This window comes from Pristiophorus japonicus, chromosome 13 (assembly GCF_044704955.1).
Source record: "Pristiophorus japonicus isolate sPriJap1 chromosome 13, sPriJap1.hap1, whole genome shotgun sequence".
Classification (NCBI taxonomy): domain Eukaryota; kingdom Metazoa; phylum Chordata; class Chondrichthyes; family Pristiophoridae; genus Pristiophorus; species Pristiophorus japonicus.
Window position 1 is genome coordinate 7016382 of NC_091989.1, and position 132741 is coordinate 7149122.

At 45.8% G+C, this 132741-nt stretch overlaps 3 protein-coding genes across 5 annotated transcripts in view; 1 reads left to right on the forward strand and 2 right to left on the reverse strand.

Annotated features, from left to right (window-relative positions):
• camk1da (calcium/calmodulin-dependent protein kinase 1Da) overlaps positions 1-14395 on the reverse strand; it is a 602900-nt gene extending 588505 nt beyond the window's left edge. Inside the window, exon 1 of the mRNA XM_070896562.1 lies at positions 14310-14395. Coding sequence (XP_070752663.1) covers positions 14310-14395 — 86 coding nt within the window. The remainder of the gene's footprint in view (positions 1-14309) is intronic.
• Positions 14396-50120: 35725 nt separating this feature from the next.
• cdc123 (cell division cycle 123 homolog (S. cerevisiae)) lies at positions 50121-102447 on the reverse strand. Its single transcript, XM_070897101.1, has 13 exons — positions 102339-102447; positions 86271-86342; positions 84590-84650; positions 84440-84472; positions 83434-83529; positions 76977-77083; positions 74671-74719; positions 70030-70105; positions 69812-69934; positions 62652-62680; positions 56911-57027; positions 53203-53340; positions 50121-50483 (listed from the first exon to the last, which is right to left on the reverse strand). The coding sequence occupies exons 1-13, from the start codon at positions 102410-102412 to the stop codon at positions 50442-50444; spliced, it is 1017 nt and encodes a 338-aa protein (XP_070753202.1). The 5' UTR covers positions 102413-102447; the 3' UTR covers positions 50121-50441.
• Positions 102448-102490: 43 nt separating this feature from the next.
• On the forward strand, positions 102491-121521 carry nudt5 (nudix (nucleoside diphosphate linked moiety X)-type motif 5). Of its 3 annotated transcripts, XM_070897104.1 has the most exons (10): positions 102491-102701; positions 105138-105352; positions 107084-107151; positions 109464-109516; positions 110536-110643; positions 113178-113273; positions 115181-115282; positions 116196-116204; positions 116501-116554; positions 121163-121521. In XM_070897104.1, exons 2-10 carry the CDS (start codon positions 105308-105310, stop codon positions 121270-121272), a joined length of 645 nt encoding a protein of 214 aa, XP_070753205.1. In that variant the 5' UTR covers positions 102491-102701; positions 105138-105307; the 3' UTR covers positions 121273-121521. The 3 variants fall into 3 exon arrangements, with proteins under 3 accessions (XP_070753205.1, XP_070753203.1, XP_070753204.1); XM_070897102.1 differs by lacking the exon at positions 121163-121521 and adding an exon at positions 103220-103253 and having other exon boundaries at positions 116196-116538; XM_070897103.1 differs by lacking the exon at positions 121163-121521 and having other exon boundaries at positions 102491-102697; positions 116196-116538.
• The last annotated feature ends 11220 nt before the right edge of the window (positions 121522-132741 follow it).

The following is a 132741-nucleotide window of genomic DNA, read 5'->3' on the forward strand; positions in this document are numbered from 1 at the left end:
GATTTTTACTCATAGCTTTGAACACTGGACTCGTAGCTTCAAAAACTGGTTTACCCTTCAGTCGGCATGCCTTCGCAAGATGCCCAGCCTTTCTGCAGAAGAAACAATCTGCCTTCACGTATGGACAACTTTGAGCAATGTGTTGTCCCAGGCACCTATAGCACGACTTCGATGCTCTGTTAGAATTTGCAGTTTCTGAGACTTTCGGCCCTGGCCGTCTTTTACTTTGAACCTGCAGGTGATTTACCTCGGTTGACTGACGACCGTAATTATTATTTAATTCTTAGGAATATTGTTCGGCCATGCCCATCGACCTCGCTGTCTGACAAGCAATCTCAAAAGTTAAGTCACCTGTCATTAATAACTTCCTTCTGATCACACATCATTTTTCACCCCACAAACGAAACGATCCTGTAATGCTCGGTTTAAAAAGTTTCCAAAATTACAGTGCATCGATAGCTTTTTTAATGCTATGATGTAATCAGCGATACTTTCATCCGCCTTTTGATTCCAAATCCTGAAACGATAGCTTTCAGCAATTTCTAACGGTTTGGGATTATAGTGCTGCTCTAGCTTCGTTAAAATCTCTTTAAGCGTTGTGTCTTTTGGCTTGTCAGGCACAAGCAGATTTACAAGGGTTTTGTATAATGCCGGACCTGCCTCTGATAAGATCGCTTTCTTACGTTCCAACACAGCCGGTTCTGGACTGCATTGTCTGGAACTTCGATTATGTTATTTGCAGTGAAATACATTTCTAGCCAATCCACATTCGCTTTAAAACATTCCCGGTCGTGTCTATATTCCCCCAAATATCTGATTACACCTGCCATTTTTAATCTCGAGCTGTTCACACCGTGTGCTGTCTTTTACCTCGGATTTTGTAGCTTTTTTTTTCAAAGACAGAAACTTCCAAAGTCTTCGGTTGGCTGGCTGAATCCTTCACCAACAAAATTTAAGCTTTAAACATCCGAAAAATCTCATCCTCGATCACCAAATGTGATATCTTCAGAAAGCACTGCACACACAGCTTCCTAACATGCAGGCTGCTCTCTCGGAACTCTCCGGAAAGCTGCCCGTTCTGTTTAATGATTAACTATGCAGCTGCAGTACACAATACGTCCACATCCACAGTGTGGAGCTACAAGCATTACAAGCTTACAGACATTACAGGACCTAATATTCCAGATCCCGAACTACATCCTGAAGGGCGGAAGATGCCCCATGCGTGGATTTTTTTAACGTGGGGTGACCGTTGCACACCAGCCACCACACGGGCTTGACAGAGCCAGGTCTTGGTCCAGTGACGACTGAAGACGACTGGAGACCTGCTCTGCTGCACAGACCTAGTGCGCACACATATCGCAGTGTGGGCTGGCCTGTGCTGCCCCTGGGCCTCTGGCCCCGAACTCATGCCTCTCCTGGGCCCCGATCACACCCCTCCACAGTCTCTCGCTTTAGTAACACCTTTATGTTTCTCTATTCTTCTGGCAAACAAAAACAAGAATGGATATCTTACATGCTGTTGCAGTGTGTTCATTTATCACTAGCCGTTTTCTGTTGTACATATTCTCTCTGATATCAATGTTCTTACCAGCATTCTATCATGATCCATGTAAACAACAGTGTAAAGCATGTGCTATTTACAGACATTGATCATGTCAAGGGACGTAACACCCAGTAGCAACTAAAGCCAACAGTTGGGCACTATATAGTAAAGGTAGAAAGTGTAACAGCACAGCCAGGCAATCACCAGGATAGGGAGATTTCTCAGACCGCAGTATGGAAATAGCTGAGTCACTCTCAACGCACTCAACAGCTTGTGTGTGTGTTGAGATTTCAGAAATCCAGATGGATCTAAGGTAGTCAAGATCAAACATGCCTTTATTAGCCGAGGCATAGAATACAAGAGCAGGGAGATTATGCTTGAACTGTATAAAACACTAGTTAAGTCACAGCTAGAGTACTGCGTGCAGTTATGGTCACCACATTACAGGAAAGATGTGTACGCACTAGAGAGGGTGCAAAGGAGATTTACGAGGATGCTGCCGGGAGTGGAGAATTTTAGCTATGAGGAAGGATTGGATAGGCTGGGGTTGTTTTATTTGGGACAGAGGAGACTGGGGGAGTCCTTACACAGGTGTATAAAATTATGAGGGGCCTGAATAGAGTGGATAGGAAGGACCTATTTCCCTTAGCAGAGTGGTCAACAACCAGGGGGCATAGATTTAAAGTATTTGGTGGAAGGTCTAGAGGGGATTTGAGGGGAAATTTTTTCACTGAGAGGGTGGTGGGGGTCTGGAACTCACGGCCTGAAAGGGTGGTAGAGGCAGAAACCCTCACCACATTTAAGAAGTACTTGGATGTGCACCTGAAGTGCCGTAACTCTGTCCCAGAAAGCTGTGGAGGCTGGGTCATTGAATATATTTAAGACGGACATAGACATATTTTTGAGCGATAAGGGAGTGAAGGGTTATGGGAAGTGGGCAGGGAAGTGCAGCTGAGTCCATCATCAGATCAGCCATGATCTTATTGAATGGTGGAGCAGGCTCGAGGGGCCAAATGGCCTACTCCTGCTCCTATTTCTTATGTTCTTATTAAACTGCAGGGCTACGGACCTCGAGCTGGAAAGTTGGATTAGGCTGGATAGCCAGTTGTTGGCCAGCACGGACATGATGGACAGAAATGGCCTCCTTCCGTGCTGTAAATTTCTATGATTCTATGAGCAGAATCATTTTACTACAGCAAGTTTAATGGGCCCAAATTTGGCCCACCCATTTTTTCATGTGAAATGCGTCGAATTCCTAGGCTCAAAACGGCGACAAAAAGATGTCCCCGGATTCTGGCCGCTCTGTCGACTCTCCCGGGGCTTGGCGCGGCATGGTGATTCCATTGGGGGGGGCGGAGCTAGGGTCCTGCGCGTGAAAGAGTGCCGGCAGCTGTCCGCATGCGCATTAGAGCGTTCGCGCATGCGCAGTAGCTCCTCCCATGATGACAATGATGCGTGCTGCAGCCTGGGACTCGATGCGTCCTGCCCCTATCCCGGGCCGAGTGGCCTCTCGCACCAGCCGCCCAGCCTCCTGTCCGTTGATTCCTGCAGCCTGTGTGTTGTGTGAGTCCAGCCTAGCCTGCATGTGTGTGTGTGTGTTCTGCAAGCGTGTGGCCAGTCCCCTGTGCTCTCCCGCCCGGTCGTCCCGCCCGTACCTATCCCCGGCCTAGTGGCCTCTGACATCGGCCGGCCTGCTGGCTTCCTGGGCCAAGTTAGGAAGGTAGGACTTAAGTTTTATTTTTGATTTATTATTGATGGTTTTTATGCTTCTTGAATGTTGTTTAGTGCTTTGCAAGGTCCTCTCCGCTTCCCTTCCCCCCTGCCCCCCCCATCTCTGGCTACCTGCGCTGATTTCTTAACTCTCCGCAAGGGTTTTCTGTGCGGCCACAAGTGGCCACATACGTTGGCCTGTTAGTTTGGAGCAACTAGTAACTGTCCAAAGAGGCTTAAATGGCCAAAACGGGCCTAGGTGGCTGGCAACTAAACTAAACTAAAAAAATCCTAACTAACTCACTTACACTGGCGCAAATTGAATGTGCAAAATGGGGATTTTTAAGATACTCCAGAAAAATCAAGTTGCTCCCAAAAAAACAGAGCAACTCCTGGGCAATTTTGGGCCCGTTATGTGTAGAAGAGAGTTAAGCTTTCGACTATGTTCTGTGGGAACCCCATACCGTTCTGGCCCGGGTTCGCTGAGTCTGCCAAAGAAGCAACTGGGTCAAAAAGCACTTCTGGATCAATAAGGCCACCGTAGCACACAAGAAGCAAAGCTGCTACTCTCGACAGAACTTTCTTCTGCAATCTCACCTCATCTCACCTGGGAGTCCCTGGCCAAAGACTGCCCTAAGTGGTGGAAGTGCATCCGGGAGGGCGCTGAGCACCTCGAGTCTCATCACCGAGAGCATGCAGAAACCAAGCGTAGGCAGCGGAAGGAGCGTGCGGCAAACCTGTCCCACCCACCCCTTACCCTCAACTATCTGTCCCACCTGTGACAGGGACTGTGGCTCTCGTATTGGACTGTTCAGCCACCTAAGGACTCATTTTAAGAGTGGAAGCAAGTTTTCCTCGATTCCGAGGTACTGCCTATGATGATGATGATAGAAATTCAAATGCAAATCCAATCAATTTCTGAACCAAGTTACTGGAGCATACATTAAGCAATGGTCCATCTCTGGCTTCTCTTGGTTGAATGCCCTTATCATAGAATCATAGAAATTTACTGCACAGAAGGAGTCCATTCAATCCATCGTGTCCGTGCCGGCCGACAAAGAGCTACCCAGCCTAATCCCACTTTCCAGCTCTTGGTCTGTAGCCCTGTAGGTTACGGCACTTCAAGTGCACATCCAAGTACTTTTTAAATGCGATGAGGGTTTCTGCCTCTCCCACCCTTTCAGGCAGTGAGTTCCAGACCCCCACCACCCTCTGGGTGAAGAAAGTTCTCCTCAACTCCCCTCTAAACCTTCTACCAATTACTTTAAATCTATGCCCACTGGTTATTGACCTCTCTGCTGAGGGAAACAGGTCATTCCTATCCAATCTCTCCAGGCTCCTCATAATTTTATACACCTCAATTAAATCTCCCCTCAGCCTCCTCTGTGCTAAAGAAAGCAAACCCAGCCTATCCAATCTTTCCTCATAGCTCAAATTCTCCAGCTGTGGCAACTTCCTCGTAAATCTCCTCTGTACTCTCTCTAGAACAATCACATATTTCCTGTAATGTGGTGACCAGTACTGCACGCAGTACTCCACCTGTGGCCTAACTAGTGTTTTATACAGTTCTAGCATAACCTCCCTGCTCTTGTTATAAACATAACCTGCGACCTCTACCACTTTGAAGGACAAGGGCAGCAGGCGCATGGGAACACCACCACCTCCACGTTCCCCTCCAAGTCACACACCATCCTGACTTGGAAATATATCGGCCGTTCCTTCATCGTCGCTGGGTCAAAGTCCTGGAACTCCCTCCCTAATAGCTCTGTGGGAGCACTTTCACCACATGGACTGCAGTGGTTCAAGAAGGCGGCTCACCACCACCTTCTCAAGGGGCAATTCGGGATGCCCACATCCCATAAACGAATATTTTTTTAAAACAGATGAGTTTACATAAGAACATAAGAAATAGGAGCAGGAGTAGACTATATGGCCCCTCAAGTCTGCTCCGCCATTTAATAAGATCATGCCTGCTCTGATCATGGACTCAGCTCCACTTCCCCGCTCGCTCCCCATAACCCCTTATTCCCTTATCGTTTAAGAAACTGTGTATTTCCGTCTTAAATTTATCCAATGTCCCAGCTTCCACAGCTCTCTGAGGCAGTGACTTCCACAGATTAACAACCCTCTGAGAGAAGAAATTTCTCCTCATCTCAGTTTTAAATTTGCGGCCCCTTATTCTAAGATCATGTCCTCTATTTCTAGTCTCCCCCATCAGTGGAAATATCCTCTCTGCATCCACCTTGTCAAGCCCCCTCATAATCTTATATGTTTCGATAAGATCACCTCTCATTCTTCTGAATTCCAATGAGTAGAGGCCCAACCTACTCAACCTTTCTTCATAAATCAACCCCCTCATCCCCAGAATCAACCGAGTGAACCTTCTCTGAACTGCCTCCAAAGCAAGTATATCCTTTCGTAAATATGGAAACCAAAACTGCACGCAGTATTCCAGGTGTGGCCTCACCAATATCTTATATAGGTGTAGTAAGACTTCCCTGCTTTTATACTCCATCCGCTTTGCAATAAAGGCCAAGATACCATTGGCCTTCCTGATCACTTGCTGTTTCTGCACACTAACCTTTTGTGTTTCATGCACAAGTACCCCCAGGTCCCACTGTACTGCGGCACTTTGCAATCTTTCTCCATTTAAATAATAACTTGCTCTTTGATTTTTTTTTCTACCAAAGTGCATGACCTCACACTTTCCAACATTATACTCCATTTTGAGATGAGAAGGCAGAAGACACAGTTCCTGTCATTACCAAATCAACTTCCTAATTGCAAAACAATTATAAAACATAACTCGAGAAATAAAATTACATGACAATATTAAATGATTAACAAGGAAGATCGGTCGTGAAGATTTCTTCCTCTGCTAATTTAACATAAACTAGTTAATGCCTCAGTTTAAATTACAGGGAAAGAAATTACAAGAGCATTAGTGTTCATGTGCTAAAAGACAAGAGATCTTAAGGATCTCCCAAAGCGCTTTCCAGCTCAAACATTATTGTGGAGTCACTGCTGTTTTGTCGGCAAACGTGGCAGCCAATTTGCACACAACAAGATCCAACAAGCAAGGTAAACAACTGAGTCATCGGTTTTCTGATGGTCTTGGTTGAGGGGTAAATGTTGGCCAGAATACTGGGAGATCTAAACTTTGCTCATCTTCATAACAGTACTGTGTGATCTTGTACATCCACCTGAACAACAAGAACAACTTATATTTATATAGCGCCTTTAACATAGTGAAACATCCCAAGGTGCTTCACAGGAGTATTGTAAAACAAAATTTGACACCAAGCCGCATCAGGAGATATTTGGGCCGATGAGAGGTATGTTTTAAGGAACGTCATAAAGGAGGAGAGAGAGGCGGAGAGGTTTAGGGAGGGAGTTCCAGAGCTTGGGGCCCAGGCAACAGAAGGCACGGCCACCAATGGTGGAGCGATTATAATCAGGGATGTTCAAGAGGGCAGAATTAGAGGAGAGCAGATATCTCGGGGGGGTTGTGGGGCTGGAGGAGATTACAGAGATAGGGAGGGGCGAGGGCCATGGAGGGAGTTGAAAACAAGGATGAGAATTTTAAAACCCGAGCAGGGCGACTTGGCCTCAGTTGACATCTCATCAAAATGCTGGCACTTGGAACAATGCAGTACTCCTCTGTCAAGGCACTGAAGTGTCAGCCGAGATTATGTGCTCAGATCCTGAAGTGCTGCTTGAACCCGCTACCTTTTGACTCTCAGGCGAGAGCGTTACCAATGGGCTCACGTCAACTTTCAAAAGACTAAGCCAGCTTGTTAAAATGTGCGATGAAATATGGTTAAAGCCTGTAATGAAATGATCATGTCTTTGTCTCGCGTCACAACACTTTCGAGGAGCATGTTCTGAATGAACGACAATCCCCTGTTATTTCTTAGTATATTTTGTCGGGTCAACTACTGACAGCAGTTTAATTAACAAATCCTGCCCCCCCACTTGAAAACGGCAGAGATTTGTGACCCGGGATTGCAAAACAGAAAACAAACTGTGGCCTTTGGGGGCAGTAACCAGAACATTAAATTGTAGCCTCTGACTCGTCTGTAACAAGCTTAATGAACAACTCGATTTTCTGCATGGTTCTTGTTTCATCTCCCCTGTACTGCGTGGAAATTGGGATATATATGTAGGAGGTGGATAGAATGCTTTGCTTTGGTGTACTGTCTGTATGCCAGGTGCAGCGTGTGATTAAATGCTGTTTTGTCGTGCCTTGCCCAGGCTGACTCGGCACAGGCAGTCTAGCTGCAGTCCGCCAACTTAGTGAGGGGCGAGGTCGCTGGGCGACACAACAGTGAAATTATTCATTCAAATTCTTCGGTTTATGTTTTAATTTGTCTCATCATCATCATCATAGGCAGTCCCTCGGAGTCCTAGGTGGCTGAACAGTCCAATACGAGACCCACAGTCCCTGTCATAGGTGGGACAGACAGTGGTTGAGGGAAGGGGAGGGTGGGACTGGTTTGCCGCACGCTCCTTCCGCTGCCTGCGCTTGGTTTCTGCACGCTCTCGGCGACGAGACTCGAGGTGCTCAGCGCCCTCCCAGATGCACTTCCTCCACTTAGGGTGGTCTTTGGCCCAGGGACTCCCAGGTGTCGGTGGGGATGTTGCACTTTATCAAGGAGGCTTTGAGGGTGTCCCTTGTAACGTTTCCTCTGCCCACCTTTGGCTCGTTTGCCGTGAAGGAGTTCCGAGTAGAACGCTTGCTTTGGGAGTCTCGTGTCTGACACACGGACAATGTGGCCTGCCCAGCGGAGCTGATCAAGTGTGGACAGTGCTTCAATGCTGGGGATATTGGCCTGGTTGAGGACGCTAATGTTGGTGCGTCTGTCCTCCCAGGGGATTTGTAGGATCTTGTGGAGACATCGTTGGTGGTATTTCTCCAGCGACTTGATTTGTCTAGTGAGCTTGCTGTTACTATTTCATTATCTAACTGGCTCCACTCCACAGGAAAGATGTGATTGCATGACAGAGGGTGCAGAGGAGATTTACGAGGGTGTTGCCTGAACTGGAGAATTTTAACAATGAGGCACAGACACTTAACGATAGCAGGACAATTCAATAAGGTAGTTAAAAATGCATACAGAATGCTTTCCTTTATTAACCGAGACATAGAATACAAGAGCAGGGAGGTTATGCTAGAACTGTATAAAACACTAGTTAGGTCACAGCTGGAGTACTGCGTGCAGTTCTGGTCACCACATTACAGGAAAGATGTGATTGCACTGGAGAGGATACAGAGGAGATTTACGAGGATGTTGCCAGGACTGGAGAATTTTAGCTATGAGGAAAGATTGGATAGACTGGGGTTGTTTTATTTGGAACAGAAGAGGTTGAAGGGAGATGTTACTGAGGTGTATAAAATTATGAGGGGCCTGGATTGAATGGATGGGAAGAACCTATTTCCCTTAGCAGAGGGGTCAATAACCAGGGGGCATAGATTTAAAGTAATTGGTAGGAGGTTTAGAGGTGAGTTGAGGGGAAGTTCTTTTCATCCAGAGGGTGGTGGGGGTCTGGAACTCACTGCCTGAAAGAGTGGTAGAGGCAGAAACCCTCACCACATTTAAGAAGTACTCGGGTGAGCACCTGAAGTGCCGTAACCTACAGGGCTACGGACCAAGAGCTGGAAAGTGGGATTAGGCTGGGTAGCTCTTTGTCGGCCGGCGCGGACACGATGGGCCGAATGGCTTCCTTCCGTGCTGTAAATTTCTCTGATTCTATAAACCGTTGGTGGGGAAAAAGCTGAACCTGTGCACTTATTTCCTCTCCTTAGTTTCGGGCTATTCCCGCTTGGCGATCTGTTGTTCCGCACAGCGGTGTTGCAGCTCGCTTTCCACTCTGATTCCAGTGTATCCACTGATCGATCGAGGCATAATGGAGCCTCAAGTCCCTCCTCCTCCCCCCTCCTTCTCCTCTTCTCAAGCGCTTCCCACTCCAGGGCTTCCAGCATCGCAGTAACGGTCTGTTTGTAGTCGTTCATACAGAATCGAGCAGCTAGTCTCTGGACAGCCTGCAGCTTCTCGGTGTCTCCAGTGTGGTACGGGTCCCATGCAGTGGCAGCATACTCCATAACTGATTTCTGGAGAAGCGCTCATGTCTGAAGACTTTCCAAAGATAACTTTTAAGTAAAAATCCTATTTCCAGCCACAATGCTTTCACATATTCTACATTCTAACTACGGTAAACAAATTGCAGCAACTAACATATCAATTAACACAAAAATGCAATTTGTATTTTCTTGATTACAGTTCCCTGAATTTATTCTTTTTTTAAAGAATCAATCTGAATGTCTTTCATGGACATGAATGCTTTTCAAAACAGTGAATAACTAATACGACTCTTTAGTGTGGAATTCATTCTTGCAAACAACTGTATTGTTTGTTCCAGCAACTATACATTCAGTATCTCTTCCATCCCCCACCCCTCTTATTTTTGTTTTTGACCCTGAAATGAGCTTCCGATCATATATCCGCAGCATAACTAACACCACCTATTTCCACCTCCGTAACATCGCCCGTCTCCGCCCCTGCCTCAATTCATCCGCTGCAGAAACCCTCATCCATGCCTTTGTTACCTCTGGACTTGACTATTCCAACGCACTCCTGGCTGGCCTCCCACATTCTACCCTACGTAAACTAGAGGTGATCCAAAACCCCGTGTCCTAACTCGCAACAAGTTCCGCTCCCCATCACTCCTGTGCTCGCTGACCTAAACTGGCTTTCAAAATTCTCATCCTTATTTTCAAATCCCTCCATGGCCTCATCCCTCCCTATCTCTGTAATCTCCTCCAACCCCACAATTCCCCGAGATATCTGCGCTCCTCTAATTCTGCCCTACTGAGCATCTCTCATTATAATCGCTCCACCATCGGTGGCCGTGCCTTCTGTTGCCTGGGCCCCAAGCTCTGGAACTCCCTCCCTAAACCTCTCCGCCTCTCTATCCTCCTTCAAGGTGCTCCTTAAAACATAACTCTTTGACCAAGCTTTTGGTCACCTGCCCTGATGATTTCTACTTATGCGGCTCGGTGTCAAATTTTTATCGTACAATACACCTTGGGACGTTTCACTATGTTAAAGGTGCTATATAAATACAAGTTGTTGTTGTTTAACTCCAACTGGAGGGTATCCCCCAGGGAGGCAGGAAGGAGGGTGGGGGTTTGGGGGAATCAGTCTATGGCCCGGATTCTGCGGTGGGCAATAGCAGCGAACTGCCAGTGTATCATGTTGTTGCTTCTCTGAAACTGACCGCAACTTCAGGATTTGGTGCATGCGTATCCTAACGCGGAAATCCTGAAGTTGCGGTCAATCATTCACTGCTCTCACATCAGCTGTGCTGTGAAGCCCCACACACTCCCTCCCACCAGCCGGCAATCAGTGAACTGAGTGGAACTTACATAAACTTGGGCCTTTCCGTGCTAATATCGCTGTTAAATACCCCATTAAATGTTAAGCCTTGTTGGATTAGGTGTAACTGGGGTTTTAAAAGTGAATTGACTGTTAAACAAATGTCATGGCCCTGAAAAACAAATTTTTATATCTGTGGAATGTCACATTTCTCCTTTATGATAAAAATTACAATTTTTTAAAAATTTAAAGCTTGTTCATGATATTTCAACTTTGACCTTAGACCCATGTCAACGTCCCAATCTTTATTTAGCTCCTCTGCAACATTTTTTTTTTTTTAAAGTGCGGCTAATCGGTGCTTTTCATTTCCTGGTTTGCTGTCTGTGAGAATTCTGCAATGCGATTGGCTGCTTAGACAGCTCGATGATGTCGCTGCAGCTCTTTGCTGAGAAGCTCCATTACACAGCGCCGCAATGAACTGCACGTCGAGAATGGCAAACCACGGAGACCGCGAGGTCTCTCGGGGCAACTTCCTTTGGGGCGAGGGCGCGACACCTTCGTCGATGACCACAAATAACGGGCCAGGGTTTCTGCAGGTAACCGCCAGCCAGTGCCTCCCTCTGGAAAATGCATATGTGAGAATTTTGGGGGAGGAGAGGATGAGCTTTGGCCCGCGTTGTATCTGGAAGAGAGCACTGACACCCTCTACCCACCTCAGAAGTGAAGAATGGTGATTTGGACAAAGGGCCAGAAGGCAGGAGCCAGTGTCCTGGGAACTGTACCCAGCACGTAGCACTTCTTGATTTGCTAACTTGCAATCAGATTCACAAAAAGGGAGAACAACAACAACTTATCTTTACCTAGCGCCTGTAACATAGTGAAACGTCCCAAGGTGCTTCACAGGAGACAAAAAATGTGACACCGAGCTGCATAAGGAATAATTAGCGCAGGTGACCAAAAGCTTGGTCAAAAAGGTAGGTTTTAAGGAGCGTCTTGAAGGAGGAAAGAGAGGTAGAGAGGTAGAGAGGCGGAGAGGTTTAGTGAGGGAGTTCCAGAGCTTGGGGCCCGGGCAACTGAAGGCACGGCCACCGATGGTGGAGTGATTATAATCAGGGATGCTCAAGAGGGCAGAATTAGAGGAGCGCAGACATCTCGGGGGGGTTGTGGGGCTGGAGGTGATTACAGAGATAGGGAGGGGCGAGGCCCATGGAAGGATTTGAAAACACGAATGAGAATTTTAAAACGTGATGCCCAGGAGGACAGAATTAGAGAAGCGTAGATGTTCAAAGTAAACTAGTCACAACCAACGTTGCCCTGAGCTGCATGGCCACTGCATGGAGGTCCCACACAGGCTGATTACTGGCTTCTGAACGGGAGATTGTGTGCATATGTGAAGCTTTAAATGGTTTGCACAGCCCCTAAAACGGTAGCGCAGCCATAAAATGTAGGGGGAACAAGAGCAGTAAACGGTAATACGAAAAAACTCCCACACCACAATTCACGGAACTCAAACAGTGCCGATTAACCCATTTGAGTACTGAATGTCTTTTGGAACCTACACATTTGTTAAATGCTTTTCAAAGAAAATTGAAAGAAAAAGAAAAGAAAAAAAAGGAGCGATTAAATTAACTTTATGTAAATTTAATCTCCAGAGACATTCCACTGAGCAATCAGTCTAAACTATTGTCCCAATTAACAAATCAGACTGTTTGTATTGAGTCATTCTAAAAACATTATGGGTTTTGACAGGAGTTGTTCAAGGATGAAGCTGTATGCTAATGAGGGACATGTTGGCCTTTTTAAAAACAAAATAAGGTTTGATAAAATAAAAAAGCAGTGAAAAACGTGAAATTCTCATAAATTATAGCTTACAAAATGCAGGGAAGTCTGTCTTATATCCTCACTTTCCAGGGATTCCCTCAGGAGGAGGGTAGTCCACACCTTGCTCAGATGTGTTTTTTAATCCATCTCAAGGAATGATTGTGCCTCAGTGGGCAGCACTCTCGTCTCTGAGTCAGAATGTTGTGGGTTCAAGTCCCACTCCGGAGGCTTGAGCACAAAAAAAATCTAGGCTGACACTCCCAGTGCAGTGCTGAGGGAGCGTCGCACTGTTGGAGGTGCCGTCTTTCAGATGAGACGTTAAACCGAGGCCCCGTCTGCTCTCTCGGGTGGATGTAAAAGATCCCATGGCACTATTTCAAAGAAGAGCAGGGGAGTTATCCCCGGTGTCCTGGGGCCAATATTTATCTCTCAATCAACATAACAAAAAAATAGATTATCTGGTCATTATCACATTGCTGTTTGTGGGAGCTTGCTGTGCACAAATTGGCTGCTGCGTTTCCTACATTACAACAGTGACTACACTCCCAAAAAAAAGTACTTCATTGGCTGTAAAGCGCTTTGAGTCATCCGGTGGACGTGAAAGGCGCTATATAAATCCAAGTCTTTCTTTCTTCAGATTATGGCCCCGACCACGGTTATCAAAGCCCTCGCCTAAAGGCACCCATATCCCCTTCCTGTTGTAGAAGGGCTCTGGGTAGTTAAGAGCTACAAGTAGCAAGTCTCCAGTATATAAATGCATCACCTTCCAGAATACAAATTGACATGGGGCAGGGTTTAAGACCAGGTGACATGGGGCAGGGTTTAAGCCACTGGATATGAAGCTGCACAGTCTCACTTGACTGTTCAAGGTAAAAAGAAACTGGACCCCTCTGAATTCGAGTTTCTCCACAGAGTCTATTTTCTGAAGCTTATTTCAGTTTCAGAATGTCACTTCTTGCAATGCCGCCCAGTGCAACTTTGGAACTGAAGGAATTGTTGCAAGCCAGTTAAGCTGCTTAAGTCCTCAATCTCCAGTATATAAATGCATTACCCTTCAGCATACAAATTGGGCAAGTCATTCAATAAGGCAGCCAACTTGTGGGGGCAGGTAAAACGCAGACAACTCAGTACAGCAGATATTAATCACTGCCCTGTGTTTGTTGAGTGTAGACACTGTGGCATAACCTGAAGATTGCTACACCTCTTATTTGCTGCAGCCAACAGTTAGATACAGTATTCCATCTCCCTGTGCACATGACATGCTTGCTGGTCGCCAAACAGCATTGTGTTTTATTTTCACGAGGCTACAAAATGACAACAATGGGGGAGACGACTGAAACAACCCGCAGGACCAATATTAAGCAACATCCTGCTGCTGACAACCGCATCACCATGAAACACTCTTGCAGGTTCAACAGCGAGCTTATCGCAACAACAAAAAACCTCTACAATTACATCTACAATTCTATCCAAGTTGGCAATAAACGTCCCAGTGCATCAGCTAGCTCCAGGGTGCAAACCCTTATTTTCCTCGAGCAATCCTAAAGGTCATTGGGAAATCGCAAGTCACCATAAAGAAAAATGGAGAGCCAAACTTTATATATATATAATCTAAAAATCACAATTTCTGACACACATTTCTTGAAGGAGCAATAAGTGACATTAGTGGCCGCTGCATGTTTTATGTAGAGTGACAATTTGGGCATTAAACACATTTTCACCTCGCTACATACAAGAACAGGACACATTTAAACAAAATGTCCCGAATATATAATGCAGAGTTTGAGCTGATATAAAGACGCCGGGTGCAGCCGCTGGGTGAATGAATGCAGCTTATCCCATTCTACGGTACTCACGTCCCCAGGATTTCCTTGAATTCGAAAACCTTCTTAATATCGTCTGCTTGCTTTTTCCAAGACATCTCCTCGTTCTCTCGCGCCATTGCAGTGGCCCCACACACAAAATCAAAAAAAATATACAATAATAAATATAAACAAGGGTTCCAATCAGATGTGGGATTTTTGCTCGTCACCTTCTCGCTTTTTTTGCAAGCTGACACTTCCTGGTTTTCTTCAGCTGTCACTGTTGTTATTTATTCTGCCTCTCTCGCCAGTCGCCGCCTCTCTCTGTGTTCAGTGCAAAAAGCGAGGGTGCTTTTATTCTCCAGGCGTCTGTCTGTTCACAGAGCTGCAGAGCAGAGGGCAAGCCACAACAAAGGCATACAAGGAGAGGGTAGTAACAGTGTGTCTGCATTCACTGGACCGCAAGGATCAGCCCGCCCCAGAATTGCTTCTGTGTGTCTGTGTGTGAGAATCTGCCAGCAACAGTGTAGCCCAAACACTGCGACACCAGCGGCAGAGCAAGACTGCAGCCAGCCCCCGGAGCAGAGCTGGAGCGCTGGGGAGGGACTGGCTGGGCTGGGGGCTGGGGCTGGCTGGCCGCGGGTGGATGGGGGAAGCTCAAATCTCCGCTCTGACCACACAAGACTAACTGACGCTAATTCGCATTGCGCCAAACCCGAGTGGAGGACTCGCCAAGGCAAAAAAAAAAATACCCTTACTGGCTGATTAGGCTGGGGAAGTAGTCCAGTGCTGAAATAGACCACACCTTGAATATTGTGTGCAGTTTTGGTCTCCTAATCTGAGGAAGGATGTGCTTGCTATTGAGGGAGTGCAGCGGAGAATTGTGAACCTGTGGAATTCTCTGCCACAGAAAGTTGTTGAGGCCAGTTCGTTAGATATATTCAAAAGGGAGTTAGATGTGGCCCTTATAGCTAAAGGGATCAGAGAGTATGGAGAGAAAGCAGGAATGGGGTACTGAAATTGCATCCTCAACCATGATCAAATTAAATGGTGGTGCAGGCTCGAAGGGCCGAATGGCCTACTCCTACACCTATTTTCTATGTTTTCTATGTTTCTATATTCCCTCCCTCTCACCCGCTCTGGTGTCCTCGGGCCAATATCTATCCCTCAATCGCCTGCTCATTATCACATTGCTATTTTGTGGGAGCTTGCTGTGCGCAAATTGGCTGCCGCGTTTCCCACATTACAACAGTCACTGCACTCCAAAAAAAAAGTACTTCATTGGCTGTAAAGCACTTCTGAATGTCCGGTGGTCATGGCGCTATAGATTACTTGCTTTGGGCCCATCTTCCCCCCCACCAAAACTACAATAATAGGTGTCCGTTCTATTTCCCGCACCTCTGCTCTCACCCCCTCCCCTCCCCTCTCAACGTTCCGCAGGGACCGCTCCCTCCGTGACACCCTGGTCTATTCCACCGTCGCCCCCAGCACCCCCTCCCTCCCCTTTCAACGTTCCGCAGGGACCGCTCCCTCCGTGACACCCTGGTCTATTCCACCGTCGCCCCCAGCACCCCCTCCCTCCCCTTTCAACGTTCCGCAGGGACCGCTCCCTCCGTGACATCCTGGTCCATTCCGCAGTCGCCCCCAGCACCCCCTCCCCTTCCCACGGTACCTTCCCGTGCAAGTGCAGGAGATGCAACACCTGCCCTTTTACCCCCTCCCTTCCCACTGTCCAGGGCCCCAAACACTCCTTCCAGGTGAAACAGCAATTTACTTATACTTCTTTCAATGTAGTATACTGTATTCGCTGTTCACGATGTGGTCTCCTCTACACTGGGGAGACATTGCGTAGATTGGGTGACCGGTTTGCGGAACACCTCCGTTCAGTCCGTAAGGGTGACCCCGAGCTTCTGGTCGCCTGTCACTTTAATTCCCCGCTCCACTCCCACTCTGACCTCTCCGTCCTCGGCCTCCTGCACTGTTCCAACGAAGCTCAACGCAAGCTCGAGGAACAGCACCTCATCTTTCGTTTAGGCACTTTACAGCCTTCTGGACTCAACATTGAGTTCAACAATTTCAGAGCGTAACCGCTACCAATCTTTGTCTCCCTCCACCCCCCCTCCCGAGCCTGTTATTTATTTTTCTCCTTGTCTCTAATGGTCATAATCCCACAATTCACACCCTATCTTGACTAATGTTTTTCTAGTTCCTGGCATTACCATTTCAATTCGGCTCATCATCCCTTTTTTCTCTAATCTCTCCTGTCTTCCGCCCTATCACAGACCTTCCCTTTTGTTCTTTCCTCCCCTCCCCCTTTCAGTGCTTGTTAAGAGTCTGTTCTTTCCGAACACCAATGCGTATAAGGTGGCCAAGGTTAGTGGGAAACTAGAAGTTTGGGAAAATTTTAAACGACAGCAAAGAATGACTAAGAAAGCAATAAAGAAAGGAAAGATAGATTACGAAAGTAAACTTGCGCAAAACATAAAAACAGATAGTAAAAGCTTTTATCGATATATAAAACGGAAGAGAGTGACTAAAATAAATGTTGGTCCCTTAGAAGATGAGAAGGGGGATTTAATAATGGGAAATGTGGAAATGGCTGAGACCTTAAACAATTATTTTGCTTTGATCTTCACAGTGGAAGACACAAAAACCATGCCAAAAATTGAGGGGTGATCTTATAGAAACATTTAAAATAATGAAAGGGATAGACAAGATAGAGGCAGAGAGGTTGTTTCCACTGGTCGGGTGACTAGAACTAGGGGGCACAGCCTCAAAATACGGGGGAGCCAATTTAAAACCGAGTTGAGAAGGAGTTTCTTCTCCCAGAGGGTTGTGAACCTGTGGAATTCTCTGCCCAAGGAAGCAGTTGAGGCTAGCTCATTGAATGTATTCAAGTCACAGATAAATAGATTTTTAACCAATAAGGGAATTAAGGGTTACGGGGAGCGGGCGGGTAAGTGGAGCTGAGTCCACGGCCAGATCAGCCATGATCCTTTTGAATGGCGGAGCAGGCTCGAGGGGTTAGATGGCCTACTCCTGCTCCTAATTCTTATGTTCTTATGTTCTTATGAACACTCTCTAGTTCTGACGAAGGGTCACCGACCTGAAACGTTTCTCCACAGATGCTGCCTAACCCACTGAGATTTCCAGCATTTTCTGTTTTTATTCATGATTCCAGTATCCGCAGTATTTTGCTTTTGTATAATAATCATCATCATCATAGGCAGGCCCTCGAACCGAGGATGACTTGTTTCCACGTCAAAAAGTTTACAGGTATGAAGGACCTAATATTCCAGATCCTGAACTACATCCTGAAGGGTGGAAGATGCCTGTGCGTAGATTTTTGTAACGTGGGGTGACCGTTGCTCACCAGCCACCACACGGGCTTGACAGAGCGAGGTCTTGGTCCAGTGGCAAGGGTTAACCAGGACAACTGGAGACCAGCTCTGCTGCACGGGCCCAGTGCGCACACATATCGCAGTGTGGGCTGGGCCCGTGCTGCCCCTGGGCCCTCACCTCTTCTGGGCCCCAAACTCACACCTCTCCTGGGCCCCGATCACCGGCCTGCGAGCACCATCGGAGCAGGCCGGGGAGCGGAAGGAGCAGCTCGGCGGCCCACCACTCCAGGGAGCAGTGCGTGCTGGCGCAGGAGAGCAACGGCCATGAGAAGGGACGTTATCAAGGTCCAGGTCGGTGATTGGAGCGTGGGCAGGTACAGTAGGAGTGTCAAGGTCGGGGCGAAGGAGCGGCGAGAGATTGTACAATAATAGGGTGTCTGTATATGCACAGTTACCTATCTCATGGCCAGGTTCTGACTTTCTATTTGTTTTTAAACAGTACTTTTCACAAAAAAACTCAAAACTCTTATTCAAGTTCAAGGTTGTATTTTTGTTCAGTTGCCGAGGTCAGTAAGAGTCAGTAGTTTTATCTCTACCTATTCACCTCCCCCATTTCTGCCCTTTTGTAATCAGTGTTGTTTTCCCCCTAGCCCTTACTGGGTTCCATAGTTCGAATGAGCTGGCCTTCATGAAACCACACAACAGACGGAAAAACCATACGTTAATTGTCGCCACAGTAAGTAAGATTTGAGTGCCCATGCTTATTTTCACTAGAGAGAAAGAAACTGCAGAAAGACCTGATAGAGGTCTAGAACTTAAGGTCACAGTCTTATGATAAGGGGTCGGCCATTTAGGATTACATAGGATTGCACACAGGATATACGGCACAGAAACAGGCCATTCGGCCCAACCAGTCCATGCCGGCGTTTTATGCTCCACTCAAGCCTCCACCCGTCTTTCCTCATCTGACTCTATCAGCCTAACCCTCTATTCCCTTCTCCCTCATATACTTGTCTAACCTCCCCTTAAATGCATCGATACTATTCACCTCAACCACTCCCTGTGGCAGTGAGTTCCACATTCTCATCGCTCTCTGGGTGAAGAAGTTTTTTCTGAATTTCCTATTGGATTTCTTGGTGACTATCTTGTATTGATGGCCTCTAGTTATAGAAACATAGAAACATAGAAAATAGGTGCAGGAGTAGGCCATTCGGCCCTTCGAGCCTGCACCGCCATTCAATGAGTTCATGGCTGAACATGCAACTTCAGTACCCCATTCCTGCTTTCTCGCCATACCCCTTGATCCCCCTAGTAGTAAGGACTACATCTAACTCCTTCTTGAATATATTTAGGGAATTGGCCTCAACAACTTTCTGTGGCAGAGAATTCCACAGGCTCTCTGGGTGAAGAAGTTCCTTCTCATCTCGGTCCTAAATGGCTTACCCCTTATCCTTGCTCTTCCCCACAAGTGGAAACACTTTCTCTGTATCCATTCTATCAAAACCGTTCATAATTTCAAAGACCTCTATTAGGTCACCCCTTAGCCTTTTTTCAAGAGAAAAGAGACCCAGCCTGTTCATCCTATTCATACCCTCGCATTTTTGGTATCATCCTTGTAAATCTTCTCTGACCCCCTTTTTATAATATGGCGACCAGAACTATACGCAGTGCTCCAAGTGTGGTCTAACCAAGGTTCGATACAGGTTTAGCATAACTTCCCTACTTTTCCAATTCTATACCTCTAGAAATAAACCCTAGTGCTTGGTTTGCTTTTTTATGACATTATCACAACTGAGACGAGAACAAATTTCTTCACTCAAAGGGTTTTGAATCTTTGGAATTCTGCACCACAGAGGGCTGTGAATGCTCAGTTGTTGAGTATAACATTGTGGACCGCCCCGACCTGTGAGAGACCACCATCGCAGGTCGGGGTTATAAATAGAGCTGGAGCGCCGGGTCCTGGAACATCGTGGGCGAAGGTGCAGCGAATGAGGGTACGGGGCCCAGAAGAGCCGAGGGCCCAGGGGCAGCACGGGCCCAGCCCACACTGCGATATGTGTGTGCACTGGGCCCGTGCAGCAGAGCAGGTCTCTAGTCGTCCTGATTAACCCTTGCCACTGGACCAAGACCTCGCTCTGTCAAGCCCGTGTGGTGGCTGGTGTGCAACGGTCACCACACGTTAAAAAAATCCACCCACAGGCATCTTCCACCCCCTCAACTGGAGTTCAGGACTGGAACATCAGGTCCTTCATTGAATCATCTGTGAACTCTCGTGGAAGCAAGTCATTCTCATTCGAGCGACCAACTATATGATGAAATTGAATATATTCAAGGCTGATATCGATTGATTTTTGAATACTAAGGGAAGCAGAGATTGGGTGGGAAATTGGAGTTGAGGTCGAAGATCAGCCATGATCTTATTGAATAAGAACATAAGAAATAGGAGCAGGAATCGGCCATATGGCCCCTCGAGCCTGCTCCGCCATTCAATAAGATCATGGCTGATCTGATCTTGGCCTCAAATCCACTTTCCTGCCTGTTCCCTATAACCCTTAACCCGCCTCCATATAGTTCAACAATCTATTTCAGCCTTGAATATAGTCAATGACCCAGCCTCCACAACTCTCTGGGGCAGAGAATTTCAAAGATTCACCACCCTCTGAAAAGAAATTCCTCCTCATCTCCATCTTAAATGGGCGACCCCTTATTCTGAAACTGTGCCCTAGTTCTAGATTCCCCCACGAGGGGAAACATCCTCTCAGCATCCTGTCATGGCTCCTCATAGACATATGTTTCAATAAGATCACCTCTCATTCTTCTAAACTCCAATGAGCATAGGCCCAACCTGCTCAACATTTTCTCATAAGGCAACCCCTTCTTCCCAGGAATCGACCCAGTGAATGGCGGAGCAGGCTCGAGGGGCCAAATGGCCTACTCCTGCTCTTTGTTCTAATGTCTTTAAAAATTAAATGCATAATATTGAAGTGAGCAAGCAGATTTAGCTTGGACAATGATAGAAGATACAAGTCTAACATTCGCGTGTCTCAAACATGATTTATTTTTAAAAATTTCCATAGACTTCCAGAACAGGTTGTGACTTTGGCCGGAATTTTCCTTACTTTGTTGGGTCCAGTGTCCATGGGGGGGGGGGGGGTCATGACCCCATTGCTGGCTGCATCCCGCTTTGGAAAATGAGCCAGTGGAAAATGTATTTCCCTCACCATCCAAGGCAGCAGGAATTTCTGAATTAACATTTACCAGTGGCTTTTCAAGTCGAGCAGAAAGAATCTCCAGCAGTCTGTTAGCTGAGGTAACCAGCAGCGTTTTAGTTTGGTTTCTTTTCCGTGCTGTCAATTGATCAGCTGGAGCAATGGCCACGGAACTCCCACCTCAGGTTGTCAGACGTGGTTCCCGAGCTGAGTGGATCCCGTGGCCATGCAGGGAAATTTAAAACGTAGGTAAAGAAAGACTCAATGTCAACTGCCTGATAATGATCTGAACTGGGTCGCCCACTGCCGCTGGTCGGGTCAGCTCCGCGATGACGGACTCACCTGGGGGAAAGACATGTGGGAGCGGGATGCCAGCGGGTTCCTGACCCTCTGTCAAAAATAACAACCTCCCCACCCATCCCGCCACCAATCGCGCCCACTACCGCCCCGGAAAATTCAGCTGAATAAGTCTATTGACAACAACACAACAACTTGTATTTATATAGCCCCTGTAATGCCTAGAGAAACTTCCCAAGGTGCTTCACAGGAGTATTATGAGATTAAAAAATTGCGACACTGAGCCACATAAGGAGAAATTAGGGCAGGTGACCAAAAGCTCAGTCAAAGAGGTAGGTTTTAAGGAGCGTCTTAAAGAAGGAAAGAGAGGTAGAGAGGCGGAGAGGTTTAGGCAGGGAGTTCCACAGCTTAGGGCCCAGGCAACAGAAGGCACGGCCACCAATGGTTGAGCGATTATAATCAGGGATGCTCAAGAGGGCAGAATTAGAGGAACGCAGACATCTCAGGGGGGTTGTGGGACTGGAGGGGATTACAGAGATAGGGAGTGGCGAGGATCATGGAGGGATTGGGAAACAAGGATGAGAAGTTTGAAATCGAGGCGTTGCTTAACCGGGAGCCAATGTCGGTCAGTGAGCACAGGGGGTGATGGGTGAGCGGGACTTGGTGCGAGTTAGGACACGGATAGCCGAGTTTATATAGGGTAGAATGTGGGAGGCCAGTCAGGATTGTGTTGGAATAGTCAAGTCTAGAGGTAACAAAGGCATGGATTACACCTTTAAGTAGAGAAATGAATAGCACTGCTTAATTTTCTTTGTAGAAAGGAAAACAGAGATCAACTGTTATTTATGGGCTCTGAACAGAGCAGGTTTGATGAGAAAATGGCCCTTCCCGACCGCAGATCTCACACTGGCGAAGGGCCGGTTTATCTCAGATGGCAGGAAGTATTTCTTTACAAAGATTGTTCTAAGAAATAACAAATTGGTCTCCTGGGAAAACAGGAGAGTGGGAATTCTGGAAACACAAGATCAAATTGGGGAAAAGTCCTTCAGCTGAAGCGATCGCAGTAAGCAGAAAAGATTTATAAGAACATAAGAAATAGGAGCAGAATTAGGCCATACAGCCCCTCGAGCCTGCTCCACCATTCAATAAGATCATGGCTGATCCGATCATGGACTCAGGTCCACTTCCCTGCCCGCTCCCCATAACCCCTTATATTCCAGGGATGAGGGACTTCAGTTACGTGGTTAGACTGGAGAAGCTGGGGTTGTTCTCCTTAGAGCAGAGAAGGTTGAGAAGAGATTTGATCGAGGTGTTCAAAATCATGAGGGATCTCAACAAGGTAGATAGAGAGAAACTGTTCCCATTGGTGGAAGGGCTGAGAAACAGAGAACACAGTTTTAAGGTGATTGGCAGAAGAACCAAAGGCGACACAAGGAAAAACATTTTTACGCGAGTGGTTAGGATCTGGAATGCGCTGCCTAAGAGGGTGGTGGAGGCCGATTCAAGTTTATCTTTCATAGAAACATAGAAAATAGGTGCAGGAGCAGGCCATTCGGCCCTTCGAGCCTGCACCACCATTCAATATGATCATGGCTGATCATGCAACTTCAGTACCCCATTCCTGCTTTCTTTCCATACCCCTTGATCCCTTTAGCCATAAGGGCCACATTTAACTCCCTTTTGAATATATCTAACGAACTGGCCTCAACAACTTTCTGTGGTAGAGAATTCCACAGGTTCACCACTCTCTGGGTGAAGAAGTTTCTCCTCATCTTGGTCCTAAATGGCTTACCCCTTATCCTTAGACTGTGACCCCTGGTTCTGGACTTCCCCAACATCAGGAACATTCTTCCTGCATCTAACCTATTCCATCCCATCAGAATTTTATATGTTTCTATGAGATCCCCTCTCATTCTTCTAAATTCCAGTGAATATAAGCCCAGTCGATCCAGTCTTTCTTCATATGTCAGTCCTGCCATCCCGGGAATCAGTCTGGTGAACCTTCGTTGCACTCCCTCAATAGCAAGAATGTCTTTCCTCAGATTAGGAGACCAAAACTGCACAAATATTCAAGGTGTGGCCTCACCAAGGCCCTATACAACTGCAGTGACCTCCCTGCTCCTATACTCAAATCCCCTAGCTATGAAGGCCAACATGCCATTTGCCTTCTTTACCGCATGCTGTACATCTATGCCAACTTTCAATCACTGATGTTATATGACACCCAGTTCTCATTGCGCCTCCCCTTTTACTAATCTGTCACCATTCAGATAATATTCTGCCTTCCTGATTTTGCCACCAAGGTGGATAACCTCACATTTATCTACATTATACTGCATCTGCCATGCATTTGCCCACTCACCTAACCTGTCCAAGTCACCCTGCAGCCTCTTAGCATCCTCCTCACAGCTCACACTGCCACCCAGCTTAGTGTCATCTGCAAACTTGGAGATATTACATACATTTCAAAAGGGAGTTGGATAAGTATCTGAAGGAAGAAAAGTTGCAGGGCTACGGGGAAAGGGCGGGGGAGTGGGACTGGCTGAGAGTCGGCACGGGCTCGACGGGCCGAATGGCCTCCTTCTGTGCTGTAACCATTCTATGATTTTATGATACGAACATTGAGGCCAATTCTGGTGTATAGTTTGCAGTCTTTGTTGTGACACTGCTCAAGGTGGCCCCCTGAGAAAATGGCTGCACCTCTCCATATGGTTCTTGATCTTAGCTGGGCCGTCACAAGGGAGAGCACAAGTGAAAGGTCAGGTGGTTTCTGAAGGCCAGTAATATTAAGCCCCCGACCTGCGAGCAGCATCGGAGCAGGCCGGGGAGCGGATGGAGCAGTGTGGAGGTGTACCACTCCAGGGAGCAGCAGGTGCTGGAGCAGGAGAGCAACGGCAGCGAAGAGTGACATCACCAAGGTCCAGGTCGGTGATTGGAGCGCGGGCAGATACAGCAGGAGCGGCGAGGTTGGGGCGAAGGAGCGGCGAGTGATTGTAGAGGGACGTGATCGGGGCCCAGGAGAGGCGAGGGCCCAGGGGCAGCACGGGCCCAGCCCACACTGCGATATGTGTGTGCACTAGGTCCGTGCAGCAGAGCTGATCTCTAGTTGTCTTGGTTAATCCTTGCCACTGGACCAAGACCTCGCTCTGTCAAGCCCGTGTGGTGGCTGGTGTGCAACAGCCACCACACGTTAAAAAACATCCACCCACAGGCATCTTCCACCCTTCAACATGTAGTTCGGGATCCGGAATATTAGGTCCATCATTGAAACACCTGTGAACTCATCTCTTTTTGGCGTGGAAGCAAGTCATCCTCGATACGAGGGACTGCCTATGATGATGATGAATATTAAGGCAAGTTCTCTTGTAGTACACCTCCTAGTGGTTGAGGAGCAAGTTTCTGCCTGGCCTCTGTTACAGAAGAAATGGTTTGTACAGGAAACCTCAAAAATAAATGCTATAGTTTGCTCACATTAAATCAAATCATATTTTGTAAGGACAGGTCCTTTAAATCATGCAACATTCATTTTGTTGCTTGCTTTCTAATGGTGCGAAACAACAAAGAGCTATTTGTCTGCACTACTAATTTGCTGCTTTTACAGAAAAATGGACAGAGTCGTGAAATACTCATCCCCGGAACTGTAGGTGATACGACCTCCTGTCTGCCCCGGGTCACAACACATTGAGTAAGCACGAGACTTGGTGGTGGAGTATACGGAACAGACTTTATTGATACACAGTAAAGGTGAACAGCAACAACAATAACCTGTATTTATATAGCGCCTTTAACATAGTGAAACGTCCCTAGGCGCATCACAGGAGTATTATGAGATTTAAAAAATTTGACACCAAGGAGAAATTAGCGCAGGTGACCGAAAGCTTGGTCAAAGAGGTAGGTTTTAAGGAGCGCCTTGAAGGAGGAAAGAGAGTTAGAGAGTCGGAGAGGTTTAGGCAGGGAGTTCCAGAGCTTGGCAACAGAAGGCACGGCCACCGATGGTTGAGCGATTATAATCAGGGATGTTCAGGAGGGCAGAAGGATGATCAGTATTTAACTGCAGACAGAGTGGATATTGGGTTTCTGTATCTCTCGAACACACTCTGACAAACTGTTGAAAACCTTCTCCTTTATGCACCACATTTTGACAGCAACAATGTCAAAATGATGTACCTGTTTCCCAAATCCTCTGAAAACAGACTCTCTGTGTAAACCGTTTGCAATTGTTTACCTCACAACCACTTCCCTGAAAGCAGACTTCCTGATGTAACATTTGCTAGCCTCTTTGACCAATTGTTATCTGTCTCTAATGGATACCCACTCCCCATGTTTATTACCCTAAAACTAAACATTAACCATTCATGGGTGATCATCACTAACACTTATTCCCTTACTCGAGCATTTTACATTTCAGAAAACACGCAATGCTTTCTCTTCACATACTGCAATGTCATCCTGCTTTTATCTCGGAAAGTCTGACAATGCTTTCTTTTTACAACACTTCCAGGAAAATCTGTCCCAATAATTCTCCGTGACCCCTACCTCAAAAGTACTGGTGCTCCTCTAAAATTCCCACTCCTGCCATCCTTACGGTCTCTGCAGGAGATGGCCAATTATTGCAAAATTATGGGCGGTTTAGTGCAATGGAACCATGAACAGCGAGAGGGTGCTGTACATTTACTGTTCTTCAATAATAGATCAATTTCTCTTCATTACTGACTGCCCGCTTACCTGTATAGCTGCACACGCCAATGCAACCCCAGCTGTTTCAGAAGCGCAAAATATGAACAACATCTTGTAAGCCTTATTTTAAAAAGATTCACGCATCCGACCCCCTGTTTTGGGTTTGTAGCTGAAAGCAGGATATTTATTTCAGGTGTATGTGAGAGAACAGAAATACCGAATCTGACAATTGTAGGTAATGCCCCTCCTCATCACCCCTCCAAACATGAAAGGTTACAGTCTGTTCAGAAGAAATGTTAAAAACAGTGATATTTACAGGATGCAGTCGCACAGTGGTTATGTTACCGGACTGGTAATCCACATGCTAGGACTAATAATCCAGAGACATGAGTTCAAATCTCACCATGGCAGCTGGGGAATTTAAATTCAATTAAATAAATCTGGAATGAAATGCTAGTATCAGTAATGGTGAGCATGTAACTCCCGGATTGTCTTAAACACCCTCCTGACTCACTAATGTCCTTTAGGGAAGGAAATCTGCCGCCCTTACCCGGTCTGGCCTATATGTGACTCCAGACCCACAGCAATGTGGTTGACTCTTAACTGCCCTCTGAAGTGGCGGCTCACCACCACCTTCTCAAGGGGCAATTAGGGATGGCCAATAAATGCCCATATCCCACGAACGTATAACAAAAAATTCTATTCAGCCCAATTAAAATATTGCTGATTCATGCTGAATCTGATTTTGCCACTAACTGCTCCGCATTTGAAAGATTTCCTCAGTTCCATCTTACTTGTTTTGTATAGAATCACAGAATAGTACAGCACAGAAAGAGGTCATTCAGCCCATCGAGTCTGCGCTGGTTCTTTCAAAGAGTAATCCAGTCAGTCCCAGCGACCCCCCCTGACCCGCTCTTTCCCCATATCCCGGCAATTTTTTCTTCATCAAGTATTTATGCAACTACCTTTTGAAAGCTACTGTTGAATCTGTATCCACTGCCCTATCAGGCAGCACGTTCGAAAATCCTCACCACTCGTAGAACCCAAACTATCAATAATACACATTTGGAGCCTGATCTAGTTTAAAACTAAGCTCATTTTTATCACTGCAATACAGGTTTTTTATGATTAGAAATATAGAATACATAATTTTTATGTGTTGATAACCTTGATGTCCGTTTTGACAAAATATATAAAAGGTATGTGAGATAATCTCTGAAATAATTAAAAGCTGCCTCTTTTGAAAAATCCTTCTTTATTTATCTTTTAAACCAATATGCGTGCATACGCAGTTAGTGTTATATCATTGTGATGTTTTAATGCTTTTTGCCTCTGTCCTGTTGAAACGGCCCCAAGTGGCTCTGGGTAAATAAGCATTTGCTTTAAAGTGGTTTTAAAATGAAAGTAAAAGTCACAGTTAGCAAAATGTTGATTCAGAGATGGCGTTGGAGTGTTCGAGAAAATTGCTACTCACCACAGAGCTAATCAGTGGCAAATATTTCAGCACTCGAGTCAGAAAATGCGGTTAGCTCACTGGGTCAACAACGGCTGTGGGTGTGGAGAGACAGAGTGTTCACATTAAACTGAGAGATTTACAGAAGAGGATGACAGGGATCATAAGAACATAAGAAATAGGAGCAGGAACAGGCCATTCGGCCCCTCAAGCCTGCTCCACCATTTAATGAGATCATGGCTGATCTTCTACCTCAACTTGTCCACATCATTCACATTTCCCTTAATATCCAAAAATCTATCGATCTGTGTCTTGAATATATTCAACGACTGAGCCTCCACAGCTCTCTGGGGCAGAGAATTCCAAAGATTCACCACCCTCTGAGTGAAGAAGTTTCTCCTCATCTCAGTCCTAAATGGCTGACCCCTTATCCTGAGACTGTGACCCCTGGTTCTAGACTCCTCAGCCCGGGGGGAAACATCCTCCCTGCATTTACCCTGTCAAGCCCCAAGATCGTCACAATGTAGTTAATAGAGAATATTGTGATAATGGTAGCTCTTTAAGCAAAGAAAATATATAAAAGCCCAGAGGTGCTGCAGTCATTAGCTGAGAGTCACTTGAGAGCAAATACGTTATCTGAAATATGTCATCAACCAACAATAGTATATTTAGATTTCCAAGTTCGGTGTGTAATGATTTATCACTTTCACCAGAAAGTTCTTTAGTAATTTGATTATTTTTCTTGTAGAATGTCAAAATTGGCTTGAAAACCATCTTATCGTGGGCTTTAACAGTTTCACTCAATATACTATTCAACTTGTCTCACAAGTAAAATAATTTAAAAATGCATAAATGGCAAATTTCCTCTTTTCCAAAAATAAAGATCAAATTTCCCTTAAATTGGAGGCAGTATCAAACCCAAATCATGGCACAGGATGATCTTAAATCTGGTACAGAAAGCTTCCATGCAATCTAAACCCCCTAACAGAAGTAAACCGGCCAAAAATGATGGATCTCGAACAAGGTGATGCTTTTCAACTTCCATATCTGCTTAATTGTCAATTACTTGTATAAATGACAAATATTCTGTTCACCCAGCTATGAAAAAGAAAGACTTGCATTTATATAGCGCCTTTCACGACCACCGGACATCTCAAAGTGCTTTACAGCCAATGAAGTACTTTTTGGAGTGTAATCACTGTTATAATGTGGGAAACGCAGCAGCCAATTTGCGCACAGCAAGCTCCCACAAACAGCAATGTGATAATGACCAGATAATCTGTTTTAGTGATGTTGATTGAGGGATAAATATTGGCCCCAGGACACCGGGGATAACTCCCCTGCTCTTCTTTGAAATAGTACCATGGGATCTTTTACATCCACCCGAGAGAGCAGACGGGGCCTCGGTTTAACATCTCATTCAAAAGACGGTATCTCTGATGGTGCAGTGCTCTTTCAGCGAGCAAAGGCTGAATATAGAAAGTTCAGAGGGGAAGTGAAATGAAAATTAGAGGGGCAAAGAGAGAGTATGAGAATAGATTGGCAGCTAACATAAAAGGGCATTCAAAAGTCTTCTACGGGCATATAAATAGTAAATATGTAGTAAGAGGAGGGTGGGGCCGATTAGGGACCAAAATGGAGAGCTATGCATGGAGGCAGAGGGTATGGCTGAGGTACTAAACGAGTACTTTGCATCTGTCTTCACCAAGGAAGAGGATGCTGCCAAAGTCATAATGGAAGAGGAGATAGTGAGATACTGGAATGGATCAAAATTGATAAAGAAGAGGTACTAGAGAGGCTGGCTACACTAAAAGTAGATAAGTCCCCAGGACCAGATAGGATGCATCATAGGATGCTGAGGGAAGTTAAGGCAGAAATTGCGGAGGTACTGGCCATGATCTTCCAATCTTCCATAGATACGGGGGGTGGTGACAAGGGACTGGAGAATTGCAAATGTCACACCCGTGTCCAAAAAGGGTGTAAGGATAAACCCAGCAACTACAGACCAATCAATTTAACCTCGGCAATGGGGAATCTTTTAGAAATGATAATCAGGGACAAAATTTACAATCACTTGGACAAGTGTGGATTAATTAAGCAAAGCCAGCACAGATTTGTTAAAGGCAAATCGCGTTTAACGGACTTGGTGGAGTTTTTTGATGAGGTAACAGAGAGGGTTGATGAGGGCAATGCGGTTGATGTAGTATACATGGATTTCCAAAAGGCATTTGATAAAGTGCCACATAATAGACTTGACAGCAAAGTTGAAGCCCATGGAATAACAGGGACAGTGACAGCATGGATACAAAATTGGCTAAGTGACAGGAAACAGAGAGTGGTGGTAAACGGTTGTTTTTTGGACTGGAGGGACATACAGTGGTGTTCCTTGGAGGTCTGTTCTAGGATCACTGATTTTCTTGATACATATTAATGACTTGGAGTTGGGGGTACAGGGCACAATTTCAAATTTTGCAGATGACACAAAACTTGGAAGTATAGTGAACAGTGAGGAGGAGAGCGATAGACGTCAAGAGGACATAGACAGGCTGGTGGAATGGGCGGATACGTGGCCGATGAAATTTAACGCAGAAAAGTGCAATTTGATACATTTTGGCAGGAAGAACGAGGAGAGGAATGTCCCGAGGCAGGAGAGCTAGGCAATCGTTTGGAGATCGGGGTTTAAAAAAAAATCAGGCGAATTTCCTCTCCGAACAACGAGGGTGATCAAAGAGAGTGCCAGGAGACCATAAGGCACGTCACCCAACACCCCACCTACCTTTTATATCAGCCACGACCAGGAACCTGCCCAGCTCCCTTTTGAAAGCTTACAGCAAACCCACACTCTCCGCACAACCTGGCAACGTGCTGCAAATGTCACTGACCCTCTGCGCAAGGAAAACCTCCGGACATCTAACCCAGGGTGCGGCAGCGCAGCGGTCATGTCACTGGACTGGTAATCCCGAGGCCTGAACTAATGATAGGAATAGCCCTACTCGCCACCTTATGATGGAGGGAAAGTCACTGATGAAGAAGCGGAATGAATCAGCCGAGCACATTTCTCGGCGGAAACACTGAAGTGATTGGTTTCTGAATTGGCTAGAATAGACCGGCGAATTATACTTAAAGGGTTGACGGCGGAACAGGCAATGGCAAAAATTTAAAGATCACATGGATGAACTTCAACAATTGTACATCCCTGTCTGGAGTAAAAATAAAAAGGGGAAGGTGGCTCAACCGTGGCTAACAAGGGAAATTAAGGATAGTGTTAAATCCAAGGAAGAGACATATAAATCGGCCAGAAAAAGGAGCAAATATTAGGACTCGGAGAAATTTAGAATTCAGCAGAGGAGGACAAAGGGTTTAATTAGGAGGGGGAAAATAGAGTATGAGAGGAAGCTTGCTGGGAACATAAAAACTGACTGCAAAAGCTTCTATAGATATGTGAAGAGAAAAAGATTAGTGAAGACAAACGTAGGTCCCTTGCAGTCAGAATTAGGTGAATTTATAATGGGGAACAAAGAAATGGCAGACCAATTGAACAAATACTTCGATTCTGTCTTCACAAAGGAAGACACAAATAACCTTCCGGAAATACTAGGGGACAGAGGGTCTAGGGAGAAGGGGGAACTGAAGGAAATCCTTATTAGACGCGAAATTGTGTGGGGAAATTGATGGGATTGAAGGCCGATAAATCCCTGGGGCCTGATAGTCTGCATCCCAGAGTACTTAAGGAAGTGGCCCTAGAAATAGTGATTGCATTGGTGATCATTTTCCAACAGTCTATCGACTCTGGATCAGTTCCTATGGACTGGAGGGTAGCTAATGTAACACCACTTTTTAAGAAAGGAGGGAGAGAGAAAATGGGGAATTATAGACCGGTTAGCCTGACATCAGTAGTGGGGAAAATGTTGGAATCAATTATTAAAGATGAAATAACAGCGCATTTGGAAAGCACTGACAGGATCGGTCCAAGTCAGCATGGATTTATGAAAGGGAAATCATGCTTGATAAATCTTCTAGAATTTTTTGAGAATATAACTAGTAGAGGGGACAAGGGAGAACCAGTGGATGTGGTGTATTTGGACTTTCAAAAGGCTTTTGACAAGGTCCCACACAAGGGATTGGTGTGAAAAATTAAAGCACATGGTATTGGGGGTAATGTATTGACGTGGATAGAGAACTGGCAGACAGGAAGCAGAGAGTCGGGATAAACGGGTCCTTTTCAGAATGGCAGGCAGTGACTAGTGGGATGCCGCAGGGCTCAGTGCTGGGACCCCAGCTCTTTACAATATACATTAATGATTTAGATGAAGGAATTGAGTGTAATATCTCCAAGTTTGCAGATGACACTAAGCTGGGTGGCGATGTGAGCTGCGAGGAGGATGCTAAGAGGCTGCAGGGTGACTTGGACATGTTAGGGGAGTGGGCAAATGCATGGCAGATGCAGTATAATGTGGATAAATGTGAGGTTATCCACTTTGGTGGCAAAAGCACGAAGGCAGAATATTATCTGAATGGCGACAGATTAGGAAAAGAGGAGGTGCAATGAGACCTGGGTGTCATGGTACATCAGTCGTTGAAAGTTGGCATGCAGGTACAGCAGGCGGTGAAGAAAGCAAATGGCATGTTGGCCTTCATCGCTAGGAGATTTGAGTATAGGAGCAGGGAGGTCTTACTGCAATTGTACAGGGCCTTGGTGAGGCCTCACCTGGAATATTGTGTTCAGTTTTGGTCTCCTAATCTGAGGAAGGACGTTCTTGCTATTGAGGGAGTGCAGCGAAGGTTCACCAGACTGATTCCCGGGATGGCAGGACTGACATATGAGGAGAGATTGGATCAACTGGGCCTTTATTCACTGGAGTTTAGAAGAATGAGAGGGGATCTCATAGAAACATATAAAATACTGACGGGACAGGACAGGTTAGATGCAGGAAGAATGTTCCTGATGTTGGGGAAGTCCAGAACCAGGGGACACAGTCTAAGGATAAGGGGTAAGCCATTTAGGACCGAGATGAGGAGAAACTTCTTTACTCAAAGAGTTGTTAACCTGTGGAATTCTCTACCGCAGAGAATTGTTGATGCCAGTTCGTTGGATATAATCAAGAGGAAGTTAGATATGGCCTGTATGGCTAAAGGGATCAAGGGGTATGGAGAGAAAGCAGGAAAGGGGTACTAAGGTGATGATCAGCCATGATCTTATTGAATGGTGGTGCAGGCTCGAAGGGCCGAATGGCCTACTCCTGCACCTATTTTCTAAGTTTCTATGTTTCTATGAACCATCATAACCAGGTGATTGCCAAAAATAACAAAGGCGAAGTGGTTGGGATCTGAAATGCACGGCCTGAAAGGGTGGTGGAGGCAGACTCCATTTTATCTTTCAAAAGGGAGTTGGATAAGTATCCGAAGGAAAAAAAATTGCAGGGCTACGGGGAAAGGGCGGGGGAGTGGGACTAGCTGAGAGTTGGCACGGGCTCAACGGGCCGAATGGCCTCCTTCCGTGCTGTAACCGTTCTATGATTCTATGATCCGGAGACATGGGTTCAAATCCCACCACAACAGCTGGAGAATTTACAATTCAATTAATTAAATAAATCTGGAATGAAAAAGATAGTCTTAGTAATGGTAATTCATGAAACCACCAGATTGTCTTAAAAAAAACATCTAGCTGACTAATGTCCTTTAGGGAAGGAAATCTGCCGCCCTTACCCGGTCTGGGCCTATATGTGACTCCAGACCCACAGCAATGTGGTTGACTCTTAACTGCCCTCTGAAATGGCCCAGCGAGACACTCAGTTGTCAAGAATACGGTTCACCACCACCTTCTATATAGGATAATTAGGGATGGGCAATAAATGCCTGCCTACAGCGACGCCCACATCCCGTGAATGAATTTGAAAAAACCCAGTTCTTTGCTTATGTAACTGATATGTATGTCCCCTGGATTTTCTTTAAACTCAAATTCAAACAGTCATTCCGCACGGATAGTCTACTCCCTTCGTTACTTGAACTACCTCAACCAAATTGCCCCCCGAAGTCCAGACTTTGTTTGTGAAAAGACCCAACTCTCTAACCCTTCGAAATACAATGTTAGCATGTTGAAAGCATCTGAGGAAGAAATTTGAAAATTAGATTTTAAAAATGTGAGAATTTCTTCAAAACATAACTCGTGAAGACAGTCATTTTGGGCTCGAGATTATCCGGAGAATACTTCATGTGTTCAAATGCAATCATTTCACTGTCGTAACGATGCATGGGAGAAAGGGATGGAATTCGGTTATCATGGAGGCCGCATGGAGTGAACAGATCATCTTAGTGAAGACCGTTAAATTTTTATTTCACATTTGTTAAATGTCTTAATTTGTGAGCATTGAACAATAAGAGTATTACGTAAAAGCAAAATACTGCAGATGCTGGAAATCTGAAATATAGAACAGAAAATGGTGGAACTACTCAGCGGGTCAGGCAGCATCTGTGGAGAGAGAAACAGAGTTAACGTTTCAGGTCAATGTCCTTTCGCCAGAACTGGAAAAAATTGTTAAGAATGTTATGCAGGCCAAGAGGGAAGGCCATTGTTCTGGAGCCAGAAACCCAACAATGGGGAGCAAGGTTCTGTCAAAGATAAGAACATAAGAAATAGGAGCATGAGTAGGCTATACGGCCCTCGACCCTGCTCCGCCATTTAATAAGAGCATGGCTGATCCAATCCATGGACTCAGGTCCACTTCCCCGCCCACTCCCCATAACCCCTTATTCCCTTATCGGTTAAGAAACTGTCTATCTCTGTCTTAAATTTATTCAATGTCCCAGCTTCCACAGCTCCCTGAGGCAGTGAATTCCACAGATTTACAACCCTCTGAGAGAAGAAATTTCTCCTCATCTCAGTTTTAAATGGGCGGCCCCTTATTCTAAGATCATGCCCCCTAGTTCTAGTCTCTCCTAACAATGGAAACATCCTCTCTGCATCCACCTTGTCAAGCCCCCTCATAATCTTATGCATTTCGATAAGATCACCTTTCATTCTTCTGAATTCCAATGAGTAGAGGCCCAACCTACTCAACCATTCCTCATAAGTCAAACACCCTCATCTCCAGAATCAACCTAGTGAACCTTCTCTGAACTGAAGATAGCCCAGTCCAAATTATACTGTGAGAATATCTCAAGTGCTCACTAAATTTCTGATTAGTAATCAGGTTATCGCTGAACCAGGAGAAATTCTTCTAGATCTGGCACAATTCCTTGACCAGTGCCCCAGATACCCAGTCAAACAACATCCTCACCCCTCACCTCTATTATAAAAGGTGAAAAGAAATAGCTTCCATTCAAAGAGAATCTGCAGATGCTCTGGGGAGGGAAATATCTCATGCTACCTACACACCAATGTCTTGGAAACTGTCTTGTCCTCACCTCAGCAAACGAACAAAACCTGTCAGAAATAATAGAAAAGCAAATTATAATTTAAATGGAGAAAAATTGCCAAGTGCTGCAGTACAGAGGGACCTGGGGGTCCTTGTGCATGAAACACAAAAAGTTAGTATGCAGGTACAGCAAGTGATCAGGAAGGCAAATGGAATATTGACCTTTATTGCAAGGGGGATGGAGTATAAAAGCAGAGAAGTCCTGCTACAACTGTACAGGATATTGGTGAGGCCACACCTAGAGTACTGCATACAGTTTTGATCTCCTTATTTAAAGCATTGGAGGCAGTTCATAGGGGAGACTAGAACTAGAGGACACAGTCTCAGAATAAGGGGCCGCCCATTTAAAACTGAGATGAGGAGAAATTTCTTCTCTCTGAGGGTTGTAAATCTGTGGAATTCTCTGCCCCAGAGAGCTGTGGAGGCTGGATCATTGAATATATTTAAGGCGGAGATAGACAGATTTTTGAGCGATAAGGGAGTCGAGGGTTATGGGGAGCGGGCAGGGAAGTGGAGCGGAGTCCATGATCAGATCAGCCATGATCTTATTGAATGGTGGAGCAGGCTCGAGGGGCCAAATGGCTGACTCCTGCTCCTATTTCTTATGTTCTTGTGAATGGCTAAAAGCCCACTCCAGCCATGCACAAAATGGCAAAACTGCCATACGGATATCAATATCGACTGCACAATATATATAACACAATGCCATGCGATGAGACACTAACTGTATATTGGCAAAGAGAAAAAAAGTCAAAAATATTATTTGCTGTCAGTATACAACATGCACTGCATCAACAAAACCGGTTATAATGTTATTTTCCCCACCTCGTTCAAGTCCCAAGCCAATAATGTAGAAATGCTGATGGCACTTACATGCGAGTGATGCACCTTACTCCACAGCCCACATCCTAGAAATGTTCAAAACATGACATGTATTTCAATTTCCAAGACATGATGCTAATTGGTCACTCAAACCGCTGGCAGGCTGATCCCTACGGCATTCGGTATCAATCCAAACATCCAGCAGCACTATGAATCACCCAATAATTCCCCACTATAATCTCTCCAAGCCTCTCGTTGCAGCAGCTGTGGCTCAGTGGGCAGCACACTCTTGCCTCTGAGTCTGAAGGTTGTGGGTTCAAGTCACACTCCAGGGACTTGGCCACAAAAATCTAGGCTGACTCTCCAGTGCAGTGCTGAGGGAGTGCTGCGCTATCAGAAGTGCCGTCTTTCAGACGAGACATTAAACCGAGGCCCCGCCTGCTCTCTCAGGTAGACCTAAAAGATCCTATTTCAAAGCAAAGCAGGGGAGGTGCCCTGGGGCCAATATTTATCCCTCCACCAACATCACTAAAACAGATGATCTGGTCATCATCACATTGCTGTCTGTGGGAGCTTGCTGTGCGCAAATTGAGCTGCCGTGTTGCCTACATTTCCTACACAACAGTGACTACACTCCAAAAGTACTTCATTGGCTGTAAAGCGCTTTGAGACCTCTGGTGGTTGTGAAAGGCGCTATAGAAATGCAAGTCTTTCTTTTAAGCCCTCCTATGCTTCCCCTGTCAATTTTGATTGACATCTATCCTTACTTCAGTGGCTGCGGTAAAATCACACATTCTAATTTACAAAGCAAATCTAAAAGTTTGAATACAATACTGGATGCTGTATAGTTGAACTCCGGGGATGGACTGAGTGACAATAGTTGGCTTGCTTCATTTCAGTACCCTGGACAGTGACATTGCAGTGAGGAAAAGCACTTTCTCTTTCAGCTTTCAGATTCTTTCAATTTTTCTTCGAAATCATTTTAATCTTTGAAACCAATATATGCAGAAAGTAAAAATTAAATTGAGGGAGCCAAAACTTATAAGGGGCCACTTATCCTACAAGTAGAATTGGAAAGTGCCAGTCCCTGAAATGCCAGGTTTACGTCTAGGCCTGCAAGTGAAAGGAATAAAACAACAACAACTTGTATTTATATAGCGTCATTAACGTAGTGAAATGTCCCAAGGCGCTTCACAGCCGTATTGTAAGAAAACAAAATTGATGCCGAGCTGTATAAGGAGAAATTGCGGCAGATGACCAAAAGCTTGGTCAGAGAGGTAGGTTTTAAGGAGCGTCTTAAACTAGGAAAGAGAGTTAGAGAGGTTTAGGGAGGGAGTTCCAGAGCTTGGGGCCCAGGCAACAGAAGGCACGGCCACCGATGGTTGAACGTTTATAATCAGAGTTGTTCAGGAGGGCAGAATTAGAGGAGTGCAGACATCTCGGGGGATTGTGGGGTTGGAGGTGATTACAGAGATAGGGAGGGGCGAGGGCTATGGAGGGATTTGAAAATAAGGATGAGAATTTTGAAATCGAGGCATTGCTTAACCAGGAGCCAATATAGGTCAGCGAGCACAAGGGTGATGGGTGAGCAAGTTAGAACACGGGCTGCCGAGTTTTGGATCACCTCAAGTTTACGTAGGGTAGAATGTGGGAGGCCAGCCAGGAGTGCGTTGGAATAGTCAAGTCTAGAGGTAACAAAGGCATGGATGAGGGCTTCAGCAGCGGATGAGCTGAGACAGGGGCGCAGACGGGCGATGTTACGGAGGTGGAAATAGGCGGTCTTAGTTATGGTGCGGATATATGGTTGGAAGCTCATTTCAGGGTCAAATATGACAACTAGGTTGTGAACAGTCTGGTTCAGCCTCAGACCGATGTTAGGGAGAGGGATGGAGTCAGTGGCTAGGGAACGGAATTTGTGGCGGGGACTGAAAACAATGGCTTCGGTCTTCCCAATATTTCATTGGGAAACACTTAAAACAAGACCCAGAACTATGCAATTCTAAACAGGAACAAGTTTTTAATTTCTGTCTCCATTTAGAAATTATACCAGAAATAAATCAACAATCTTTCAATTCTGTAAAAAGGGGTGAGTATAGTGGTTATGTTACTGGACCAGTAATCCCAAGGCCTGGACTAATGATCCAGAGACACGAGTTCAAATCCCACCATGGCAGCTGGGAATTTAAATTCAATTAAATTAAATAAATCTGGAATTAAAAAGCTAGTCTCAGCAATGGTGAGCATGAAAACTACCATAAGAACATAAGAATTAGGAACAAGAGTAGGCCATCTAGCCCCTCGAGCCTGCTCCGCTATTCAACAAGATCATGGCTGATCTGGCCGTGGACTCAGTTCCACTTACCCGCCCGCTCCCCGTAACCCTTAATTCCCCTCTTGGTTAAAAATCTATCTATCTGTGATTTGAATACATTCAATGAGCTAGCCTCAACTGCTTCCTTGGGCTGAGAATTCCACGGATTCACAACCCTCTGGGGTTGTCGTAAATATCCATCTGGTTCATTCATGTCCCTTTAGGGGAGGAAATCTGCCGTCCTTACCCGGTCTGGCCGATATGTGACTCCAGACCCCACACCATCATCATAGGCAGTCCCTCGAAATCTAAAAGTGAGTTCTCAGGTGGCTGAACAGTCCAATATGGGAATTACAGTCTCTGTCACAGGTGGGACAGACAGTGGTTGAGGGAAAGGGTGGGTGGGGAGTCTGGTTTGCCGCACGCTCCTTCCGCTGCCTGCGCTTGGTTTCTGCATGCTCTCGGCGACGAGACTCGAGATGCTCAGCGCCCTCCCGGATGCTCTTCCTCCACTTAGGGCGATCTTTGGCCAGGGACTCCCAGGTGTCAGTGGGGATGTTGCACTTTTTCAAGGAGGCTTTGAGGGTGTCCTTGTAATGTTTCCTCTGCCCATCTTTGGCTCGTTTGCCGCGTAGAAGTTCCGAGTAGAGCGCTTGCTTTGGGAGTCTTGCGTCAGGCATGTGGACAATGTGGCCTGCCCAACGGAGCTGGTCGAGTGTGGTCAGTGCTTCGAAGCTGGGGATGTTGGTGCGTCTATCCTCCCAGGGGATTTGCAGGATCTTGCGGAGGCATCGTTGGTGGTATTTCTCCAGCGATTTGAGGTGTCTACTGTACATGGTCCACGTCTCTGAGCCATACAGGAGGCGGGTATCACTACAGCCCTGTAGACCATAAGCTTGGTGCCAGATTTGAGGTCCTGGTCTTCCAACACTCTCTTCCTCAGGCGACCGATGGCTGCGCTGGCGCACTGGAGGCGATGGATCTCGTCGTGGTTGACTCTCAACTTCCCTCTGAAATGTTGTAACAACACTCAGCTGTAATAAACCGCTACGACAAACAACACTGCAGCGATTCAAGGCGACGGCAATTAGGGATGGGCAATAAATGCCGGCCTTGCCAGCGATGCCCACATCCCAGGAACGAACTAATAAAAAAAAAATGTTTGGCTACTAGCACAAATTTAATAATTTTGTTCAACTCATTGATAAAAGTCATTCAGGTGAAGATTTGCCTTGGGTAGGGCATGTGACTCGGTGCAAGTAATTACAGCAGACTCTACATTTACTGCGTGATTAAATTGTTAGAGTGTTGTAATTTTGCTCAAAACCTCGGAGAAAGGGAAAATGACAGTTTTGGGGTATATGGCATGACAACTAACTTGCCCTAAATTGGGGTCACACACCCACTGCCCCTTCCCCCCATAAAGTAGCTTCAGCATTCATTAGTTTGCGTGTTGAAAATATTTTTTTTTAAAACAGAAACAAGCCAAAGGGTTATAATAAAGATAGACTTGCATTAATACAGCATCATTCATGACCGCAGGATGTCCCAAAGCGCTTTACAGCCAATGAAGTACTTTTGGAGTGTAGTCACTGTTGTAATGTGGGAAATGCGGCAGCCAATTTGCGCACAGCAAGCTCCCACAGACAGCAATGTGATAATGACCAGATAATCTGTTTTAGTGATGTTGATTGAGGGATAAATATTGGTCCCAGGACACCAGGGATAACTCCCCTGCTCTTCTTCAAAATAGCACCATGGGATCTTTTACATCCACCTGAGAGAGCAGACAGGGCCTCAGTTTAATGTCTCATCTGAAAGACGGCACCTCCGACAGTGCAGCACTCCCTCAGCACTGCACTGGGAATGTCAGCCTAGATTTTTGTGCTCAAGTCCCTGGAGTGGGACTTGAACCCACAACCTTCTGACTCGGAGGCGAGAGAGAGTGCTGCCCACTGAGCCACAGATAACACATATACTACAATTAAAACCAGTATACTCAGGAATAGTGAAATCAGTTGTTAGAGTTTGAGTTTTCCCACAACACTGTTTTTTGTATTCACAGTGTAAAGGCTTCAATAAGCAGCCCAAGTCTTGTTCGATCGAACCAACTGAGCCACGGCTGACTCTGAACTAGAAGACGTACTAAACACCTGTACATGTTTCTAATTAAGTATTTTCATAAAGCGTCGATTCCTTCATTTTCAACTCTCTCGCCGCCTACATTGATTTGACTTTCTCCAGCCGTGTTCAGACCCTTCGTTGACAGGACAGTGGGTAAAGTGTTTGTGCACTATCGCTCTGCAAACAGCCGCTCGTAGGTGCAGATGAGTGGCTCTGGAGTTGCTTTCAGATGGGTCCTTTCTTCTCTTGCCCTTACAGTTTAAAAAAAAATTAATTCCTGGGATGTGGGCATCGTTGGCATTTATTGCCCATCCATAATTGCCCCTTGAGAAGGTGGTGGTGAGCTGCCACCTGAATACAACAGAGTGTCTCGCTGGGCCATTTCAGAGGGCAGTTAAGAGTCAACCACATTGCTGTGGGTCTGGAGTCACATATAGGCCCAGACCGGGTAAGGGCGGCAGATTTCCTTCCCGAAAGGCCATCAGTGAACCAGATTTTTTATTACAACCTATGGTCACCATTACTGATACTCGCTTTTTATTGCAGATTTATTTAATTAACATTTAAATTCCCCTGCTGCCGTGGTGGGATTTGAACTCATGTCTCCGGACCCGTGGTGCAGGCCTCGGGATTACTTGTCCAGTAACAAAGGGACTGTTCATGTCCACAGATCCCTGAAGGTAGCAGGCCAGGTGGATAAGGTGGTTAAGAAGGCACACGGAATACTTTCCTTTATTAGCCGAGGCACAGAATACAAGAGGAGGGGGATTATGCTTGAACTGTATAAAACACTGGTTAGGCCACAGCTTGAGGACTGCGTGCAGTTCTGGTCACTACATTACAGAAAAGATGTGATTGCACTCGAGAGGGTGCAGAAGAGATTTATGAGGATGTTGCCAGGACTGGAGAATTTTAGCTTTGAGGACAGATTGGATAGGCTGGGGTTGTTTTCTTTGATACAGAGGTGGCTGAGGGAAGACCTGACTGAGGTGTATAAAATTATGAGGGGGCCTGGATAGAGTGGATAGGAAGGACCTATTTCCCTTAGCAGAGGGGTCAATAACCAGGGGGTTTAGATTTAAAGTAATTGGTAGGAGGTTTAGAGAGAATTTGAGGGGAATTTTTCAACCCGGGGGGGTCTGGAACTCACTGCCTGAAAGGGTGGTAGAGGCAGAAACCCTCACCACATTTAAAAAGTGCTTGGATGTGCACCTGAAGTGCCGTAACCTACAGGGCTACGGACCGAGAGCGGGAAAGTGGGATTAAGCTGGGTAGCTCTTGGTCGGCCGCCACGGACACGATGGGCCGAATGGCCTCCTTCCGTGCTGTAAATGTCTCTGATACTATGATACCGTACCCCTAAAGTTTGTGAGCCATCCGAGATCGGGGATCTTCAGTAAAGAAACAGGGGCTAGTGGAAGCAGGCCCGAGTATGCGTTGGTGCAGCAACATGCTGCCTGAACAACTATTAGCCGGAACTTCGGGTTTGCTCATCACACGTTTTTACATTTCCCTGCCATTTCATCGCTGCAAATAAAATAGCAAAACAAACAATCGAATCAGCGCACTGCTTGTAAAGGCCTCTCGGTAAATATATAGCTTTTTGAATATACACTGCAATGTATAACTTTTATAATCAGTCCTGTTTAGATGATGACATTATGAGCGAGAGCTTCAACTTAGATTAATATCTGCATATTGCTATTTGAATTACACTACACTATTTTAAAAAGTTGTAAACATATGGTACACTTTTCTGTCACAGTTTTCTCCACAAGAAATGTCAATAGTTAACATTTGCATTTTATATTTTCTTATCTATTTGGAGAAAGAAAATAAAACGCTGCTTGTTATCCATCATCCTACATCGCTTGTCGCACATAGGAATGTACAGAGGGCTATAAGGTGAACAGACAGAAGTTATACTGAAGCCTGAGCTCCCCCAAGTGGATGAAACTGGTGTTACATTTTGCATGTGCACATACCAAGCATTCAGTGAAATACAGAGCCGAAAATTGCGGCCTCTCAGGGCGTATACACATGCGCCAACAACCAGCTTTTCTGATCTGTCAAATTGCACGGATCCCCGGGGAGAAGGGCCTTTACACGGCAGAGATTTGCGCGATTTGCCCAACTCCTGTCCAGCGAATGTCCTTCAAACTCTTACGCCTGGTAAAAGCAAGCATATTGTCTACTTTTACCAGCGTATGAGTTTTAAAACGTAGAAAAATTTAATTTAAGCACACATTTTTACAATAAAAACCCTGTGGTCCAACGGCCACCATATGTTAAAAAAAAAAATCCGCGCATGGCATCTTCCACCCTTCGGGATGTAGTTCGGGACCGGGAATATTAGGTCCTTCATTGAAACACCTGTGAACTCATCCCTTTTTGGCGTGGAAGCAAGTCATCCTCGATATGAGGGACCGCCTAAGAAAAACCCTGTCCATTAAGGTAAGTTTATTTTTAACCCAATTGAAACACGTTAAAAAAAAATTCTAAAACATTCAATTATATTGAATTTCAATTAATTTTAAATATGTGAGGTGTTTTTTTAAATTATTGTGTTGTGTTTCTTGTTTTAGGGGCTTATGCTCCTTGACAGTAATGGGAGCTCGTATAAACAAAGCTCCCATTAGTATCAATAAGAACACTCGCTTGTCCATCGGTGGTCCAGGCCCACGTGATCCCAGGATACGAATACATACCTGGAGGACATGTTCCCGTACGCTGCACAGCTAATGGAGGCTTCCGACTGGAATCTTACATTCCTCCGGGACCACCAGGCATTTTCATGATTTTTTTCGGGTCGGAGGCCTTCGTCCGAAGGAAGCCTTCCGACCGCAATTTTCCAGAACTATTTTGGGGGGATTTAAATGGTAGCTCAAGTTTAAATTTCCTGTTTTTATATAACTGATAGGGTAAAGAGAGAGGGTCGGTAGAGACTATTTCTGCTGGTTGGGGAGTCTAGGACTAGGGGGCATAGCCTATAAATTGGAGCCAGGCCTTTCAGGAGTGGTTAGGAAGCACTTCTATACACACACACACACACACACACACACACACACACAGAGTGGTAGACGTTTGGAACTATCTTCCGCAAACAGGAATTGTTGCTAGATCAGTGGTTTATTTTCAATCGGAGATTGACAGATGTCTGTTAACCAAATGCTTAAGGGATATGGAGTTTGGTCGCAGGTCAGCCATGATCTCATTGAATGGTGGAACAGGCTCGAGGGGCTGAATGGCGTCCTCCTGTTCCTAAACAATGCAGAATGTGTAAAGTAAAGCCATCATTGCTTCAAGAATTTCCCAATACAGTAAAACCAGATATTAGCTAGACAACTTGTACAAATTCCACTTATAGATCTGGTTTGCACTCTTCAGGATCAATTTACTTCGGATATACGGCATAGAACTGTACAGGCCATTTGGCCCAACCAGTCCATGCCGGTGTTTACGCTCCACTCCAGCCTCCTCCCGTCTTTTCTCATCTAACTCTATCAGCATAACCCTCTATTCCCTTCTCCCCCATATGCTTGTCTCGCCTCCCCTTAAATGTATCGATACTATTTGCCTCAACCCCTCCCTGTGGCAGTGAGTTCCACATTCTCACCACTCTCTGGGTAAAGAAGTTTTTTCTGAATTCCCCATTGGATTTCTTGGTGACTATCTTATATTGATGGCCTCTAGTTATGCTCTTCCGCACAAGTGGAATTTAGCACAAAATAGCTACAAACAACTATATTTTCATGAAAACATCTTTAGCAATATTAAATTATGCAAATAACTAGTGACGTCTCAGTGATTTGACTTTCAGCAGCAGTCGTAGCTAGTCCATATTCCAAGTTACAGATCACAGGAGTTTCAATACCTTAATCACCAGAGGGGACAGCAACGATGCGAGCATTTGATGTCAATCCTTTAATGGGCATGAAGGCACTGCGGGTTCCAAACCTACATTCACAGCAATCTGTCTGGATGCAGCATACATGATGAGGGGAAGCACTTTGAAGAAGTGGATTATGAAGATTGTTACTTGCCGGTTTCTAGTTTTGGAGTCAAGCCCAGAGAAAAATGAGGAAATCTCTTCAAGGACAAACAAGCCTTGCTCTTTCTCGCGTCATTGGCTCAATGAGGAAATTTGTTTAACTCTGTTGGGAGGCAGATCTGCTTTTCAAGAGCTCAGTACCCTGAAAGTAATAGTTGGATCTTAGAATCATAGAACGGTTACAGCACAGTACAGCCATTGGGCCCATCGAGCCCGTGCCGGCTCTCTGCAAGAGCACTTCAGCCAGTCCCACACCCCCGCCCTTTCCCCGTAGCCCTGCAATATTTTTTCCTCCAGGTACTTATCCAACTCCCTTTTGAAAGCCGTGATTGAGTCTGCCTCCACCACCCTCTCAGGCAGCGCATTCCAGATCCTAACCACTCGCTGCGTGAAAACATTATTCCTCATGTCGCCTTTGGTGCTTCTGCCAATCGCCTTAAATCTGTGTCCTCTGGTTCTCGACCCTTCCACCAATGGGAACAGTTTCTCTCCATCTACTCTGTCCAGACCCCTCATGATTTTGAACACTTCTAACAAATCACCTCTCAACTTTCTCTGCTCTAAGGAGAACAAGCCCAGCTCAGGAAAACGACCCATGACCTCTACCACCTCATCATCACAGGCAGTCCCTCGAAGTCGAGGATGACTTGCTTTCACTCTATAAGTGAGTTCTCAGGTGACTTAGGAGTCCAATACGGGAATTACAGTCTCTGTCACAGGTGAGACAGACAGTGGTTGAAGGAAAGGGTGGGTGGGGAGTCTGGTTTGCTGCACACTCCTTCCGCTGCCTGCTCTTGGTTTTAGCTTGTGCTCGGCGATGGGACTCGAGGTGCTCAGCGCCCTCCCGGATGCTCTTCCTCTACTTTGGGCGGTTGTGGGCCAGGGATTCCCAGGTGTCGGTGGGGATGTTGCACTTTGTCAAGGAGGCTTTGAGGGTGTCCTTGAAGTGTTTCCACTGCCCACCTCGAGCTCGCTTGCCGTGTTGAAGCTCCATGTAGAGCGCTTGCTTTGGGGAGTTTCGTGTGTGGCATGCGGACAATGTGGCCCGCCCAACGGAGCCGATCGAGTGTGGTCAATGCTTCGATGCTGGGGATGTTGGCCTGATCGAAAACTGACAATGGTGCGTCTGACCTGTCAATGGATTTGCAGGATCTTGCGGAGGCAGCACTGGTGGTACTTCTCCAGCGCTTTGATATGCCTCCTGTCTGTGCAGCATGGAGGCCCCAACCTGCGTGAGAACACCAGCGGCAGGTCGGGGCCATAAAAGGAGCGGTGAGCAGCGGCCTGGAAAAAAACTACTCCAGGGAGCAGCGCGAGCTGCGACGGCAGTGAAGAGTGACATCATTAAGGTCCAGGTCGGTGATTGGAGCGTGGGTAGATACAGCAGGAGCGGCGAGATCAGGGCGAAGGAGCGGTGAGAGACTGTGGAGGGACGTGATCGGGGCCCAGGGGCGGCACGGGCCCAGCCCACACTGTGCGATGTGTGCGCACACTAGGTCCGTGCAGCAGAGCAGGTCTCTAGCCGTCTTGGTTAACCCTTGCCACTGGACCAAGACCTAGCTCTGTCGAGCCCGTGTGGTGGCTGGTGTGCAACGGCCACCACACGTTAAAAAAATCCACGCACAGGCATCTTCCACCCGTCAACATGTAGTTCGGGATCTGGAATATTAGGTCCTTCATTGAAATACGTGAATTTATCCTTTTTTGGCATGGAAGCAAGTCATCCTCGTTTCGAGGGACTGCCTATGATGATGATGTATATTGTCCCCGTCTCTGAGCCATATAGGAGGGTGGGTATCACTACTGCCCTGTAGACCACGAGCTTGGTGCCGGGTTTGAGATCCTTGCCTCCAAACAAACACTCGCTTCCTCAGGCGACCAAAGGCTGCACTGGCGCACTGAAGGCAGTGTTGGGTCAGCCAGGGGGGATCTAATTGAATGGCGGAATAGGCTGAATGGACTACTCCTGTTCCTCTGTAACAGCCGGCTGGCTTTTCTTTTCCTAGCTCAGAGGCACTGAGAGCAATTATAGCAGCTCTGTCACTGCCTCGGGTAACCCATCTGGGAACACGGATCAAAACGTGGACCTTCAGGTTTCCCTGGCTGAGGTACCTTTACCCACTCATCCATCAGGTGAGCTAACCATGTGTCACTATTGTCACAACATTGCACAATGAATAGCTTCAAAGCAATCTGGAGTGTTGCACGGGGGATTTGTAAGCTGAGGTTTTCAAGGTATTATATTATTTCATATTTTCTAAATGGTGAGAAGCTACGAATTGTGGATTAGAAAGAAAGGACTTAGATTTATATAGCGTCTTTCACGACCATCGGACGTCGCAAAGCGCTTTGCAGCCAATGAAGTACTTTTGAACTGCAGTCACTGTTGTAATGTGGGAAACGCGGCAGGCAACTTGCGCACAGTAAGCTCCCACTTGTGTCTTAGTCTATAAAACATATATCGGACGCAAAGATGAACCGGTGGATAATTTCAAGTAGATAGGAAAAATAACACACTCAAAGACCTGCATGATGCAATTTAATCGTGGTCGTCAAACGTTTCATATGGAGCTTGTACATTTAAAACTGGGAGAATTTCAGACCATTAGTGGAAAAGTTAACAACCCTTAGGTTATAGATCGCTTGCGTCTGCTGTGGTTCAGTGGGTAGCACACACGCTTCTGAGCTAGAAGGTTGTGAGTTCAGGTCTCACTCCAGGGACTAGAGCACAAAATTTAAAAAATATCTAGGCTGACACTCCAGTGCGGGCTCCTTCAGCATTGCACTGGAGTGTCAGCCTACATTTTTTTTTGTGCTCAAGCTCCTGGAGTGGGACCTGTGGGAGGTGCCGTCTTTCGGATGAGACGTTAAACCGAGGCCCCGTCTGCTCTCTCAGGTGGATGTAAAAGATCCCACGGCACTATTTCAAAGAAGAGCAAAGGAGTTATCCCCGGTGTCCTGGGGCCAATATTTATCCCCCAATCAACACTAAAACAGATTATCTGGTCATCATCACATTGCTGTGTGTGGGAGCTTGCTGTGTGCAAATTGGCTGCCGCGTTTGCTACATTATAACAGTGACTACACTCCAAAATTACTTCACTGGCTGTAAAGCGCTTTGTGACATTCGGTGGCCGTGAAAGATGCTATAGAAATCCCAAGTCTTTCTATCGAGAAATATAATTTGACAGCTATAGAATAATGAGAGATTTAAAATTAAAATATTTGTTTGCCAACCCTACAATGAATACATGTAAAATTCAGAAATGGTCGAAGGGGATAAGAAAGCATAGGATAAGAAAAACATTTAGCCAATCGAAGCCTATTCCTTGCACACATGACGTGACCCACCTTGCCTACCCAGTCTCCTGCCTGAAATGTCCTCATAAATATTCTGAGCCCGAAAGGTATTCTAGCAAAACTGCTGAACACTCAACCATCCCACCTTCACCACTGAATCCAGACTCACTCCGGTCCACACAACAAACTGATTTTCCCTTTCCTTACACCCGGCTTCTGCGCTTGCTTCGGAACCACAAGTGGGAGAGAGGCTCCACGGTCCACACTGGATTACCTTTAAATCGCATATTCTTTATCTGTTGCACCTATGCACAAAAGACAAGCTATGCTGAGGATATCGAGAGTGGAGAACAAATGATGGGCCCGGATTTTGCGGAGGGTCAGCATTCGCCGTCATTACCCCTCTGAAACTCTGACGTCAGGATTTAGCGCATGCACGGCTAAAGGCGGTTCGTCATCGCTCTGCCACAAGTTGCGCTGAGAACCAGCCCCCATAGCCAGCAATTCGTGGAACTGACGAAAACTTGGGCTTATCCGCGCTGGTAAACAACCCATTAAATGTTAAGCCTTGTTGGAATAGATGTAACCGGGGTTTTAACATGGTAGACCGCTGAACAACCATTCTGGCCCTGAAAAACTAATTTTATTTTTGTGGAGTGTTACATTTATCCATTATGAAAACAAACATTTAAAATTTTTTTTTTTTTTTTTAAAGTTTGTTCATGGTATTTCAATTTCTACTTTAACTCCATATGTATGCCCTAATCCTTATTTCACTTTTTTTTTTTAAAAAGTGCAGATAATCAGTACTTTTTACTTCCTGGTTTGCTGTCTGAGAATTCTTCAACATGTGATTGGCTGCTTAGACAGCTTGATGACGTCACTTGATTGCTGCTGTTCGCTGGAGTTTCCCGATTGACAATGCTACAAATCAATTGCACATCGAGGAAGCTGATGTTCTCACCCCAGAGATCGCGAGATCTTTGTGAGCAGCTTTATTCAAGGTCAGCCGTGAGCGGCGTCCCTTCGCTACTGGCCGCAAATTACGGGCTGATGAATCAAAAGTGAAACTGATTATAGACGGCCACATGATGCTGAAAATAGCTGGGTCTTTTTTGGTCCAGATATTGTCTATGATTATCCTAATAATGAAACATTGGGTGGTCACTTTGGTAGAGTTGAGCAATTCCAAAATGGAAATGCTGGAGTCAGGCGATTGGGGATTGCAATTAATGTACAAAATGCTTTGAAACCATACAAGAGGAATACTGATGGCGTATCGTTGCATCACATCTACAATTTCAGTTTCTAATATAGACATCAAGTAAATGGGCACGACTACTGCCAACAACCCAGAAGTAGTTGCTCATGCGCAGTTCCAGTGGTTTTTGTTGTTTGTTGTTGCCGGATTTCCCAAAATGAGGAATAACGAAGCAGATTTAGAGAATTCTGATAGAACCGCTAATTTTAATTAAAACCCCAACGGTGAGTTAATTTTTTTTAAGTTGTTGTTTGTCTTGAGAGACAGCAGTTCTTAAACTGGAAACATCACCAGTAACATTAACCCAACCTCGTAACATTAACGAAACTTTATCAGTGATGTGATCCTCTGTCTGTTGTAGTGAAGGTTATTTTTAATGTTTGGGACCAGACAGGGGCATAATGCTTCTGACCAGCTTCCGGTTCATTGGCAGGAGTCACTCCGTTAAATTCCTCACCTGCCAATATTGATCTTTGCTAAAAAAATAAACTTACGAACAAATCATGCACGGATTCCAGCGTTTTGAATATCTTGCTCTTTTTACCTGGAATATAGTTATTCTGAAGGGAAAATTCTATTATTAGAGTATTTCTTGGTAACTAACCTATTTTTGACAGTCTCAACTCCACATTTCCACCTAAGTGTATAAGTGTCATTATTTTTCCACAATATAAATGTCACTTGCAGCCACAAAGAAGACAGACTTCTTTTAAAGATTCAGTCTTGCAATTCCCACATTTAAAGGTTGTAATAGTTGCACTTATATAGTCTTTCATGCAAAATATGTCAAAACATGTTATACAGTAAATCACATTTTGAAGTGCGGCAAACATTGTTATGCAAGCAAAGGAAAGGTAAACCTATTTCCACCTCTAACATCGCCCGTCTCTGCCCGTCTCAGCTCATCAGCTGCTGAAACCCTCATCCATGCCTTTGTTACCTCAAGACTTAACTATTTCATTGCACTCCTGGCCAGCCTCCCACATTCTACCCTCTGTAACCTTGAGGTTATCCAAAACTGTGTTTTAACTCGCACCAAGTCCCGCTCACCCATCACCCCCTGTGCTCGCTGACCTACATTGGCTCCTGGTTAAGCAACACCTCGATTTCAAAATTCTCATCCTTGTTTTCAAATCCCTCCATGGCCTCACCCCTCCCCATCTCTGTAATCTCCTCCAGCCCCACAATCGCCTGGGACTTCTGTGCTCCTCTAATTCTGGCCTATTGAGCATCTCTGAATATAATCACTCCACTATTGGCAACCGTGCCTTCAGCTGCCTGGGCCCCAAGCTCTGGAACTCCCTGCCTAAACCTCTCCACCTCTCTTTCCTCCTTTAAGTCGCTCTTTAAAACCTACCTCTTTGACCGAGCCCCAATTTCTCCTTATATGGCTCGTTGTCAAATTTTGTTTTATAGCACTCCTGCGAAGCGCTTTGGGACGTTTTAGTATGTTCGAGTCACTATATAAATACAAGTTGTTGTTGTAGGAGCAGAGTCCAAATGGAAAATATAGGTCTGCTGCAAGCCAGACCTTTTATCTCGTGTACTTAGCAAATGTCAAGCACATACATTTATTACAACAAAATAAGTTACAGCTGAATTCATTTCAAGTTATAAAAATTTAATTTTACAGAAATGTATCACTCTCATACATACATGGGCTTGTTTCAATAACACATGGTTATCTTTTTTAGAACTATTAGATATTTTGTCCAATTTACTTCGTAATCTTTACAATAATGTTACACCTGCCTCTTTTGCTAGATAAAACTAGGCAACTTTTTCAAATTTACTCGGTCAATATATAGCGTTGCAATGGTGAGTGTCAAGTGACACCACATGGACTTCACATCAAAGTCAATTCAACGGGTCCTTCATTTGCCTTACATTTATCCCAGGATGTCGGTCGGTAAACAGGACAGCTGCTATCCCTCGTCATCTGAGCTTTCTGGTGCTTGACTTCTCGTCTTAGGAGAGGGGAAAAAATATTCGTAACGATAAACAAGTATTAAAAGAAAGGACTGATTTTTCTTTATACAATTTGTATTTTCCTTCTCCCCCATCCCCCTCCTTTTTGGCCTTGCCACAATATTCAACTCTGAGCGGCGAGAGAGGAACTTGCTCCTAAATTCTCTGCTAATGCCCTTGTTGAGCAAGTGCCTGGGAGGCTGATGCACAAGGCCTAGGGGGACTGGTCTGTTTTTCTCCTGCTTTCCCCCCCGGCTGGCTGGAGGTGTTTAGCCTCTGCTCCCCCAGTCCCTATAGACTAAAAACGCAGTGTGGGGACTATAGGCAATAGGATCCATCACGGCTTGACAACTGCAGGATATAAAAGATTCACAATCAGCCAATTAGTGTTGATGGAATTGTAGGATTTGCTGCACGATCAATATACGACGATCAAACGCAGTGACTCGAAAAAATGCGGCAGTTTTTTTTCTGCGTCTGAAAGCAAAGACTATATAATCTGCTACAGGGAACCATAACAGATCTGGCCCATGATAGGAAGGACCTATTTCCCCTAGCAGAGGGGTTAATAACCAGGGAGCATCGATTTAAAGTAGTTGGTGGAAGGATTAGAGGGGAGATGAGGAAAAATGTTTTCACCCAGAGGGTGGTGGGGGTCTGGAACTCGCTGCCTGAAAGGGTGGTAGAGGCAGAAACCCTCGTCGCATTTAAAAAGTACTTGGATATGCGCTTGTAGTGCTGTAACCTACAGGGCTACAGATCTAGCGCTGGAAAGTGGGACGAGGCTGGGTAGCTCTTGGTCGGCCGGCACGGACACGATGGGCCGAATGGCCTCCTTCTGTGTCATAATCTTTCTATGATTCTATGATGGCAGCCACAGTCCAGGATTCTCGGGTAAGATGTGATATTGATATGAGAAACTATAGGAGATAGTCCCCAGCGCCCCTCCCATTTCCCCACTTGTGCTTCCCCTCCTTGTGACCTGATTGGAAACAAAACACAAACTGGAGCTATGCCACTCCCCTCCCCAAGTTAAATAGCTAATCTTGCCTTGCTTGTAGCCATTCATTTTTTGGATGATCTAAATTCCAAGCTGGGTCTCAGCTACTCAACAGAACACTTTCCCTTTTGTCAATAGAACTGCTTTTAATGAGTGGTTCATTCCGGTATCTGTCCTCAATCACAAAATGTGTGAAAGAAAATTGTAAAGTACGATTTAAAATTTTCCATTTACTAGAAATTTACAGGTGTTCAACATTTCACATAATCATCATATAAATCTGTAGGCCGGCGCACTGAAGTACCCCAATTTGGACACAATAAATTGTTTATAAATAAATTATAGTGATATTTCTGAACAGAAAAAAATAGATAAAGCAGCTTGTGACTGTGTATCTTAAACCTTGCTCTTCCAAACATGCACCACACAAATGAGTGCATTTTCTATTCTGTTTTTACTCTAAACTTCCCACCGACTAGTGCCAGACATTAAGATCAAACCTACTTGCAAGATTCTGAGGGGGCTTGACAGGGTAGATGCAGGGAGGATGTTTCCCCCGGGCTGGGGAGTCTAGAACCAGGGGTCACAGTCTCAGGATAAGGGGTCGGCCATTTAGGACTGAGATGAGGAGGAATTTCTTCACTCAGAGGGTGGTGAATCTTTGGAATTCTCTGCCCCAGAGGGCTGTGGAGGCTCAGTCGTTGAGTATATTCAAAGCTGAGATCAATAGATTTTTGGACTCAAGGGGAATCAAGGGATATGGAGATCGGGCAGGAAAGTGGAGTTGAGGTCGAAGATTCATTCATAGGCAGTCCCTCAGAATCGAAGAAGACTTGCTTCCACTCCCAAAGTGAGTTCTTTGATGGCTGAACAGTCCGATACGAGAGCCACAGACCCTGTTACAGGTGGGACAGACATTCGTCGAGGGAAGGGGTCGATGGGGCTGGTTTGCCGCACGCTCCTTCCGCTGCCTGCGCTTGACCTCTTCACACTCTTTGCGTTGAGGCTCGAAGAGCTCAGCGCCCTCCCGGATGCACTTTCTCCACCTTGGGAGGTCTGCGGCCAGGGTCTCCCAGGTGTCAGTGGTGATGTCGCACTTGACCAGGGAGGCTTTGAGGATGTCCTTGTAATGCTTCCCCTGCCCACCTTTGGCTCGTTTACCATGAAGGAGCTCCGCATAAAGCATTTGCTTCGGGAGTGTCGTATCTGGTATGCGAACTATGCCATGAACGGCGGAGCAGGCTCCAGGGGCTGGTCACCTATTCCTGCTCCTAATTCTTATGTTCCAGCCAGGAGAGTGGAACAATTTGCACCAATACCTCTCGGTTCCCTTCAAGGCCACTGCACATTTGATTGGGTATTCCTGCAGACCATAACCAAATGGTCTAACATCCCTGAAGTCCTAATCCAATGCACTGCACACTGCTGCGTCCAGAACCTTCATGACATAATCTTCGGAAAGTGTTCAAGTTCAGATGATACTCAGGGCTGAACTGTAAACTCCTACCCTGCTGATCAGGAATATTTAACTCTGACTACGAGAGCCAACCAGCCAGTTTCCCCAGACCCTTCACACGAGATTGATTTGGCTGCCGTCAGAAATAACATTTCAATCCTGACCACGAGAATGTAATTAGAATCCTGCTAGTTTTTCCAACTTGTAGTTTTGTTCTTTTTGGTAAAACAAAACCAATTACACAGTTCAAAATTTAGCTCACCAGTTTCAGAAAATCAATTAGTTTATGGGCATCTTCCCCTCTCGACAGGTCCACAAAGTCCTTTGGCAGCCGGTAGCTTAAGTAGGGACTGGGCTGTACGGTCATTTCACTGGTTATATAGCGGAAGGCCGGGGAATCCTAGAAGGCAACAGTTATCCACGGAATCAAAGTGGGAAGGCCACAGATAAAATATCACGTACAAAAGAAGCCAAACTAGCCCCAAGAACTTTTTCTTCTCCTTCCCAAAACCTGAACAGACAAAAAAAACGTTCAGCAGCTAAAAGATGTTGAAATGAATTGACTGATGGTCTTGAACAGTAACTGTTAATGACCAAAACTCAATGATACTGGAATGCAAAATTACGTCAAAAGCATATGTGTTGTTAGAATGCCCTTTGAGCAGAGCAATATTTCAGAGAAGTTTGTGGAAGGGGTGGGAACATAAGGTCATAAGAAATAGCAGCATTAGTCGGCCATTCAGCCCCTCGAGCTTGCTCCGTACCTCAACTCCACTTTCCTGTACTATCCCCATATCCCTTGATTCCCTCAGTATCCAAAAGGGAAGGAGGAAGAAGGATGATAATTGTTACGTGCCTTTTGAACTCATCCCAATTTTAATTTGAATGTATTTACTCCTTGAATTTCCCCTTGTAATGACCGGGTCCTTTTCAGAATGGCAGGCAGTGACTCGTGGAGTGCCGCAGGGCTCAGTGCTGGGACCCCAGCTCTTTACAATATACATCAAGGATTTAGATGAAGGAACTGAGTGTACTATCTCCAGGTTTGCAGATGACACTAAACTGGGTGGCGGTGTGAGCTGTGAAAGTGACTTGGACAGGTTAGGTGAATGGGCAAATGCATGGCAGATGCAGTATAATGTGGTAAATGCCCATTTTGGGGGCAAAAACGCAACGACAGATTATCTGAATGGCGGCAGATTAGGAAAAGGGGAGGTGCAACGAGACCTGGGTGTCATGGTACATCAGTCATTGAAAGCTGGCATGCAGGGACAGCAGGCGGTTAAGAAAGCAAATGGCATGTTGGCCTTCATAGCTAGGGGATTTGAGTATAGGAGCAGGGAGGTCTTACTGCAGTTGTACAGGGCCTTGGTGAGACCTCACCTGGAATATTGTGTTCAGTTTTGGTCTCCTAATATGAGGAAGGACGTTCTTGCTATTGAGGGAGTGCAGCGAAGGTTCACCAGACTGATTCCCGGGATGGCAAGACTGACATATGAGGAGAGACTGGATCAACTGGGCCTTTATACATTGGAGTTTGGAAGGATGAGAGGGGATCTCATTGAAACATTTAAGATTCTGACGGGACGGGACAGGACAGGTGCGGGTAGAATGTTCCCGATGTTGGGGAAGTCCAGAACCAGGGGACAGAGTCTTAGGATAAGGGCTAGGCCATTTAGGACTGAGAGGAAAAGAAACTTCTTCACTCAGAGAGTTGTTAACTTGTGGAATTCCCTGCCGCAGAGAGTTGTTGATGCCAGTTCACTGGATATTTTCAAGAGGGAGTTAGATATGGCCCTTACGGCTAAGGGGATCAAGGGGTATTGAGAGAAAGCAGGAAAGGGGTACTGAGGGAATGATCAGCCATGATCTTATTGAATGGTGGTGCAGGCTCGAAGGGCTGAATGGCCTACTCCTGCATCTATTTGCTATGGAACTTTGAGATTTCTGACTCGCCCGGAGCTCGGGGGACCCGGTAGACCACCGGAAACCCAGAGTGCCAGTGTCAGCTGTGGCTCAGTGGGCAGCTCTCTCGCCTCTGAGTCAGAAAGTTGTGGGTTCAAGTCCCACCTCAGAGACTTGAGCACAAGAATCCAGGCAGACACTGCCAGTGCAGTGCTGAGGGAGTGCTGCACTGTCAGAGGTGCCGTCTTTCGGATGAGACGTTAAACCAAGGCCCCGTCTGATCTCTCAGGTGGACCTAAAAGATCCCATGGCACTATTTCGAAGGAGAGCAGGCAGTTCTCCCCAGTGTCCTGGCCAATATTTATCCCTCAATCAACATAATTAAAACAGATTATCTGGTCATTATCATATTGCTTGCTGTGCGCAAATTGGCTGCCGCGTTTCCCACATTACAACAGTGACTACACTTTATTGGCTGTAAAGTGCTTGGAGACAGCCGCTGATTGTGAAAGGATGGTGGTTCTTTTTTTAATTCTCCACATACTGTGGAGTTTTAGTGTGCGCGTGACATCACAGATAGGATCCCCACCCAGAAGCTAACCTGATCGACCGGCTTGACTTTCAGTTGGGCGAGGAACCCTGGATAGGAGGCCGCAAACGCAGGTGGGGGTCCGATCCGGGGGTTGGTGGGGGGGGGGGGGGGGGGTGGTGGTGGTGTCTATATGGGGCAGGCTGATGGTGGGTGAGCTTGTGGGGGGCCGGGAGGAAGCACTCGTGCTCCTCCTAACCCACAAGGATTGTTCCCCAAGTCTGTCCTCACCTCGCTGCAGCTACCGCAAACCATGAGAAGGTGGTGGTGAGCCGCCTTCTTGAACCGCTGCAGTCCGTGTGGCGAAGGTGCTCCCACAATGCCTTTGGGGAGGGAGTTCCAGGATTTTGGCCCAGTGACGATGAAGGAATGGCTGATACTTTTCCAATTCAGGATGGTGTGTGACTTGGAGGGGAACTTGGAGGTGGTGGTGTTCCCATGCGCCTGCTGCCCTTGTCCTTCTCGGTCCTTACACTTCTGGAAATTGAGTCTTATGAGGTTGGGGCTGAGACAAGTCACTGGACTAATTACAGGGCGCTTTACTTTGCATCCAACCATGCTATACCGGACTTGGAGTGCTTCAAGCTAGCACTGGGATGCCCAAGTGGGTCATTGAATATATTTATGGTGGAGAAACAGATTTTTGATCGAAAAGGGAGTGAAGGGTTATGGGGAGCGGGCAGGGAAGTGGAGCTGAGTCCATGATTAGATCAGCCATGATCTTATTGAATGGTGGAGCAGGCTCGAGGGGCCAGGTGGCCTACTCCTGCTCCTATTTCTTCTGTTCTTATGTTCCATTTTCAACTGCAAATATCCCCGCTTTGAGCACAAATATTCAACAAACAAAATAAAAGAGAAAAGATCAGGAGAGAAAGATGCATTTATATAACGCCTTTCACAACCACCGTACATCTCAAAGCACTTTACAGCCAATGAAGTATTTTTTGAAGTGCAGTCACTGTTATAATGTAGGAAACGCGGCAGCCAATTTGCGCACCGCAAGCTCCCACAAACACCAATGTGATAATGACCAGATAATCTGTTTTTTCGTTGCGTTGATTGAGGGATAAATATTGGCCCCAGGACACCGGGTATAGCTCCCATGTTCTTCTTTAAAATAGTGCCATGAGATCTCTTGCATTCACCTGAGAGAGCAGACAGGGCCTCGGTTTAACGTCTCATCCGAAAGACGGCACCTCTGACAGTGCAGCACTCCCTCAGCACTGCATTGGGAGTGTCAGCCTAGATTTTTGTGCTCAAGTGCCTGGAGTGGGACTTGAACCACATCCTTCTGACTCAGAGGCGAGAGAGAGTGCTGCCCACTGAGCCACGGCGAGGAGAGGAGTGGCACACGCATCAGGGAAAGTTAGGATTTGTGAGTGGAGCTGTAGGTAAAGGACAGCAGTCTCACAAAAGTATATTCAATATCAAGCATTCAGAACATGAATGAATATTAAAATCGCTCAGAACTCTTACCGGATCTGTAAGGTCTCCTTTACTGATGTTCTGTCCGGACGTCAGCTCCTCCCAGCTGAAAAGCAAGGAGTTGGTCACTTCTCCAAATGGGTTAAAATCTATCAGCCATACCTTGCCCTAGGAAACAGATTATCGGAAAAGTTTAATATATTAATTATAACAATAATTATCTTGAGACAAAAATTTAAACGTACTTTTGAGACAACAGATTATAAAAAAGCAGAAATGAATAATCTATTCTTTCGTGGCTGGATCCTTATTTCCAGCCAAACTGATGGGATAAAAGTCTCCCATCGCTCTCTCCCACTGACTGTAATGGCCCTTCATGAACCGAGGGTGGATGCTCTTGAAGCGGTTCGTACTGGGCTTGGGTCCAAAATAAAGCACTGCACAATTTAGTTAGAGAGAGAGACAGGCCATTAAAGTGATGTGGATAACAGACAATCCATACTGGCACGGCAAGGCAGGAGTTCTACCCTACGTAAACAAGAGGTGATCCAAAACTCGGCCTGCCGTGTCCTAACTCGCACTAAGTCCCACTCACCCATCACTCCCGGTGCTCGCTGACCTACATTGGCTCCCAGTTAAGCAACGCCTGAAATTCAAAATTCTCATCCTTGCTTACAGCCTCGCCCCTTCCCCATCGCTGCAATCTCCTCCAGCCTCACAACATTAATGATTTAGACGAGGGGATTAAATGTAGCATCTCCAAATTTGCGGATGACACGAAGTTGGGTGGCAGTGTGAGCTGCGAGGAGGATGCTATGAGGCTGCAGTGACTTGGATAGGTTAGGTGAGTGGGCAAATGCATGGCAGATGAAGTATGTGGATAAATGTGAGGTTATCCATTTTGGTTGTAAAAAGGGAGAGACAGACTATTATCTGAATGGTGACAGATTAGGAAACGGGGAGGTGCAACGAGACCTGGGTGTCATGGTACATCAGTCATTGAAGGTTGACATGCAGGTACAGCAGGCGGTTAAGAAAGCAAATGGCATGTTGGCCTTCATAGCGAGGGGATTTGAGTACAGGGGCAGGGAGGTGTTACTACAGTTGTACAGGGCCTTGGTGAGGCCACACCTGGAGTATTGTGTACAGTTTTGGTCTCCTAACTTGAGGAAGGACATTCTTGCTATTGAGGGAGTGCAGCGAAGGTTCACCAGACTGATTCCCGGGATGGCGGGACTGACCTATCAAGAAAGACTGGATCAACTGGGCTTGTATTCACTGGAGTTCAGAAGAATGAGAGGGGACCTCATAGAAACGTTTAAAATTCTGACGGGGTTAGACAGGTTAGATGCAGGAAGAATGTTCCCAATGTTGGGGAAGTCCAGAACCAGGGGACACAGTCTAAGGATAAGGGGGAAGCCATTTAGGACCGAGATGAGGAGGAATTTCTTCACCCAGAGAGTGGTGAACCTGTGGAATTCTCTTCCACAGAAAGTTGTTGAGGCCAATTCACTAAATATATTCAAAAAGGAGTTAGATGAAGTCCTTACTACTAGGGGAATCAAGGGGTATGGCGAGAAAGCAGGAATGGGGTACTGAAGTTGCATGTTCAGCCATGAACTCATTGAATGGCGGTGCAGGCTAGAAGGGCCGAATGGCCTACTCCTGCACCTATTTTCTATGTTTCAGAGAGTGGTGAACCTGTGGAATTCTCTACCACAGAAAGTAGTTGAGGCCAATTTACTAAATATATTCAAAAGGGAGTTAGATGAAGTCCTTACTACTAGGGGGATCAAGGGGTATGGCGAGAAAGCAGGAATGGGGTACTGAAGTTACATGTTCAGCCATTAATTCATTGAATGGCAGTGCAGGCTCGAATGGCCTACTCCTGCACCTATTTTCTACGTTTTCTCCCCCCCCCCCCCCCCCCCCGAGATGTCTGAGCTCCACAAATTCTGCCCTCTTGAGCATCCTTGATTATAATCGCTCCACCATTGGTGGCCGTGCCTTCTGTTGCCTGGGCCCCAAGCTCTGGAACTCCCTGCCCAACCCTCTCCACCTCTCTTTCCTCCTTTAAAATGCTCCTTAAAACCTACCTCTTTGACTAAGCTTTTGGTCACCTGCCCTAATTTCTCCCAATATCTCATAATACTCCTGTGAAGCGCCTTGGGATGTATCACTACATTAAAGACGCTATATAAATACAAGTTGTTGTTGTTGTCGTCCAACCTGCAGCTCTAGAGGCACCTGGAGTCCAAATCTTACGACATGGTCCTCAAAACCCAGGTAACTCAAATCATATTTGCATATATTTTTTTAAATGCTGATTTGTTCTGTTTGAATTTTATGGACTTGGGAGGTTTGAAAAGGGCTGGTTTACTGCTGCTGACCCACTGGTGTTACGTCCTAAAGATCAGCGAGTATCAGCAACTTGAGGTACCGGTACGAAGAAGATGGTTTTAGATTTTACGTGGCCCTCCAGACTCCATGGTATGCACCCGAGCAGACCACCAGTCAGAAACGTGAATACGCTTGCTGTAGAGGATAGATTCCTCTCGTTGAGATCAAGAGCAGGGGCAGGGATAAAGGCTCTTTCACTCTCCACCTGCTTACGGCAGCGCTGGATGTTCACAATGCATACCATTTCCTCACAGTGACATTTCTGCGTTCGGGTTTCAAAGTTGAGAAGCAGCAAGGTACAGATATGTTCCCCTATAAACGTCAGTTGCAGAATTCATCAGGGCCTCATTCAGTCTCGTGTGCTTGCTTCGATAGTTAGGAGGGCATTTAGTCATTGGTTACGGTAGCACTGTGGTTGTGCTACTGGACCAGTAATCCAGAGGCCTGGACTAATGATCCGGAGACCCGTGTTCAAATCCCACCACAGCAGCTGGGGAATTTAAATTCAGTTAATTAAAGAAATCTTGAATAAAAATAGTATCATAATGGTGACCATGAAACTACCGGATCGTCGTAAAAAACCCACCAGGTTCATTAATGCCCTTTAGAGAAGGAAAGCTGCCGCCCTTACCCGGTCTGGCCTGTATGTGACTCCAGACCCACAGCAATGTGGTTGACTCTTAATTGCTCTCTGTGGTTCAGGAAGGCGGCTCACTACCACCTCGAGGGCAATTAGAGACGGGCAATAAAGGCTGACCTCGCCAGCTACGCCCACATCCCAGGAACGAATAATTTATAAAAAAACAACGCTCTCCGAGAAGCTCCGTCTGGCGACTGACTGGAGGTTTGGGAGCAGATTGCTGAGTGATACCTGTGTCAGCTAAGAGGCTCCAGACAACATTAAACAATGTTACGGAAGGGAGATTTTGCAATTATCCAGTGGATAAAAGTATTAAGTCATACAACCCAGACAGTCCCAGTCCCAATCGTCAATCTGTGCTGTTAGCGGACCTCAAGCAGAGCAGGAACTGGGGGGGCGGGGGGTGGGGTGGTGGTCTATCCCTGTCCCGGGCCGGGGGGGGGGGATGGTCTATCCTTGTCCGGGGGGGGGGGGTGGGTGTGTGCCGGGGGAGGGGTGTAAGTATCCTGTCTTTATGCTGGAAGCCACGGTGAAACCAGCCAGATTCCCTGCTCGGGTTGCAATCCAGTGGCTCCTGTTGAAAAGTGCACTTCCAGGCCCTTCACGGTAGAAACCTGCTTAAAATCACTGTTCAGACTCAACACGAGAAAATTAGCCATTTCCATGATGATTATTTGGGACTTAATTGAGGTGTATACAATTAGGAGGAGCCTGGATAGAGTGGAAAGGAAGGGCCTGTTTCCCTCAGCAGAGAGCTCAATAACCAGGGGGCATAGATTTAAAGTAATTGGTAGGAGGGTTTAGAGGGGATTTGAGGGGAAAGCTTTCCACCCAGTGGGTGGTGGGGGTCTGGAACTCACTGCCTAAAAGGATGGTAGAGGCAGAAACCCTCACTGCAGTTATAAAGTATTTGGATGTGCACCTGAAGTGCCGTAATCTACAGGGCTACGGACCAAGAGCTGGAAAGTGGGATTAGACTGGGTAGCTCTTGGTCGGCCGGCACGGACACAATGGGCCGAATGGCCACCGAGACATTTTTGTAATCAAAAAGATCAGGCTAACCCCACCTGCTATTTCGACACGTCAATTAAAAAGAGAAAACATTCATTCAGTCTAATGGCAATAGGCAACAAAAGATGTAAAGCTGACCCCGATTAGTCTGGACTGTAGTATCATCCCCCAATCCTACATTTGCACATGCTCACTCTTTCTCTCACAAACTTCAAACTCCAGGGACTAGAGCACATAAATCTAGGCTGACACTCCCAGTGAAGTGCTGAGGGAGCGCTGCACTGCCGGAGGTGCTGTCTTTCGGATGAGACATTAAACCGAGGCCCTGTCTGCTCTCAGGTTGATATAAAAGATCCCATGGCACTACTTCGAAGAAGAGCAGGGGAGTTCGCCCCACTGTCCTGGCCAATATTTATCCCTCAATCAACATAAAAAAAACATTGCTGTTTGTGGGAGCTTGCTTGTGCGCAAATTGGCTGCCGCATTTCCCACATTCATCATCAGAGGCGGTCCCTCGAACGAGGATGACTTGCTTCCACGAATTCACAGGTGTTTCGATGAAGGACCTGATGTTCCAGTCCTGAACTCCAGTTGAGGGGGTGGAAGATGCCTGTGTGTGGATTTTTGTAATGTGTGGTGACCGTTGCACATCAGCCACCACACGGGCTTGACAGAGCTAGGCCTTGATCCAATGGCAAGGATTAACCAGGACGACTGGAGACCTGCTCTGCTGCACGGACCTAGTGCGCACACATATCGCAGTGTGGGCCGGCCCGTGTTGCCCCCTGGGCCCTCGGCTCTTCTGGGCCCCGTACCCTCATCTGTCGCACCTCCGCCCCAATCTCTCACCGCTCCTCTGCCATAAACATTCACCGCATCTCGCCACAAACACTCGCCGCTCATCCGCCCCGACCTTCCCACTCCTCTGTACCTGGGCCCTGACGATGTTCCTGCCAGTGACTGCACTCCAAAAGCACTTCATTGGTTGTAAAGCGCTTCTGAAACGTCCGGTGGTCATGAAAGGGGCTATATAAATCCAAGTCTTTCTTTTCTACAATGTCCTCTACGCTGCAATATAGGAAGAGGGGGCCATTTAGCCCTTCGGGCCAGTTCTGCCATCCAATGAGATTATGGCTGATCTGCGACCTAACGCCATATACCCACCATATGTCCTAATACCTTTGGTTAACAGAAATCTATCAATCTCAGATTTAAAATTAATTGACCCAGCATCCACTGCCATTTGCAGAAGAGAATTTGCAAACTTCTACCATCCTTTGTGTGTAGAATTGTTTCCTACGTTCACTCCTGAAAGGTCTGGCTCTAATTTTTAGGCTCTGCCCCCCTAGTCCTAAACTCCCCAACTAGCGGGAATCATTTCGGAGATGCCCTATTTCTCAGTAACCCATCTCCAAGATCACCCTCTTGGCTCTATGCTGTCTCTCCTGGACTGGGTCTGTTTATTCCCTTCACCCAAAGTCCCTTACCCTATCTGAGACCTTCTCCATCTCTACAGCTCCCATTCTCTCCCCTTCCCTTTCTGCACCAAGCCACTCGGCCTCCGATGGCAAGTTTCAGGACACCTCTGGAGGAGGACCTGCAAACAGGTTATCACGACTTGACCACGATTTGGTGAAGGAAATTCAAAAAAAGGGGCAAAAATACAGTGAAATACAAGGGGCATATTATCCTCTAGAGAAAAAAAAACAACATTGCTATTGTTCCAGATGCGATTACATACCTGACTGTCTCTGTATACATCAAACACAACTGTAAACAGAAAAGTATAAAGGATAAGATTTCTGAAGCACAGGTAATACCCTAAAATACATGTGTGAGAACGCAACAGTACCAGATAAACAGATTGTGGTTCGTTTGCAGAGTGGATCGATCCAAATCAAGATTGTGCTGGATTACTTTATTGTTATCTGATACTTTAATGTACGGCCTATGGAAGCAGTTACACCCGGTCACCAATGGCCCTGGAGCAATTCAATCTCACATCTCCCAGCTCCTCAGCCCGTATTGCAGAGGAACTCCCACACCACAAACGACTATCTCTCTGCTTCCCAACTACTTGTCCGTTTTGCTATTTGACTGTAACTAATAAGGACATAATGTATGACTTTAAAATGAGGACTGAATCCAGTTATCCCCCGCCCTTTAACCTCGCCTCCCCTGAATACTACACATGGTCTAGACTCCCTGAACATAGAAAATAGCAGTAGTAGGCCATTCGGCCCCTCGAGTCTGCACCGCCATTCAATATGATCATGGCTGATCCTCTATCTCAACACCATATTCCTGCTTTTGCCCCATACCCCTTGATGCCGTTTGTGTCTAGAAATCTATCTATCTCCCTCTTAAATATATTCAGTGACTTGGCCTTGACAGTCTTCTGTGGTAGAGAATTCCACAGGTTCACCACCCTCAGTGAAAACATTTCTCCTCATCTAAGTCCTAAATTTCCTACCCTGTATCCTGAGACTGTGACCCCTTGTTCTAGACTTCCCAGCTAGGGGAAACATCCTCCCCACATCCAGTCTATCTAACCCCGTTTCAATGAGAGCCCCTCTCATTCTTCTAAACTCTAGTGAATACAGGCCTAGTTGACCCAATCTTTCCTCATACAACAGTCCTGCCATCCCAGGAATCATTCTGGTGAACCTTCACTGCACTCCCTCTGTGGTAAGTAGAGTAGTGTTATCCTCAATATATAACGTCGCTATAAAATGATCCAAGACTGAATTTGATAATATAAGATTTTAATTATGGTATATTGTTCCTTCAATGCCATCTTTTAATACCAAGTAAAGGCATTGCCAATACTAGGCTCCATCTTATTAAAAATCATTCTGTCTCTTGGTAGTCTGTCGTATCCAACAAAGACGTTGATATGCTAATCAATGGCATGTGTCTTCAAGTGGTTGTATAGGCCAATTCTGGATGCACATAGTCTCTTGCACGTGGGACAAGGGAAGTTCAATGTGCCTGATGCTGACAGTACTGGCACCTGATGTCGCCTATCTCTAGCGTCCCGTAGGCGTTGACATCGGCTTTCCTCGAAGGTCCGGCAGGCAGCCCTCGTGAGGGTTACCACTGGATTTTATTAGCTGCTGTATTCTCGAGGTCCTTTGGTCGGATGCCACAGTACTGGAGGTTAGCCTTGATACAATCTTTGTAGCGCTTGCAGGGGCGCCCCTGGTGTCTTCGACCTTCACAGAGCTCGCCGTGAAGAAGCTGACCAGGGATCCTTGACTCATCCATGCGGCTGACATGTCCAGCCCACCGGAACTGGGCTCGCATGATCATCACCTCGATGCTAGTTGATTGTGCTCTCTCCAGAACCTCACGGTTTGACACCCGGTCTTGGCAGCGTATGTGGAGTATAGATCTGAGACTGCGCATCTGGAAAGCTTCCAACTATTTGATGTGTCGCCTGTAGGGTGCCCAGGTCTCACATCCATAAAGGAGAGATGAGAGAACGACTGCTCTATACACCAACAGTTTAGTTGACAGTCGGATGTGGTGGTGACTCAACACCTTAGTGCGCAAGCGACCAAGTGCCTGGCTGGCTTTACAGATTTACTGCCAAGACTTGGCTCCATCTTATGAACAGATCATTCTCTGTACAAAATGCAAATACAATGAAAATTATAATGATACATATATATATATATATATATATATATAAACTTTAGGTATGCTAAAGTTTCCTGCAGATCAATGCAAGCTTTCTTGCATTAAATTACCACTTTATTTGCAGACAAGTATCAACATAAGTTAAATGTATAATAATTAAGATATTAGGGGAACTCAATACTGTCTGTCTAGCGAGGAAGTCCAGTACTATTCTTTGCAGTCACATAGCAGAAACTAAATACTGCAACTGGTAAAATCAGTCCAATACTTCAAAAGCACTTTCCACTTTGTTTTTACATCCCCAATGGATACTAATTAATCCTATACATATATTGTGACAAAGTGTAAATTGGTCTCCCACATCAAGCTACCTAAGATTTTAAATTAGAATCTGATGACAGACACCAGAAACAGCAGGAAAGCCAATGCCACCCAACAACCGGGGCGCTACAACTGCATTATTGGCCCACAGAAAATGGTACATGACCACCAACATTAACAGTGAATGAATGTCACCGATATTTTTTAAGACTGCCCTTGAACATCTTAACCCAAAGACCTTAAATCTGTGCCAAGTTATTCAGTATGGGCTTATCCTGGCCAACAGCTGTACTTAACTGGTAAAACTCTAAATTCACCATACATTTTACTGATGTTGGCCACTGCAACCTGCCACATTAACCAGTCAGGGAAGACCATGATAATGTAATCAATAAGTAGGATTTTGTAAAAGGTTAAAAAAAAATGTAATGAATCTTTTATCCCAAAGCAAACTAAGATTTTTTTATTAGAATGATTCTAATGCCCCTCATACTCCATTTCTAAATAGTTTTACTCTCTCCAGTCAGCAATACCTGATTCTCCTCAAGTGAGCTGCTAACAGTGTAGCTTTACTGTGAATGCAATGACTTTCCCAGTAGCTGACAGCAGGGGGATTCCTCTGTAGTTGCCGCAGTAGGATTTGTCCTCTTTTTTAAAGATGGTCACGATCACTGCATCTCTAAGATCTCTGGGCATGCTCTCCTCCCTCCAGATGAGAGATATGAGGTCATGTATTCGCGCCAGCAGTGTCTCTCCGCCATACTTCAGTGCCTCAACAGGGATTCCATCCGCTCCTGTAGCCTTGTTGTTTTTTTAGCTGTCTTATGGCTTTTTCTACCTCGTGCAGTGTTGGGGTCTCACTGAGGTGGTGGCGGGTAGCATGCTGCAGAATGGAGTCGAGAACACTCGAGTCAAAGGCAGAGTCTTGATTGAGGAGATCTTCGAAGTGCTCCTTCCAGCGGGCCCTGACTGCCTCAGTGTCCTTGATGAGTGTTTCCCCATTCTTGGTCAGCAGCGGGGTGGGGCCTTGGGTGTTTGGACCGAAGGTGGCTTTGACTGCGATGAAGAATCCTCGCACATCATGGCTGTCGGCCAACTGCTGTATCTCCTGTGCTTTCTCCATCCGCCACCTGTTCTTTGGGTCCCGGGTTTTTTGTTGGACCTCAGCCTTGAGCAGTCTGTAATGCTGCTTTGCTGCTCCAGAGTTGGGTTGTTGCTTAAGGCAGAAATGCCCTGCGCTTGCGGTCTATTAGCTCTTGAATCTCCTGATTATTCTCATCAAACCAGGCCTGGTGTTTCCTGGTTGAGGGCCGAGGAGCTCCTCCCGGAGTCACAGTGCGGATTTCCAGGGCACTACGGACATGATTTTTGCAGCGCGACAGCTGCAGGAAAAATGCAGGGAGCAGCGCCAGCCCTTATACATGGCCTTCTTCGACCTTACAAAGGCCTTTGACACTGTCAACTGCGAGGGTCTATGGAGCGTCCTCCTCCGTTTCGGATGCCCCCAAAAGTACGTCACCATCCTCCACCTGCTCCACGACGACATGCAGGCCGTGATCCTTACCAACGGATCCATCAAAGACCCAATCCATATCTGGACCGGGGTCAAACAGGGCTGCATCATCGCTCCAATCCTCTTCTCAATCTTCCTCGTTGCCACGCTCCACCTCACAGTCGACAAGCTCCCCGCCGGAGTGGAATTAAACTACAGAACCAGTGGGAATCTGTTCAACCTTTGCCGTCTCCAAGCCAGATCCAAAACCACCCCAACCTCTGTCATTCAGCTACCGTATGCGGACGACGCCTGCGTCTGCGCACACAGAGGCTGAACTCCAGGACTTAGTCAACGTATTGACTGCGGCGTACGAAAGCATGGGCCTTACGCTAAACATCAGTAGGACAAAGGTCCTCCACCAGCCTGTCCTCGCCGCACAGCACCGCCCCCCAGTCATCAAGATCCATGGCGTGGCCCTGGACAACGTCGACCACTTTCCCTGTCTCGGGAGCCTCCCATCAACAAGAGCAGGCATTGACGATGAGAACCAACAGCGCCTCCAGTGTGCCAGTGCAGCCTTCGGCCGCCTGAGAAAGAGTGTTTGAAGACCAGACCCTCTAAACTGTCACCAAGCTCATGGTCTACAGGGCTGTAGTGATACCTGCCCTCCTGTATGGCTCAGAGACGTGGACATGTACAGCAGACACCTCAACTCACTGGGGAAATACCACCAACGATGTCTCCGCAAGATCCGACAAATCCCCTGGGAGGACAGGCGCACCAACATCAGTGTCCTCGACCAGGCCAACATCCCCAGCATTGAAGCACTGACCACACTATCAGCTCCGCTGGGCAGGCCACATGGTTCACATGCCTGACACAAGACTGCCAATGCAAGCGCTCTACTTGGAACTCCTTCACGGCAAACGAGCCAAAGGTGGGCAGCGGAAACGTTACAAGGACACCCTCAAAGCCTCGCTGATAAAGTGCAACATCCCCACCGACATCTGGGAGTCCCTGGCCAAAGACCGCCCAAAGTGGAGGAAGTGCATCCGGGAGGGCGCTGAGCTCCACGAGGATCGTCGTCGAGAGCAGGCAGAAAGCAAGCGCAAGCAGCGGAAGGAACGTGCGAAAAACCGGACTCCCCACCCACCCTTTCCTTCAACCACTGTCTGTCCCACCTGTGACAGGGACAGTGGTTCTCGTATTGGACTGTTCAGCCACCTAAGAACTCATGTTAAGAGTGGAAGCAAGTCTTCCTCGATTCCGAGGAGCTGCCTATGATGATGATGATGATGACTGTGAATGCCCAGAGCACATTAGCTCAAATACTGCGGGGCAATCATTTGACTGTATTTCCATTTTTGTAGTATCGCCTGTCTCTGCCTTTACCTCAACTTATCTGCTGCTGAAACACTCATCCATGTATTTTTGACTTCTGGACTTGACCTCTATTCCAATGCTCTCCTGGCCGGCCTCCTTAGTTCTACCCTCCATAAACTAGAGGTGATCCAAAACTGTGCTGTCGTGAGCTACCTCGCACCAAGTCCCGCTCACCCATCACCCCTCTGCTTGGTGGCCTACATTGACTCCCAATTGAGCAAAGCCTAGATTGTAAAATTCTCATCCTCGTTTTCAAATCCCTCCGTGGCCTTGCTCCTCCTTATCTCTATAACCTCCTCCAGCCCAATAATCCCCCTAGACATCTGCACTCCGCCTATTCTGGCCTTTTGAGCATCCCCGATTTTAATCACTCCACCACTGAGGGCCATGTCTTCAGCTGCCAAGGCCCCAAGCTCTGGAACTCCCTCCCTGAACCTCGCCGCCTCTCTCTCCTCCTTTGAGACGCTCCTTAAAACTATCTCTTTGACCAAGCTTTTGGTCATCTGCCCTAATTTCTACTTGTACAGCTCGGTGTCAAATTTTGTCTTATAACGCTCCCGTGAAGCACATTGGGATGTTTTATTAAGTTAAAGGCGCTAAATAAATACAAGTTATTGTTATTGTGTGAGACGACTTCTGTTATTCCATGTGAAAAAGTTATTTATTGCCAGTACATTAAATAAACAAATTACATAGAATATTTTTTCTTGCACTTTCCAACTATTAGATGGGAATCATACAGTAAAAGTTCAATGTAGCAGTTAAAAAGATTCAGATTAGATTAAACACAAGATAAACACATTTTTGTATTTCAAAATTTATTTTCCCCATTCAGTATTTTGAAGTCCTACACATTATAAAATAATTTAACATATCTTGGATTCAGAAAATGTTGATAAATTATTTGAACTTCAGCTCCACGGGAAGTTTAGTTTGCACACATTGAGATTTCAGTGACTACACTGGCTTAATATGTTTGAGGAGTCTGTTGCTGACATATCTATCAGTATATATCTAGCAGGATTAGACAGCATGCGTGTTTGAAAAAGATCATATTTAAAGCTTAAACGGGTTCCGTAAGAGTAAATGGAGATTTTAAAAATATAGATAATGGTAGTGGCAGCAACTGTAAATTAAGTGATTCCAGAAATGCTGAGGGAATTAAATCAGGTGCTAGTACATCTTGCGTCTCTGCCCCTGCCTCAGCTCATCCGCCGCTGAAACCCTCATCTATACCTTTGTTACCTCTAGACTTGACTATTCCAACGCACTCCACATTCTACCCTAAGTAATCTAGAGGTGATCCAAAACTTGGCTGCCCGTGTCCTAACTCGCACCACGTCCCGCTCATCTACCACCCCCTGTGCTCGCTGACCTACATTGGCTCCCGGTTAAGCAACGCCTCAATATCAAAATTCTCATCCTTGTTTTCAAATCCCTCCATGGCCTCGCCCCCTCCCTGTCTCTGTAATCTCCTCCAGCTCCACAACCCCCCCCCCCACCCCCGAGATGTCTGCGCTCCTCGAATTCTGCCCTCTTGAGCATCCCTGATTATAAATCGCTCAACCATTGGTGACCGTGCCTTCAGTTGCCTGGGCCCCCAAGCTCTGGAACTCCCTCCCTAAACCTCTCCACCTCTCTTTCCTCCTTTGAGATGCCTCGTAAAACCTACCTTTTTGATCAAGCTTTTGGTCACCTGCCCTAACTTCTCCTTATGCGGCTCGGTGTCAAATTTTTTCGTCTCATAATACTCCTGTGAAGCACCTTGTGATGTTGGGTGCTATATAAATATAAGTTGTTGTCGTCAGTCTAGGTACTGTATATGCAAATAGTCCGTAAAAGTAATATTCCCCTTGGGCCGCGTGGTCACACAGTGCTCTGCAGCTCCCGCTCAGCCCTCTCACCGGCTTTTAAATAGGAAACAGCGAGCACGTGAGTTATTTTGAATGGACTGCGCAGCCTCTTAAAGGGGCCGCGAACCGAACAAAAAATTAAAGGGAACATTGCTTACAAGCTTGCCGATTTTTTTTTTTTTATAAAGCGAGATAAAAGATACTTACAATCCTCATCCAGGAACTTGTACTGTATTTGATTTCTAAAGAAATCAATGATGGAACTAAGAATATTGGCTTCTTGATTACAGACATGGTCGTAGTACTGCGTGTGGTCTCTCTGTGCAATCCCTGCCAGACACAATGGACAGAAAATTTCTTAGCAAGCGTCGATTTTTTTTTTTAAACTTAAAACAGCTGAAATAATTTTTTTTTAAGCACAGTACCTATCAGTTTATTTTCTTTGACAAAGCATCTGAACTCCCCTCCAGGAATTAATTCACACCATTTCCTGAGAACAAGCTAAAGAGAAATCTTGATTAGTCACATTGCTAAATGAGCACGATGCAGTCTAAAGTCACTTCAGAAAAATCACACACAAACGGAGCTCTAGAAGCATAACAATGGTTTTATGAAAGAGCAGGCATCATAAATACTGGACTTAAACAAGCAAGACCTGTAAAAATACCCACAGGTGCATTAAACAACTCCAACAGCCAGTTTACTGCAAACTTCTCAACTCAAAAAGTAAACTTATTTTGAAACTGAGCATCTGTACTTCAAGCTATCTGGAATCCTGACACCAATTAGATGATCAATAAGTCTGGCGTATTTCATTAAATCTAAGGTGCAAAGATTTTCTAGGGAGAAAATTATTCAATTCACTGTGAATTTTAATAAATCGGTTTTAATTACCATAAAAATCCACTTGACCTGGTTTAAAAGTTGAATTTTCAAATTTTACAAGTGATCAGCCAAAAAAGATCCATACACGGTCAGACTTATCGTGCCTACATTGCTGAAAAATATTAGAGACGGTAGAAAGGAACAGGCAGTAATTATGCACTTGAATTTACAGACAGCTTCTGACAAGCTCCTCTTCCCTGATTAACACAAGGGCAAAGAATTGTAGAATAAGGAAATTGATAGATAAAAGGCTTAAAAGCAACAAAAAAAAAATAAAGCTAATGCTGTTGATGGAGAACTTTTCAAGTTGAAAGCAGATGATGAACAAGATATTCTGGGGTTGAAATATATTTAAATTTACTAACAGATCTCCTGCGGCAATATTTGCGCTGTGCCAGAGAACTCTGTTTGATAAAACTGGGTTGGTGGTGTTGTATTTGGGAGACGGGGTTGGGGGGGGTGGGGGGGGGGAGGAGGGGAAGGAATATGCTGTTGGGTTGGAATACTAAGGTACTAAAGAACATAAGAATCAGGAGCAGGAGTAGGCCATTCGGCCCCTCGAGCCTGCTCTGCCATTCAATAAGATCATGCCTGATCTTCAACCTCAACTCCACTTGCCTGCATCGTCCCCATATCCCTTGATTCCCTTAATATCCAAAAATCTACCAATCTCCGTCTTGAATATATTCAATGACCCAGCCTCCACAGCCCTCTGGGGTAGAGAATTCCAAAGATTCACCCTCTGAGTGAAGAAGTTTCTCTTCATCTCAGTCCTAAATGGCCGACCATTTATAATGAGGGGTAAGTACTGTGGTACAGAGAGCAGCAAGAGCAAAAGATGATGGGACAGAGCTTGTGGAAAAGGAGAAATAGGTGCTGCATGTGGTAGAATATGGGAGTGTATAGCAAGTGGCAGGAAGGACAACAACATTTAGTTGAAAGCTGGAGAAGATGGTAAGGGAACGGGGGGGGGGGGGGGGGGGCAGGAAATGTAGATTGGTGCTTTGAGCAGGAATAGCAAAACGCAAAAAGCAGTGGGAGAACATAAGAACATAAGAATTAGGAACAGGAGTAGGCCATCTAGCCCCTCGAGCCTGCTCCGCCATTCAACAAGATCATGGCTGATCTGGCCGTGGACTCAGCTCCACTTACCCGCCCGCTCCCCGTAACCCTTAATTCCCTTATTGGTTAAAAATCTATCTATCTGTGACTTGAATACATTCAATGAGCTAGCCTCAACTGCTTCCTTGGGCATTCCACAGATTCACAACCCTCTGGGAATTCCTTCTCAACTCGGTTTTAAATTGGCTCCCCCGTATTTTGAGGCTGTGCCCCCTAGTTCTAGTCTCCCCGACCAGTGGAAACAACCTCTCCGCCTCTATCTTGTCTATCCCTTTCATTATTTTAAATGTTTCTATAAGATCACCCCTCATCCTTCTGAACTCCAACGAGTAAAGACCCAGTCTACTCAATCTATCATCATAAGGTAACCCCCTCATCTCCGGAATCAGCCGAGTGAATCGTCTCTGTACCCCCTCCAAAGCTAGTATATCCTTCCTTAAGTAAGGTGACCAAAATTGTGGCAGCAGCGGGAAACTTTCAGTGCTTGGGGCAGGAGGTGATCAGAGAGGTGAATGAGTGCTCACAGAATGAGAGAGTGTAAGACAGCGCTGGAGGTCGATACAGGCGTATAGGAAAATTGCAGTCTGTTGATGGGATCGGACAGTAATTGAGATGGTTTGGGGATGAGGGTGCACTGGATATTGGGTGGTCATCCAACCCCGATCTCTCTACCGCACCTGTAATTTATCTTTTATCTATTCTTAACCCCGTTTTTACTCTCTCTCTCTCTCTCTCCCTTTCCCCACCATGATCTCCCTCTCCCCAAGCGATCACGCTCCCTCTCTTTTCACCTCGTGTGTTTCAAAGATAAATTGCTACTTTGTCAGTGAAGACAGCGAGGGCTGAACAAGGGTGGGAGGGCAACCAAGGGCAGAGAATGGGACTGGGACCAGATGAGAGCCGCAGTGAGGGAGATGTGGCAGCAACAGACCGGAGTAGGAGTGGGAGTGGGCCAGTAGCGGGATCAGGAGAGGGACAAAGCCGCGGCAATGAGCAGGCAAGCCCTGGAGTAATCAATCCCTGGGGATGAACGATGGAGCAAGAGGCTGTGGCCTGAGGCTTGGAATAGTATGTCCCATTTGCCATGGTGCTGGTTAATGCCGTCTCACGGTGCACCGGTTGAAAGACCTTCAAGGTTGGCAATGGCAGGTGCAGAAAGCTCTTTGCAGTGTAAAAATATTTCTAGATATTATCCAGGTGTGAGAAAACACGACCGTGTCAAAATGATACAGGACGCAAGAGTGACACCAGGAAGTGCGCACCGTTGCAAGACTTTTAACAGTTTTACACAAATATATATGTATACAGATTTTGACTTAGACAAGTCTTCGACGGCAACTCCCAAACCCATGACCTCTACCACCTAGAAGGACAAGGGCAGCAGGCGCATGGGAACACCACCACCTCCACGTTCCCCTCCCAGTCACACACCATCCCGACTTGGAAATATATCGGCCGTTCCTTCATCGTCGCTGGGTCACAATCCTGGAACTCCCTCCCTAACAGCACTGTGGGAGCACCTTCACCACACGGACTGCAGCGGTTCAAGAAGGCGGCTCACCACCACCTTCTCAAGGGGCAATTAGGGATGGGCAATAAACGCCGGCCTTGCCAGCGGCGCCCACTTCCCGTGAATGCATTTTTTTTTTATTTTTTTTTATAAAAGATATTGTCAGCAAAAACTCTGAAGCGCAGTATATTGTAGCTGGGGAAGGTTTAAGTCACAAGTTAGAGGCTTCTTGTATTGCCAAGTTACCAGCCACAGGGGCCACTGGTGGCTGCCTGGAGTTAGGCTGTATGCCTTCTGTAGGTGTGTCAAGCAGACAAAGGAGAAGGGAATAACGATTACAGGGAAAGATCAAGAATACCAATCATCCCCCCCAAAAAAAACAGCACGAGAAGTAGTGGAGGAGAAAAGTAACACACTAAAGCTTTTGGTGAGCGTGATAGTGGATTCAATTCACACAAGATGTTTGAAAACAAATTGTTGGGAGGAGCAGAAAGATTGGACAGAGCATCAAGCAACTGGCAAAACTTGGTGAATAGTATCTCATTCTTTTTTTCATGCATTTCACCACACTTAAACCAAAGAGCTGTGATGATCATTCCATAAATTATTTTCAAAAGGTTGATGAAATTGCAAAATAAAAAAGTGGCCCAGATGTTCCGGTCAGTGGTGAATGGACAGTGCCAGCCATTGATTAACCAACACTTGCCCAAAGACTTTTTATGGGCTTTGTGTCATTAGAAAGCCATGTCGGCACAGCGCCCTCTACAGTGGATCTGGGAGATGCGTGAATAGGGCGAGAAACTGTGTATCTCCTTAACCACTCAGATTGAAGAACTATTAATGAGCCACGCAGAGTCTGAACCAGGAAGTGTGAGTTAGAAGATTTGCCAAACCATGTACAGAAAGCGAAATAAAAAGGAAGAAAGACAGATGGGACTACGAGAGATAAAAAGAAAAAGAAAAAGTTTTGAAAAATGATTTGAAACCTTCACCAATAATTAAAATCCGAAGAAATGAGACTCCACATGCGTAAAACTTAATTTTCAGTGCCAGAGAGGTTGTTTGGTAGTAATTAAGACCAAGCATGGCGTTAAAATTTTACTCACACTTGAATGGACAAGCCCCAGCTTTTTTTTTTTTTTTTAAAAGCATGTTTAGTGGGTATCTACCACGCAAATATAGCAACTTTACACCGTTCAGTGCCGAGTCTCAGTGAGATACTGGTATAGCGAGGCTGCTGGAGCGGCAGGGAATCACGGACAGCAACTTCTTGATTTCCGGGTGTAACTGCGCATGTGCAGCCGCCAGAAGTTGCTGTTCTATTCACACTTCGGTGATGGTGAGCACCGATAGCCTCGCCATTATTTTTTTTAAACGCAAAATTTGGGTCAAAAGTATCATTTTCAAATGGGTGAACCATATCAAACAATATCAAGCAATAGATGATGCAGTTCAGAAATCTGATATTTGACGACTATGCTAACCATAGATATGCCTCCATAAACCTATGCAGCAAACCCAAGAGATATGAGGCTACAAACTGACTTACTTGAGTATCTACTTTGGGGTCTGGTGAGTCATCGGTACAGTGAAGAAATCTGGGTGAAAATAATCAAACATTAAACAGGTTTGATAACCATTTGGCTCAGGAGAACAGTCAAATTGATAAGCTCCAGAAACTAAAAAGCCTCTCGTTAACAATAGGTTTAAGAGGTAAATGTCTCGTGGCTACAGCTATTGTTCCTGAGAGGTCGTCATCTAGGGAATTCCGAAGAAACTTCTTTACCCAAACAGTGGTGAGAATGTGGAACTCGCTACCACAGGGAGTGGTTGAAACGAATAGCATTCATGCATTTAAGGGGAGGCTACACAAGCATATGAGGGAGAAGGAAATAGGGGGATATGATGATAGATCTGGATGAGGAAAGACAGGAGGAGGCGCGAGTGGAGCATAAACGCCGGCATGGACTGGTGGCGCTGTATGACATATTTCTGTGTCGTAGATCCTATGTAATCTACAATTAATTTGTTGAATACCACCTCCTGTAATGCCATTTGTCTTGTTTGAACTGTCCCATTAATATGGATGACCAAAAAAAAAATAATGTGGACTAAGTTTTTTTTTTGGTGACTCAGTGGGTACCACTCTCGCCTCTGAGTCAGAAGATTGTGGGTTCAAGTCCCACTCCAGGGAATTGAGCACAAAAATCTAGGCCAACACTCCAGTGCGGTGCTGAGGGAGTGCTGCATTGTCGGAGGTGCCGTCTTTCGGATGAGATGTTAAACGTCTGCTCTTTTAGTTGGATATTAAAGATCCCATGGCACTATTTCGAAGAAGAGCAGGGGAGTTATCCCCGGCGTCCTGGGTCAATATTTATCCCTCAATCAACATCACTAAAATAGATTATCTGGTCATTATCACTTGCTGTTTGTGGGAGCTTGCTGTGCACAAATTAGCTGCCGTGTTTCCTACATTACAACAATGTCTACCACTTCAAAAAGTACTTCATTGGCTGTAAAGTGCTTTGGGACGTCTGGTGGTTGTGAAAAGCGCGATATAATTGCAAGTCATTCTTTTTTGTCTTTTTGCTAGTTCAAAAATAGCAATGATTTCAGAGGGTATTTTTTTTGGCAGTGGGCCACAGTTTTTATGTCCTTCATATCAGCATCGTGGCCCAAATATCAATGGAGTCCAAAATAGTGACATAAAACAAGTAATTTAAAAGCAGTAATGACTTTTACAACTAATTGGAAAGTATTTTGGAAGGATGAACAATGAGAGCAAAACAACTCTGAATACTGCTGTAACAAACATTTCTGCTAATTAATCCGGAGGAAAAAAAAAGATTACATTAAACACGCCAATTAAATTGAAATACTAGTTGACAATGTACAAATTACATGAGATGGTGCCAAATCCCAGACCCAGTTGAAGAGGTGATTTGTTTGTTTATGACCTGGGATTCAGAAAAGCCCCAGTGATTGATACGAATATTGCTGCGGGAGATAAAGCCTGCCATGTTTTCTGACCTCTGCTGGGCTAAGGCAGCTCCGCCACACGGGTCAGTGATGAATTGGACATGGCTGTGATGCTTCTGCATTCAAATAGCCGATTAACACGTACTGTTCAAGCCCCCTTGACGACGCTTCTTAAAAACCGACCTCTTTGACCTACCCCAACATCTCACGTGGCTCGGCGTAAAATTTTGTTTGTGATAACTACTCTGGTGAAACACCTTGGAACATTTTACTACAGTAAAGGCACTGTATAAATGTAAGGTTGCTTGGGCAAGGTAACATTGGGTACGGTTGCAAAGTGGTTATGTCACTGGACTAATAATCCACAGGCCTGTACTAATGTTCTGGAGACACGAAATCAAATCCCACCAAGGCAGCTGGGGAATTTAAATTCAGTTAATAAACAAATCTGGAATTAAAAAAGCTGGCATCAGTAATGGTGACCGTGAAGCTATCAGATTGTCGTTAAAACCCATCTGGTTCACTAATGTCCTTCAGGGAAGGAAATCTGCCGCACTTACCCGGGTCTGGCCGATATGTGACTCCAGACCCACAGCAATGTGGTTGACTCTTAACTGCCCTCTGAAATGGCGGCTCACCACCACCTTCTCGAGGGGCAATTAGGGATGGTCAATAAATGCTGGCCTTACTAACGACGCCCAAATCCCAAGAACAAATAAAAAAATTACAGTATCAGAATGTAAGAAGTTAACCCTTTCAAGGGGGGGGGGGGGGGGGGGGGAAATAAATTGGCCAGGAAAAAATAACCCATATTCGACTGGCACAATAAAACGAAATAATTCTGACGGTGTAAATATTAAAGATTCAAGTACATACGGCTGAGTCAAGTCATGAGTGACAAAGTCAGAACTTTTCAAGAGCAGGAAGATGTCACTCAGATTATAGCACTTGAGGGAGCTGTTCATCGCAATCCATTGAGCATCCTAAAAGTGGGGGGAAAGAGACAACAGAAAGGTGTAAAACATACAGTGGCATGTGGTCATTCTGATGATGACTGACATTATCTGGCCATTTCCTCTCTAAAATACTGTTAAATTAGAACTTTGAATGTTTTTTCATTAAAGCAAAATGCAACACATTTCGTGCTAGAGTGAGAATTTTTATGACAACCATGAACAAAAAGTACCCAGACCTAGATAAACAGGCTCACCCTGGATACCTGGATACAGGAGCTGAGAGTCATATTGGATATATGTTAAAAGTTTTGAACATTCATAGTCAATAGCCAGAATACCTAATCCTCTCCATTTTATATAGGATGGAAAAGATCATCTACATAAATTCTCCAGCTGGGACAAATCTTTGCTGGCATTTTATTATAAAACAAATCATCAGGAACAGAGGAGGCTGAGGGGAGATTTAATTGAGGTGTATAAAATTATGAGGGGCCGAGATAAGAGTGGATAGGAAGGTCATATTTCCTTTAGCAGAGAGGCCAATAACCAGGGGGCATAGATTTAAAGTAATTGGTAGAAGGATTAGAGGGGAGTTGAGGAGAACTTTTTTCACCCAGAGGGTGGTGGGGGTCTGGAACTCACTGCCTGAAAGGGAGAAAACCTCACCACATTTAAAAAGTACCTGGATGTGCACTTGTAGTGCTGTAACCTACAGGGCTATGGACCAAGAGCTGGAAAGTGGGATTAAGGTGGGTAGCTCTGTCGGCCGGCACAGGCACAAAGGGCCAAATGGCCTCCTTCTGTGCCATAAATTTCTATGATTCTATGATCAAGCTCCCGTGATCAGGTGGTAAAGGCAGTGAGTAGGCTGAGCCACACAGACTAGGAAGGGGCGAGGTTTGATTGCTGGGCAGTGCAGAGTTATCTCATCTCTGTTATGATGGCGTAACATAGGAACAGGAGGAGGCCATTCAGCTATTCAACGAGATCGTGGCTGATCTATTTATCAACTCCATCCACCTGTCTTGCCTCAATATCCTTTTATACCCTTGTCTACCAAAAACCTAGCGATCTCAGATTTAAAATTATTGATTGAGCTGGCGTCTGCTGCTTTTTGGCACACAATTGATATCGGTGTCCCTGCTAAATTAGCCATCGTTCACACAACTGATCTGGTGGGCATGGACAAGGTTGAGTACAACAGTGGGTTCCGCTCAGATTGTGACCTCCTCCATGCAGTGCAATAACATGTCAACTCTCAACGCTGAGAAATGGCCAGTTGGGCAAAGCACGGGGCGGGGGCAGTGGCACAATCCCTGCCTGTGGAATCATACCCCAGTGTATCTTCTCCGAAGTCTATGGAGGGGAATACAAAGCTACCAACTGCAGAAGTAGTGTAAAAAGAATTGTGTTAAATTTCATTCATGCAGGACCATTTCAACTCTTGTTAAACAGATATGCCACCTAATGACTGAAATCGAGTACTACAGCTCAGTGCTGTATTATTTCACATGCCTCAAGCCTTCATAATTTTTTTCCTCTCAAGTTTGCACACACTTTATCTCCAGTAGATAAGGAAAGGAACTAGCGACTGACTGCATCCCTCTCCCCAACTTCTGTCTGAGGCTGAACCAGACTGTTCGCAACCTTGGGGTCATAATTTGACCCTGTTATGAGCTTTCGACCACATATCCACAGCGTAACTAAGACCACATGCGTGCACACATGCGCATATTCCGGGTGTCAGGTGGCAACTGAGTGGCGAAATCATACAATGGACAGAGATGCACTAGAGAGGGTACAGAAGAGATTTACGAGGATGTTGCCCGGGCTGGAGAATTTTAGCTATGAGGAAAGATTGGATAGGCTGGGGTTGTTTTCTTTGGAATAGAGGCTGCGGGGAGATTTAATTTGAGGTGTATAAAATTGAGGCGCCTAGAGGGTGAATAGAGGATCTATTTCCCTTAGCAGAGAGGTTAATAACCAGGAGGCATAGATTTAAAGTAATTGGTAGAAGGATTAGAGGGGAGTTGAGGAGAACTTTTTTCACCCAGAGGGTGGTGGGGGTCTGGAACTCACGGCCTGAAAGGGTGGTAGAGGCAGAAACACTCGTCGCATTTAAATAGTACCTGGATGTGCACTTGAAGCGGTGTAACCTACAGGGCTACGGACCCAGAGCTGGAAAGTGGGATTAGGTTGGGTAGCTTTTTTTTGGCCAGCACAGACACGATGGGTCGAATGGCCTCCTTCTGTTCCCGTAAATTTCTATCATTCGATGATATTGACTGTCCCTACAAATGACAAACTATGTCCCAGCTCTCAGCCTCCGCTCTTTTGGGTCTAGAGTTTTGTGCGGCCATCCACTAAGCTGTCGAGAGCAACCCTTCCATCAAGACACTTGATTACCCGGACTTCTATTTCTGTGCCCTTTGTCTCCCCACCTTCAAAAACCTCCTCAAAACCCGTCTCTTCGACCAAATCTTCAGCTGCCGCCCCGACTGCCCTACTCCACATCTATTATGCCTCCTTTTGAGAAGTGCCTCAAGACGTTTTACTCCACTGAAAAGGTGCGATACAAGTGTCAGTGATTAAGATAATCAGATCTGAAATTTCTTGTAGTCTTCAGAAATTTGCATAAAAATAATTGAAGCGCTCTTGCAATTTAAATATATAAAATGGCAGACTTAAATGCATCTCTCTCCCTAGTCATAACAGTAATTATAGAAAATCCAGATGGTCATTGAGCCCCCATGCCTGTACTGGCTCCAAACTGAAGCTTTTACTCGAATACTAATACAAAAGGAAAAATATTGCGGATGCCACAAATCTGAAATATAAACAGCAAATGCTGGAAGTATTCAGCAGGTCAGGCAGCAGCTGTGGAAATACTCTACTATCAATTCCTTGTACCTTTCCCTGTATTAAATATTTTTCAGACGGTATTTAATCCAATTCCTTCTTAAACGTTGCGACTCATTAGGCTGTAATAGCCACCCACCTGTGACAAAGCATTCCAATATTCTAGTTATCCTTTGAGTGAAAAATATTTGCTAACCTCCTATGGTCAGCCAATGGTTCAGTGGGCAGCACTCTCACCTGCGAGTCAGAAGGTCGTGGGTCCCAAGGATTTGGAGCACAAAATTCTAGGTTGACACTCCAGTGCAGTACGGAGGGAGTGCCGCACTGTCAGAGGTGCTGCCTTTCAGATGAGACGTTAAACCGAGGCCCCATCTGCCCTCTCAGATGGACATAAAAGATCCCACGGCGCTACAGGTTGAACCTCCCTCAGCCAGAACCCTCAGGACCTGGCCTGTTCTGGATAAGGGATTTTTCTGGACAAAGGGTGGCCACGTTAAATTGGATGATACAGGTACTGAGCAAGGGGATATTGGGGCTGGCTGGCTTAGGGCTGGGTGTGCGGCAGAGAGATCATGGGGGAGGCCAGCGATTGCGGGAGTCAGCAGCGAGGAAGGACTTCAATTTGTTCATGTTGGAGTTCTGCGCATGCGCCACCCAATGGCCGGGAATGGTTCTGGACAAAGGGTGGTTCTGGATAAGGGAGTTCTGGATAAGGGAGGTTCAACCTGTATTTCGAAGAAGAGCAGGGGAGTTATTCCCAGTATCCTGGTCAACATCATCACTAAAACAGATTATCTGGGTCATTATCACATTACTGTTTATGGGAGCTTGCTGTGCGCAAATTGGCTGCTGCGTTTCCCTCATTGCAACAGTGACCACACTTCAAAAAGTACTTCATTGACTGTAAAGTGCTTTGGGACATCCTGAGGTTGTGGAAGGCGCTATATAAATGCAAGTCTTGCTTTTTTTTTCAGCATCTCCCCACAGAAATGCAGCTGAAATCACAAACTCAGCAGAAATGTTTTCCAAAAGAGCAGAGGCTGTGAAATATTTTCACTCCTGTGTGGTGCCATACACAGGTGTTCCAATCCGTTCTGCTCTCATTTTCTCCCGTATTTCTCATTTTGTTTTCAACCACATCACATCATTCCCAACCAAAACTATTTGATCCGTCTCCAGGTCTGTACCGTTGTCTTTCTATATCTGACCTTTAGGCAGGTGGTGTAAATTCACTCTTTTTCAATTTTCATTTCTTCCATTCAATCCATCCCCAGACATAAGAAATAGGAGGAGTCGGCCATTTGGCCCCTCGAGCCTGCTCCACCATTTAATAAGTTCATGGCTGATCTGATCTTGGGCTCAGCTCCACTTCCCTGCCCACTCCCCATAACCCTTCACTCCCTTATCGCTCAAATATTTGTCTATCTCCACCTTAAATATGTTCAATGACCCAGCTCCCTTGATTTCCTTGATATCAAAAAATCTAGCGATCTCTGTCTTCAATATACTCAATGACCCAGCCTCCACAGTTCTCTGGGATAGAGAATTCCAAAGATTCACAACTCTCAGAAGAGATTCCTCCTCATTTCTGTTTTAAATGGCGACCCCTTATTCTGAAACTATGCCCACTAGTTCTAGATTCCCCCACGAGGGGAATCATCCTCTGCATCTACCCTGTCAAGCCCCCTCAGTATCTTATATGTTTCAATAAGATCACCTCTTACTCTTCTGAATTCCAATGAGTATAGGCCCAACCTGCTCATCCTTTCTTCATAAGTCAACCCCCTCATCTCTGGAATCAACCGAGTGAACCTTCTCTGTACTGCCTCCAATACAAGTATATCCTTCCTTAAATACGGAGACCAAAACTGTACGCAGTACTCCAGGTGTGGCCTCACAATATCCTGTACAGTTGTAGCAGGACTTCTCTGCTTTTATACTCTATCCCCCTTGCAATAAAGGCCAACATTCCATTTGCCTTCCTGATTACTTGCTGTACCTGCATACTCACTTTTTGTGTTTCATGCACAAGGACCCCCAGGTGCCTCTGTACGCAGCATTTTGTAGTTTCTCTCCATTTAAATAATAATTTGCTTTGATGAGATTGAAACCCATCATATGTGGTTACAAGGAACACACACCTCCCGTTACTTTGTAATGCAGCATGAGCTACGTCACCCATCACTACCGACTACTCTCAGTTCTGATCAGATCCACATAAGGTCAGTCATTACAATACAATGCTAACAATATGACAGCAATAAATCTGGAATATAAAGCTAGCGTCAGTAATGGCAACCGTGAAACTACCGGATTGTTGTAAAAACCCATCTGGTTCACTAATGCTCTTTAGGGAAGGAAATCTGCCGCCCTTACCCTGTCTGGCCTATATGTGACTCCAGACCCACAGCAATGTGGTTGACTCTTAACTGCCCCTCTGAAATGGCCCAGCGAGACACCAGTTGCATCAAAGGGTAATTAGGATGGGCAATAAATGCTGGCAATGCCAGCGACGTCCACATCTCATAAAAGAATAAAAATAATCAAATTCCCTGGCTCGGGTTTATTTTCTCAAATTTTCAATGGTCCCTTTGGTTGCCTTAGACCTGACACAGCCTAAGAAAGTAAGGAGCCTTACCCTTTAGGCAAGTTGACTGCAGCACTTCGATAAAGATTGGTGAAGTCATTCAAGACTTATTTGATTCCTCCTTTTTGGCACCAACAGAAGTGACCAGAGTGATAACCAATTAGAACTAGTTACATCAACCAATTAGAACTAGTTACATCTACACGAAACTCGGGATTGAATCCTGAGCAAACATCGTCAAGATACAGAATTTGCTTTACTATTGTTTAACTAATCGATCACAATGTACAGATTTTGATCTGCGACAGACCAATACTGCCTGACGCAATCACATGCCACCTCAACAGTAAACATAGATTCAATCCAGATTTTTTAAAAATTAATTCCTGGGATGTGGGCGTCACTGGCAAGGCCGGCATTTATTGCCCACCCCTAATTGGCTTTGAGAAGGTGGTGGTGAGCCGCCTTCTTGAACCGCTGCAATGTTCTTCGTAGCAGTTTGTTACAACTGAGCCAGTTCAGAGGGCAGTTAAGAGTCACAAATCGGCCAGACCGGGTAAGGACTGCAAATTTCCTTCCCGAAAGGACATGAGTGAACCCAATGGATTTTTAACGACAATCCGGTAGTTTCATGGTCACCATTACTGACACAAGCCTTTTATTCCAGTTAATTTAATTAACTGAATTTATATTCCCCAGCTGCCATAGTGGGATTTTAACTCGCGTCTCTGAATCATTAGTCCAAGCCTCTGGATTACTAGCCCAGTAACATTACCACTATGTTACCATACTCTAAATTTGCTATACATCTGCATTTCATTCAAAGTTTTCCTTAAGGGCGATTGCAGCTGAACTGCATGGAACTAACTTTGAGAGAGACTGGCAGCAAAACCTTCCAAAACAAGCAGTATTTCTGGCCCAGGTTTCTTACCCTTGGTGAGCTCCAATTAAGCTTTGGGAAAACACTGCCTCCTAGTGAGTTTATAGCTTCCTGTACTTTCGCTGCAAAATCTGGGAATTCTGGAGCCTACATATTAAAACAGAAATGCACAAAGGTTAAATTCAAGTGTGAACAAAACACCAAAACTAAAATACATTTAACCCCAAACCCACGATTTGTTCCACTTCAGTAAAGCTTTTAATTAATTTTTAAAGTGCAGTGTAATAGTTTACTTAATTCTTGATTAATACAATATCCTTCATTTTATATTAAAGAAATCCACATTTAGTTTTATGTAAATTTGATAGACTAAAGCATGGAAAATTATAGTTAAAAATTATACAAAGTGGACTTTGCTGCCTCTGGGTTAGGAAACAGCACAATATCTAAATTACTAAAAATTAAGTACAGCAATAAAAGCTACAATCCCACTGCCTTTCACCTAATTAACCTTCCCTGTCATGTCCTAAAATAAAAGCTTACTGATAAATCGATAACCGGAGGGCACAGATTTAAGGTGATTGGCAAAAGAACCAGAGTGAACAGGAGGAAAAGCTTTTTTACGCAAGGAGTGGTTAAGATTTGGAATGCGCTGCCTGATAGGGCGGTGGATACAGATTCAATAGTCCCCTCCGAAAGGGAATTGGATAAATATTTGAAGGAGAAAAAATTGCCGGGATATGGGGAAAGAGCGGGGGAGGGGGACTGACTGGAATGCTCTTCGAAAGAGCCGGCGCAGACTCAATGGGCCGAATGGCCTCCTTCTGTGCTGAAGGGATCAAGGGGCTAAAGGGATCAAGGGGCACGGAGAGAAAGCAGGAATGGGGTACTGAAGTTGCATGATCAGCCATGATCATATTGAATGGTGGTGCAGGCTCGAAGGGCCGAATGGCCTACTCCTGCACCTATTTTCTATGTTTCTATGTACTATTCTATAAATTCTAAATGATATTAAACCCAAATATCACAGCTACATATATGCAAATACACCTCTTACCGTAAGTGTTGTCACATTCTCATCATCTGACCACTACATGAAAGAAACACAAGTGGTTACCTTGCAAACATTCTCATATAATAAACCATTGCATCAGAGCATTTAATACGGAAACAAATACTGTTCAGTTAAAGAATACACAATACTGACCTGTACATCCCGTTCCTCATCACTGCCGTCATCTGCACGGGAACAACTTGCGACTTCATTCCTGAAACAAGTGAAAACGATCTCTTGTGAAACAAAAATCAGGAATGTTTACTCACGGAGTCCCCACCAGATTTTTCCCCCAAGGGGGCCAGCAAGCACTATACTTTTCAGAATTGTTTGATTTGATGCATTCTGCAAACTAACAGCTTTTAAGCAAATCAATCCAGGAATCCAAACATGTTACTTTCCCATAAACCCTAATTATTTGTAGAGGCGTGAAATGGAATTCAGCAGCACATTCTGAACCACAGTAATTGTATTAGTAGCAAATGGCACCACCAGATATACAAGGACCCATCAGAACGCTTCTTCCTTCATCATCAAAACGAGAAATTAATTATATTTCTTATAGTCTGTAAACACCCAATCTATTGGAAATAAAAGCGAGAGAATTAAACCACAATTAACTTAAAATAAAATTAAGTCTCAAAATTAATTGCTGAGTCAAAATCTTTAACCCTGCAAAGTTGGTAAACATACTGCTCTTTACTGACCACAAGTGATCAGCAGTGTGTTGAAGAAAAAAATTTGCATTTCTATAGTGCCTTTCACCACCTCAGGATGTCCTAAAGCGCTTTACAGCCAATGAAGTACTTTTGGAGTGTAGTCACTGTTGTAATGGGGGAAACACGGCAGCCAATTTGCGCACAGCAAGCTCCCACAAACAACAACGTGATAATGACCAGATAATCTGTTTTAGTGATGTTGATTGAGGGATAAATATTGGCCCCAGGACACCGGGGATAACCCCTCTGCTCTTCTTCGAAATAGTGCCCTGGGATCTTTTACATCCACCCGAGAGAGCAGACGGGGCCTCGGTTTAACATCTCATCCGAAAGACAGCACCTCCGACAGTGCAGCGCTCCTTCAGCACTGCACTGGGAGTGTCAGCCTAGATTTATGTGCTCAAGTCTCTGGAGTGGGACGAACTCACGATAATCTGACTCAGAGGCAAGAGTGCTGCCGTTGAGTCATGGCTCACACGAAGTAGAAGTTGATGTACTCCCTCATCACGTCTGACCAGCATGTTCTGCGCTATTATTTAAACTGAACACATACTGCAATTCCCTGTAAAAAGTGTTTGGAAATTGAAGTTTCTCCTGTGAATGGTTTGAGTGAAAAACTGGCTGCAATCTCTCATTTTGTGCTCATAGTGACTAATTCCTGTTGTCACTGAAAAACGTCATATGCTTGGTTAAGTTTGCAAAAAAAGTTGTGGATATTTTTTTTTTTAAAAAACAATTGGATTCCTCTTTTGAATTACTGATCTTTTTTCAGGTTTTCTGTAGTATCAAGGTTATATACCGATTAATTAACAAGTAAATTCTGTTCCACCAGAAAAATGTAATCTAGCTTTTGAATTTAGATGGTTTTGTAATATTTTAGGTCATCATGAATCCCACATTTTGAAATTTGTCTTTTCTACCGTACTGCAGCACCCCACTACAAAAAACCAACAGGGCTACGGACCGAGAGCTGGAAAGTGGGATTAAGCTGGATAGCTCTTTGTCGGCCGGCGTGGACACGATGGGCCGAATGGCCTCCTTCTGTGCTGTAAATTTCTATGACTCTATAACAAAAGCGAAACATTTGCTACAAACACCCAGAGATTCATTCTTACCGTCCAGAAACCACCAGCGTCCCATCATCCAGCAAATAATCGATTACATTTTGCGGCAGTGGAAGAATAACACTGTAAAAACGAGAAACATATGTCAACAACTTAAAAGGTCACATGTACGTCCAGATCGTTCAGTGAAGAAAGACCACAAGCTTCAGATTCTTAATAAGCTAACACTACTCTGAAGCAGGTTCACTTTATTTTCAAAGAAACAATGGGCTAGAAATTTGGTGATTTTGCGAGCGGGTTTTTGGTGCTATTCCACCTTTTTTCGGTCGGCAGAAAATTCGGTGACTTTTGTGTCGGCGCTTTTCAAATCACGCTGGAGAGAGGAGCGCCGCCGTGCAAGACTCGAAATATCGCTTTAGCCAAAAATTTGGCTCTGTGCGCATCCGTATTTAGCGCGAAAAAGACCGCCTGGGCAAAAGCTGCGTTGCAGCCCTGGGAGCAGCGGTAAGTATGAAAACCTGCAAAAAAAAAGCTAAGTTAAAAGTTTTTATTTTTTAATTCTTTTGCAGCGATTCACTGGATAAGTTTCTTGTAAATGTTTCGTAAATGTTTTTTTTGCCCCCCAATTTATTTTCAGGTGTTTTCCCGCCCTCACTAGGCCCAACACGCAGCGGTATCAGCCTCGGACTAAAGCTGGCGAGGATGGCGGCTCGCGCCGCGAATCCTCGTGCGACGCCGATTTTTACCGCTGCACAAATTAAACCTTGAATTTCCGGCCTCATAGCGAAAGCGTTGCGATAACGGTAATTTTGGCGAAAAAATATCGCCGAGAAACGAATTTCTGCCCATATATTTGGGCCGTGAGAGAAACAAATTGAGTTTAACTGCACAAATCTTGCTTTTCCCTTTGCCTGTATTGCCTTGTCCTGCTAGTTTACTAAAAAGGACACTGTCAGAATATATCGGATATACGACACAGAAACAGGCCGTTCGGCCCAACCAGTCCATGCCGGCGTTTATACTCCACTCGAGCCTCCTCCAGTCTTTCCTCATCTAACTCAGCATAACCCTCTATTCCCTTCGCCCTCATACGCTTGTCCAGCCTCCCCTTAAATGCATCGATACTATTGTGTTCCTAACACAGATGAGGCTGCACACAGGGAGGTTAAAGTAACAGTGACCTCTGTCTTTATTAAGACACTCCAGAGTGAGGAACAGGCCTTAGGGATCCTGGGATCCCTTGGGACTTCAGGGGGTGTGCTCCCTGGTGGCAGAACATGGGAGTGCATGCGTTATAGATACACAACAGATACTATTCGCCTCAACCACTCCCTGTGGTAGCGAGTTCCACATTCTCACCACTCTCTGGGTAAAGAAGTTTCTTCTGAATTTCCGATTGGATTTCTTGGTGACTATCTTGTATATATCCCAGACTCGCACCTTCCAAGTAATAAGTGACGTCCCTATTCTTCCTACCAAAATGTAATACCTCATTTATCTGTGTTGAACTTCATTGGCCAATGATTTGCCCATTCCGCAAGTTTATTAACATCCTCCTGTAATTTTTTGGCAGTCCTCCTCAGTACGGACTATCCCCCCCCCACCCCCCCCAAGTTGTTATCATCCACCAATTTAGAATACTGGCTTGCAATTTGGTTCTACTTCTATTGAAGTGGTTTGAGCGCTCCAATTAATCCACATGCCTAACAGCCTGATTAAATACCAATTGCTGCTCATTTTGCATGACCACTTTAAAAAAGAAAAATCAACCCAGCCTTTACTTATTAATTGGGAAACATTCTCGACTGCGCTGGGGAATTAGGAGGTGCTGAGCTCCCGTTTTCTTTGTATGTGTCCAGTCGCTATTGTACACAGAATTTCTACAAGAGTGACGATCCAGGCAGCACACAATACACTGGGTTAGAAAAGATCTAGCACATTAATAAATTGCCAATACAGCATAATATTTAACAAATACTTGTGTAATATGACACATGGGGAATTTTTATCAGAGGATCCAGCCACAATGCATGAATAAGTTCGTATGCAGGAAAATATTGCCGCCTATACCAGGGAAAGAAATGCTTTCGCAATATGAGCATAGAATTCAGGACCTGGTTGAAAAGAGAGAGCGAGCGAGAGCCAGAGAGAGCGAGCGAGAGCGAGCGAGAGCGAGCGAGCGAGAGCGAGCGAGAGCGAGCGAGAGCGAGCGAGAGCGAGCGAGAGAGAGCGAGCGAGAGCGAGAGAGAGCGAGAGAGAGCGAGAGAGAGCGAGAGCCAGAGAGCGAGCCAGAGAGAGAGAGCCAGAGAGCGAGCGAGAGAGAGAGAGCCAGAGAGCGAGCGAGAGAGAGAGAGCCAGAGAGCGAGCGAGAGAGAGAGAGCCAGAGAGCGAGCGAGAGAGAGAGCCAGAGAGCGAGCGAGAGAGAGAGAGCCAGAGAGCGAGCGAGAGAGAGAGAGCCAGAGAGCGAGCGAGAGAGAGAGAGCCAGAGAGCGAGCGAGAGAGAGAGAGCCAGAGAGCGAGCGAGAGAGAGAGAGAGCCAGAGAGCGAGCGAGAGAGAGAGAGAGCCAGAGAGCGAGCGAGAGAGAGAGAGCCAGAGAGCGAGCGAGAGAGAGAGAGCCAGAGAGCGAGAGAGAGAGCGAGCCAGAGAGGGGGCGAGAGAGAGAGAGCCAGAGAGCGAGCGAGAGAGAGAGAGCCAGAGAGCGAGCGAGAGAGAGAGAGCCAGAGAGCGAGCGAGAGAGAGAGAGCCAGAGAGCGAGCGAGAGAGAGAGAGCCAGAGAGCGAGCGAGAGAGAGAGAGAGAGCCAGAGAGCGAGCGAGAGAGAGAGAGCCAGAGAGCGAGCGAGAGAGAGAGAGCCAGAGAGCGAGCGAGAGAGAGAGAGCCAGAGAGCGAGAGAGAGAGCGAGCCAGAGAGGGGGCGAGCCAGAGAGCGAGCCAGAGAGGGGGCGAGCCAGAGAGCGAGCCAGAGAGCGAGCCAGAGAGCGAGCCAGAGAGCGAGCCAGAGAGAGCGAGCCAGAGAGAGCGCCAGAGAGAGCGCCAGAGAGAGCGCCAGAGAGAGCGCCAGAGAGAGCGCCAGAGAGAGGGCGCGAAGAGAGCCAGAGAGAGCGAGAGAGAGATACACACACTCGCACACTCACACACAGAGAAAGGGCCAATTTTGGCCATGACTTGCATCAATTTTTTTGGAGTAAGTTGTTTTTTCTGGCATAAGTTAAAAAATTTGCTCCAGAGTAAGTCAGTTAGGTACGATTTTTTTTTAGTTCTGTTTTTTTTTCCAAAAGGGGACGGGGCGTTCCCAGACACTTACGCCAGTTTTGGCCATTTCTGCCACTTTGGCCAGTTAAAGTTTACTCCAAATCAACTTAGGTCAGCGTATGTGGCCAGCTCTGAAAAACATTGCGGGCAGTTAAGAAGTCAGCGCAGGTTAGAACATTTAAAGCACCAAGACTTACAAAGCACTAAGCAAACCACAAAAAGTAATAAGCAATCAATCAATAACAAATAAAAAATAGAAGTCCAACCTTTATGCCAGAATCAAGTTTTTTTTAAGTTACCCTCCCCCCCAAACACTCTTTCTTTCTCCCCCCACCCCAATCAAAACTCTCAAGCACAACCATCAATAAATAAAAAATAAAACTCAAGTCCTACCTCGGCCCGGGAACTCAGCGGGCCGGCCAGTGCGGGAGGCCACTTGGCCGGGGATAGGGCCTGCGAGCATCGAGTCCTGCTCACATCCCGCAGGACACGCTGGGAGGGCAGGAGCATGCGCGCAGACTTCACAGCGCATGCGTGCAGCTGTCGGCAGTGCTTTCGGCGCTGGCCTGTTGCTCTGCCCCCCCACTTCACAATGCACGCCACGCTGGGACTCCGGGGACTCAGAAGAGCGGCCAGAACGGGGTGACTTTTTTCCGACGCCATTTCCAGTGCGCAAAGTCGCCGCACTTACCTTGGTTGTGCAAAATTGAGCCCAGAGAGAGCGAGACAGAGGGAGAAAAAGAAATGACAGATCACCTGAGCAACAACTGATGTTCAAGATTGAAGCAAGGTCTTGGGATGTTTATGGTGGTGCCATAATAGAATGCTTAGATTCCAACCGTTACGGTCACAAGGTCACTGCAACTTATGTGAAAGCATATTGGAGAGAAATGGTGTAAGCATATTGGAGAGAAATGTAAACTTGTGTGCGTAAGAATCGGCTGAAGGACACTGCCTTGATCAGAGACTACCATATAAGGCAATGCTAGTTCCAGTTTCAAAAGGAGAAAAGTGTATTAAAAAAGCAGCTTTTGTTTTAAGCTTTGGAAGATAGAAACGTACAAGGATGCATGTCTGCCAACATTCATATCTGCTGACAAAACTCTGCTTGTAAATTGTGTTATACTCAACAAATTATACTCCGCTTTTAGATTGTATTTATATTAAAGTAGAAAAAAAAGCGATTATAACCACAAGAGTGAATTCGTTACTACTCAAGTGAACAACAGAAGAGTGTTTAAAACTACAATCACTGCTGGGCACATTATTACTTTCCCTTCTTGCCTTTTAAGTCGGCAGTGAACACTTCCAGCCCAAGTATAATATAGATCAGACCAACTTGCTACTACCCTGACCCAACATATTCAACTTCAGCTCCAGAACAGTCCCAACTGGACCACTATGATGTTAAACCGAGGCCCCGTCTGCCCTCACAGGTGGATGTAAAAGATCCCATGGCACCATTGTGAAGAACGGCAGGGGAGTTATGCTCGGTGTCCTGGCCAATATTTATCCCTCAATCAACAGAACAAAAACAGATTATCTGGTCATTATCGCATTGCTGTTTGTGGGAGCTTGCCGTGTGCAAATTGGCTGCCGCGTTTCCTACATTACTACAGTGACCAGCTCTGCTGCATGGACCTACTGCGCACACATATTGCAGTGTGGGCTGGCCCGTGCTGCCCCTGGGCCCTCGCCTCTTCTGGGCCACAGATTCTTGCCTCTCCTGGGCCCCGGTCACTTCCCTCCACAAATTCTTGCTGCTCCTTCGCCCCTCCTGCTGTGCCTGCCCGCACTGCAATCAGCGACCTGGCTTCGTGGCCATCGCCCTCCTGCAGCAGCGGAGCTGGTCTCCAGTTAGTCTTGGGTAATCCTTGCCACTGGACCAAGACCTAGCTCTGTCAAGCCCGTGTGGTGGCTGGTGTGCAACGGCCACTCCACGTTAAAAAAATCCACGCTAAAAAAAATCCACGCACAGGCATCTTCCACTCTTCACGATATAGTTCGAGATCTGGAATATTAGGTCCTTCATTGAAACACCTGTGAACTCATCCCTTTTTGGTGTGGAAGCAAGTCATCCTCACTTCGAGGGACTGCCTATGATGATGATGATGATGACAACAGTGACTACACTCCAAAAGGTACTTCATTGGCTGTAAAGTGTTTTGTGATGTCCGGTGGTTGTGAAAGGTGTTGCATAAATGCAAATCTTTCTTTCTAGTTCCCACAAGAGCTCTGAGAGTGCCAATGTGTGCCCCCTGATGCTATGAATCCATACTGTGTAGAAATGGGTTAAGGTTGCTCAAGTGACTTTCAGCCCATTAGTCTGAGCTTGATTTAAACCCAGGTCCCATAGGTAAAAAAAACTATTCCATTGCCAAATCCAGGGCACCATTCAAATCGTCATAAAATAAAAACCGAAAATGCTAGAGACACTCAGTGGGTCAGGCAGCAGCTGTGGAGAGAGAAACAGAGCTAACGTTTCAGGTCGATGACCCTTCGTCAGAACTGGAATAAGTTAGAGATGTAACAGGTTTTTAAGCAAGTAGAGAGGCAGGGTGGGGGAGGAAAGAACAAAAGGGAAGGACTGTGATAGGGTGGAAGGCAGGAGTGATTAAATGACAAAAGGGATGATGGTGCGAGGCAAAAGGAGATGGTAATGGGACAAGTGAAGCAGCAAAAGATGGGTGTAGATCGGGTGTGAATGGGAATGGTAGAATCATCAGCAGCTGCCATGTGAACAAATAGGGGCAGAGGTTATGGTCTGAAATTGTTGAACTCGATGTCGAGTCCAAAAGGCTCTAAAGTGTCTCATTCATCATCATAAGCAGTTCCCTGAAATCAAGGAAGACTTGCTTCCACTCTAAAATTGAGTTCTCAGGTGACTGTACAGTCCAATATGGCAATTACAGTCTCTGTCACAGTGGGACAGACAGTGGTTGAAGGAACGGGTTGTAAGATTGCAAAATTCATGGGACCCACCCCACCCAGTGTTTGGACTCATTGGAAAGGAAATTTGATTTGGGACTATCAGTCAGAAAGTTTGAGATCCTAAAATGCACGTGGAAGAAACTACGAGTTTTAACCAAGTTTGGGATTTTAAAAGGCATATTGGGTCCGTGTGGAAAAGGACTGCAAAACTGAGGAACAAATAGCCTCTACAGAAGCCAGTCTTTGGGTATTGAAACCGTCTGGGGTATTGAAGCTAAACAAATTGTCTGGAGAATTGTGTAAACTCAAAAACCCTTCTCCCCAGGAGACATTAACATCGCAACAATCAACCCAGAGATAGCCAGCCATAGCTCCAAGCAGGAAACCCATGCAGCGCATACATAATGTTAATGGCCCATCCAGCCCTCATGGAAAACCCAGGCCTAGGCAGACACCGCAAATACCAAAACTAATTTCCTGATCGAGAAACAAATTCGACAGATCGACACATCCGAAACAAGTTACCATTAACGAGTCTGCCAAAATTAAGACAAAGAATCAGGGCTGATTCGGCGCACAGATTAGAACGACTCCCAAAGTATAACTGGGGCCTTGGTTTTACGGGTTGAGAAAAACGAGCACCACAGCAGCCTTAAATCAACCTCTTCAGCCTCGACGACACTCCTGGGCCACACTGCTCTGCTACCGAGGAAGGAAGATCATCAAGGCAGAGAAAAGCAGTCCCAGTGACTTTGGACATCGCCATCGCGGCATCTACTGACCACAGCCAACGTGGTAATATCGAAACCACCGCGATCAGCAAATTCTAAGAACAGAGTTCCTCAAGAAGAAACCGAAGATTCGCAAGTTTCCACTCCACAATCTGTGCCTAGCTACCAACAGGTGAAACATTACCTAAAAGAACTTAAAACCTACTGACGGAAGAAAGTGGGTACTCACCCCATAGATCCAATACGCGCCCTACCGCATCAGCGGACACCACCCAACTAAAGACTATGCAGTAAGAAGTCTTCCACGACGTTCGGGGTACGGCGAGCAGAACCTAGAGTCCAGCAAACCCCAAAACCGCGAACCACCGCCAACTGATAATAAAAGGATTGGTGAGCATAATCCTGGTTTGCTCTGGAGTTCAACCTAGTCAGAGCATTGGGAGGTGGGAGGTGTATTATTTTCTGTAACCCCTTTTGAACGTGTGATGAAGTGTCTCTTATTCTAGTGATTGTATGTTTTGACATTGTACTTTCTTTACCTTAATAAAATCAAAGTTCTTTGCACCAAAACCAGTTGTCTCTTGCACTCTGTCACATCCCCAAATAAATCCAAAGTCTAGAACCCAGGGAGTGGGAGCGATTCGAACCGCTCAGAAGGTCAGCAGTAAACCTGACCCCCGAGACCACCCCCTACAGGGTGGGTGGGACAGGTTTGCCGCACGCTCCTTCCGCTGCCTGCGCTTGATTTCTGCATGCTCTCGGCGACGAGACTCGAGATACTCCATGCCCTCCCGGATGCACTTCCTCCACTTAGGGTGGTCTTTGGCCGGGGACTCCCAGGTGTCGGTGGGGATGTTACACTTTACCAAGGAGGCTTTGAGGGTGTCCTTGAAATGCTTCCTCTGCCCACCTGGGGCTCGCCTGCCGTGTAGGAGTTCCGAGTAGAGCGCCTGCTTTGGGAGTCTTGTGTCAGGCATGCGGAAAACGGAGCTGGTTGAGTGTGGTCAGTGCTTTGATGCTGGGGATGTTGGCCTGACCGAGAACACTGACATTGGTGCATCTATCCTCCCAGGGGATTTGCAGGATCTTGCGGAGACACTGTTGGTGGTATTTCTCCAGCGATTTAAAAGATGAGATACTGTTCCTCGAGTTTACCAGAAATGCGAAGGTACACCTATCAGGAAAGGATGAACAGGTAGGGTCTGTTTTCTATTGAAAAGAGAAGGCTGAGGGTGACCTAATAGAGGTCTTTAAAATTATGAAAGATTTTAATAGAGTGGGTAGAGAGAGAATGTTTCTACTTGTGGAGAAGAGCATAACTAGAGGCTGTCAATATAAGATTGTCACCAAGAAATCAAATGGGGAATTCAGAAGAAACTTCTTTACCCAAAGAGTGGTGAGAATGTGGAACTCGCTACCACAGGGAGTGGTTGAGGTGAATAGTATCGATGCATTTAAAGGGTGGTTAGATTAACATATGAGGGAGAAGGGAATAGAGGGTTATGCTGATAGATTTAGATGAGGAAAGACGGGAGGAGGCTCGAGTGAAGCATAAACGCCGGCATGGACTGGTGGGACTGAATGGCCTGTTTCTGGGCCATACATTGTACATTAATGATTTAGACGAGGGGATTAAATGCAGTATCTCCAAATTTGCGGATGATACTAAGTTGGGTGGCAGTGTGAGCTGCGAGGAGGATGCTATTAGGCTGCAGAGTGACTTGGATAGGTTAGGTGAGTGGGCAAATGCATGGCAGATGAAGTATAATGTGGATAAATGTGAGGTTATCCACTTTGGTGGTAAAAACAGAGAGACAGACTATTATCTGAATGGTGACAGATTAGGAAAAGGGAAGGTGCAACGAGACCTGGGTGTCATGGTACATCAGTCATTGAAGGTTGGCATGCAGGTACAGCAGGCGGTTAAGAAAGCAAATGGCATGTTGGCCTTCATAGCGAGGGGATTTGAATACAGGGGCAGGGAGGTGTTGCTACAGTTGTACAGGGCCTTGGTGAGGCCACACCTGGAGTATTGTGTACAGTTTTGGTCTCCTAACTTGAGGAAGGACATTCTTGCTATTGAGGGAGTGCAGCGAAGGTTCACCAGACTGATTCCCGGGATGGCGGGACTGACCTATCAAGAAAGATTGGATCAACTGGGCTTGTATTCACTGGAGTTCAGAAGAATGAGAGGGGACCTCATAGAAACGTTTAAAATTCTGACGGGTTTAGACAGGTTAGATGCAGAAAGAATGTTCCCAATGTTGGGGAAGTCCAGAACCAGGGGTCACAGTCTGAGGATAAGGGGTAAGCCATTTAGGACCGAGATGAGGAGAAACTTCTTCACCCAGAGAGTGGTGAACCTGTGGAATTCTCTACCAGAGAAAGTAGTTGAGGCCAATTCACTAAATATATTCAAAAGGGAGTTAGATGAAGTCCTTACTACTCGGGGGATCAAGGGTTATGGCGAGAAAGCAGGAAGGGGGTACTGAAGTTTCATGTTCAGCCATGAACTCATTGAATGGCGGTGCAGGCTAGAAGGGCTGAATGGCCTGCTCCTGCACCTATTTTCTATGTTTCTATGTTTCTATATATCCGATGTAAACATATTGGAACAGTGTAAGAGGACGAGGATCGAGAGGTCAGAGTGGGAGTGGAGCGGAGAATTAAAGTGACAGGCGACGATTCAAATAGCCATGCTCAATTATTAAATCTGTGTGGATGCCCAGCGTGTTGGCACACTGTGCAATACAGTGGCAGCAATTGGATTGGGAATGTGCTGCCGGATGCAGATTAGATAGCAGCCTTCAAAAGGGAATTGGATAAATACTTGGAGAAAAAATTGCCGGAATATGGAGAAAGAGCGGGGGAGGGGGACTGACTGGATTGCTCTTTGAAAGAGCTGCCGCAGACTTGATGGGCCGAATGGCCTCCTTCTGTGCTGTACTGTTCTATGATTCTCGGAAGGTGTTCTACTTTTGATTATATACACAGTAGTTGATACCATGAGCAGAGTTCATCTGCACAAGTATCGGTGGGGGTGGGGGGGGAAACAGGCAAGTCCTCCTTGTCCTCTCTTGCACAGATCCAAGATGCAGGATCAAGAGAAGCAAGCTATTTATTGGAACAAGGGATGGTGGACTACACAATGAAAAACAAATGTAAAAAAAAGTAGTAATGTTTTATAAATAAGCCAGTTACAGATATTGTAAATCGGAATAGGTTGATCAGTCATGTAGCTTGCTCCATCAAGAATCAGAAGCAAGACATCTTACTGGAAGAATGGAATGAGTTCCAATGACAACCATTCGAACAGAATACAATTAATTAAATTATGTTAGTTTGCATTCTACCGGTTGAGCTCTCGCTCACTGAGATTTATATTTAAAAAATTATAATTGAATAGCCCTAATCTTGTTTTTTTTTTAAAAACAAAGCCCTCTCTGGTACTCAGCAGATACCCACTTTACTCTGATCGAACATCACTTATGAAATACATCTCTTCCTTATTTGCAACACAGTGCTGCACAGGAAAAAATGCGTGCATTGTAACCATAGACAGAAACTTCAAACGGTGGAATTGAGATGGATAGCTTCACAAAGGTAAATAGCGCACTGTGAAAGATCTGTAGGAATGTGCATGAAGTTACAAGCTGGCAGGGGGGGGGGGGGGGGGGGGGATCTGAATGACTGCAAACTGCAATTATTATTGCAAATTTATGACATCCACCAACAACACCTTGCATTTATGAAGCAGCTTTAACATAGTAAAGCGTCCCAAGGTACAGGAGCGTTAACAACCAAAATTTGACACCGAGCCACATAAGGAGATATTCGGGCAGATTACCAAAAGCTTGGTCAAAGAGGTAGATTTTAAGGAGTGTCTTAAAGGAGGAGAGAGAGATAGAGGAATGGAGAGGTTTAGGGGGGGGGGGGGGGGGGAGTTCCAGAGCTTGGGGCCCAGGCAACAGAAGGCAGAATTTGAGGAGCGCAGACATCTTGGGGTGGGGGGGTGGTTGTGGGGCTGGAGGAGATTACAGAGATAGGGAGGGGCAAGGAGGCCATGGGTGGAATTTGAAAACAAGGATGAGACTTTTAAAATCGACCTTATGCAAACGTGTTATGCTTTGTAACACACTTCCAGTCTTCAGAGAATAAGAATGCATCACGAACAGGTTACTCAGCCCAGCAGAGCCACTTCTTCAAACAGCATGCTGATGGACTTGCCCTAATTTATTTAATTTCTTGAGCCGCATCAATAAACCCAGGTGAAACGCTCAATATAACAAGTTTAACCTCTTCTCTCCTAAAATCAGAACACCCAAAAGGATCGCCCATGTTTTCTCTTCAGACCTGCTGGATATTTCCAGTATTTTCTGGTTCAATTTCAGATTTCCGACGGTGGTTTTGTGTCTTTTTGTCTCTCAATTTTTAGTAAATAAGCTCACACAGTATGATTATCCTATGTGTGATGCCAATAGGTTATGTAGCTTTTGTATTATTTATTGCACTTGCATTATAAAGTGGTGAATGCAGATCTCTCCGACAGCCTGCTGTGTTGACACTCCCAGTGCAGTGCTGAGGGAGTGCTGCACTGTCGGAGGTGCCGTCTTTTGGATGGGACGTTTAACCGTGGCCCTGTCTGCTCTCTCAGGTGGAGTTAAAAGATCCCATGACACTATTTCGAAGAAGAGCAAGGGAGTTATCCCCGGCGTCCTGGCCAATATTTATCCCTCAATCACAGAAACATAGAAAATAGGTGCAGGAGCAGGCCATTCGGCCCTTCGAGCCTGCACCACCATTCAATAAGATCATGGCTGATCATTCACCTCAGTACCCCTTTCCCACTTTCTCTCCATACCCCTCGATTCCTTTGGCCGTAAGGGCCATATCTAACTCCCTCTTGAATATATCCAATGAACTGGCATCAACGACTCTCTGCGGCAGGGAATTGCACAGGTTAACAACTCTCTGCGTGAAGAAGTTTCTCCTCATCTCAGTCCTAAATGGCCTACCCCTTATCCTTAGACTGTGTCCCCTGGTTCTGGACTTCCCCAACATCGGGAACATTCTTCCTGCATCTAACCTGTCCCGTCCCGTCAGAATCTTATACGTTTCTATGAGATCCCCTCTCATCCTTCTAAACTCCAGTGAATAAAGGCCCAGTTGATCCAGTCTCTCCTCATATGTCAGCCCAGCCAGCCCTGGAATCAGTCTGGTGAACCTTCGCTGCACTCCCTCAATAGCAAGAACGTCCTTCCTCAGATTAGGAGACCAAAACTGAACACAATATTCCAGGTGAGGCCTCACCAAGGCCCTGTACAATTGCAGTAAGACCTCCCTGCTCCTATACTCAAAACCCCTAGCTATGAAGGCCAACATGCCATCTGCCTTCTTCACCGCCTGCTGTACCTGCATGCCAACTTTCAATGACTGATGAACCATGACACCCAGGTCTCATTGCACCTCCCCTTTTCCTAATCTGCCACCATTCAGATAATATTCTGCCTTCGTGTTTTTGCCACCAAAGTGGATAACCTCACATTTATCCACATTATGCTGCATCTGCCATGCATTTGCCTACTCACCTAACCTGTCCAAGTCACCCTGCAGCCTCCTCACAGCTCACACCGTCACCCAGTTTAGTGTCATCTGCAAACTTGGAGATATTACATTTAATTCCTTCATCCAAATCATTAATGTATATTGTAAAGAGCTGGGGTCCCAGCACTGAGCCCTGCGGCACTCCACTAGTCACTGCCTCCCATTCCGAAAAGGATCCGTTTATTCCGATTCTCTGCTTCCTGTCTGCCAACCAGTTCTCTATCCTTGCCAGTACATTACCCCCAATAACATGTGCTTTGATTTTGCACACCAATCTCTTGTGGGACCTTGTCAAAGGCCTTTTGAAAGTCCAAATACACTACATCCACTGGTTCTCCCTTGTCCATTCTACTCGTTACATCCTCAAAAAATTCCAGAAGATTCATCAAGCATGATTTCCCTTTCATAAGTCCATGCTGACTTGGACTGATCCTGTCACTGCTTTCCAAATGCGCTGCTATTTCAACCTTAATAATTGATTACAACATCTTCCCCACTACTGATGTCAGGCTAACCGGTCTATAATTACCCGTTTTCTCTCTCCCTCCTTTTTTAAAAAGTGGTGTTACATTTGTTACCCTCCAGTCCATAGGAACTGATCCAGAGTCGATAGACTGTTGGAAAATGATCACCAATGCATCCACTATTTCTAGGGCCACCTCCTTAAGTACTCTGGGATGCAGACAATCAGGCCCCGGGATTTATCGGCCTTCAATCCCATCAATTTCCCCAACACAATTTCCTGACGAATAAGGATATCCTTCAGTTCCTCCTTCTCACTAGACCCTCGGTCCCCTAGTACATCCGGAAGGTCATTTGTGTCTTCCTTCGTGAAGACAGAACCAAAGTATTTGTTCAATTGGTCTGCCATTTCTTTGTTCCCCATTATTAATTCACCCAAGTCCGACTGCAAGGGACCTACGTTTGTCTTCACTAATCTCTTTCTCTTCACATATCTATAGAAGCTTTTGCAGTCAGTTTTTATTCTCCCGGCAAGCTTCCTCTCGTACTCTATTTTCCCCCTCCCAATTAAACCCTTTATCCTCCTCTGCTGAATTCTAAATTTCTCCCAGTCCTCAGGTTTACTGCTTTTTCTGGCCAATTTATATGCCTCTTCCTTGAATCTAACACTATCCTTAATTTCCCTTGTTAGCCACGGTTGAGCCATCTTCACTGTTTTATTTTTACTCCAGACAGGAATGTACAACTGAAGTTCATCCATGTGATCTATAAATGTTTGCCTTTGCCTATCTACCTTCAACCCTTTAAGTATCATTTGCCAGTCTATTCTAGCCAATTCACACCTCATGCCGTTGGAAGTTAACTTTGCTTAAGTTTAGGACCCTAGTTTCTGAATTAACTGTGTCACTCTCCATCTTAATGAAGAATTCTATCATATTATGGTCACTCTTCCCCAAGGGGCCTCGCACAACAAGATTGCTAATTAGTCCCTTCTCATTTCACATCACACAGTCTAGGATGGCCAGCTCTCTAGTTGGTTCCGCGACATAAGCCTATCCATCTCTGTCTTGAATATACTCATTGATTGAGCCTCCACAGCCCTCTGGGGTAGAGAATTCCAACGATTCACAACCCTTGAAGAAAATAAATTTCTCCTCATATCGGTCTTAAGTGGCCGACCTCTTATCTGGAGACTGTGCCCCCTAGTTCTAGCCGGGGGGGAAACAGCCTTTCAGCAGCTACCCTGTCAATCCCTCTCAGAATCTTCCATGTTTCAATGAGATCACCTCTCATTCTTCTGAACTCGAGAGTATAGGCCCAATCTAATCAATCTCTCCTCATAGGACAATCCTCTCATCACAGGAACCAATCTAGTGAACCGCCTCAAAGGCAAGTATCATCATCCTTCGGTACAGAGACCAAAGTGTGCACAGTACTCCAGGTGTGGTCTCACCAAAGCCCTGTAAAATCACAGCAAGACTTCCTTATTCTTGTACTCTCAACCCCCTTTTAGTAAAGTGAGGGAATCCAGGCCCTCATAAGCATTGGGTTGTCAGAAGGAACAAGTCAGTGGTGAAAAATCACCATTCAGCCCACGCCTTGATAACAACTTGCGTTGGTACTGCATCTTTAATGTAGAAATACATCCCAAGGTGCTTCATAGAAACATAATCAGATAAAAATCAACATCAAGCTGAAGGAGGAGATATTAGAAGGGGTGACTAAAAGCTTGGTCAAAGAGGTGTGTTTGAAGGAGGAACTTAAAGGAGCAGAGGGAGGTTTGGATCTGGAATTCCAGAGCTTCGGGCCCAGGCAGCTGAAGGCCCAGCAGCCAATGGTGGGGCAACAGTATTTTGGGACATTCAAGTTAATCCAATGGGGAATTCAGAAGAAACTTGTTTACCCAGAGAGGGGTGAGAATGTGGAACTCGCTACCACAGAGAGTGATTGAGGCGAATAGTATCGATACATTTAAGGACGGTTAGATACGCATGTGAGGGAGAAGGGAATAGAGGGTTATGCTGATAGATTTAGATGAGGAAAAATGGAAGGAGGTTCGATGGGAGCATAAATGCCGATATGGACTGGTTGGATCAAATAGTCTGCTTGTGTGCTGTATATCCTGTACTCTTAGCACCATAACTGTCCCATCATAGCATCGGAACATAGTGGGAATAACCACAGTTTACCACATTTTTATAGCACCTTTTATGATGACCCGATGTTCCAAAGCGCTTTACAGGCAATGAAGTAGTTTTGGGGTGTAGTCACTGTTATAATATGGAAAACGCAGCAGCCAATTTGCACACAGCAAGCTCCCACACACAGCAATGTGATGATGACCAGATAATCTGTTTCAGTGATGTTGATTGAGGGATAAATATTGGCCCCAGGACACCGGGGAGAACTCCCCTGCTCTTCTTCGCAATAGTGCCGTGGGATCTTTTACATCCACCTGAGAGAGCAGACGGGGCCTCGGTTTAACGTCTCATCCGAAAGACGGCACCACCGACAGTGCAGCGCTCCCTCAGCACTGCCCCTCCGACAGTGCGGCACTCCCTCAGCACTGCCCCTCCGACAGTGCGGCGCTCCCTCAGTACTGCCCCTCCGACAGTGCGGCACTCCCTCAGCACTGCCCCTCCGACAGTGCGGCGCTCCCTCAGCACTGCCCCTCCGACAGTGCGGCGCTCCCTCAGTACTGCCCCTCCGACAGTGTGGCCCTCCGACAGTGCAGCATTCCCTCAGTTCTGCACTCCCTCAGTACCGCCCCTCCAACAGTGCGGCGCTCTCTCAGTACTGCCCCTCCGACACTCCCTCAGCACTGCCCCTCCGACACTCCCTCAGCACTGCCCCTCCGACAGTGCTGCACTCCCTCAGCACTGCCCCTCTGACAGTGCGGCGCTTCCCTCAGTACTGCCCCTCCGACAGTGCTGCACTCCCTCAGCACTGCCCCTCTGACAGTGCGGCGCTTCCCTCAGCACTGCCCCTCCGACAGTGCGGCGCTCCCTCAGTACCGCCCCTCCGACAGTGCGGCGCTTCCCTCAGCACTGCCGGCCTGTATTTTGTGCTCAGGAGCGGGGTCCGGGGCCCTGAGCCCACGGCGCGGCGCGCCGCCCCACAGTGACCCTGGACGGACCCACCTGCGGATGGTGTGCCGCTTGAAGAGCGGGTACCAGGCGGACAGCTGGCAGCGCAGCACCTGCTCCTTCTTCATCCTGCGCCCCGCGGCCGCCACTTCCGCCGGAAGCGTCCGGCTCCCCAAAGCAGTCCCCCGGCCTGCCGGGGGTGCGGCCGGAAACCCCTTCCCCCGCCCGACCGCCGCCCGGAGGTTCCGCGCGGCCCTGCGCCCATTGCTGCCCCTGCTCCATTATTGCCCACACACCGCCTGTAGCTCCTCTGAGCCCGGCCTCACTCGCAGCCCCGCACGTTCCATCTGTTTTTTGATGCCTGGTCAGCGGCAGCTGAGGTGAGAAGAAAAGGCGCCAACTTCCTGCAGCCCGTGGGTGAGATTTTCAATTTAAAACCCCTTCAAACATCATTTCTTCCAACTTTACAGCTTGTAATCTCACTATTCTTCAGTAACTTTCACAAGAACCTCTCCTCCACCTTCCCTAAGGGTTCGTTTGATGCAAGGGACGTTCGAAAGGAGAATTGATCAATTAATAATAATCAAATTATTGATCAATTAATAATAATCAAATTATTCATCAATTATTAATAATCAAATTATTCATCAATTAATATTAATCAAATTATTGATCAATTATTAATAATCAAATTATTCATCAATTATTAATAATCAAATTATTCATCAATTAATATTAATCAAAATCAAATTATTGATCAATTATTAATAATCAAATTATTGATCAATTAATATTAATCAAATTATTGATCAATTATTAATAATCAAATTATTATTAATCAAACTATTAGACCTTCCCCTCGTTTCCTTTTATTGTCAATGCGGGTGTTGGCTGTGATGCACACAGTTCAGTTAATAATATACTTTCTCTCTCAGTTCCTGGCAGGAAGAGGAGAGAGTAAAGCTCAAGGTGTGTAGAATTATTCCTGTGTGTCAGACTTGCCTTTTGTTCAGATTGTTCTAATGGTATTCCAATCCTCTCTTTTTTTTTTCCTTTTGGATCACACTCAATTTAATCTTTTCATTGTTTTAAAGTCTCTCATTTTTGGCCTTGGAATTCTATTTAAAACTCGCATTTCTGTTGCACATTTATTAATGAATCTGGGTTTTTTTTTTTAATTGGGTGGTAATTGGTGCAGGGAAGAATATTGGCCAGGAATGTGTTCTTATGCTCTTTGAATAATGCCCTGGGATCTTTGACATTTGTCAGGACGGGCAGAGGGGACTTTGCCTCCATGTCTCATCGAACCAACGGGCACACTGACAGACAATGCAGATTTGTGCTAGAGTTTCAGCCTGGCTTCTGAATTCAAACCTCGTGATGGAACCCAAACCTACACTCTTCTGACTCAGCATCAAGAATGCTGCCAACTGAGTTAAGGCGACGCACGAATAAATGGCCCGGAATTTGGTGTCAGCGGCGAGGCAAAGGCATTCACCGTTGGCCCGGAAGTACGCTCCGCAGAAGGATCTCGCGATCCCTGTGTCGAGAACTTCGGGTTTTCCAATTCAGTCCACTGTAGTGGGAATCCCATAGTGCGAGCTGCTGTGGCAGTGTGAGCAGCCAATCAAAAGGCAGAATTCTCACAGACAGTGAACAAGGAAATGGGTAAACTCTTAAAATTCTAACTTTTTTAAAGATCGTTATAGAGGGAGCAAGACAAAAAATGGGGCTCTCACACGGGGGGGGGGGGGGGGGAAGCAAACCCGAAATGACGATGGACAAACTTTTAAAAAAATTTATGAAAAGTTTCTTAAATTTTTATTAAAGTGGACACATTTCACACTGTGTGAAATTAAAATTAGTTTTCCAGGCATTGAACCTTTGTTTAGCCGTCAATACACTGTTAAAACCACAGTTACACCTAATCTCTTTGGGTCTAAATTTAGTGGGGGATTTAACAGCGTAATTACTGCGGAAGAGCTTGAATCTTTTGGTATTCAGTATGACTACTGACTGCACCAATGGTGCTGCCGTTTACTTGTTTATGTTTACCAGCTTCAACTTGGAAGAAGTTTGGGGTGTGAGATGATTCATCAATTGACAGCGTAGTTTTCTATTGTTTTTGGAGAAAATTTAAGGATGTTAATGTCCAGCTAGCCCCACTTGAACAGTGTCGCTGTTTGTGTGGATTTTTGTTTCAAAAATTTTAATCATTCTTGAGATGTGGGCTTCACTGACAAGGCCGGCATTTATTGCCCATCCCTAATAGCCCTTGAGAGAAGGTGGTGGTGAGCCGCCTTCTTGAACCGCTGCAGTCCGTGTGGTGAAGGTGCTCCCACAGTGCTGTTAGGGAGGGCGTTCTAGGATTTTGACCCAATAACGATGAAGGAATGGCGATATACTTCCAAGTCAGGATGGTGTGTGACTGGGAGGGGAACGTGGAGGTGGTGGTGTTCCCATGCGCCTGCTGCCCTTGTACTTCTAGATGGTAGAGGTCGCGGGTTTGGGAGGTGCTGCCGAAGAAGCCTTGGTGAGATGCTGCAGTGCATCTTGTAGATGGTGCACACTGCAGCCACGGTGCGCCGGTGGTGGAGGGAGTGAATGTTTAAGGTGGTGGATGGGGTGTCAATCAAGCGGGCTGCTTTGTCTTTAATGCCTTTAATAAAGTCTACAACTCAAACTACCCACTTTCCGAGCTGGTGGAGGTTTGGAGGCGAGAGTAGAGGCTGTGGTCTGAAGGTATCGTTCAATGTTTATTTTCTATGACAGTGAATTATTTGATGCCGACGATTTTTTTTATAGCAAATATTCAGCTGAAACAAGTCTTGCTTTTTTCTGCTTGCTTTGTAGATTGAGAAAACTTTGGGGAGAGAACTGAGCGGTTTCAGTGTAAAAAGATCCGGCACAAACTCCATCGGCAGGGCAACGGATCATTAATTCTGAGACTAAACGTCCATTTGATTTGCTTTCGTTGTGCAAAGAGCAAAGTTAATCATCAATTTCAGGAACCATCGGCAAACATGGAAGAAAATAAGCCTACTAACCAATCAATCATCAAAGAAGAGGTAATGACATGTTAGAATTGCATTTTACTCTGATCTCGTACCTAATTAGTGGGTCAAAGCAAGACGCAAAAGGAAAAATTTGTGTGTCTTTTGTTTGTAATAGACCTGCAAATCCAGGCTTCTCAGTTAACGTGCAGGTCCTTGCACAATTCAACAACGTTAACAGCATACTTATCAAGTTTTATTTACTAAGAAACGCATGTGATGGGGCAAAGGCCGATAGTGCAGGACACGATCAAGATGGCATCATAAATCAAGAAATAGTGATTGGGCGATCGTGATGGTCAGCTTGTTTTTTCTTAAATCTGCTGATCTTAAGTGGAAGGCAATATTGAAAGAGAAAAGGACATAAAGAACGAGTTGGGACGCTTGCTGCATTGGCAATTCTTTACTTTAGACAGTGGGAAAACGGCATCTGTGCACGGGCTGCCTGATTTTTACATTGCGACAGTTGGCTCCGTTATTCCAATAGCAAAATTGTAGACCCACAAAAATGTGAGCCTGCAGTTCAGCCATTAGGATAAGGGTGTTTTGTAATACCTGTACTAAAGCAGGGAGCCAACGTGACACCACTCTCCTGCAATCCAACTTAAACAAGCACCAATGTAAAAGTACCTTTTTTAAAGTAGGAGAACATGGTTTTGATTACTTGATGCGATTGGCAGTTAATTAAGGAATTAAATAGTGTTATTATTTTGTGCACCCTTGGGTGAAAGAAAGAAAGACTTGCATTTCTGTAGCACCTTTCACCACCTCAGGATGGCCCAAAGTGCTTTACAGCCAATTAAGTACTTTTTGAAGTGTAGACACTGTTGTAATGTGGGAAAGGCGACAGGGAATGTGCGCACAGCAAGCTCCCACAAACAGCAATGTGATAATGACCAGATAATGTTTTTTTGTTATGTTGATTGAGGGATAAATATTGGCCCCAGGACACCAGGGATAACTCCCCTGCTCCTCTTCGAAATAGTGCCATGGGATCTTTTACATCCACCTGAGAGAGCAGGCGGGGCCTCAGTTTAACGTCTCATCCGAAAGACTGCACCTCCAGCAGTGCAGCACTCCCTCAGCACTGCACTGGGGTGTCAGCCGAGATTTTTGTGCTCGAGTACCTGGAGTGGGACCTGAACCCACAACCTTCTGACTCCGAGGCGAGAGAGAGTGCTGCCCACTGAGTTTCATTTGGTGCTGCATGTCAGCTGTGGCTCAGTGGGCCGCACTCTCGCCTCTTAAGTCAGAAGGTTGTGGGTTCAAGTCCCTCTCCAGAAATTTGAACACATAAATCTAGGCTGACACTCCCAGTGCAGTGCTGAGGGAGTGCCGCACTGTCGGAGGTGCCGTCTTTCGGATAAGACGTTAAACCGAGGCCCCGTCTGTTCTCAGGTGGATGTAAAAGGTCACATGGCACTATTTCGAAGAAGAACAGGGGAGTTATCCCCGGTGTCCTGGGGCCAATATTTATCCCTCAATCAACAGCACTAAAACAGATTATCTGGTCATTGCCACACTGTGGGAGCTTGCTGTGCGCAAATTGGCTGCCTCATTTCCCGCATTACAACAGTGACTACACTCCAAAAGTACTTCATTGGCTGTAAAGCGCTTCGCAATGTCCGGTGGTTGTGAAAGGCGCTATATAAATGCAAGTCTTTTTGCTCACTGGATATGGTCAGTGAGCTTGCAGTGGAGTTGTATTATTGAGTGATGCTGAATATGCTATTAATTTATTCCTAGGTACTGGCAAAAGGCAAATGGGCTCAACTGTTACAGACAACCTACATAGATCCTACTGGCAAAACCAGGTACAGACGTACACAGTGGGAAAAATCCTGTTTTCTCCAACTATTCTGCCACCATTTGATGAAGAAGTTTACTGGCTGCCACTGCACGAATTTCCCATCCTGCATGGTCTGGATCTGGAAGGGAGGATTAAAAAAACAACGTGCCTTGGAAGGGAATGTAGCTCAATTGTTCCCAATGTTCGGGAAGTCCAGAACCAGTGGTCACCGTCTAAGGATAAGGGGTAACCCATCTAGGACCGAGATGAGGAGAAACTTCTTCACTCAGAGAATTGTGAACCTGTGGAATTCTCTACCACAGAAAGTTGTTGAGGCCAGTTCGTTAGATATATTCAAAAGGGAGTTAGATGTGGCCCTTACGGCTAAAGGGATCAAGGGGTATGGAGAGAAAGCAGGAATGGGGTACTGAAGTTGCATGATCAGCTAATCACTATCACTTTCTTAAGGAAGGATATACTAGCTTTGGAGGGGGTACAGAGACGCTTCACTAGGCTGATTCCAGAGATGAGGGGGTTACCTTATGATGATAGATTGAGTAGACTGGGTCTTTACTCGTTGGAGTTCAGAAGGATGAGGGGTGATCTTATGGAAACATTTAAAATAATGAAAGGGATAGACAAGATAGAGGCAGAGAGGTTGTTTCCACTGGTCGGGGAGACTAGAACTAGGTGGCACAGCCTCAAAATACGGGGGAGCCAATTTAAAACCGAGTTGAGAAGGAATTTCTTCTCCCAGAGGGTTGTGAATCTGTGGAATTCTCTGCCCAAGGAAGCAGTTGAGGCTAGCTCATTGAATGTATTCAAGTCACAGAGCGATAGATTTTTAACCAATAAGGGAATTAAGGGTTACGGGGAGCGGGCGGGTAAGTGGAGCTGAGTCCACGGCCAGATCAGCCATGATCTTGTTGAATGGCAGAGCAGGCTCGAGGGGCTAGATGGCCTACTCCTGTTCCGAATTCTTATGTTCTTATGAACGTGGTATGGGCGTAATTCATAGAAGGAATCTTGATTGTGCTCATTTTTATGATATTTTGATCCCATCTGTAACCTATCCCACTGCTACAACCTTTGCTCCAAGAAATCTGTGTTCCCCTGACTCCAAACCCGTGTAACCCTCCTCGTCACCCCACCATTGATGCTGATTGTGCCTTCAGCCATCTAGCCCCATGCTCTGGCATTCCCTCTCTAAATCCCCCTCCTCTCCCCCTGTAAGGCCTCCTTAAAGCCCACCTCTTTGACCAAGCTCTTGGTCACCTCTCCTACTATCTGGCTTAGAATCATAGAATGGAGGCCATTCGGCCCGTCGAGCCCTTGCCGGCTCTCTGCACGAGCGCTTCAACCAGTCCCATTCCCCTGCCCTTTCCCAGTAGCCCTGCAAATTTTTTACCTTCAGGTACTTCCATAATTCTGTTTTGAAAGCCACAATTGAGTCTGCCTCCACCACCCTTTCAGGCAGTGCATTCCAGATCCTAACCACTCGCTGCGTAAAAACGTTTTCCCTCATGTCGCCTTTGGACCTTCTGCCAATCACCTTAAATCCGTGTCCTCTGGTTCCTGACCCTTCCACCAATGGGAACAGTTTCTCTCGATCTACTCTGTCCAGACCCCTCATGATTTTGAACACCTCGATCAAATCTCCTCTCAACCTTCTCTGTTCCAAGGAGAACAACCCCAGCTTCTCCAGTCTCTCCATGTAACTGAAGTCCCTCATCCCTGGAACCATTCTCGTCAATCTTTTCTGCCCCCTCTCTAAGGCCTTCACATCCTTCCTAAAGTGTGGTGCCCAGAATTGGACACAATGCTCCAGTTGAGGCCAAACCAGTGTTTTATTAAGATTCATCATAACCTCCTTGCTTTTGTACTCTCTGCCTCTATTTATGAAGCCCAGTATCCCGTAAGCTTTTTTAACCGCTTTCTTAACCTGCCCTACCACCTTCAACGACTTGTGCACCTATACCCCCAGGTCTCTCTGTCCACTCCCTTTAACATTGTACCCTTTAGTTTATATTTCATCTCGTACTTCCTACCAAAATGTATCACTTCACACTTTTCTGCGTTAAATTTCATCTGCCACAAGACTGCCCATCCCACCAGCCTGTCTATGTCTTCCTGAAGTCTTCTCACTGTTCACTATACTTCCAGGTTTTGAGCCATCTGCAAATTTTGAAATTGTGCCCTGTACACAAAAGTCATTGGCATCCTTTTTTTGTCTGATTACCACCTCCTTGAAGCATCTTGGGACATTTTTCTGTGTTAAAGATGTTATATAAATGCAAGTGCTTTTAGTAGCGTTTTCTGCTTTTTTTGTTAATACAGGGTTTGGGAAACAGTGAAACGAACGACCAGGAAACAAAACAGTAAATCCGACGGTAAGTTTACAAGTGAAATTCTCCGAGCTTTGTTGCCCATGTCTGTTTTCCGCCCTGCTTCCCCTCCGAGAGTGCAATCTGTTCGCAATCAGAAATGTTCTGCTCACTGAAACTTGGGAGAGTCAGTCAGGTGTGAAGGCCTGGGGTGGAGTGAGAGTCACTGCTTCAGTTCACCTTGTCACAGTGTCAGGTTGGCACCAGGTTCAGATGGCTCAGTTGGTAGCACCGTCGCCTCTGACTCAGAAGGCTGTTCCAGGTTGCACTGCGGAACTCCCCGGAGCCGGCAATCAATTCAAATCACACTGAAATGTAGTTCCTGACAAAAACTTCCCCTATTATGCTGGAATATCACTGTTTTTTTTAAAAACTGAAAAAATTAAGCCTTGTTGAGGTGTAACTTGGTTTTTAACAGTGTACTGACTGCTGAAGAACCGTTCTGGCTCTGAAAAACTAATTTTATATTTGTTGAATGTTAAATTTTTCCATTAAAATGCTAAGAATTACATTGTTTTTAATATTTTTTTAAGTTTATGATATTTCAGCTTCTAAATTAATCCTATGTGTATGTCCCAATTTTTATTTCGTTCTCTGTAAAATTTATAAAAAGTAAACAATAATCTGTGCATTTTACTTCCTGGTTTGCTGTCTGAGAGAATTCTTCAATGTGATTGGCTGCTTTGCCTGCTTGATGACATCACTGTTGCTGGACGCTGGAGATTGGCTTGATTTGGCACCAGATTCAAATGAAGGTCAGGAGAGCTGTAATTCACACCGCAGGGATCGCTCGATCCCCATGGACAGCTTTCTTCGAGGCCAGCGGCGAGCGCCATCGCTTCACCGCTGACTGCAAAATCTCAGGCCCATGAGTGTGAGAAAATGGATACCTGACGTTAGCTTACAAGGCACTGGATTGACCATGTTTTAGTGCATCTGCCGATGTTCGTAACGCATTAGTGTCCAGGTAGAACCTCCGTTTGAAAGCGGGAATCTTAACATATCTTTCTTTTCCTGACATTTAGGAGTAGCTATACTAGCCGTGCTAAAAAAAACACTGCATTATGACTGTTTGATCATGGTGAAACAATTCAGGCCACCTATGGGATGCTACTGCCTGGAACTTCCAGCAGGTAATGTAGTTTGTGTTTACTTAAGTATCGTCAGATAATTATTTTATTTAGCAACAATGGCTGCAAGAGGAGTGTGGGAATACGATGTAAAGAATCACAAATATAGTCACGTTTGTCCAAACTTCCTGCAAATTTTTATGGTCTTTCCAATAAGGAGTGTGTAATATATTTGCTTCATGGGTTCTTTGCTTAAGAATTCATAGCAGCACACTGTTAATAAATCAACTAGTTCTTAATAGCAAAGGCTTAACAATCACACTACACATTACCTGTTCATCCACCAAGCTCACAACTGCATACCTCATCGTGGGTCCCCCCCGAACCCAACTGGCTGGGGTTTTATTGAGTCTTGTGAACATCACATGACTGGCTAAGCCACTTGCAACTCAACAGCTCTACATCTATTTTAATAAAACTATAAAGCCGAGTGCTCCCTTATTAAAAGGGCACCAGAACCGACAAATCAACAAATAAAATATTAAACGGTCAAATTAAAATTTGGTTGCCGGGGGTGATGATGCACTCCAGTCCCTCCGGTGCCCACCTCTCGCGGAAGGCCGCGAGCGTACCGGTGGACACCGCGTGCTCCATCTCCAGGGACACCCTGGCCCGGATGTAAGCGCGGAAGAGAGGCAGGCAGTCAGGCTGAACGACCTCCTCGACCGCCTGCTCAACAGCTCTGCAACTATTTTGTTGTCAACAGCTCTACAACTCTTTTAGGGAGTACAAAATAAACATTAGATCGAGTGCCCCCCGATCTGGGGGACACTCCAGACACTTATAATTGCCCTCTTTTTTTTGTGTTTTTTTTTTCCTTTTGTGATTTTTTTGGGGGCATTAAAATCATATAATTTACAAGTGCCCCCTATAAAAGGGGAGGGGGACACTAAAAACCCAGCAATTAAAACAAATTAAACTTTAAAACATATAAAATCAAATTAAAATTTGGTTGCAGGAGGTGACAATGCACTCCAGTCCCTCCGGCGCCCACCTCTCGCGGAAGGCCGCGAGCGTACCGGTGGACACCACGTGCTCCATCTCTAGGGACACACTGGCTCGGATGTAAGCGCGGAAGAGAGGCAGGCAGTCAGGCTGAACGACCCCCTCGACCGCCCGCTCAACAGCTCTGCAACTATTTTGTTGTCAACAGCTCTACAAACCTCTGAGCATACTCGCAGGTGCACACATTACAGAGTGCAAGCTTTTCTTTTTCTTGTATTCTGCATTTTATTTCCCAGTTTCATTCACTCCTTTTTGCAGCATGGATAATGGGTGAGCACCATATCGTTCACAGACCTTCTGCTGCAAGTTCCACACCACACAGTAACCAGAAATACAGTGCCCATAAATCAGCCGGAACTAGTGGAGGTGAACGTTGCCCTAATTTGCCACTAATTATCATTCTTGCTTAGTAACTAAAAGAGCTAGCACGGCACAGATACGTTGGACTGAAAAGCCCCTTTAGGGTTATTCTATGCTGTTATCAATGATTCTAAAAGTGAATGCTTGAGTGAGAAGTAGAAAAATGTCACACTGATGTAGCAGACATACTAGCGGGTCTTTACCCGTCCGTTATTGTTCGTACGGTGCTTATTTGAGATTGGAATAGAGTCAATTTGGCTTTGCTCTGCACCTGACTGCCCTACCTGACCTGGAAGTGCACGTGTTAACAACTGGGTGCCTGCAATGGAATGTGTTTCTCGAGCAAAGGTTGAGAGGAGATTTGATCGAGGTGTTCAAAATCATGAGGGGTCTGGACAGAGTAGATCGAGAGAAACTGTTCCCATTGGTGGAAGGGTCGAGAACCAGAGGACACGGATTTAAGGTGATTGGCAGAAGAACCAAAGGCGACATGAGGGAAAACTCTTGTGCGCAGCGAGTGGTTAGGATCTGGAATGCACGGCCTGAGAGGATGGGGGAGGCAGACTCAATCGCGGCTTTCAAAAGGGAGTTGGATAAGTACCTGAAGGAAAAGAATGTGCAGCACTGCGGGGAAAGGCAGGGAGTGAGACTGGCTGAGGTGCTCTTGCAGAGATCTGGCACGGGCTCGATGGGCCGAATGGCCTCCTTCTGTGCTGTAACCGTTCAAGAGCACTGACATTTCTCATCTTGAACATAAAAAGGACATTAAAAAAAGTGGTGTGAAGGATGAGATTGGCGGGGGCCGGTGGGGGAACCTGACTTCCTGCACTCGCTGCACTGTTGTTAAAAGGTTGAGATGTGTGAGATGGAGCTGTGTCAATTGATTTGTTTTAAAGGACCAGTTTTGTATTAACTGGTACAAGAGGATTCCAAGATAGTCCTCTTCGGAAACTGCAAAAGTTTTTGTCATTTTAATTGTAAAACTCTCAGAATTAAGTCACTATAAATGAAGCTGCATGTCAGTATGATGCGTTTGATTATATTTGATCAACTATATAATATTTCAGAGGGAATTGAGAGATTTGCAACATTATAGGACGGTGTTTGCGTTGTGACGTTGCAGACACACTGTTTGGGGGTTATAATTCTGCGGCCCTGTGCTTTATTCTCAGGTCTCATCGATGACGGTGAAACTGCAGAAGTTGCTGCTTTGCGAGAGCTTTTGGAAGAAACTGGATACAAAGGGGAGATCAGTGGAACAACTCCAGGTTTGAAATCCAACCCCGTCCTGCCCTCACCCGTTGTAGTCCTGGGACCCTTGCTAAAGTAGAATAGCAATTAGATGAAAGTGATCTTTTGTTAAGCCTTTCCCAAAGGCGATTACATTTTAACTAAGCATGTTAGAAAGATTTGTTTCCAGTATACCGGAGAGGAAGTACATCAGTCCTTTTGATAGGGAATTTGACACATTTTTGCGAAGCATCATAGAATCATACAGCACAGAAGGAGGCCATTCGGCCCATCGAATCTGCACAGGTTCTTTCGATGAGCAATCCCGTCAGTCCCCCTCCCCCGCTCTTTCCCCATATCCCGGCAATTTCTTCTCCTTCAAGTATTTATCCAATTCCTTTTTGAAGGCGACTATTGAATCTGTATCCACCGCCCGATCAGGCAGTGTGTCCCAAATCCTAACCACTCGTTGCGTAAAAACAGTTTTCATGTTGCCTCTGGTTCTTTTGCCAATCACCTTAAATCTGTGCCCTCTGGTTATCGACCCTTCAACCATTGGGAACATTTTCTCTTTATTTGCTCCATGTAAACACTTCATGATTTTAAACACATATATCACATTTCCTCTTGGCCTTCTCTGCTCTAAGGAGAACAACCCCAGCTTCTCCAGTCTATTCACATAACTGAAGTGGGAACAGGGCACTTAGAAAATAATAATGGGATTGGGCAGAGTCAACATGGATTTATGAAAGGGAAATCATGTTTGACAAATCTGTTACAGAGTTTTTTGAGGTTGTAACTAGCAGAGTAGATAAGGAGGAACCAGTGAATGTGGTGTATTTGGATTTTCAGATGGCATTCGACAATCTTTGAGTATATTCAAGGCAGAGATCGATAGATTTTTCAAAATTAAGGGAATCAAGTGATATGGGGATCGGGCGGGAAAGTGGAGTTGAGGTAGAAGATCAGCCATGATCTCATTGAATGGCGGAGCAGGCTCGAGGGGCCGAATGGCCTACTCCTCCTAATTCTTATGTTCATCCCTGGAACCATTCCTGTAAATCTCCTCTGCACCCTCTCCAGAACTTCAATTCCTGAAGACATTTTCCAGCTCTCGGAACGTTTCTCTTTGGCTGTGATTAGGAGTGGGTTCGGAGCTGCTCCCAACTCCTGAAGCTTGCTTGATTGCCTGAGGGAGTCGGAGAGGAATTTCCCACATTTATTCTTGAATTGGTCGCAGTTTGTCCCCCCCCCTCAGTGCTGTACATGGTTACACCGTATCCGGACAGGACAGGCTTAACGGGCCTGATGGTCTTTTCTCCCCTTTTTTGTAAGCAGATACGCACTGTTAGGGTGTGGGGGTGGGGGGGACACTTGTAGTCTGTCCCTTAGGCTCACCTGACCCACTGTTCTGTGAATGAGTTGGGATAATGAGCGGTGTACTGTGCAACCTGCACGATCTATTGGCAATTTGCAGTGCACTCAGAATGTACCTGTAAAGGAACTGTACATGACTATACAGGTACAACAGCTCAAATCCAGCTGTCTGAAAATCGGAATTGTCTGAAAACTGGACATTTTTGAGAAAATCCCATTTGATATTCAGTAAAATAAAACCCAGAATCACTGTCCAAAACCCGGCGGGCCGGACTGGTTACCGGCTTCGCCGCGATGTTTTAAATGGCGTGCGATCGGTCCGAGCCTTGCCCATTGACCCTCGACCCGGTCCAACCCGACCTGACCCACGCCATTAGTACTTTGTCTGACTCGGTAGCATACTTACAGTCTTGATTTTCTTGTCCGAAATCCGGAAAAATCCAAAAAATCGGCGCGGTCTCGGTCCCGAGGTTGCCGGATTTGGGGAGCCGTGCTTGTACCATGTTGGGAAACTCCACTTGAATTTGAGCAATTTTTAATGCAACTGTTGAATGCTCTTCCCTTTCAGCTGTGTGCCTGGACCCTGGATTGACCAACTGTACCCTGCAATTTGTAACTGTTAATATAAATGGTGATGATTCCGAAAACATCAAACCCAAACAGCGGCTGGGTAAGTGGATAAGTGGCTTCTGGTTGTGTGGTGGTTACAACATTTTAGTGTTGCTGCAGTTCTCCCTCAGTACTGCGCTGATGTTGCCTAGGTAACGTGCTCAACTCCTGTTGTGGGGCTCTATTTTGTTCACGGGATGTGGGCGTCGCTGGCAAGGCCGGCATATATTGCCCATCCCTAATTGCCCCTTGAGAAGGTGGTGGTGAGGGGTGTCGCAGTTGTGTGAGGCGGACTGGTTGGGCTGGGTGCTCTTTGCCTTGCCGCCATTGTTCCTAGGTTTATTTGTAACCTTCGGGGCTGCTGACCGAGGGCTGTGTGACTCTTTGTCGGTCAGCGCGGACATGATGGGCCGAAATGGCCTCCTTCTGCGCTGTAAATTTCTATGTGAGCCACCTTCTTGAACCGCTGCAGTCCGTGTGGTGAAGGTGCTCCCACAGTGCTGTTAGGGAGGGAGTTCCAGGATCGTGACCCAGCGACGATGAAGGAACGGCCGATATATTTCCAAGTCAGGATGATGTGTGATTTGGGGGGGTGGGGGCTGGGGGAACGTGGAGGTGGTGGTGTTCCCATGCGCCTGCTGCCCTTGTCCTTCTAGGCGGTAGAGGTCGCGGGTTTTGGAACTGACTCTGAGACAAGATTGCTAGAAACGTCCACTACTCAGTTGATAGCATGATCAAAACAGTCCACGTGAGGAAATAAATGTCTGTGTAAGAAAGTGTGAATTCTAAACCCTCAAGACTGGATTATACTGTAATTCCTATTTGATACAGAATGCCCTATAATGTTTAAAATGATTTTGTAGTTTAGCTTCTATTGCATCGGGTATTGCAGACATATTAATTGTATGAGTTGTGTAGTATTGTAAACCTCGAGATTTTCACCGTGATTAAGTAGTGCTTTTTTCTCCTTTCAGATGATGGAGGTACGTTTTCATTCACGTTTACATACTTGGATGCCTAGCTTGGTTAAGTATGGTTCTGGGCGATCTCATTCTTGTATAATGCTTTGTTTATGGTTGTAAAGTACTTGGATGTGCACTTGAAGTGCTGTAACCGATAGGCCAAGAGCTGGAAAGTGGGATTAGGCTGGATAGCTCTTTTTCGGTCGGCACTGACCCAACTGGTCAAATGGCCTCTTTCCGTGCTGCATGTTTCTATAACTACATCAAATTGTTGGGCAGTGCATTATCTTCTGATTGAGACTTTTTTATCTTCTCAGAATTCGTTGAGGTGATTTTAATTCCTATGAATGAACTGCGTACCAAAATTGATGGTAAGGGCACCATTTTCTTGCTCCTGAAACGTTTAAGATTAGGATTTTTGGTCGGTAACCAAATGTGCACACAGTGACCCGAATAGTTTTTAACATTCTGCTTTCAGCAGCGACAGCCATTCCCGTATCTTGGCCAGTGTAACAGCCGGAGCTGTTTGGTGCTGGAGGCTGGTAAATGTATTCAAAAACCACAGCAATCATGTGCTATCACAATAACTGAGAACATCTTGGTGCAGCCACAGCAATATCGGTCTTTTGGACGAGACATTAAACCGAGGCCCCGTCTGCTCTCTCAGGTGGACGTAAAAGATCCCATGGCACTATTTTGAAGAAGAGCAGTGGGGTTATCCCCGGTGTCCTGGGACAATATTTATCCTTCAATCAACATCACTAAAACAGATTATCTGGCCATTATCACATTGCTGTTTGTGGGAACTTGCTGTGTATAAATTGGCTGCCGCGTTTCCTACATTAGGACAGTGACTACACTCCAAAAGTGCGTCATTGGCTGTAAAGTGTTTTGGGACGTCCGGTGGTCGTGAAAGGCGCTATATAAATGCAAGTCTTTTTTTTTTTCCTTCCAAGTTTTGAAGGAAAAAAAGCTGATGTCATTGCTGTACTTTTACAGAACCCAGAAGTCTTGCATTGGAATATTCAGCCCAATTTGAATAATCATGTTTAGGGAGAGGGAGGGGGGGAGCGGGGGGGTGGGGGGAGATGTGATTTCTCTGCACGGTAAGTTTGGGTCTCAGCAGTGGCCTTGATGCCAAACTTTGATCAAAAGTGAGGTAGTGATGCTTCAGATCTCACCTGGAGTTCTGAACCTCAGGAAGGATATATTGGCCTTGGAGAGGTTATAGCACAGATTCACCAGAATGATCCCAGAAATGAATGGGTTAAATCATGAGGACAAGTTGCATAAACTAGGATTGTATTCCCTTGAGTTTAGAAGGTTGAGGGGCGATCTTCAAAATGCTAAGAGGTTTTGATAGGGTAGATGCAGAGAAACGATGTCCTCAGGAGGGGGAATCCAGAACCAGGGGGAATAATCTTAAAATTAAAGCCAGGCCATTTACATAAGAAATAGGAGCAGGAATAGGCCATTTGGGCCCTCGAGTCTGCTCCACCATTCCACAAGATCATGGCTCAGAGACATGGACCATGTACAGTCGATACCTCAAGTCGCTGGAGAAATACTACCACGATGTCTCCGCAAGACCCTACAAATCCACTGGGAGGACAGATGCACCAACATTAGTGTCCTCGACCAGGCCAGCATCCCCAGCATTGAAGCACTGACCACACTTGATGAGCTCCGTTGGGCAGGCCACATTGTCTGCATGCCAGACACGAGACTTGCAAAGCAAGCGCACTACTCGGAACTCCTTCACGGCAAACGAGCCAAAGGTGGACAGAGGAAACGTTACAAGGGACACCCTCAAAGCCTCCCTGATAAAGTACAACATCCCCACTGACACCTGGGAATCCCTGGCCAAAGATTGCCCTAAGTGGAGGAAGTGCATCCGGGAGGGCGCTGAGCACCTCGAGTCTCATCGTCAAGAGCATGCAGAAACCAAGCGCAGGCAGCGGAAGGAGCGTGCGGCAAACCTGTCCCACCCATCCTTACCCTCAATTACTTATCTGTCCCACCTGTGACAGGGACTGTGGCTCTCGTATTGGACTGTTCAGCCACCTAAGGACTCATTTTTAGAGAGGACGCAAGTCTTCCTCGATTCCGAGGGACTGACTATGATGATGATGATGATGAGGGTTGATCTTGGGAGTGAAATCAGGAAGCACTTTTTGACGCAGAGTGTAGTGGAAATCAAAACCTCTCTTTCCCCTAAAATGCTTGGGATGCTGGGTCAATTGAAATTTTCAAGGCTGAGATTGAATAATTTTTGTTGGATACGGCTATCAAGAGATACGGAGCACAGGCGGGCGATGGAGTTGAGATACAGGCCAGCCATGACCTAATTGAATGGTGGGGTAAGGCGCCAGGGACAGAATGGCCTACTCCTGCTGCTACATTCCTATTGTCCGATGACACACCCTCGCAGAGGGAGAGAGCTATCTTCGAGTGGCTTGCTGTGGAGGGGCTTTGGCAGAAGCTGGGAATCAGGTGGTTTATGGGCGACAAAATAGAGGGGGTAAAGATGTAACTGGGCACAAAAGCAACTCTCCTGCATGTGAAAATATAAAAAGGTCAGCAAGTGCCACTTTTTCATGAATTGCCCCTGGAGCCCATGACACTGCTTCTGTCCAGCTACAGCGTTAGCTGCAAATGTAAACTGGGAGACTGGAAAAGCACTGGTGCCCTAAAACTGGCACAACAACAATCTAGATTCTTTAGCCATTTAACCTGAAAGTCACTATAGTTGAAAAGGTTCTGGTGTTTAGTACAGCTTTGGTCATCGTTATTACAGTGTTGGGCATATTTGTTCCGTAAACGTGGAAGTAACATTTCTGTCTAGTTGTGTTGGAGCAAGGATCTTTATTTTAAACATATGAAAAATAATGATGCATAGTACACATGGATATAGTAGCCTGTGATTACTGTGAATCATAGAATCGTACAACACAGAAGGAGGCCATTCGGCCCATCGAGTCTGCACCGGCTCTTTCGAAGAACAGTCCCGTCAGTCCCCCTCCCCCGCTCTTTCCCCATATCCCGCCAATTTTTTCCTCGTCAAGTATTTATCCAATTCCCTTTCGAAGGCGACTATTGAATCTGTGTCCACCACCCTCTGAGACAGTACATTCCAAATCCTAACCACTCCTCATGTGGCCTCTGGTTCTTTTGCCAATCACCTTAAATCTGTGACCTTTGGTTACTGACCCTTCAGCCATTGGAAACAGTTTCTCCTTACTTAATCTATCTCATCATCATAGGCAGTCCCTCGGAATCGAGGAAGACTTGCTTCCACTCCTAAAGTGAGTCCTTTGGTGGCTGAACAGTCCAATGCGAGAGCCACAGACCCTGTCACAGGTGGGACAGACATTCGTCGGGGGAAGGGGAGGGTGGTGGGACTGATTTGCCGCACGCTCCTTCCGCTGCCTGCGTCTGACCGCTTCACGCTCGCGGCGTTGAGATTCGAAGAGCTCAACGCCCTCCCAGATGCACTTCCTCCCCTTAGGGTGGTCTTCGGCCAGGGACTCCCAGGTGTCAGTGGTGATGTCACACTTTACCAGGGAGGCTTTGAGGGTGTCCTTGTAATGTTTCAGCTGCCTACCTTTGGCTCGCTTGCTGTGAAGGAGCTCCGCATAGAGCAATTGCTTAGGGAGCCTCGTGTCTGACATACAAACTATGTGGCCTGCCCAGCAAAGCTAATCAAGTGTGGTCAGTGTTTCAATGCTGGGGATGTTAGCCTGGGTAAGGACACTGATGTTGGTGCGCTTGTCCTCCCAGGGGATTTGCAGGATTTTGCGGATCTAAACCCTTCATGATCAGTCATGATCGTATTAAATGGCGGAGCAGGCTCGAAGGGCCGTATGTCCTACTCCTGCTCCTATTTTTTATGTTCTTATGATTTTTAAAAACCTCTTTTTCAAAACTCCTCTTCGCCTTCTCTGCTCTAAGGAGAACAACCCCAGCTTCTCCAATCTATCAACGTAACTGTATTCCCTCATCCCTGGAACCATTCTCGTAAATCTCTTCTGTACCCTCTCCAAAGCCTTGTGAATTTTCACAATAAGTGCTACTTGTGAATGGCCCATTGAGTACAATATTTTAGATGCTTCTTAACTGTCATTACTACTTACTGCAAGAAACACAAAAAGTTAGTATGCAGGTACAGCAAGTAATTAGGAAGGTAAATGAATTTTGGCCTTTATTGCAGGGGGGTTGGAGTATAAAAGCAGGGAAGTCCTGCTACAACTGTACAGGGATTTGGTGAGACCACACCTGGAGTACTGCGTACAGTTTTGGTCTCTGTATTTAAGGAGAGATATATTTGCATTGGAGGCTGTTCAGAGAAGGTTCACGAGGTTGATTCCTGAGATGAAGGGGTTGCCATATGAGAAAGGTTGAGCAAGTTGGGCCTATACTCCTTGGAGTTTAGAAGAATGAGAGGTAATCTTATTGAAACATATAAGATTCTGAGGGGGCTTGACAGGGTAGATACAGAGAGGATGTTTCCCCTCGTGGGGGAATCTAGAACTAGGGGGCATAGTTTCAGAATAAGGGGTCGCCCATTTAAAACCAAGATGAGGAGGAATTTCTTCTCTGAGGGCTGTGAATCTTTTTAATTCTCTACCCACCAGAGAGCTGTGGAGGCTGGGTCATTGAATATATTCAAGGCGGAAATGGGCAGATTTTTGAACTTCAGAGGAGTCGAGGATTATGGGGAACAGGCAGGAAAGTGGAGTTGAGGCCAAGATCAGATCAGCCATGATCTTATTGAATGGCGGAGCAGGCTCGAGGGGCCGTATGGCTGACTCCTGCTCCTAATTCTTATGTATTATCATAAACAGTCTGCTTTTGTATGTAATTTTCTGCAGATGTGATGGCAGTCAGTAAAATCACTATCGAATTATAGTTATAATCAGTCATTCACAATTCATTATTGGTGGTTTTCAAAAAACATGCACTGAACATTTATTTTCCAGAAATGCTTCAAAAGGAAAATATAGTGGTGGATGCTCGAGTTTACATCTACGCAATGGGTTTGACACACGCGACTTTGAAGCCTGCCATGTTGCCTGTTTTGAAAGCTTGACGGTATAAAGATCCCCTCGTCTGCAATTGAAGCTCGAGGGGCGGAGGAGACTGTTTTAGGAAAATAAACACTCCCTATGGAAATATTTAATCCCAATTTTGCATTTTGCCCTTGTACTAAGGGACAGAGGACCATTTTTCTAGGTTGTAATAATATTGATAAAATTAACTTGTGTTAAGGAGGCAAGTTTGGTGAACTGCCTTATTCACAGAACAAATATATTTACAATATACTGCTGGCATCACAATAGCACGATTTCATCCTTTCCTTGAAAACCTATAACTATGCATTCCAAGTCTGGAAGGGATAAGTGTGCACGGACTTAGCAATTAAATTATATCTGTGATTTTAAAACCTTTCCCTAGTGCAAATATGAAATCTAACTTCCAAATGTTGGCCTCTGATACAGAAAGTTGCTCATGGGTCAGATGATAAAGTGTCGTTACAGATCAGGGTGAGTTGGCCCAGTGGTAATTGCCACAAAGCCCTTGTATATTGTGGGCCAGGCTTCTGTTTTCATGGAAAAGTTAACAGAATTGGGGAATGTGATCCATATCACTGGTGAGAATTTCCAGAATCCCACGTACTGGAAATTGACCTATGCAGTGGCCTTGGTGAAACTCTATCATAAGAAATAGAAATAGGAGCAGGAGTTTGCCATTTGGCCCCTCGAACCTGTTCCGCCATTCAATTAAGATCATGGCTGATCTGATCATGACCTCAACTCCACTTCCCTGTTCGCTCCCCATAACCCTCGACTCCCTTATCGCTCAAAAATCTGCCCATCTCCGCCTTAAATAGAATTATTTTTGGTCAGCTGGGTGTCTGACGCATGCAGACTCCCATTACCATGGTTCAGAGTCTCCAAATCAAGCTACTCAGAAATGCAGAGTGTAGAGTTTCATCTTGCCCGATATGGAGTGCGCACTCTTTCTTCATGTGGGGACATGTCACACTTGCCCAGCCAAAGCCACTCTGCCATTGGGATATTGGCTTGAGGGTTTGCTGGAGCCAGTTGGGGGGGAGGATCACAGCCCCCAGTGACACGTTCTGCCCCTCCTGGTCCCATGAATGAGTTATTCTGGTACTCTGGTGCCCTGGTGTGTGCCTGTCTGCCTGTCTCAGATACTGGATTGATGAGTCTGACACAGAGGATGGACTTGGTTCAAACTTCAATTGCCAGCCGTGTCATCCTGGAACCATCTCAACCTCAAAGATACCTTGCTTATTTCCATAACTTCCGCCCCCCCCCCGCCATCCCCACCCCCAAGAAGATTAGTTGGTTGTTCGGCAACTACCGAGCATGGATTTCAGCCCTCACCGGGCAGGCAGCTGGTGCAAGGAGTCTCTCGTAGTTGGCGTCGCCAGCAACACAACTCTCCATCAAATGTGAGTGCTTCCCTGTCAAGAAAGACCTCTAACAACCGAATGGAGGGACAACATGTCCACTGCGGGAGGTGCCGTCTTTCAGACGAGACGCCTGAAGTGAACTTAAAAGATCCCGTGGCTCCAACACCCATCAAATGGTTAGTTCCACCCTTTGAGGTGTCGCGCTTCAGCCTCATCTGTTTGGCCCAAACTGCAACTGAGCCACAATCGGGACCAAACCCTGGGTACAGAACCACAAACCGCTCATTCCCTTCCTCGCATCCATTAATCAATGTTTGCTGTTCCTGAATGAGAACATGCCTTTTGCACTGCTAGTGACTCTTGCGTACGGATGGATCCACAGAATTTTGTTCAGCATGATGAAACTAACTAAATGAGTTAGGAAAAGTAATGCATACGACCGTAAAACCTACAGTAGACAGACACTTAGTGCTTCAGAATCCTAGAATGCTTACAGCGCGGAAGGAGGCCATTCGGCCCGTCGAACCCATGCCGACTCTCAGCTAGTCCCACTTTCCCCCCTGGCCCTGCAAATTCTTTTCCTTCAGGTACTTATCCAACTCCCTTTTGAAAGATAAGATTGAGTCTGCCTCCACCATCCTCTCAGGCCGTGCATTCCAGATCCTAACCACTCGTAAACATTTTTTTTCTTCCATCACCTTTGGTTCATTTGCCAATCGCCTTAAATCCGTGTCCTCTGGTTCTCGACCCTTCCACCAATGGGAACAGTTTCTCTCGATCTACACTGTCCCGACCCCTCATGATTTTGATCACCTCGATCAAATCTCCTCTCAACCTTCTCTGCTCCAAGGAGAACAACCCCAGCTTCTCCAGTCCAGCAGAACAGGCTGCTGTCGCATTTAATTTTAATCCTGAATTCCAGTTCACTTGCCCATGTGATTTTGTTCGAGATCCCGAATCGTTACAGATTTGGTGCAGGGGTTACTGTCTTGCTTTTGCTGTTACATGTATCTGCTGTAAACTCCCGAAGGGATGATGAAAGATATTTAGAATGGAGTTACTACGTGAGGCTGTTACTTCGAATTTAATGATTTAAGAGCTGTGATTGCTTGCAAGTTGCGAGTAATTTTGGACTGCACAAAATAAATGATGTACTTCCTAATTATCTCCCCACAAAAGTGTTGGGCAAAAGAATGATCCAAATGTAACATGAATGGTGTGGGGCATTTTATCAAGAAATGATTTTAGCATCTGAAAAGTGAAGACATTCTGATGTATGTGATAATTGTTCTTTAACCATTTATCCAAAATTCTATATATAATAGGTTGGCAGATGGTGCAATAGGGTTTGGGGTTTTTAAAAGGTTTTGAATAAACAAATTGAAAGCACTGGACAATGTGGCACCTCTAAAACTCAATGTGGTTGAAATCACATCACACATGAATATGATCATACAATGCTGTCCCGTGCCCCCGTAAGCTGCACTGCCTCCTGCGTAGCCTGTCTCCCACAATGCGCGGCCTGTTCAAATTTTGCGCCTACGTGGTTATCTACATTGTCAGCCACTGTCTCAGTGGGCAGCACACTCGCCTCAGAGTCAGAAGGTTGTGGGTTCAAGTCCCACTGCAGGAACCTGAGCACAAAAATCTAGGCTGGCACTCCCAGTGCAGTGCTGAGGGAGTGCTGCACTGTCGGAGGTGCCGTCTATCGGATGAGACGTTAAACTGAGGCCCCGTCTGCTCTCTCAGGTGGATGTAAAAGATCCCAAGGCCGCTAGTTCAAAGAACAGCAGGGGAGTTCTCCTCGGTGTCCTTTGCCAAGTATTTATCCCTCAATTAACATCACAAAACATCATCCGGTCATTATCACATTGCTGTTTGTGAGAGCTTGATGTGCGCAAATTGGCTGCCGTATTTCCCACATTACAACAGTGACTAGAACATAAGAACATAAGAATTAGGAACAGGATTAGGCCATCTAGCCCCTCGAGCCTGCTCCGCCATTCAATAAGATCATGGCTGATCTGGCCGTGGACTCAGCTCCACTTACCCGCCCTCTCCCCGTAACCCTTAATTCCCTTATTGGTTGAAAATCTATCTATCTGTGACTTGAATACATTCAATGAGCTAGCCTCAACTGCTTCCTTGGGCAGAGAATTCCACAGATTCACAACCCTCTGGGAGAAGAAATTCCTTCTCAACTCGGTTTTAAATTGGCTCCCCCTTATTTTGAGGCTGTGCCCCCTAGTTCTAGTCTCCCCGACCAGTGGAAACAACCTCTCTGCCTCTATCCTGTCTATCCCTTTCATGATTTTAAATGTTTCTATAAGATCACCCCTCATCCTTCTGAATTCCAACGAGTAAAGACCCAGTCTACTCAATCTATCATCATAAGGTAACCCCCCTCATTTCCGGAATCAGCCGAGTGAATCGTCTCTGTACCCCCTCCAAAGCTAGTATATCCTTCCTTAAGTAAGGTGACCAAAACTGCACGCAGTACTCCAGGTGCGGCCTCACCAATATCCTGTACAGTTGCAGCAGGATCTCCCTGCTTTTGTACTCCATCCCTCTCGCAATGAAGGCCAACATTCCATTCGCCTTCCTGATTACCTGCTGCACCTGCAAACTAACCTTTTGGGATTCATGCACAAGGATCCTTGGAGATGGAGCACGCGGTGTCCACCGGTACGCTCGCGGCCTTCCGCGAGAGGTGGGCACCGGAGGGACTGGAGTGCATCATCACGCCCGGCAACCAAATTTTAATTTGATTTTACGTTTTAAAGTTTAATTTGTTTTAATTGCCGGTGCTTTTAGTGTCCCCTTCCCTTTTATAGGGGGCACTGGGAAAATTGTGATTTTAGTGCCCAAAAAAAAAACACAAAAAAAAAACCAAAAAAAGGAAAAAAAAGGGCCTTGTAAATGTCTGGTGTGTCACCCAGGTCGGGTGGCACGGTTTAATGTTTTATGTTTTGCAGGTAGACTCTAAAAGAGTTTCATGCACAAGGACCCCCAGGTCCCTCTGCACCTCAGCATGTTGTAATTTCTCCCCATTCAAATAATATTCCCTTTTACTGTTTTTTTTTCCCAAGGTAGATGACGTCACACTTTCCGACATTGTATTCCATCTGCCAAACCTTAGCCCATTCGCTTAACCTATCCAAATCTCTTTGCAGCCTCTCTGTGTCCTCTACACAACCCGCTTTCCCACTAATCTTAGTGTCATCTGCAAATTTTGTTACACTACACTCTGTCCCCTCTTCCAGGTCATCTGTGTATATTGTAAACAGTTGTGGTCCCAGCACCGATCCCTGTGGCACACCACTAACCACCGATTTCCAACCCGAAAAGGACCCATTTATCCCGACTCTCTGCTTTCTGTTAGCTAGCCAATTCTCTATCCATGCTAATACATTTCCTCTGACTCCGCGTACCTCTATCTTCTGCAGTAACCTTTTGTTTGGCACCTTATCGAATGCCTTTTGGAAATCTAATTACACCCACATCCATCGGTACACCTCTATCCTCATTTCAAAAAGTACCTCATTGGCTGTAAAATGCTTTCGGATGTCCGGTGATTGTGAAAGGCGCTATATAAATGCAAGTATTTTTACAATATAACAGCCGGTGAAGGCCTGCAAGGGACCTGCAGGTGACTGCGGCTTAGTGGGAAAGGTGATGCTGTCTAATTAAGTTTCCGATTAAATTTCTCTGCTTCAATGAAGCCATATTTATACCTGTTTAAGATAAAAGAAGTTAATGCCTTCGGTAAGACAGTGACCAAAATAATTTAATACAAATGTGTACATTTTTAATATCTCACGGCACAATATGTCAGTCTATATGTTTCTGCAAATGGTGGACCTGTTGAACCAGAGGGTGTACCGAAGGCACTTTGTTTTCAGAAGACCACCAGCTACAGGACTTCCCACAATCTCATGGCTTTCGTCAGTCGTGCAAGATTTGGTTTTCCTTGTCTCTTGGATGTGATGTGAATCGTGTCGAGCATGACTTGTTGCTTCTTCTGTCAAGCCTTCTTCACCTATACAATTAAAAAGATAGAAATATATTTGTATGTCCTAAAAAAAATTAAAATGCTATGGGTTGTTAATGTGCCTGGTGACAATTTTAACATCATAACCGTACGACTGCCGGTTCTCCTTGACCAGCAGAAGTTTAACAGGATGGTGAAGCTTCAACACCAGTAGTACAAGCACCAATGAATCTCATTACTCAGACAGACTGAGTCAGGCAACTGCTATTAAAATAATACATAACAGGATATAATCACATGTATGTCACACGCAGATAGTAATGTAGTAAATGAACCCAAAAAGAAGATGGAAGCATGGGGGTCTGACGGCATATAATCAAAGAAAACTATGACACAGAAGGAGGCCATTCGGCCCATCATGTCCGTGCCGGTCGAAAAAGAGCCTAATCCCACTTTCCAGCTCTCAGTCCGTAGCCCTGTAGGTTACGGCTCTTCAAGTGTACATCCAAGTACTTTTTAAATGTGGTGAGGGTTTCTGCCTCTACCACTCTTTCAAACGACAGCAAAGAATGACTAAGAAAGCAATAAAGAAAGGAAAGATAGATTATCAAAGTAAACTTGCGCAAAACATAAAAACAAATAGTAAAAGCTTTTACCGATATATAAAATGGAAAAGTGTGACTAAAGTAAATGTTGGTCCCTTAGAAGATGAGATGGGGGATTTAATAATGGGAAATGTGGAAATGGCTGAGACCTTAAACAATTATTTTGCTTCGGTCTTCACTGTGGAAGACACAAAAACCATGCCAAAAATTGCTGGTCACGGGACTGTGGGAAGGGAGGACCTTGAGACAATCACTATCACTAGGGGGATAGTGCTGGACAGGCTAATGGGACTCAAGGTAGACAAGTCCCCTGGTCCTGATGAAATGCATCCCAGGGTATTAAAAGAGATGGCGGAAGTTATAGCAGATGCATTGGTTATAATCTACCAAAATGCTCTGGACTCTGGGGAGGTACCAGCGAATTGGAAAGCAGCTAATGTAACGCCTCTGTTTAAAAAGTGGGACAGACAAAAGACAGGTAACTATAGGCCGGTTAGTTTAACATCTGTAGTGGGGAAAATGCTTGAAGCTATCATTAAGGAAGAAATAGTGGGACATCTAGATAGGAATAGTGCAATCAAGCAGACGCATCATGGATTCATGAAGGGGAAATCATGTTTAACTAATTTACTGGAATTCTTTGAGGATATAACGAGCATGGTGGATAGAGGTGTACCGATGGATGTGGTGTATTTGGATTTCCAAAAGCCATTCGATAAGGTGCCACACAAAAGGTTACTGCAGAAGATAAAGGTACGTGGAGTCAGAGGAAATGTATTAGCATGGATAGAGAATTGGCTAACTAACAGAAAGCAGAGAGTCGGGATAAATGGGTCCTTTTCGGGTTGGAAATCGGTGGTTAGTGGTGTGCCACAGGGATCGGTGCTGGGACCACAACTGTTTACAATATACATAGATGACCTGGAAGACGGGACAGAGTGTAGTGTAACAAAATTTGCAGATGACACAAAGACTAGTGGGAAAGCAGGTTGTGTAGAGGACACAGAGAGGCTGCAAAGAGATTTAGATAGGTTAAGCGAATGGGCTAAGGTTTGGCAGATGGAATACAATGTCGGAAAATGTGAGGTCATCCACCTTGGGAAAAAAACACAGTAAAAGGGAATATTATTTGAATGGGGAGAAATTACAACATGCTGAGGTGCAGAAGGACCTGGGGGTCCTTGTGCATGAATCCCAAAAGGTTAGTTTGCAGGTGCAGCAGGTAATCAGGAAGGCGAATGGAATGTTGGCTTTCATTGCAAGAGGGATGGAGTACAAAAGCAGGGAGGTCCTGCTGCAACTGTACAGGGTATTGGTGAGGCCGCACCTGGAGTACTGCGTGCAGTTTTGGTCACCTTACTTAAGGAAGGATATACTAGCTTTGGAGGGGGTACAGAGACGATTCACGAGGCTGATTCCAGAGATGAGGGGACTAGAACTAGGGGGCACAGCCTCAAAATACGGGGAAGCCAATTTAAAACCGAGTTGAGAAGGAATTTCTTCTCCCAGAGGGTTGTGAATCTGTGGAATTCTCTGCCCAAGGAAGCAGCTGAGGCTAGCTCATTGAATGTATTCAAATCACAGATAGATAGATTTTTAACCAATAAGGGAATTAAGGGTTATGGGGAGTGGACGGGTAAGTGGAGCTGAGTCCACAGCCATTTCAGCCATGATCTTGTTTGAATGGCGGAGCAGGCTCGAGGGGCTAGATGGCCTGCTCCTGTTCCTAATTCTTATTTCAGGCAGTGAGTTCCAGACCCCCACCACCATCTGGGTGAAATAATTTTTCCTCATCTCCTCTCTAAGCCTCCTACCAATTACTTTAAATCTGTGCCCCCTGGTTATTGACCCCTCTGCTAAGGGAAATAGGTCCTTTCTATGCGCTCTATCCAGGCCCCTCATAATTTTATACAACTCAATTAGATCTCACCACAGCCTCCTCTGTTCCAAAGAAAACAACCCAACCGATCCAATCTTTCCTCATAGCTAAAATTCTCCAGTCCAGGCAACATCTTCATAAATCTCCACGGTACCCTCTCTAGTGCAGTGACATCCTTCCTGTAATGTGGTGACTACAACTGCACACAGTGCTCAAGCTGTGACCTAACTCGTGTTTTATACAGCTCTAGTATAACCTCTCTGCTCTTATATTCTATGCCTTGGTTAATAAAGGAAAGCATTCCGTATACCTTATCGAACTGTCCTGCTATCGTTAAGGATCTGCGGACATATACTCCAAGGTCTCTCTGTTCCTGCACACCTCTCAGTATCCTCCCATTTATTGTGTATTACCTGACCTTGTTGTTCCTCCACAAATACATTCCCTCACACTTTTCTGGATTGAATTCCATTTGCCACTGTTCTTACCCAACATTGTAACATTCACAAACTTTGACAGAAATATGGGAATGTAGAAAGAGCACATACAAGGAGGATGAAACTGTACATGAGGGAGAAGGTCTGTGGGCCCTGAATGTCCCACCGAAGCCTAACGGAGGGGCAGCAGCGTACACAGCAGTTGGGGCTCTCCAGTGAGGTGTGGACACAGGGTACATGGTACAGCATCTTCACTGACTCCCAACTGCTCTGCCTGAGACTGAACATCACCGCAACCATAAACCTCGCTACAGGATCATTCAAAACACATTAGCGGATTTCTGGCCTGATGTCACATTCATAATGCATTTAAGAGGGTGACTGACAACACTGATCGTGAAAGCTGAAAGTTTCATCTTCAACAAAAGTGCAGAAGTTATGTAAAGAATGAGGAATGGTTTATGCTATTGTTGGCTACCTAGTCAGCTGTATACACATGTAAGTAAGTACCACTGCTCAGTCTAATGGTTTATAACAACTGCAAGCCCTTCTATTTCTCAATGTGTATCTAGAGTTTAGAAGAATGACAGGTGATCTAATTGAAACATAACGTTCTTAAGGGGCTTGACAGGGTAGATGCTAAGAGGCTGTTTCGCTGGTTGTAGAGTCTAGAACCAGGGGCCACAGTCTCAGAATAAAGGGTCGGCCATTTAGGACTGAGATGAGAAATTTCTTCACTCAAAGGATTGTGAATCTTTGGAATTCTCTACCCCAGAGGGCTGTAGATGCTGAGTATATTCAAGATAGAGATCGATAGATTTGGGGGAACAAAGGGATATGGGGATAGTGTTAGAAGGTGGCATTGATGTTGAAGGTCAGCCATGATCCATTTGAATGGTGGAGCAGGCTCGAAGGGGCCAAATGGCCTATTCCTGCTCCTATTACTTATGTTCTTATCTGTAAACTCATGGAAGAATCCTCCACATAAATGTCCAGTTCTCAAGGTCACACAATTCCTTCAGTCTCAGCCAGTGCTGTAGTTTCAACAAGGTAATAGATTGCATGGTTGATGCTGGGGGATTGTTAGCAATGATATGGGAGGGTGGGTGGAGAGGGCTTTGCAGTGTGTGTTCATCAAAATGTGCCCATTCAATGTGTTACGCTGTATGTTTTGGAACATGACATTGCAGAGGGGTAGAAACCTTGACATCAATACGGAAAGGACTCCTGCAATCTGCAGAAGAGGTCCTGCAGATCGACAAATGCATTTTTCCTCGAAGCATCTTTGATTCAAGTGGTTTAAGTAAACCATTATCCAGAATTGTGGACACTGGTCCTTATCTACAAAGCAGATTGCCTGTCATAAACGTAGACATTCCTACGTTTATGGAGCATGTCAAATTGCTATCTTGCTTCAGTCTTTGCCATAATCTATTTTACATAAAGGGTGCTGGCCTCTGTGATAATGCTGCACCATTTTAAACAAACGATTGTATTAAAAACAGAAAATGCTGGAAATCTCAGCGGGTCAGGCAGCATCTGTGGAGAGGAAGCAGAGTTAACGTTTCAGGTCACCCAAAACATTAACTCTGTTTCTCCCTCCACAAATGCTGCTGAGATTTCCAGCATTTTCTGTTTTTATTTCAGATTCCAGCATCCACAGTATTTTCCTTCTGTAAAAGGATTGTATTCATTGTTTCCAAATAGTATTTCAGATTGCAAGTGGGTGCTTGCCGTATATAAATTGTATTTTACTCATGAAACTCAAGCTTCTGTACGCTTATGGTAGCACTACCACGGAGGGGAGGCATTTCTTTTAATGGCAATTGTCTTTTTTGGTATAAGTACGTGACAGATTGGTGACATTCCCAAATGCAATAGTGTGACAACTTGGGTCAGTTGATAGCTGGTTGGAGTGCGAAGGTTGTGGGGTTCCAGCCCCATTGCAGCACAGTTGAGGATCAACATCATCATCATCGGCAGTCCCTCAGAATCGAGGAAGACTAGCTCCCACTCTAAAACTGAGTTCTCAGGTGACTGAACAGTCCAATACAGGAATTACAGTCCCTGTCACAGGTGGGACAGACAGTGGTTGAAGGAAAGGGTGGGTGGGACTGGTTTGCCGCACGCTCCTTCCGCTGCCTGCGCTTGCTTTCTGCATGCTCTCGGCGACGAGACTTGAGGTGCTCAGCGCCCTCCCAGATGCACTTCCTCCACTTAGGGCGATCTTTGGCCAGGGACTCCCAGGTGTCGGTGGGGATGTTGCATTTTATCAAGGAGGCTTTGAGGGTGTTCTTGAAACGTTTCCTCTGCCCACCTGGGGCTCGCTTGCTGTGTAGGAGTTCCGAGTGGAGTGCTTGCTTTGGGAGTCTTGTGTCAGGCATGTGGACAATGTGGCCCGCCCAATGGAGCTGATCAAGTGTGGTCAGTGCTTCGATGCTGGGGATGTTGGCCTGGTCGAGGACGCTAACGTTGGTGCATCTGTCCTCCCAGGAGATTTGCAGGATCTTGCGGAGACATCGTTGGTGGTATTTCTCCAGTGCTTTGAGGTGTCTACTGTACATGGTCCATGTTTCTGAGTCATACATGAGGGCGGGTATCACTACAGCCCTGTAGACCATGAGCTTGGTGGCAGATTTGAGGGCTTGATCTTCGAACACTATCTTCCTCAGGTGGCCGAAGGCTGCACTGGCGCACTGGAGGTAGTGTTGGATCTCGCCGTCGATGTCTGCCCTTGCTGATAAGAGGCTCCCGAGGTATGGAAAGTGGTCTAGGATAACACTTCAGTGAAGTACTGGGGAAGTCTTGCACTGTCAGAAGTGCTGGCCTTTGGTTGAGACATTAAAATGAGGGCCTGTTGTTCTCGGTGCAAAGTGGCTTCCACAATTGTCCGATCGATGTGTGTAACTTTTTTGGACATGTAAGGTGCTATATAAATGTAACTGCAGTAGTGCAGTGATTGTGGTACTACACAAGCAGGCTGAGTGGCCCCAGGCCTGCGAGCAGCATCGGAGCAGGCCGGGGAGCGGATGGAGCAGCGTGGCGGGGTACCACTCCAGGGAGCAGCAGGTGCTGGAGCAGGAGAGCAACGGCAGCGAAAAGGGACATCACCAAGATCCAGGTCGCTGAGTGGAGCGTGGGCAGATACAGCAGGAGCGGCGAGGTCGGGGCGAAGGAGCGGCGAGAGACTGTAGAGGGACGTGATCG

What these genes read in the sequence shown, in the direction of transcription:
- nudt5 (XM_070897104.1), top strand. Translation starts at nt 105,308, where the DNA reads ATGGAAGAAAATAAGCCTACTAACCAATCAATCATCAAAGAAGAG. An exon ending in AATCAATCATCAAAGAAGAG is followed by an intron (nt 105,353 to 107,083) that starts GTAATGACATGT and finishes ATTTATTCCTAG; the next exon opens with GTACTGGCAAAAGGCAAATG. An exon ending in ACTGCGTACCAAAATTGATG is followed by an intron (nt 116,555 to 121,162) that starts GTAAGGGCACCA and finishes TTTATTTTCCAG; the next exon opens with AAATGCTTCAAAAGGAAAAT.
- cdc123 (XM_070897101.1), bottom strand. Translation starts at nt 102,412, where the DNA reads ATGAAGAAGGAGCAGGTGCTGCGCTGCCAGCTGTCCGCCTGGTACCCG. An exon ending in AGAATGTGACAACACTTACG is followed by an intron (nt 83,530 to 84,439) that starts GTAAGAGGTGTA and finishes TTTAATATGTAG; the next exon opens with GCTCCAGAATTCCCAGATTT. An exon ending in TAATTGATTTTCTGAAACTG is followed by an intron (nt 50,484 to 53,202) that starts GTGAGCTAAATT and finishes CCCTCTCCTAAG; the next exon opens with ACGAGAAGTCAAGCACCAGA.